General features: G+C 35.0%; 2 protein-coding genes across 6 annotated transcripts; one reads left to right on the forward strand and one right to left on the reverse strand.

Moving 5' to 3' along the window:
* Positions 1-21,025: 21,025 nt before the first annotated feature.
* LOC129917915 (sodium channel protein Nach) lies at positions 21,026-111,475 on the forward strand. 5 transcript variants are annotated; one of them, XM_055998143.1, is made up of 9 exons: positions 21,026-21,668; positions 60,546-60,743; positions 70,820-70,975; positions 71,073-71,309; positions 71,445-71,599; positions 78,323-78,388; positions 106,212-106,303; positions 111,092-111,197; positions 111,282-111,475. In XM_055998143.1, the coding sequence occupies exons 1-9, from the start codon at positions 21,100-21,102 to the stop codon at positions 111,386-111,388; spliced, it is 1,686 nt and encodes a 561-aa protein (XP_055854118.1). In that variant the 5' UTR covers positions 21,026-21,099; the 3' UTR covers positions 111,389-111,475. The 5 variants fall into 5 exon arrangements, with proteins under 5 accessions (XP_055854118.1, XP_055854116.1, XP_055854119.1 ...); XM_055998141.1 differs by having other exon boundaries at positions 70,691-70,975; positions 111,282-111,474; XM_055998144.1 differs by lacking the exon at positions 60,546-60,743 and having other exon boundaries at positions 70,691-70,975; positions 111,282-111,472.
* Positions 111,476-133,378: 21,903 nt separating this feature from the next.
* LOC129917728 (mesenchyme-specific cell surface glycoprotein-like) lies at positions 133,379-133,886 on the reverse strand. Its single transcript, XM_055997809.1, has 2 exons — positions 133,783-133,886; positions 133,379-133,709 (listed from the first exon to the last, which is right to left on the reverse strand). Exons 1-2 carry the CDS (start codon positions 133,834-133,836, stop codon positions 133,425-133,427), a joined length of 339 nt encoding a protein of 112 aa, XP_055853784.1. The 5' UTR covers positions 133,837-133,886; the 3' UTR covers positions 133,379-133,424.
* Between the last annotated feature and the right edge of the window lie 10,293 nt (positions 133,887-144,179).

A 144,179-nucleotide genomic window follows, 5' to 3' on the forward strand; every position in this document is an offset into this window, starting at 1 on the left:
TAAAAATTTAAAAACAATCAAAAGTTAGGGAACTATATAACGACACCCAAAACATTTTATATTCTATTAAATTTTATGATGTATGGTTTAATGACCTCGTATTTTAGCCAAAAATTAAAAACTTACAGTTTATCTACTGTCGAACTTAATTTGTGTTAAATTTATTTAACCGGAAATATTTTGTGTTTACATATATATTTTATTAGTATAGCTGACATTTAAACTTATTCAATTTGATAGTTTCCTTGTGTAGTTAATGCATTCATTCGAAAAACCACACACACTACACTAATTTGAAAACATCTAACAACTAAAAAAGTATAGAGAATTTTATTTGTCATGTATAGTATCAGACATTCGAATTTAATTATCTAAAATTTTATAAAATATGTAACTATTTTATTTATTGGATTTTAAAATACAATTGGTTTTAGTCAACACAAACATTTGAAAATGTGATGCTAAATAGTTTGGAAATGTGAACAAGTGGTTTTAGTTGCGCTCTGCTAACTTCTCTTAATTTCATTAAGTTTAAATTTTTTTTTGTCGAAAAGTAAAAAAAATATTGCTTATTTATATTTTTTCAATAGATCAGCAAGTTTAAAATAATTCCTTGATTGATAATAAATCAAATAATACAGTATGTTTTTTTTTCTTAAAATAAAGTACGTATACGCCATAGTGCACAAAAAAAACTTATTTTCCTTAATAATAATAATTTTATGCATTTTTCCGGTTAATATTGTAAAATCTTATTTCTAAATACTAAATTTATTGATTCAAAGAAAATAACTCGACCTGAAATGCTACAAATTAAATTTCAATTTTGGGAAAATTTAAAGTTTGTTACATTCACCACACCACAGAATCTGTTACTTGATGATCTTTTTTTTTTTTTTTTATGTTTTCTGAACCCTTGATGTGGTTCGTTATCGCATGTCTGAATCTTCTCTTCCTCTGCTCGTCTTCTCATATTCTCTATTTCTTCTTCCTTTTCCAAAGAGGATGTATCTAAAATGTAGATATTTGTCGGTGTCGGTCGTTGTCGTTTGGTAGTTGTCAACCGTTAGGTAGACCTGATTAATGGCCACCTCGTTTAACATTGCATTTATATTCCTGGTGTAGTTCAACGGTTGAATATCTATACACACAGAGAAAGCTAGACCCTCTATATTTCTAGGTGGTAACCTTTTGCAAAATGTTTTTCCGAGTAATTGGAAGAGATACATATCTCCTCTTTTACTTTATACACCTCCTTTCCTTCTATTTTACAACCGAAAAAGGTAGAAAGGTACCAAAATGTACATACCCTTTATCTTCTTATTCAATGTATCTATGAAAGCACAAAAACCAGAGAAAACTTTAACTAAATTCCAATTTCATATCTGTGCGTTATCAATCTATATTTTCGTGGTTTTTGTGTGGGATGTGTATATATCCGGTATGTGTGTGTAATTCAGGTAGGTATACATTTTAGGAGGGTTTTTGGACAGCAATTTGGAATACACAAGGAAGAAAGGTTGAGTTTGATATTAGACAGGATATAAACTCCGACGTATACCTCTATGCTCTATTACTATTGCCTTTTGTTTTATTAATGATGCCTTGCGCCAAGGATGTTGATGTAAATGTTGATTCGTACACAAATTTTGTGAAATGGAGTTTGTACCTTGAAAATAAAAATGCATAGTGTGTTCAGCAAGGGAAAACGTTAAGTATTTAATCTACAAAAACTCAATGTTGGATCAGAGTGTTTTAAATTTGAGTTATTTTAGAATTTAAAAGTCAGAGGTTTTTGGTTCTGAATTTGACAAAAAAACAAATAACACACAGCACTTTACAACAAAAAACAACAAGTAGTAAGGTAAAGGTAAAATAAGTAAAGGCAAAAAAAAAAAAAAAATTTTAACATCATGAAACTTGTCAAAAAGTGAAACTTCTTAAAAATATTTTTGGTTAAAGGGTGTTTTTTTGTGGGGTTGAGTTATTAGGTATCACATGAATTTTGTTAATTTTTTTAAACTTGGTGGAAAAGTTTCTTTTGTTATAAGAACTTAGAATCAAAAGATATTACAAAATTGTCTTGAGTGAAAGGGTGTTTCTTTTTGTACTCCAATGAAAATTGGTAAAAATATTTAATTCTAACCCGTCTATACAAAAAATAAGGTAAAAAATGTGTTTTTTGTGAAATAAGGAAAATTCACAAGTTCACAATAAAATCGATAGTAGTTAGTTGTAGTTAAACATGGTTGGTGTGGCAGCCTTACGAACAGTATTCAAAATGTTATCTTTTTCATAGGAATTAACAATAAAATAAATCTATAAAATGTTTTTTCATGTCAAAGGATATTTTTGTGAGGTCGAGTAAAAAAGTTTGTTTATTGCAAAAACTAATTAATAATATTGGTACCCTATTGAAATTCATCAAGTATGTTACTTTTGTGTTTTTATTTATTGAACAAAAAAAAAAAAACATGGGTCACCCTAATAAAATTTGGTAAACAAATTGCGTTTGGGATAGAAAGCAGTAATGTAGAGTTTTGTCATATGTCCCAAAAAGCCAATGGTTCGTGTATTACATCTAAAAACTTAAGTATTTACGTTCAACTTGTCATAGAAACTAATAAAAAAATGAATTTTTGAGTGAAAGGGTGTTTTTTTTTGTTTTGAATTATTTAGAAAACACTTCATTACAAAAATCCTTGTGAAAATGCTCTTAGGATTAATACCCACCCTGGCGGACCACTGAAAAATGTACTTTTTTTTAACTAATAAATTCGAAACTATGGGCCAAAATATTTTTAATTTTTATCATCAATATTATAAAGGGTTTCAAGAATAACATTTTAAAATTTTATTTGAGAATATAAGAAAATATAATGGCGCCATGATGTTGTATGTTGCGGAGGTCTCTACACGATATGCACTGACTTTTGTTCAACCTGGTATAGGTACTACATCTGAACAAGAAAAAAGAGGTTGTCTGTAAAGCCGGTTTATGGACGATGATTTTACGTGATAACGTCGTCAGAAAACAGGTTGTGTGCTTTTGTTTAAAATGAGTCAATTGAAGCGTTTACTTTTTTCAAACTATCATAATTTACAAGAAAAAGTTTTAAAAAAAATATATACCATGTGTTTCATATGACGTATCAATCTCATTTCAAAGGTGCCTACAAGAGAAGATAGAATTTTTTAAAGTCAACCATGTCGAATTTGCAGACTGAGATTACGGTACTTCCCACACTGGTGGCTGTTCGGGGGGCAACAGATCTCCACTGGTGTTATGAGGTTTTTCGCAAGTTTCTTGAATTAACATTGTGTACTGTGTAGCTTGTAGTTAGTCTACCGTTATGTGTGATATACCAAATGAAAGGTAATTGTATCAGGATGCTTATAAAAGTTAAATAAAATTTCTATCTGCTCTTGGTCAAAATTTATAACCTGTTGAATTTTAAAATTTTATTTTACCGTTATCTCAAAATTGTGTTTACGAAAATGATTGAAACTTTGCACACTTATAGCCGTGGTCATGGTCTATCATTACTCCATATACTTTATTCCGGTATCTATAAAAAAAGATAAAAATAAAAAACGATGAAAATTGGTTAAAACGGTCAAAAAACGTGTTTTTTAAAAATTTGTTTCTTCCGTTATTCAGTCGAAACTCACTAAACAATTCCAATTTTTTGCACATGCACATCAAAACCTATGCAAAAATACCCCTAAAAAACAAGGTGTTTTTCAAAAATTCATATTTCGAAACGCAGAGTGTTGGAAAAAATCCGTATCAGACGCCTAAGTTTTTTTCCCTCATCTTTCACCTGGTACCTTTAGAATTGTCAAACAAAATTTATCCTACCCAAAATCATCATTTTGTCATAGCCCCAAACACGTGTACAACGTTCAAACAAAACGTTGTAGCTTAGTTTCAAAATTTTTTAGAATTTTTACTTAAATGCAGTTATTCTTAAATTAGTTTTATCTATCTATAGCAAAAAAAAATCAACTCTCTACAATTTCGCGTTTAGATTTTAGCCCAAACTTCATCTTTCCGTTTTACCTCTGTTTACCCTATTAAAATCATTTGCATTAAGCTTTAGGTTATTATCTTTCAAACAAGCTATAGAAGATTTTTGTACCTCTAATAGTTTATTTTTAATTTTGAATTGAAATTTTTGCCGCACTGCGAAAGTGCGAGAGTGGAACGGGAGAAAATGGCGTCACTTTTTTGTGGTGGCTGCCATGGTTCTTCGATTTATAAGACGTTATCACGTCAAAAAGGTTGATAATTTCTAAGTAGTTTGACTACAATTTCACATTTTTTTGACGTTTTCGACCATTAAAAACGAAAAAACAAAAAAATATTGTTTACCGAAATTTTTCAAGAAAACACAAACATAAGCAGTAAAAATTTAAAAGCAATCGGACACAAAGTTTTCGATATCTCGAATTTACCAGGTCACAAAATATAGTTTCTAATGATCCCACAGTGGCTCATTTCAGAAAACTCGTATTACCAATCTTACAAAAGAGAAGGTATAACTTTTTTTTTAACTCTCTTTAAAAAAGTTATGATTATTAAAATTTAAAATCCATCATTATTGTAATTTTAAATTTGAAAATAGAATAGAATAGTTACTTCTCTGAAAGCCTCAACTGGTTCCTTAAGTTTCAAAAATCGTTATCCACGCATCTGATCTTCAATTTTTGGAAACAGGAAAAGGTTATTAGGCGGACGACCCATCAACCGGATCATTTTGGTAGTCAAATAATCACATGTTTGAGTTTATGTGTGAGAACTTGCGTTGCGATGATTCTCCTTTCTTGGCAAGTTTCTCTAAATTTTTCAAAAATTTCTGGTAAGCAAATGATCATATTCTACGTTGAATTTGACGTTTTTCAACTTTGAAGACCTACAGTAGCCACATTTTGCTCCGATCCTCACTAATTTTGTTGAATTTCCTTCGTCAGGCTCATCAATTTACATTCTATTTCAAAATTTTATTAAACTTATGGGGAATTGCTGGTGTAAGATTGAAGTGCAGTCAACTTCATGATTTTATTTATTTAATTCTTTAATTCTTTGATGATCAAAAGAGCCAAGTAAAAAATCATGAATATCGAACAGTTTTTCTGAAGACGTAAATATTCTACAACCTTACAAATTACTCTGTTCCTCATTTGCCATTGCACGAAATGAACCCATACTCCATATAAATAAGGACATGTACTTTACTTTATTACTTTCCAATATTCATTCTCAAGTTGAATCTCTATAATCCCTGTCTGTTTGACATACTGTCTGCTAGCTTTCAGCTTATAAAGTTACACACACAATATAAATTACCCATTGTCTGGGATGCAATTCACGACACAGACAAGGCAACAACCAACCAACAAAAAACAACAACAAAAATAGTGTATAGCTGCTAGCCGTAGCCGACATCTTGCTGCAAAACGAAAAACGAAATACTTTGCTCCTGGTGCGTTGCCTATTCAATGTTTGTTAGTTTCGCCTTTCACGTCGACGGAAATTGTTAGTTTAACGCGCTTCGCGCTTCAACCATTTTACCCTTTTGTATATACACGGGGTAGGTACACAAATTCTTCTTTTTTTTTGTTTTGGCTTATTCAATCCTGTGTTTGCATTTTGGTTCGGGTCCTTTTTCCTAGGATCCTGTCTCTAGTTGCAATATAGATTTTTTTTTATGCATCTATACCACTATAAAGCTCTCGAGTACTCTTGCTGCTTGCGTTGGGTAAGTTAACGCTTTTTGCTGCGGAAAAACCGGGACGAATTGCATCTGTGCGGTAGTGGCGATATGGTGCGGCGCGTGGTTGTGGTATTTACTTTAGAAACAGACTAAAAGCCTGACTGACTATCTACGACGACACGACAATGATGATGGCATAGTGTAGAATAGAGCAAGAGCAGAAGCGTAGACTAGGCGTTTCAGGATTCGCTCTCTCTGACTCAATTTCGTTTGATTTATTTTTGCGGTTTTGTGTTTGGAATTTGTTATTTTTGCATACACCACTTGCTGCGGGGGATACTCCTATTCTTCCTCTATCAACGTTTTAGAATCCTGTTTTTTTTCTCTTTTTCTTTAAAATTTAATATTTTTTTTATTTTGTTTAAAGTCCTTGTCTCCTTTTTTTTTCATTTTTTTTTGTGGTAAACCCTACAACTATCTATATATTCTAGCCTTGAATAACATCCCCCTTACAACCCCTCTGCATACAGTTTTGTACTACCTATCTGGTGAAGTTTTTATTCTCTCGATTTCGTTTAGGTAAACAACAATGTTGTTGGCCTGTTCTATTTATTTGAATTTTATGAGCCTAGGGAACTAGATCCCGACCAGAAGGACCTCAACAATAACAAAAACAACCTTATCAAAAAGAAAAACAAGACGGCAACCCTACTCTCCCTCTCTTTTTTTGATGGTGATTTCAAGTGTAAAAGTTTCAGCTATTTCAAAAAATTGGGCGTTCCAGAGGGCGGAATATTATATTTTTTGGACTTTTGGGAGCAAAACATTTGTACGGAATGTCCTTTTCCGTTTTTATTTTTTTTTTTTGCTGGCAATTTTTGGCATGCCTTTGTTTGTATATGGTTCCTTTTTGTTTTTTTTTTTTTTTTTTGATTTTGTATTCTGTGGCAGATTTTTTACCATGAATTCATTTGGATTGTACTCAGAAGAGGTACGTGCTTTTTATTTTGGTTGTTTTTGTTGTTGTTGTTATGTTGATTTGCTGGTCTTTTGTTTCGGTTTTGATATTTCAATTGTAGCCGAATTCTAAATTGGGGATGATGTTTGGAATTTTTGTGTTTGGTCGGTTTTTGTTTTTTTTTTGTCTTCTTTGGTTTATTATTGTATATATCTTTTTCGGGTTTTGTTTACATTTCGTCTGGTTAAACAAAAAAAAAAAAAAACAACCAAAAAAGGATATAAAAAAGGATACATTTTTCATAGTGGTTTTGTTTAAATTCGCGAATATATGTATGAATCGTGATCCATACAAAAAAAAAAAAAAACATATCCAAAATGAGTGTTGAAATTCTTTGATATGTTGAATATGTGTGTGTAAATGCAGCTCTATGATTGAATTTCGGTTTAAAATTAATTTAAAAATTTTCATTCCCGCTCGTTTGAAGAAGAATTTCGTCGGGATTGGCAATTGCACAAAAATAAATTTTAATGAATTGAAATTCCTTTGAAAATTCTCTGTATATTTGTATAAATTGTTAACGATACATTATGAGTTGTATATGTCCTTTGTATATATGTATTTATATATATTTTATTTATTTTTTGAAAAGCTTTCAATTTATTTACAAGTCCCTATGCAATATACTATAAATAATTTACTACTACTTGTTTCCAATGAATTTATTTGCACGCAATTTTCAATGAAAATTCTCTCTCTCTCATTCGTTTCCAGGGAAAATTATAATTATTGAAAAAACGGAAAATTTTATTGTAAGCCTTAATTAATCGACTGTTCAAAAGCTGCTTAAACAGCTGTTTTTGCGTGTATATGGTGATCAAAATGAAATGAGATTATTATTATACAAAAACTATATGATTTTTGTTGGTGTTGTACATGAATTTTTGCTGAAATTGACAAGAGGTTTAATTTTCAGTTCTGGGTTTTTTTTTGAATATAGATGCACCAGCATAATCACAGCTGCTCATATGTTATAAAATTTTCATGAATGGGTTTATTTTGTTTTCAAATTGGATTAACTTGAGTAAGAGATAGTTGATTTGGAAGTTTAATTACATATTTCACTTTAATTACTTAGTGATTGTAAAAGATAACAAGAATTTCGTGGGTGATTGAAAAATGTGCACATATACCTGTCATAATATAGCGAAAATTTATTTTTTAACCACGATTTTAACGGGAACTTGTCGTTATTCTGTATTCCTAAATTCTGTATGACCAAAATTTTGTATTTCAATAAAAAATTCTATATGAACATAATTCTGTATTCCATTATTCCGCTTTTCTATTATTCTGTATTTCAAAATTCTGTTTTCGAAATTCTGAAAATCCATTATTCTGCTTTTTGGAATTCTGTATATTCCAAACCTATACCTTTTTGTATTTCCTGTTAAGCAATTTGTATTCAATTAACAAATTAAGTATAAAAGTGTATATAAGAGCCGTTTGGTAAAACGAAACTTAAGGATTTATGTTCTACATAATACCTCATGTGACAGTTTACGCAGAGGAAAAATTAGAGAATAAGAGATTATGTTTTACATAAATATTTAAGTTTCTTTTCATACCTTGCAAAAGACAAAAGCAAATACAAAATAACAAAAAACAAAATGGTGAAATTATGTATGAAGATTTTTGGCTAAATATTACTAGTATTTTGGTATTCAAGGTATGTCATTCAAATTCAATATCCAATGGCTGTAAGTCATTTATGCAAATTAATTGGGGAGGTACTTTACTTCAACATTTTCTTCAAAGAAAATACCAAAAATCTGTACTCCAAAATTCTGTAAATTATATAAGAAAAATTGTTTTGATAATGAAAAAATACAGAACTTTGAAATCCAGAATTTTTTTTTAAATTTATTTACCTTTCCTTAAATCAAGTTCTTTTGTTTAAATTATGTTTTGTAACTTTTATGAATATGAAATAAAAGGTTATCAATTGAAGATTGCATTTTTTGTAAAAAAAGTAGGTATATTAGGGTGGGTCAAAAAATCGAAATTCTTTTTTTTTTATTTGGTACTCCGAAAAATCGATTGCTAGACACCTCTAGAATATACACACCAAATATGAACTCTTTATATTAATGGGAAGGTCCTCCGCTTCGCAATTTTCCATTTTTATATCAAGCTTTTACTAAAAAAAATTTTTTTTTAAATCGACTTTTTAGCAAATTTCTTTACATATTCTTGTGGGAAATCGAACGCTCTACAAAAAAGGCCTTAAACACTTCTTTTGTTTATCTAACCGTTTAATAGATATTTGAGGTCCAAAAATCGAGAAAAAAATTCGTTTTTTGTTCTTAATTTTGTAACAAATTGAAAAATTATAATAATCAAACGCGCAAGACATATTCTTGTAGGAAATAGATTGTTCCACAAAAAATGTCTTAATAACTTTTTTCATTAATCTAACCATTCTAAAGATATTCGAGGTCAAAATTAAAAAAAAATTTAAAAACATTTTTTTCTTTTCAAAATTTTCTAATTCACTGAAAATTCATTATTTTCAAATAAGCAAGATATATTATTGTAGGGGCTTAAACGTTCTATAAAAAATTAAGTGGAATCAAATTGATAGCTTTAACCGTTTAAAAGATAATCGTATCCAAATCGCAATGCATACGGGTCATAAGAAAACTACTGAAATCAGTAGGCATATCTTCTAAACGGTTAAAGTAATCAATTTTTTTCAATGAATTTTTTATAGAACGTTTAAGCTCCTACAATAATATATCTTGCTTATTTGAAAATAATGAATTTTCAGTGAATTAGAAAATTTTGAAAAGAAAAAAATGTTTTTATAATTTTTTTAAATTTTGACCTCGAATATCTTTAGAATGGTTAGATTAATGAAAAAAGTTAACAACACATTTTTTGTGGAAAAATCTATTTCCTACAAGAATATGTCTTGCGAATTTGATTATTATAATTTTTCAATTTGTTACAAAATCAAGAACAAAAAACGAATTTTTTTCTCGATTTTTGGACCTCAAATATCTATTAAACGGTTAGATAAACAAAAGAAGTGTTTAAGGCCTTTTTTGTAGAGCGTTCGATTTCCCACAAGAATATGTAAAGAAATTTGCTAAAAAGTCGATTTAAAAAAAATGATTTTTTTTTTAGTAGAAGCTTGATATAAAAATGGAAAATTGCGAAGCGGAGGACCTTCCCACAAATATAAAGAATTCATTTTTGGTGTGTATATTCGAGAGGTGTCTAGCAATCGATTTTTCGGAGTACCAAATAAAAAAAAAAAAGAATTTCGATTTTTTTGACCCACCCTAATATATATGTCATTCATAAGTATTTTTTCGAAATACATATCAGTCTTAAGAAATTTGTTTTCAAAAAAAGTCTAAAAACCATATATGAAAAAATATTGAGCGTAGAAAAAAGATATTAGCCCCAGTCGAAAGGTAATATTTTAAAATTTCATTTGCTACCAAAATTGTTTTTCTAGGTTCTATAATTCGGGTGCTATGAAGAGTTTTTTTTTCGAAAATATCCGATTTTTCTGATTCCCAACTTCAGACTGAAATATCTTGAAATCCACAAAACCAATTTTCAAAATATTTGGCATACTTATAGAGCTCAATATAAGCTTTAATTTGATACTAGTCTCGTTGGTGTACGCCTTGTTCCCAGGCTCTCTATAGAAAAATGGGTCATCTCCTTTGGCACAAGTCCATTAACATTTGAAAGGTCGAGGAAATTAATTCACAGCAAACGAAATCAAAAATTTTCTCTGAATTTAGTTGATGACCAAATTTAATGAAATTAACCATTACTAACCATCGTTCAAAAATTGTAGTATTTTTTTCTTTTTCTCTAAATATAGTTGAAAAAAAAGTAAAAGAATTCAATTATTTATTTTTTTGTTTTGACTTTCTCAACTTCTTTTTTTACCATTTTTTACATGTAACTTTCGAGTTTTTATTTAAAAAATACAAACAAATTACCATCATCAATTAAAGATTAAACAGCGTGAGTTTTTTCTTCAATAATTAAAGATGTGTATCCTTTAAAATCATTACCTATTAATTAATCATTAAATTTAATTGAGTTTCAAAAAAAAAAAAATCTTTAACAACTCCCACATTGTTACTTTAAACCGCATAAGCTTGAAATTACGAGCTATTGCAAAACCAAAAAAAAAAAATCTCCTTCAATACATCGCTAAATCTATTGTTTTGATTAACATGAAGCTGATGAAAGTTAACCACCCACATCGTAATCATTGTTCATCGCCATCATCATCATCACCACCATTAAATAAATCGTTCAAAGCGTTGTAATCTATTCTTTTAAAAGAAAAACCAAAAAAAACAACTACCAAACAAAAATTTTCTAAAAAGGAACTTCGAAGACCTATTGAAAACGAAAATTGGATTTTATCCCATTATCCTTGCGTATACGTGTATCTCTCCACCCACCCACACCAACCCGTATCTGTGAAATTCCATCAACCAATTTAGACCCCATTCCCCTAAAAAAAAAAAAAAACCAGCATAATGCTTCTGCTTCCATTGAGTATTTATATAAATATATATGTACCTACCGATTCCGCGCACCCATTTTCCATCCACTTCCTTTGTACTCTGTACAATTTTCAAATATGCTCCTGCTTCACAAATTATTATTTATGAATATTATATTTTCAATTTTAAAGTGAATGCAAAACGAATTCCACGCTACACACTCACACACACACACACAAACACACAATTACCATCGCATTCAACCGCTATAATCCTGAATTGGTAGAGCAGGCAAAAGGATGGGATAAGAGGATATCGCTTTTTCGTAACGCGATATGAATCCATTTTAATTCCAAAACCGTAAAAGGCAACTGAAAGTACAGAGAAAAATAAATACGAAAATTCAAAAAAAAACAAAAAATGAAAAAAAATAAAATTAAAATAGTCGCCGCGAAAGGATTCACCAAAATCAAAGCTTCCCATGATGTTCACTCACGCACACACTCACACATAACGGATATCTCGAGGTTTATATGCTTTTGGTGTTTTAACTACTCCTGAATGGTATACATACATACATTATATTCCCGTTACTCGTATCTATGAAAAGGATTTTCATTAACATTTTAATCCGGGACCATTCATGGTCCTTTTAATGTGATATGGAAAATATAAGGTAGCTCGCTGTGTGAACGCTGATGATGGCTTTGAAGGCGCAAGCAATGAAATGAAATACCCCAGAGAAAGAGCCTTTTGTTTGGAATGGGCTATCAATGGTGATAGGTCGGCGGCGGCGGCGAATTGAGATGAACGGTTATATTCATGGGCGGCAGTTAAGAGGGAGACAAAGTCAAATGAATTAATTGCAAAGTAGAGATCCCTTGAGCGGGATAACCCGCATCATCGTGGTGGTGTTAAGCAAGGTGCCAGAGAGAGTCCACTTAAAGAAGAGAAAATTAAAATGAAAAAAAAAAAAAACAACAATAATCATTTCTTCAAAACAGCTTTTTTTTTAATGACCACTTTAATGCATGCAGCAAGGAATTGGTGTTGACAGTGGCAATATGGGGTCTTTGTTATCGAGTTGATCAAGTTTCATCGAGTTTCATTTCAACCTTTAATATGTTGTGGTTTTTCTTACCTATATAAAATTTTAAAATCATTGTCTCCTTCCCGTTGAAAAAATATTATAAATTCTTTCAAATTATGGGTCATTTGGAAAGTTAATGGCGTTTAAGCAACCAGTTGACACTCAAACGAGTAAACTAGTCATGAATATTAAAAAATATATCAAAGTGTAACTGTAATATTAAAGCTTTTTATTCAAAAAACACCGTTTTAAATTATGTTTTACAAAAAACCAAGTATGCCATTTAATTACTTGCATAAAAAGGTATTTTTAGAAAAAAATTTTCCAAAATCGTTAGAGCCGTTTTTTAAAAAATAATTTTTTATATATAAAAAATGTCTAACATTAAAAAAAAAAAAGTTGATAGCCATTTTAAAGAAATAATTAATTTACAAATAAAAACGAAATTTCAAAATTTTTCACCTACCCGTTTTCAAAAAATTGATTTTTCAAAAAAAAAAAATTTTTAATATTTTTTAAAAATCCAAAAATGCACTTTTTGAAAATTTACCGTTAGTTTTGGTCATAAAAAAAAATTTTCAATTTCCCATCTAGGGAATCACCAAAAAGTGCTAACTACCAAGTCTGAAGAAAATCACTTCACTCTTTTAGGCTGTAGCTCGAGCAGTGGCGTATTGAGGGGGGCTTGAGCCCCCTGAGCCTTCAAGATTATGTTATTTTTTAGCTAATTTCATCATAATGTATATGGTTGACTGAAACTTGTTCGTAAATCTTATAGATTTAGAGGCAGCTCAGATGCTCGAGCCCCCTCCAAATTCTGAAACGGCTTTTTGTGTTTGTTTGGGTAAGAGCCTTAGCTGACTTTGTGGGGTGGGGTATTTTTTTCGGATTTTAGTCCAATTCGGAATTCTTCAGATCATTTTTTTGGTGTAATACGTTCGAATAACATCATAATATATTTCTCAAAGCTTTTGGAAATAGAAATTTTTGATATCTCCAATTCTTATTTGGAATTTGGATTAAAAAAGCAACATATTACGAAAAAATATATATTTCGGATTCAATATCAAAAATAATTTCATTGAAAATAAGTTTTTTTCGACTTCACTTTCTGCATTTCACTTAAGGGGGGATTTCCATAGCATTTTAATGGAAGATGGTTGACTAATTGTTGTATAACTTTTGCAGTTTATAAGATAATCTTATGAAACGTACTTTTTTGAAAAGGTAATAAACGTACGAATATTTTTGCATCATTTAAATTTTAGAAACATTTCTTGTGCGATTTTTATAAGGATCGAAAATGATTTTTTTCCTGCAAATTTAGATTGAATCAGAATTTTGTTTGGGGCACCGTTGTTTATAAACTTTTTATTTTTTTTTTTTTTGTTTTATAATGATCAAATGTGTTTTCATGCAATACGCGAAACAGATTTTTTTTTTTTTTTTTTTTATTAGAAAAAAAGCTTTGTTAATTTGTTGTAATTTCATGTTTTTTTACTCACTCTTCTTAGAATAACTTTACCGTTTATTAGTGTTTTTAGATGAAACAAAAAGAAAACAATAAAGGGAAATTAGGAGAATCCAATAAAATTTCTAAAATTTAATTTGAAGTTAGTTTGAACGGTTAATTTGAAGGAAAGGTGTCAAAATGCACTTTTTTAGCATTTTGGTCGTGGGGCAAAGCGTGATTATTTTTTAAAATGTTTTTGTATTTTTTAATGAGAAGTTAATAAAGTTGTTCATGCAACCCGTTTGCCAAAAAAAAATATTTTTTTTATTTACACACTAAAAATTTGATTTTAATAAACCAATATTTGCATTCTGTTTTTGAGGAAGGGGCAGTCAAAGCATCCACAATTTATTTTTATTATTTTTTTTCATTATATTTCAAATCAGTTTCAAAAAAAAAATATATATTTTTGCTCACAGTATTTTTAATATAAATAGTTGAAAAAGTGTCTATTTTAGCTTTTTTTACTTTGAAAATTCCATTGATCACGCACACATGCAAATTTAGTTCAAAAATTTGCCACGCATAAGCTGGCGCTGATGAACTCTTTTTTTCTGTTCTTTTCTATTTATTGAAAAAAAACTTGCTCTTGCGCTCTCATTTTCTCGTTATATTTTGTTTTTGTTTTTTGTGTTTACATAATATGTACTTTTTTTTTTTTTTGTTTCCTATTTCCTCACTCAGGCAGGCAGAAATCATTCATGAAATTATGAAGATGCTGCAGAGAGTAGGTAGATAGTAGATATTTTTTGCAAGATCATTATCTTTTGTTTTCAAAAAGGGTTGTTTTGTTCTTGTTGACTCTTGGGTTTTTTCTAACAATTCATTTCGTGTTTATAATATCGCACCCGCGGTTGCGAGTTGACACTTTTGGGTTTTTTTTTTTTTGGTGTCAGCGAAATTCTTTGCATTGTGTAATATTCACATCGCTCGTGCGGGGATATAGGTAAAGGATTAGATATGTGGTATGCATTTGTTTGTGTGTAAAAATGTGTATTGACATTTGACATGTGCTTGTGCACAATGATTGATTTCTATATTTAGGTTGATTTCTTTGTTGTATTGTTTATTATACTACACTCGCGCGTGCGTGCGGGGTTATATAATATAAATATATCGTTTTGTTTTTCATAGTCTTTGTTTATATGTTGCGGATTCGGTTTTTTTTTGTAGGTTTGTAGGTATAATAGTTATACTTTCGCGGGGGAATGTGTAAAGGGTTATATAAGTGTATTTGTGGTTAGAATGCACCTGATGGTATTTATAGAAATAGTTTTGAATAGGTGAAGATGCTCAGTATGTTTCCTTAGCAAAAACAAAGTTTTTAAAATTACACCTACTGAGGAAACAAGCAAAAAAGTAGCTAATGCCTATCTGAATTTATAAATAAAATATCAGTTTGAAAAAATAGATCATTTTTTTTTTCAAAGTGTTGAGCTTGAAAATTATTTTTGAAAACTTCCCTAAACTTTGATTACATAGTTGAAAAATTAATTTCAAGGTTTAAAAAAAAGTAACTTATAAGTTACACTGGTCAACAAGCTTTTTGCCACAAGAACCAAAATATACTTTTCTATATGTTTTTGATATGCTGAACTCGAATCTGAAGTCAGAAAATGTTTATTGGCCTCCGTTTTTGAAATATTACCGTTAGAAAATACCGAAAAACGTCATTTTGGCTGTTTTCGAGGTTATGTTTTTATGTGGGGTAGTTCCTTATGAAAAAATTTGTAACGGTTCCTATAAGAACTGGTTTTATTCTTTCAAAAAATGTTTAAATCTTTAGGATATCTTTTTTACTTCCCGAGATATTTAAAATTTAAGGAGTGGTCTTTGACTCAGAAATAGCACTGGCCAAACAAATTAAACTTTTTTTGCCACAAGAACCAAAATATACTTTTTTAAAGGTTTTTGAGTTGCTGAACTCGAATGCGCAATCAGAAAAATGCTATTGGCAACAAATTTGTTTATAATGAATTACCCCACATAAAAACAGAAGCTAGAAAAGAGCCAAAATGACGTTTTTCAGCATTTTATAACTGTTATATCTCAAAAACGGAGGCCAATCAAATTTTTTTTGACTTCAGATTCGAGTTCAGCATATCAAAAACCTATAGAAAAGTATATCTTGGTTCTTGTGGCAAAAAAAAAGTTCAATTTTGTTGACCAGTGTTATTAATGCTGCCTTATTTTTGTTTCCTAATAATGTAGGTATAGGTAAATAAAAAACAAAATCGATTCAACTGAGTTCATTGCATTGGTGACTCTAAAAAAATCTTTATTAAAAAGGTGTTGAAAGTAAATTGGATTGATATCGAGTCCATCCTCAAACAACATATAGATAAGAACCTAAACATTCTATATATTGTAAGTAAATACATTTCCATGTCAGCCGGCACGCGCGTGTGCGAGATAAAAAATTGCTCAACGAAGAACAACTGAAAAGTGAGCAAGAACCTGAAAACCAATCCTTCTGCGCATCTACTCATATTTTTATACAAACTACACAAAGGATACTGTCAAGTATATTATATCAATGCACCCATATAACACATCCTCTACCTGCTTCTCCGCTGAACAACTATAATTATTATTATAATGCAAAAAATTTCTCTGATACACAAAAAACTCAAATGCCATCCACAACAGCAACATGGAAACAAGTTTTCATTTCAAAAATAAATAGGTATACACTCCAGAAATCTTTCATGAAAATATTGAATTTCAAACCAGTTTTCGTCCACAAACACCATATCCATATAAAGATCTATGTAGTATACCTACATCCATTTGCATGTCACCCCGCACGCGTGAGTGCGATGGCGATCTCACAAAGAGACAATGAATGAAAACAGAGATGGCAAAAATTGGATTTTTTTTGATTTCCTACATTTGTTACGTCTACTACATAAATGAGGTAGTTAACGTAGTTTAATGTAGTTAACGTAATTAAATGTAGCAGACGTAGCGCTAGACGTCAAAATGTAGTTTGAAATGCCAATTTTACCACCAAATTGTCAAAGTCTTATTCAAATCGAAATACATAGCTGTGATAGTGTAAATTTGAATAGAATATTTGAAACCAGATGGACTTGGGGTGGTTTCTTTGAAAAGGTTTTACTTTACGAAACCAAATTCTCACGAAAACACAGCTATTTTTTTTTAAATATTTTTGAAATATAACGTTTTTTATGTAGTTATTGCACGTAGCAAATGTAGGTAGTACATGAAACAAATCAAGCGAGTAGTTTATTCGATTAACTACGCGTAGTTAACCGAGTAGATTACCTGACGTAATCTACTCTGCCATCTCTGAATGAAAACCATAACCAACATCCTGAGAGTAAAAAACCAGAGAATTCGATGGCGAGAGAGCGAAACACATTCACTAATACACACAAATGCTTTTACATGAGATTTGACTTTGCTGAAAAAGGGAACCCAGTCTTAACCGAGTAGATTACCTGACGTAATCTACTCTGCCATCTCTGAATGAAAACCATAACCAACATCCTGAGAGTAAAAAACCAGAGAATTCGATGGCGAGAGAGCGAAACACATTCACTAATACACACAAATGCTTTTACATGAGATTTGACTTTGCTGAAAAAGGGAACCCAGTCTTAACCGAGTAGATTACCTGACGTAATCTACTCTGCCATCTCTGAATGAAAACCATAACCAACATCCTGAGAGTAAAAAACCAGAGAATTCGATGGCGAGAGAGCGAAACACATTCACTAATACACACAAATGCTTTTACATGAGATTTGACTTTGCTGAAAAAGGGAACCCAGTCTTAAGCGCATTTACTTGCCGAAAGTGAAATAAGATGTTCTGCATTTTTCACTCATTTAGATTTTCTGATCGAATTCAATTCACTTTGTTTCTATTCGTGAATTTTGTTTCTTTTTCAATGAATCTGTAATTTTTGGACAAAATATTATCAAAACTTATATTTTAATTATTTTGTAATGTTTATTTGTTGTTTATTTAATACAAAATGCTTAAAACACCATAAGGCATGAAGTATCAGAATTCAACACTGCCTCTGTGTTTGCCGTCCGCAGTTCTCCAGGCACCCTGGGAATTTGCGCACTGCCTCTGTGTTTGCAACTTTATTCGCTTTACGCTTTACCTAATGTTTTGCATTTCAATTACATATTTGATTTGTCTCTCAAAATGTGTCTTCTTATTTTTTCTTTATGCTTTTTTTCCATTAAATTTGCCGATAAAATTGCATCCAGCAGCAATAATTATAACTTCAGAAACAAAATAAAAATGGAGGATTCTTCAGTTTGACAGATCGAAGCAATTTCAAAGTTTTCGAAATCGATCTAAATGAAGAATATGATATTTTATTTCACGTGAAATTGAATTTATTCAATTTACTTTCGGTCGAATTGCGAAACATGGGCGTTTACATCGAAAATAGTGATGACTGATGAGTATAGCTCAAAAACTACACGTAATAGGAATAAATCAGTAAACAGTTTTGAATTCAGACCATGACAAAGATCGAAAAAATTAAATGTTTTTTAAAGGATGACTCAACTTTTTATTGTTTGTGTATGCTTGGGCCACAAGAACTTTGAAAAATAGGAGAGCAGTTAAATGCTACTATGCCAATTTTAGAACTACAGCAGAGCGCTTCGCTCTCGATCAAAAATGAATAAATTAGAGAGAACATTTTTTTGTGAATTTACCCTCAAAAAAATGTTTGAAAAATTTTCCAGCCCCCTCCAAATTTTTTTCTGGATACGCCACTGAGCTCGAGGTATATACAGACAGACAGACAGACAGACAGAATTGCCGGACCCACTTTTTTGGCATTCTCCATCATCGTAATGTCATATAAAATTGTTATCTCGAGTTCGATTTTTTTTACGAATCCTAAACTTGCCCTATAGTACCTATATAGCAAGTAAAAACAATATCAATTTAACATTTTTTAAATATCAGCCAAAAATGCTCTATAAAATGTGTTTTATGATATTTAAAATGTTAAAACAACATTTTTATTATCAGGATGATATTTAAATGCCACATTTTGAAATTTTTTTTTTTTGATATTTTATAATCATTTTTTCATATCAATTTCTCATTCCAAATTGTTGAAAAATATTAAATAAAAAATTCTTAATGTGTACTAATTTAAAGGTGCTTTGATCGACAATAATGATTGGGAGAAAATAACAAAACAATTATATCACCTATAATAGAAAAAATAATATCACCACTATTTTGTAAAGAATATTGACTTTCAGTAATGTTTTGAAAAAAGAAAGAAAATACTTAAAATAATAAAAATAATAAAAATAATAAAAAAGAAAAAGAAAGAAATAGATTTCATTATAATAAACTAAAACGTATAATCTAGTCAACATTGATATTTTAACTGTTAAAGTGAAATTTTCACTATCCACCTTAAATTAAAAATAGAAAGTTTTAGGAAGTTTTGAGAAGCAAGGACGAGAACCTTCGCAGACATTCTCAAATTTCGAAATTTAGGTATAAAATGGCAGTGTGGACACCGACCGGAGGCCAGAGGAAAATCGTTAGTAGTAAATACATAAAGTGACTTAAAAGTTTGTTTGTTTAAGCGAAATAAAGTGTATTTTTATTTGAACGGAAAGTAAAGGTGGAATATAAGTAAACGAAATAAGTTTTATTGTGAACTCTGAAAAAAAACATTACAATATCACATAATTGCAGATAAATCCTAGTATGCAGATCGTCATAAATTTAAGCTTCCATATCAAATACAAATTTCTTTCAAAAATTTATCCCAGCTAAAATTTATTTAAGAATTTCAGTCGGGAGGGTATTCAGCTAGAAAATCACAAATTTGATACTGACTGCATATTTTCTGTATGTCACAATTTAGCAGACGAAATAAAAGTCAAGAAAAAATGGAGAAAAAAAATTCAGCTAAAATGTATCTCACGTTACATTCAGAAAAATATCCAATCAAATAAATAGATATTTTTTGTCAATTTTGGTATAAATTGATATGAAAAATACTGTCCATGAATATGTTACATTCCCATAACTTTCATAGTTACCATAAGTAAAACAATTTTGTTTTTTTATAGCATTTGCTTAGAATATATTAAATTCTGTTGGTAACTCACGTTACATTAATCGGACACAAAGGTTTTTAGATTATGACAGTAGGAAGTTTTTCTGGCAATTTTAGAATCTTAATTTATTTTTTAATGAAGATTCCATACAAAACAAAATTACAAACTTTCAAAATTAGTCACAAAACCAACATTTTTGTTCAATATTTCGATGTAAAATTTGAAATAGAATACTTAGGTCCATTTTCTTCACTCGGAGTTGAACATAACTTGAGAATTTTTAATATAAAAATTCTCAAGTTTTGTTCAACTCCGAGTGAAGAAAATGGACCTTAGGTTACTACTTACTTAGGTTACTAACGTTACATTAATTTAGCAACTCAAATTACCTGCAATTCATTGTTATAGTTACATCACTAAAGAATAGATGTATTTTCACTAAAGTTATTTTAAAATAGAATATTGTGTATTCAACCCATAGCCCGACTCAAGATAACCCGACTCATCGCAACTCGACTTAGGTAGGCGTGCATATACTCTTTACTCTGCTCAAGGGCTATGGGTTGAATCGGGCTGTCGTGAGTCGGGGTGTACAAAGTCGTGTTGTCGTGAGTCCTGCTGCTAAGTGTTATTTATTCGTTACAACGAAACTAATACTGCTGTTCAAAAGTGCCCCTTTCATGTTTAAAGCTGCCTCATAAATGGGGCACTTTTAAACATAACAGCCTATATTGGGTTCAATGTTACTGTTCGATGTTAGTAAACTTTACAGATCAAGAAAACGAATATATTTCGTTCAAGCCGTTGCGAAAGGAAAAAATGTTCAAATGTGCCCCACTCTCCCCTATTATTTTAAAATAATAGGTCTAACGCTTTTGAAGAAATCATTTAACCAATTTTTTTTGATTTAAATAATTGCTTTTTTTCTATTATCGTTTAAATATGTAGAATCATCAATTTTTTTTTATTTTATCAAGCTTAAAAATCGTTTATTAAATTTTTTTTTCTCAAAGAAATTTCATATTCCACACATCTACAATTCTCTTTTTATTAATCAATTCTTTCAGAAACAACTACTCCATCTGGATTTGAAACGTTTTTATCAAATTGAAAGTGGCTTTCCCGATCAAAACCAACTTTTGAAAGAGAAATTATTGGGGCCTTGAAAATTCGTCCATATCCAAAAAGCGAGATATGTTCAATAATAATCGTTTTCCAATACCAACACCATTACCAAACTACGACTATGATGGTGACTATGAACGAAACAGTCCACCACCACCAAATTATTATCATCAGCGTCAGCGTTATACTCGTCGCCATGAACGCCTTTCAAATCAGCAGCAGCGTCACCACCAACACCACAACTATTTTGATCGAATGGATAATAATCACAACCAAAATCACTCGAAACAAACTCAATTGACAATCGGGGACCCGAATACAGCTCGCTCAGAATACGAATACGATGGTGGCCATTGGTATGGCAACAACTATCCACCACAACAACGCCCACCAATAATGCTACAGCAGCTGCCACCATCATCAGTTTTGATGGGGGATCCTGATGGGTTGTTGGGTGGTGGTGTCAGAGGAGGACAAGGAGACATTGGCAAAACGGTGGCGATTACAAAACCATCGATTAAAGGCAGTAAACGGAATTATCGGACCAAAGCAAAAGCTTTCATAATTGAGTTCCTGCAGGAGGCTTCGCTGCACGGATTTATCTATCTATCCAAAGTGGGACTTCATTTTGTTGAAAGGTATGGAAAACGAACTCAATTTTTATATAGTATATATGTCCTGTCCTTCGTGTTTGTCTCTGTGAATTTTTGAAATGGCAGGATTTGCAAAATATTTGTCACTAGCCGCTGTCGCTGTCGTAGTCATCTTCTCCAGCAGCACCGGTTTTATAAGGATTTTGAAGACCCCTCGGATTCTATTCGAATTCGAAGTGTCTCTATGTCTGATGGTCCGATGATGATGATGATGGCTATGGCAATGATTTGAGAGAATGGATATAGAGAGATGCTTTCAAATCATTCGACGATTGAACGTTTTGTGTTTGGAAGGTTTTAACGAATTTTCTATGTGTTGGCAGTTTTCGTTGTGTTCCATCTCTCTAAAACTCTGGAAATTTAGTGAAAATCCAAAATCTGCGCGAATTGACTGCTATGCCATTCGAAGGGATTATGTCTATTTTGAAGATTTGTTGTTTATAAATCGCCTTTTGCTTTAGTCTTCTGGGTGGTGGTGGATAAAGTGAGATTGAGTGTTTATTTGAGAGAGATGTTTTTTTGTTGTAATCAACTATTATTTTGTAGGAGGTCCATTTTCTGAATTGAAAATAATTTTCGGTTTTTTTGCTTTTGTTTTGGAAATATTTCGATTAAAATAGTCTCTATAGGCTTAAGGACTCGCAGAGATATGCATAGGGATTATGTTGATTGCAAAACAGTTTTTGGGTATATTTTATCCTATCTATCGGATAGATGGATTTTAAATTGATATTTTGGAGAATTTTACATTTTCTATGAAGATAATCTTGAATCATTTTGAAATGAAAATGTATAGATTAATAGTTTTTTTTTTTTTTTTGTGTTTTAGATTATTGTTTTGATGATGATTATTTATTGATGAAAATGTGTCAAATAAAATGGATTTTCAATAAGCTTTTTGTATTGAAAATTATTTTCTTTTGTGGGTAACTAAGTGTGGCGATTAAAAATTTAAATTACAATAGTTAACAATGTCGAAACTGAAATTTCCAATTTAGTCTACCAAATGCGATATTTTATAATAGTCGGATAAGGACATACCTACAAATGAGAATATTTTCTTGTTAGGTACTTTTTAAAGTTTCATTTCATTTCATAGTTAATATAAAAAAGAGAATCCGCTAAGAGTATAATGGTCAGGTGTTACAAATTTGGATTTTAGTCTGTCATAAAACATTTACAAAAATATCCTTAAAATAGATATTAACAATCGAAATATACTAAGAATTTGTGTGTGTAAAAACAAAATTATTAAAACATTAAACAAAAATTGTACTTAAATTCGATAATGTTAAGAATTTATACCATTTATAATTTCGAATTACATTAATATTTATATGAAAAGTTGGGTCACTGTGGTGTATGCGTAATTGTTTTTTTTTTATTGAAAATTAAATAAATTTAAAAAAATGCAGGACTGTGCCGAATGAACTTGCTCTTTTCTAAGAGTTCAACTTGCTTAAATTTTTTAATTTTCTTATAGTCATAGAAATTTGTTAAATTTACGAGTACTTACATAAATGTATATGAAAATTGAAGAAAAAAAAAACATACAATTCGTTTAATAAAGGAAAAAACAACTTTTAAGAAACATGAGTTTAAAATCCAAGAAAGAATGGAACTCGACTTCTTGTATTAAGATGCATTTTTAGAAAAAAAAAATTAAAAAAAACTTAATTTTAATAAATATTTTATTGAAAAAAAAATAAATAAATAAAACTGACGTTTTTTAACAATTTTAACCTAATAACAAAATTTGCAAAAAAAATTCAATGTCCGGTTTTAGAAAATTTAAACAAAAAAACATTAAATACAATATTACATACATTAAAATTGTGCATTAAAGAAACTTTGTTTGAATTTTTTACTTTTAAAATTTACAGTGAATGAAGAAATTATAAATTATAAAATTTTATTTGTACATTTAAGCCTTATACATACGGTGACCATATTTCTAGGAACGAAACCCGGGACAGATACAAAATTCGTTTCATCGTTTTCAAAATATTGATTTAAAAAATTATATTTTTAAAAATGAATTTTCATAATTATTCCTAATTTTGAGGTCTAGGTTTCTTAAATGGATTTAATGGAACATTTTCGTTGAAATCATTTAAGTCGTTTACAAAGAAGTCAAAAATGAAAAAAAAAAACGGTTTCGTAATAAGTACTGTTGAAAATAACTTCTTTATCAAAATCGTGACAGCTGATTTTTAACATTTTAATTTTATTTAAAACGACTTTGAAGTTGTGTAATCTTTAATTCGACTTTTGACATGCCTCTAAAAGTTTTGGAATTTAGCTGGGTTCTTAACTTTTCCATATGTTGTTCATTATTCGAAAAAAAAATTTTTCTAGAGTAATTTTTTAAGCTAATTATTTTATCCCCGGAAAATAAGAAAAACCAATCACTTTTTCCTTACAATGAAATTAAAATTTTGAATTAAAAATCAGGGAATTTGCAAATACGGGACAATCATGGGGCAAATTTTAAAATACGGGACACTTATACGTCCCGGGTTTCTTAAATAAAAACCCGGGACAAGCTATAGAAAAAGGGGCAGTCCCGGGTAAACCGGGACGGATGGTCACCGTACTTATACATGAATTTGTATAGACAAATTCTTGAAAATTGAATACCCTACCTTCTGTTAGTCATGATTTCCAAAAATAGTATTTGCATCAAAACATAGACATTGATTAAAAACTGACACTTGAAATTGACTGACAGACCACCAGGTGGTCCTGTCAAAAAAGGTAAAAGTTCTCACTTGTTTTCGGTAACCTTTCTAAAAATGATGATTTTTAAATAGAATAAAATTCTATTTGATTTATATTTTAGCGTTATGTGCTGATCCATAATATTTTAGAAAAAATATTATTTTTTGAATAAAATATCATTGAAATTCAAAAAGAATTTTTTTCAAGAGTTTGCCGCTTTGTAGACCATTAGCAACGCATTGTTGTAAGGATCAAAATATTAAATATTTTGCTCCTATCCAATTTTACCCCTTTTTAACAAATATTTCTAGCATAAAATTTTAAACGTTTTATGTCTTATGTCTATGTCTTTTATGACTCCTTAAAATAACAAACACAAAAGATAGAGGTGAACAATTGTTTCAGAAATCATTTTCTGCATATTTTAACTTTGTTGTCTCGTATCTTTTTTGGTAGTAACTTAAGGGACCTAGAACATGAAATGTTGAAAATTTTATTCTAGCATGGCAAATTAAAAAAAAAAAAAAACAATTCTACTATTAGTATAAAGGACGCTGCTTGCAACATTTCGTGTTCTATTTCAGTGTTGTTAAGTGAATCTTTTTTTAGCTGCAAAAATCCAATCCAATTCTGTTAGGTAAATCATTTTAAACAGAATTGGAGAGTCTTGCTAAAGTTTATCGATATTTTAATTTTTTTTTTCATTTAAAATATATATTTATATGGGGATCTTTGTAATTCTAAACAACTTGAGCGTGGGTTTGAATTCTCTACGGTTTATTAAATCATATTTTTTATTTTACAAATTTGAGCTTTGACTAACTTTAGAAACTGCAGTTAAATCATATAATAAACACATGAAAGGAAAGTGCACATTAATGTTCCCAAAGATATTAAATTCAACAACTTTTTCAAACTCTTGCATTCGAAAAACAAGCAATCAAAAAGCTTATAAGAAACTTTGTTTTTTTTTTTTTTTACAACATAACATTTCCCGTCTTCATATACGCCACTCAAAAAAATTTAAATCTTCAACGATTATAAAAAAAAAAAAAAAAAAAAAACAAACTCGAGATCATCCTATATCCAGAGACAAGAGGAAACGGTTTTGTGTCCTCCAGGAGCATAATATCTTCTATGCTGCGCACATAGTGTGCAATTATTTCATTCGAAAATAAAATTAAAAAAAAAAGAATCAAAAGAACTAAGCAAATTTGCATTTTTCTAACGGACGATGGACGCAAAAACATATAAAAAAAAAATATCCCAATCGCACATCATACTATTATACTTTATACACAACACATACATGAATAGTATACAGCGGCATCAGTGGACGTTGTTGGGTTGGGATTGGGATAAAGCAAGGACGAGCGTTTCACGAAAAATCTCAGTGCCAACGGTGGAATGGGGAGATGAATTAATGTGTACATTTTTCAGCCCCCCTCTCGTTCTTTTGCTGAGTCCACACAGATGAATGAGGAGTCGAGACTCGAGAGCAGAGTGAAATGAATAAACTTTTGTCCTTAGACAGCACGCCACTTCATCTAGGGAAACATTACCCAAAAAAAAAAAAAAATAACAAGATACCAAAAAAAAAAAAGGATGAGTACTTTTTTTTATGAATTTTTATAATGCGAGTTAGAGAGAGTGTACGGCCGAGGCCAGGTCTATGGGCCATTTAACTGTAGTTCGGGTTATAGCAAGGATATCCCTTAAAACATTTTGACACTCTAAGAGGGCAACCAACTTTCAGACTGAGCCTTTTCCTCCATCTCCTCTATCTGGTTGCCTCAGCCAGAATAATGGGCGTGTCGCCCTCTGGCGGCGGCAGGATGAATTACATTGTGTATGAGTTTTGTTGGGGATACGTCAGGACGACCGACCGACGACACTGTGAAATAGTTGCTCCGGGGCAGACTTATTACACTCACTTTGCTAGGGTTTTGTATATTTTTGTATATCGTATCCTTGTTGAAGTCAACTAGAATTATGTTCGTAGTCCTTTGAGTGTTAAACCAAAAAAAAAAAAAAAATATATAACCGGAAATACACAAAAAAAAAGAATATAATGACAGTCTCGCCTACTGATGGATATGTCAAGTGGGCCGATTCCCGAGGACTATATTGTTAGTGTCATTGTCACTTTAAATAGGGTGTGTGTATATTTATGTGTAATTGTGACTATCTTTTCAGTTAGAATGTGGAGTATCTACCAAAAGGACTCTTTTAACCACATCTCTCTATAAAAAAAAAAATAGGAAGTGCCTGGGTATAACAAACTTATGAGGGTTCATAGTGAATAATTCTTAGGAATTCAGTTATACTTTTACATATATGTCAAATATAAATTCTGGGAAAATGTGTGAAAAATTGCATAGGGACCACAAAATTGTGTGTTCAAAAGGAACAAAAAAATAACATGAAGTACAAAAAAGGATATAAAAAAGTTGTAAAACAGCACAATGACTCTACTCTATACACACATTATGTTGAAAAGTATTCTATGAACAAATGTTGAGGTTACATCGTTGGAAAAAGTTTAGTTTTTCGAGGGATAGATAGTGTATCTAGCACTAGCTAGCTACGCCTTATAAAAGTTTTACAACATTATTTACAAACAGCTTCGAGCAGTTTAGATAATACAAGGACATACACACAAATAATACATAAATAAAGGCTTCTGAGAGAATATAAAAAGGATATTTAAAGCTTGTTATAGAAAGTTTTGTTTTTTTTATTTTTTTTTTAATTTAATCAAAAATGCGTATAGTTGCGTAACTATTTAAATTATTTTTTTTTATAGAATTTAAAGACTTTTTAAAAGTGAAATTTAATTCCTTTCCAAATAGTTGAATACATGAGAAATATTTCAGATGTTTTATCTATCCAAATAACAGACCTTTTCAATGATTTTTTTTTGTATTTCCTGTGTGTTTATTAGAAAATTAGTCAAACAAAAATCAAACAAAATTTAACTTCACATTTGTTTGGAATTAAGAACAAAAACCAATAAATATATTTATGACATAGAAAAGTTTTTGAAAACCAATAAAACACTTTATAGGTCAATAAAGTTTCATTTCAAACACATATACAATAATAAGGAAAAAGTTTGCGAAATACACACAAAAGAGAACCACAAAATGGTTTTGTCGCAATAAATATCCAAAAAAACACAAAACAACACAACACATTTCAACAGAAATAAAAAGCAATAAAAACGGTTTTGCAATTTTACATGATGATAACCATCATCAAATGGTTGGGTTTGGTTATAGGTCTTGGTTTTTGTTTATGATTGAAATTTGACTGAAAATGACATTTGATTGAATGGGAATTTTTATAACATTTAAAAGGAAGAATAGATTGCGATTCTGGGGAAAAAAGTTGTTTGATTTAAATTTTGTGTGTTAACATTTTGGTTTGTTTTTCTTTATTTTGACTGTTTTTTAGAAGTCGCGAAGGTGAATTTACGAGTAAGGAAGTTTTAAAAGTTTTCTTCTATTTAACAACAAACCCCTTCTCATTCATTCAGCTAAAAACATTACAAATTAATTTTTTTTAATTATTCAAAATATTTAGTTTTTTTCGAAAGCTGATATTTTCGGATCAAAGTCCCGAACCAAGTTTTGGTTCACAAATATGTGAACACAGTGAACAGGTATGTGCATTCAGCTAAAAAAATTACAAAATTTATTTTTTTAGGATTTTCGAAAAATATATCCAAGGGGTACCCCTTGTCTAAAATTTCTGAATTTTCAAAAATTTTCTTCAAATCCATCGAATGAGACATAAAAAAAAAGACCCTTTAGACTGTATTCATGATTGAAAACCAAAAGTTTGTAGCAAATCGGGTTGTTGAATTATTTGCAATGCAAATATTTTTTTTTTTCTTCGGAAGCCTATATTTTTGGAGCAAAGTCCATAAACAAGATACTATATCACAGTGAATAGGCCTATGCATTCAGCTAAAAAAATTACAAAATTTGTTTTTTTAGGATTTTCGAAAACTATCCAAAATTATCCTTGTCTAAAAATTCGGAATTTTCAAAAATTTTCTCCAAATCCATCGAATGAGACATCAAAATAAAGGACTCTTTAGACCTTATTTCTAACTGAAATCCAAAAGTTTGTAGGAGTTCGGGTTGCTGAATTATTTGCATTCGAAATATTTTTTTTGGATAAAAGTCCAAAAACAGATTTAATTCTCTTAATATTACTGTTTCTGAAACTTGTTTTTTTTTTGTAGATTACATTATTCGTCGAACTTTCTTCCCAATTTTAAGAAATCTGCTTTGAAGATTTTTTCTCGTCGTTTTTCTAGATTTTTCAAATCATTTTCATAGCAATACTGCGTACATATTTAAACACCCGATTCTGAACATCATTTTGTTAGAAAACGATTATGAAAAATTAATTGAAATGTTGTATTAAAGCGGTTTGACTTTTTCGATAATAAAAAAGAAATGTTACGCATACACCACAGTGACCTGAAAATGTTTAAATGTTTCAGCGATTTGTTTTTATACTAAGTGCCCGAGTCCAGATTTCAGTATACAGTATAAAAATTTCTTGTCCTTAAAACTTAACCATATTAAATAATGCATATCTAATATGTAAATTGTAACGCAAAAGTTTATTTTTATTTACAAAATGTAAATTTGATATAAAATAAAAACATTTTCTTTGATACATCTCATTTGCATAAATCCCCTATTATTCTCATATCCAATCAAAGTAGATCAGAGATTGATTTTCTGCTTAATTTCCTGCATCATTTTTGAAGTATCTATCATACACAAACAACAACAACAACAACAACTATGCCATCAGTGACACAAATCCATCTTCTCTATATAACAGCTCTTTTCCTACATAAAATACAACATCCTTCCATCAACTATTAAAACCCTGTCAACATAAACACTATCAGATTATAAGCCACCCCCTATAGCTCTATGTTTTTCTCTGTGTATACAATGTGTACATTATACTAGTACATTATAAAGAAACACCTTGTTGTGTTGCAAACAATATTAAAGTGCATGCAAACATTGAGCACCTAGATTTTAGAAAATCATAAAATTTCACTATAAACATACAAAACTTTTCCTTTGACTTTTAAAAAGGCTTTGACAAGGCGGCAAAGAGAGGATGCACCCTGCACACAGTGGCACATTGCTGCATGCATTCGCTTCATTTTATCTATCTCTACCCCCAGAGCTTCAAGCTATAACATAACGATACGAGTACAAAACGTTACGCAGCAAGTCCCGGTTGTTTTAGAGAGATAGACAGTAGAAGAGTGTCATCCTCTGTTTACAAACTCACACTTTTAGTGCGATTATCTAAAAAGTATGCAATGATGCACAATATCTATCTAAAGCTTTATACCATCCAACAATATTAAACAAAAATAAAACACTTTCCATCACTCGATTAGGGTCTATTAATTTTGTTTTTGTCCAAGCAAAAAAAAAATAACATCGTTAATTTTAAAAAATGTGATTGGCGCCTCCTGATATGCAACGATTTTTGTCAATATTTAACGATACTTTTTGTTTCGATTGTTGAGTAGATCATATTCGGTAAAAAATCAATTTGGTTTAATTTTTTAGTAGGTAACTAAATTGCTTAAAGGCTTTTCGAATCTTTTAATTTCCGGGCTTATTTTTCACAAATAATTTAAGGACCAATTTTCTTCTCTTCGTCAAAATAATTTTCGTTAAAAAAAATAAATTTTAACTGATCATAATCAAACGATTTAATATTTTTACCCACTGACACATTTTAAAGTGTTCAAGTCTCACATGTAGACCAAAAACTGGAATGCTTTTAACTAAAAATGTGATTGCTAGAATTTTATCCAACGGATTCCCGTGGGAACAAAACAAAATGGCAAACGTGTTATGATGAGAAAACAACAAAAAATAACAAAACAAAATTGTGAATATAATTATCTTGGGATAGCTGGCTAGAATGGCTAAAGTATGATAATGATATTCCTACAGAACTCATGTGGACCTGAAGTCCTTCATTAGGGATATTGAAAGCTTAGGGATTGTTAGAAATTCGAAATTGATATGGAATTTTAAACAGTATAGACATTGGGTATATTGGTGGAGGTTCCACTTTACTTCAGAATGTTGTGAATCAGGGGAATGAATGTTGCAAGTTTGTCTGTAAGTGGACCCGTCGAGTTTTTTTAGACCATGGGGTTAAAATTATTGTAAAATAAGAATTTTCTCTTAAAAAATTAGAAATTCTTTGCGGTAACCCTAATTAAAAAAAAAGATTGCGGAATACTAAATTCGTAATTTTTACTAAAACAAGCTTGTGACAATTTTTGCATGTGGTCCGAATTCAACCATTTGCCCCTTTCCGCCACATTTGTTTACAAAGGAATAATATAAGGTTTCAAAACTTCAAATATTCGATGAACTTATCACTAAAATCTACGAGCAATGTCCTAAAAATCACGTTATTTTGGCTGATTGATAAGTGCCGTGAACTTAACTGGGATAATGGTCCTTAAAATTTACTTTTGAGGTGACAGCTTGGTCATTTGGTTGAGTCCATTCAGTTTTTACATGAGTGGCTTGTTTTCGGTGGAGAAATAATTCGAGCAGTCGTCTTTGAAGGAATTTGGGATATGTCAGTAAAACATCGGCATACCTACAGAAGACTTTTCGTATTATCAAGACTTGGTTGATTCGAGGTGAAGGTATTGAAGATTAACAGTCCTTTTTAGGATTCTTGACCAATCTAAGATTTTATGGTTCTTGTTGTTGATTGACAGTTTCTGATTTGCTGATTTCATCATAATGTACTTGATTAACTGAAACTTGTTCGTAAATCTTAGAGATTTATAGGCAGCTAAGATGCCCGAGCCCCCTCCAAATTCTGAAATGGCTGTTTGTGTTTATTTGAGTAAGAGCCTTAGCTGATGACGCTGAGGGTTGTGAGACAAATTTTTCGTGCATTTACCCTATCTGTTGTTGACAATAATCTTGGGAAGATTTGTTTGAATTGGTATGTGACCAGCAGCAATATCAAAATAGTCATTTTATGGTTAAGATGAAACAAAGTAATCGTAGTATAATGGAGTTCAATAATTGGAGTTCTATAAAAAATCACCCTGAAAAGGATATAAACATACCTAACAAAAGTGAATAATTAAAAAAGTACAATTTTTGAAAAAATTTCTACTTTTCGTATAGATTTTAATGTTATGAATTCAAATCCAAAGTCAAAAAATCTATGTCATTCATTCATTTTGAAGATAGAAACTATTCTCGATCTTCTCATTTCTCAAAAACTCAAATATTAAAAATATTAAAGTATATTTGGGTTTAAAGAACATTTGTTAATCAGGTTGGGTTCAAAATTCTGTCAGGGTCAAAATTCTTTTTTCAAAATTTCTGATTTACAAAATTGTGCTTTTCAAAATTCTATTTTTTATAATTCTGTTTTACAAAATCCTTCAAATAATTAAAAAAAGGTTTTCGAAAATGTAAAAAAGCACTCGCTTTTTAGCATTTTCCAAACCCATTTTTAAGTTTTTTGCAGAATTTACTTAAATCATCTTCTCGCATAATTTGCTGCTTATTTGATTACTAACTTACTTTGTCAACTTTCGTATTACTTTTTTTTATAAATCAATAAATTTAAAATTATTTAGAAAACATTTTTATATTTTAACCATTTTCCAAAAATAATTTAATTTTTTTTATTTTTCTCACATTTTGAACATTGCAGCTTTCTCCAAATTGTTGCTAGTAAAAAAAATTCAAGAAGTACAATATTATAATAGCTTGACACTTTTTTGACTTTGTTTAGTTTTTTTTGACGTGATAACGTTTTATAAATCGATGAACCATGGCAGCCACCACAAAAAAGTGACGCCATTTTCACCCGTTCCACTCTCGCACTTTCGCAGTGTGGCAAAGAATTTCAATTAAAAATTAAAAATAAAAATAAAGAGGTACAAAAATCTTCTACATATATCTTATTTGAAATATAATAACCTAAAGCTTAATCCAAATGAAGGATTTTTAAAAATTCCGTCAATTAATAGGGTAAAAAGGGGTAAAACGGAAAGATGAAGTTTGGGCTAAAATCTTAACGCGAAATTGTAGAGAGTTGATTTTCTTTTTTATAGATAGATAAAACTAATTTAAGAATAACTGCATTTAAGAAAAAATTCTAAAAAAAATTGAAACTAAGCTACAACGTTTTGTTTGAACGTTGTACACGTGTTGGGGCTATGACAAAATGATAATTTTGGGTACGGGAAATTTTTTTTGACAATTCTAAAGGTGCCAGGTGAAAGATGAGGGAAAAAAAATTAAGGTGTCACATACGGATTTTTTTCCAACACTCTGCGTTCCGAAATACGAATTTTTGAAAAACACCTTGTTTTTTAGGGGTATTTTTGGATAGTTTTTGATTTTTAGCTTTTTTTTGGAGCGATCAAAAAATCTCAAACTTATAGGTTTTAATGCATACAAGGGCAAAAAATTGGAATCGTTTAGTTAGTTTTGACTGAATAACGGAAGAAACAAGTTTTTAAAAAACACGTTTTTTGACCGTTTTTAACCAATTTTCATTGTTTTTTATTTTTATCTTTTTTTCTTCAATAGATACAGGAATAAAGTATATGGAGTAATGATAGACCATGACTACGACTATATGTGTGTTTCAATCATTTTCGTAAACACAATTTTGAGAGATTTTGAGATTTTGAGAATTCAACAGGTTATAACTTTTGATCAAGAGCAGAGAGAAATTTTATTAAACTTTTATGAGCAGCCTGATACAATTACCTTTCATTTGGTATGTCACACATAACGGTAGACTAACTACAAGCTACACAATGTTAATTCAAGAAACTTGCGAAAAACCTCAAAACACCAGTGGAGATCTGTCGCTCCCAACCAGCCACCAGTGTGGGAAGTACCGTAATCTCTGGAAATTCGACATGGTTGACTTTAAAAAATTCTAACTTCTCTTGTAGGCATCTTTGAAATGAGATTGATACGTCATATGAAAGGTGAAACAATAAGCTTTCACATGGTATAAAATTTTTTATAGGTTGTCAAACAAAAAAAATGATTCCATAGCGTGAGGACATAAAAATAAATGTTTTTTTGCTTTATTTAATGAAATTTGATCGAGTTCTCTTTTTGTAGATGTCTCATAGTCCTGATCGATATATATATATTGAGCTAAGACAATAAGCTTTCAGATGGCATAAAATTTTGTATAGGTTGTTAGGGAAAAAATGGAATTAAATGATTGTTTTCAATAAATTATCTTTATACTTTTTGCGCATTGTAAGAATTTAAAAATGGTTTTATTTTTAAGAAGAAATACTTGGCTTTTAAATTGCATAATTTTTTTTGTAAGCTTTTAAAATAAAAAAATTAATATAATGAGAAAATAGCCATTATCTTTAAATAAACTTCAAATGCACCAAGAAGAAAATGTGTTTTTGTTTTATCAAAATCCCAGCTTTATGTTTAAAAATAATAAATACATTGTAAAAGTCCTTTGGTTGTTTTATCTACATAACAGCCTGCAGCCATATAGGAAAAATTCATTTAAATCGTTAAAATAGTTTTTGAGTAAAATTGGCCTAAAAAAAATTTCCCAAATAAAAACGATTAATTGTTTTATATCAAAAATACATGCACCCATTAAAAGTCAAAGATTCAATCGAAATATTAAAATAACGTAATTCTTTTTTACCTATCAAATTCGATATCGAAGAAAAACAAAGCAACTCTAACAAAAACCATCAATTACACAACACACGTGATCCAATCAGTACCAGAGGCATTCCTATATCCTTGTCATTTCCAAATCCTATAACATTGACTCTGACTCCTCCAGACTCAGACTCCTTCGTCAGTTGTCTCTCTTTGTCCCGGAAGGACTGAACAAATTAATTGAGATCTCTCAGTCAAATTACTGTTTTTGCCAAATGACAACATTCAGTCAGACACAATGGCCGCTTTTCTTTCTGTTTTTGGATTGACGTTTCCTCTTTTCGACTTATATAGTTTAGTTGACAGACATCGTAAATACGAAAAATACTCCCCCTAATTGCCAAAGCTTTTATAGGATATACACAACAGCAATCGTCGTCGTCATCGTATGTATAGTCTTTGACATACAAATAGGAAACAGGAAACGTCGTCACTGTATGCCGTCCTCCTTCCTTCTCAGTCGGTCAGAGTCGGTATAGTGTTATGTGGTCACCATCACCAGTATAGGGTTGATGTTTTGGATTGTTTCTAATGTTCGCATCTTGCATCGCATTCGATTGTGAATGTGTACTCATTGTAGGTTGGGGGGTAGTATAGTATTGTAGTACATCAGGGAGTAGTTATCTGGATATGAGCTGTGAAAGATTACTGACTGCCCCCCACATATCTATGGAAGGAGATTCGTTCTTCTCTCTGCATGGGACGACCGACATGAGAGAGATCAGAAAGATTATGATTGAGCCGATTGAAGTGACCAAAAGATCCATAACCAGGCAAAGCCATTTATATTGTCCACCCGCACAATGGGGACGGAAATTATGGCCAGTAAATAAGGAAAATTGTATGAGCTCTGTGATGAGTATAGGTTTGAGGTTAACGCAAACGGAGAGAGATAAAGAGTCCAAACGATTGCGATGCAATTCCTGCAAATGATGTCATATCATGAATTCTTTTGGTATTATTGAATTGAATTGAATGGAATTGAGACTAGCACCAACATTCATAAGCAGGTCACGCGTCATCAATTCGATAGATATAATTAAATGTTTGGTCGACGTTAAAGTTGGTCGGGGGGTGATAATCGTCATCAATGGAGGAAATAAAGTATTCAATTTTTTCAATAAAAACCTGGGAGGTAAAGATAAAAATGTAATTAATGGAATTTACGGGCGGAAGTCTTATTATCGTTTCAATTTGCAAACATTTGTGGATTAACTAAGGAAGACCTTAATCATATTGGGCTTGCTTTATGGGTTGGAGGCATAAAATTAACAACACAACTAACACAATAGCTTCTGTAAATTGAAATATCGCTGATAAAAGCTTTTATAGAGCTTGTATAAAGCTTGCTTTAGAATGAAATTGCTTATAGAAGTTCGAACTTGTTTAACAACTTCTAATAAAGTTGTTTAAATACCGTTAAAGAAAATTAACCGAATAAAGTTTGTTTTCGTATAAGCTTCGGTTAGTGAAGTTATAGAAGTTAAAGGAAGTTTGATCTTCGAAAAGACTTGGATAAGAAGTTTTTATAAATACTGTACCGAGTTTTTTTTTTTAATAAGACCTTAAAATCTCTTGGTAACGAAGCTTACAAGAAATTACCAAGTTTTGTGTTTGTTGTTTGGTTTTAACGTTGATGGCTCTGAGTGAGGTAAAATTTTAATACACAAATCATTAAGGATGATGAGGAAGTTTGGATAAAATCGGTTCAGCATTTAACGAAATTAAAGTTAATAGTAAAAATGTTAATTTTTGCAAAAAATGTCAAAAATCGTATGAAATCATCTTTTAAACTGAGTTCTCACAACCTTAAATTTTTATTTACCCTGCAAAAAATATAAAAATAGCTTTTCAATAACTCATTTCTGATAATATCCTTTTAATATTAAATCTTAAAAAAAAAATAACAATCAAAGTTCTTTTATTTTTCCAAAGAAATCTATTTTGCTCATTATACAATCCCACAAGGATCAAATCCAATTAAAAAACAAAACAAAAACAAAAAAAAAAAACTTGGCATGTTGTTTATATTTAACCGCTCACACTAAATTTCATCTTCAATTGACTTAGGAAAGTTAATCGGCTCTTTGGTCTATTATTCCCAATTGGCGCCATGGCCCAGATAAAATTATTTAGCTTCCCAATTGGTAAACCACATCTCTCCCTCTCCCTCTCTTTGCCAAATCAATAAAATATAATAGCTGTATCGTATCTTTAGGGAATATACTCATACTATGGTTGAGCGGGATACTTGTCGTATTTTTATATTTATACAAGAACCAACTGAGCCTATTTTCGTTGGTACATATACTCGCCTCGTATAGTCAGCGCATCGTTTCAGTTTTATCGCAAAAAAATATCTGACCTATAATCTTAAGTACACCACAAGGAATTTTCGCCTCAAGCTCTCCAAGCCAATATTGTTTCACGAAGTATATTCTTATTTTCGTATATTATATTTGCTACACAATTATGTTGGAGCTGGAGTTCTTGCAGGCTGGTTCATCGAAGAAAAATAATGTTGATTTAGTGGTCATGATGGGGAAAATTCATTCAATATTTTTATTTTGTTTCTTTTTTTCGATCAATATTCATGGAACGTTAAATAAATGGGAAATATATTGAAAATATTGCATTGAATTATTATTTATTATTGTTTCGATTTTAATCAGGTTTTATAAATATGTACCAGAGTAAAATATGATTGAAATTTCACCGTCAAATAAATTTGACCGACATTATGCTTAATGCAGAAAACCTACATAGTTAAGCATGCTGAAGGGCAAAAAATAAATTTTATGAATTCTGATGTGATCCTGATCACAATTGTAATTTTTTAATGTTTTGAAAAACTCAAAAACAAAATTAAATTGTAAACCATCGAAGTGTGGATTTTCATGCCTAAAAGAGGTCATTAATAATGGTTTTGATTAAATTTAAAATAAAATATAGCTTTTGAAACAAAAAAAAAAAAAAAAATATTTTTCTAACCGTTTACCTGATATTACGGTTTTATTTTTATTTGTGCTGTGCATTTCTTAAGAATTTTTGTATAGAAGCGTTAAAAGTCATTTTTTTTTTTTAAAATACACTAGCCCAAAAAATAAAGGAAACAAAAAAAAAAAATGTGATTTTTTTAGTGATTTTCTACAGGCTGTATCTCAGTAAAAAATGATCGCATCATGACAAAACAAAAAGCATGTCAAAGCTACATTATTATTTTTAGAAAGGCTATTTATTTGGCTTTAAGATTCTTTTTGTTTCAAACTCCTACGATTTTTTTTACCTGCAAAAACAGTCCTCAATCCAAAAACCATACTTTTGACTTTGACTATCAATATCTCAACAACGGATCACTTTACAAAAAATTCAAAGATACATTTGAAAAATTCATTTGATTCTCTACAAAAAAATCAAGTTTAATTTGTTAAAAAATATGTTTTCGTACATTTGAGATCAATTGTAAAAAGCTATTAAAATAGGCCTTTTTACGATTTTTTTTTGAAAATGTGCCGCTATTTAATAAATATGGGTGATAAGATTAAACTGAGCCTTAATTATTAAAGCTTACTTGAAATAAAATTAATCTGAAAAATTTCAGACTAATTCATCAAACAGTTTTTCTGTTGTGAGGGTTTAAACTTTTGAGATTAATTAAAACACCACATTTTTGCAGCTGTAAATGACTTTCTTCTAATCACTTTTTTTTTAGAACGAAATCAAATTCTTTTGAGTTTATTTGGACATTTTATTAAAAAATAACGTTTAAATTTTAGATAATCCAAAGAAAAATCAAAAATTCTCAAAAAATGGAAAAACATCCAAAAACGGTATGATTTTTTTTTTCAAAATTTAACTTTTTTTTTTAATTTAATTTAATTTTCTTTGGTTTATTTAAAATTTAAACGGTATTTTTTAATAAAATGTCCAAATAAACTCAAAAGAATTTGATTTTGTTCTAAAAATAAGTGATTAGAAGAAAGTCATTTACAGCTGCAAAAATGTTCTCAAAAGTTCAAACCCTCACAACAGAAAAACTGTTTGATGAATTAGTCTGAAATTTTGCAGATTAATTTTATTTTTATTTATTTTTTTATTTCTTTGTAGAGAATTAAATGAATTTTTCAAATGTATCTTTGAATTTTTTGTAAAGTGATCCGTTGTTGAGATACAAAGTCAAAAGTATGGTTTTTGGTTTGAGGACTGTTTTTGCAGGTAAAAAAAATCGTAGGAGTTTGAAACAAAAAGAATCTTAAAGCCAAATAAATAGCCTTTCTAAAAATAATAATCATTTTATAACAAAAAATTTTCCCACCTTCTCATGAGTAAAGTATAAAAACAAAACAAAAAATTTGAAAATGTTGGTTGTTGAACAGTTCCAAAGATTAAGCTATTTTACAGCTAGAAATAAAATATTTAATCATAAAATCTTTAATTTAGAAGAATGTAGCTTTCACATACTTTTTGTTTTGTCATGATGCGATGATTTTTTACTGAGATACAGCCTGTCGAAAATCATAGTTTTTTTTTGTTCCCTTAATTTTTTGGGATAGAGTAAATTTCTTGAAAACGGGTTGGTGAATTTTTTTTCGAAATCTAATTTTTGTGTGTTCAATAATATTTTCATAAAAATTTAGGTACGCACTTTTTTTTGAAAAATTTTAGAAAATTCTTAATGTATGTAGGTATGTACATTTCTACATAAAAAATTATGTTTTTGAAACATTTCAATAGAAAAAAAAGAAAGGTTCTAACAACGTTGAGTTTTTTTTCTATATCCTTTTTTTTTGTCCCTCATTTTGGTGGACACTTTATGTTGGAATAAAATATAAAAATAAAAAAAATTATATCAATGAATTTAGCCAATTTATTGCTAATTTGTTGTGCATACCAAAAATTGGTAGATCGCACAGTTTTTGAATTATTGAATTTTCCGCCAAAATTAGTCTGAAGTTTGCACTTTTTAATGTTCAAATTGAAAATCACTAAAGGGAGCTTTAAAATTAATTATTTTTGATAAACAAATTTTGCTTAGCAAACCTACAAATTCTAGACAATTACATAATGAGTTTTCGTCTTATTTTAGCGGAATTTTGAATAACAAGAAAACTGATCTAGCTGAAATTTTGGAAGTCAAATAATAATTTTCATATTTTTGTCCGATAACTTCAGTCTTATTTTAGCGGAAAATTCAATAACTCAAATACCATTTCAAAAATGTCAAAATTAATCTTTTGAAACCAAAGGGGATCATTAAGCAATGTAGCCTATCAGTGTCAAAAGTTTTTCAATATTGTTTTGCTTATTGTTGTTTCTTGCATTATCAGAAAATATCTAAGAGAACTTCTGCTAAAATCAACAATTATTTTTTTTTTTAATTTCAAATGTTTCAAATTTAAAAAATACCTACATACATGTGTATAATATATATATTTTTGTCATACAAATTTGTTGTTGTTTTTGAAATGTTGCATTTTGCAGTTTAACAAAATTGTTGGTTTGCAAATAAATTAAAAATATATTTTTGCTTATATGTCAAAAATATATTTTTCATAATTTATGTTCAAATAAAAAAAATTGTGTCAAAAAGAGTTTCGACCAATATACAATAAAAAAAATCCCTCAAACTCACAGGAAGAATGACATGAAGGATTCCTATAAATTATGACATCCCAGGAAACAGGACTATAAAAAATCTATTTTGATTGTATTGTTGTTGTCTGTCTACAAACAACAGGCTGCTTGCTATATCTGAATTTAATATATGAATACGCAGTACCTATATAGCAATCCATCATTTTACCCACTGTTATTGCTCGCGCTAGGGGATTTATAGAGTGTTGAACCGGCACAGATATCACAACAATGCATGTTCGTGACAAATGTCTGACCGGAATTTCCCGCATATGATCACAATGGCACAAATGTCCGGGCCGGGCAAAAACACCGCCACCGCCGCAGTCGGTTGTCTGTCCTGTCCTGTACCGTCCCGTCCCGTTCATCCGTTCATTTATTCGGCCTTCTACTTTTATTATAGCCTGAAATCGCCCTATGCGCAATATCCACACCGGATATTGCATTATTCGCTTGTTTCCGTTTTTCAACAGCTCCTGTCACACATGAAAATATACAAAAATAGAGAGATATCAACTAGCAGAGCCCAGAGATGCAGCCTGTTTTTTGGAAACTATCCAACATATATTCATTGCTAATAAAAGCATCCATTCCCAGCTCCCCTCCCCCCCTTCTTTTTGGGTAAAAAAAAGAGGCTCAAGCCTATATAGACAAGGATACAACAAACCTTCAAACTTTCAAAACCCATTCACTCGAATGTTCGACGACAATTTGAATTTAAGGACACCATTTGATCAGGACACATTTTTATCAGGACGCGCCATTAAAGAGGAATTTTCGTCGTCATGAGAAAAATAAAATCATTTTCCAACTTAAATTAAAAAAAAAAGAGTGGAAAATCAGAAAATTGGGTTAGCTGCAGTTTGTTCGATTTTTCATCCACTCTTTTAGTTCATATTGAAAACCTACTGAGGAGGGGGAGAATCCTATGCACGTGAATGCAGGAAAGGTTTGAATAAGGGAAAAATGGCTTACCGTTATACACCTATCACTCTACACGACTACATTGCAGCCGCCGTGGTGTGGTGGTGTCTGAGTGCGCTATTGGCACGATGCGATGATTGCTAGAATGCTGCTGGTTTTGTACTTTATTGGAAGCATTCATGTTATTTGTTTTTTTTTTTTTTTTTGTGAGAGTATCCTTTTTTTGCTCCTTTTAATTAAATTAACATTCGAATGTGATTTGCGGATGGGAATCGCACCCGAATTCAATAAACAGGAAGAACAGAGAACGGTGTGTGATTTGAAGAGGCTTGTCGGTTGCTTGTTAGTGGGAATATAAAGTCGGTCTAAGGGGGAAAGGGGGGTTTGTGTTGGTGTTGCTGATGGCAATACAGTGGTAAGGGTGGGTGCGCGGTGGTTTTAAGATTGATTTATCATACATCCAGGAATTGGATTGAAAAAAAAGAGGAATTTTTTTTGCATCAGAATGCACTCGGTGCATTGTCCGCTATAGTCAGTGTGGTGGTGGCGGTCGGTCGGTGTCGGCAGCTTTGGCGTCAGTGGCCTTAAAAAAAAGGTGCTATTCTGTATGAATGACAAAGCCACAATTTTTTTATATTGTGTTGTGTTTGGTTTGGTTTTTATTTTGTTATCCAATGTATACCATCAGTACCGTTGGTGGTCGGTGGCGAGAGGAAGAGTAATTAAATTGAAAAGAATTCACGTTCTGATTAAAGGATTTTAATTTGATAACAAAAGGAGTTGCAATCATTTCATACAAATGCCATAAACGTGCATTAAATTGAAAAAAAAAAAACAAAAATACAAAAATACAAAAATGTTGCAAACTTTTTTGCATTTCAAAGCAATTTCTGGGAATTGAGTTATGTTGGAGTTGGAGTTTAATTTTAATATTTTTTTTCTGTACAAGAATGTTGATACAAGGAAGAAAGGAGTTTTAATAAAAAAAAATCCAATTTCAAATATTTTGTTAAACTTGATGAAATAATGGTGCTTATATTGAAACCTTAAATAGATTGATCGGATTTGTATGTTAGTTTAATTGTTGAATTTGAGTTATGTCTAAACGATGGAGTGAAACAACGATTCTATCAAATAGGTATAGTTTCAGTGAGTTTCAGCAGAAGACCCGAAGTGCCGTTTCACCAAACAATGGCAATTAAAGTGATAAAAATAAGTCCATGGCCATAACCACATAACAGGTTGTCGAAAACCATAATCCAAAAAAACCAAAATACTGAAAATTCAAAACTCCGAAAACCCAGAGTTGAAAATGAAAGCTTTTACCTAGCAAATTTTTCAATTTTATAATATTTCGAAATTTGATTGCAAAAAAATAGGTAATCCGACTTTAATGCATTTTCTGAAGCTGAAAGTAAGAATTGGAGCCTATAGAAATAATGAAGATAATTTTTTTCTAACTGTTTTAAAAAATTAAAAAAAAGTACTAGTAGGTAGATATTTTCTAAATTATACACTTCTTAGAGTTTTTTAATTTTTCCATTTTTCCGGATTTTGGATTTTCTGGAGATCGTGGGATTTCAGGATTTTGGATTTTCGGAATTCTGAGTTTTCGAGATTCTGGATTTTCGGGATTTTGGTTTTTTTTTTTTTTGTATGGAAAAATGTATAAGCATCAGTGAAACTATCATCGTGACCAGCGAAGCCACTGCCATCATCCTCTCTGGAAGTGACTCTTTGGCGTTGATTTTAGTGTTGGACATTATCTGTGGATGGATACCTATTCTATTACTATCAACATTAAAGGCAAGCAAAAATGGCCAACACCCGCTAGTTATAATTTCATAGCCTCATAACACAGATCATGGCTAAGGAAACAAGTCCAAAAGGTTCACCAGTCACATCAAAAGCCAACTTTTGAAAAGTGTGGAGTGAAGTTTAGTGCAATAAAAGTTAGCTCAAAATTGAGCTACAGTACCTTGCCATAGTCCCAACAAACAATTTTGGTTCTATAAAGCTTTACAGATGCAATTGTTGCTTCTGTAAAGCATTATAGAAGCAAAATTGTTAGTAGGGGTATTAGGCCCAAGCGGATTTTTTAAATATTTTGTCGAAATATCTCAAGTTTTTTTTTTTGTCTCATTTACTAACATTTATCAGGTAGATACGGATTGACCAAAAAAAAGTTAAAGAATTGATACTTTTTCATAAAAAATAACGTACAAAAGGGGAAAAGCTCCAAAAGACGATTTCTATGGAATTCATGCCTAGAAAATTACCAGACCGGTCTAATACTTAAATTTTTATACCCCATAAAAATTGGATATACAGGGCCTGAAAGGCATAGCTTCGACACTGACATGACGCCAAGTATTTAAAAATCAACTTTAACCTGAGGTTCAATTTACACTCGCCTATCATCGCATTCACCCCAAGGTGAAGAGAAGAAACGGATTAAAGCATATAAAACGAGAATCCTGATCTACAAGCAGCTTCTTCGATTTTTTATTGTCTTTAGCTGTACGGCATTGTCCAAGACAGCCACGAATTAACTTTAAAATTAGATTTTTTTTTAAATATTCTTGGTTCTATCAACTCTACTTTTATCGACCTTTTTAACAAAAATCATCCACAAAAGTTAACAACTCACAAAGTTCATCTTCTTGTCAATGAAAAAAAAAATGTTAAGTTACCAATTAACAACCCTTACCTATTTATTTATTCATAAGTCGAGTAAAAACACAAATTTCTATAAGGACCCTTCTATATTTGCCAAACAGAAAGACTTTGATTAATGTGGCAAGTCTCTCAACTCGAAACTGTAAGGAAACAAAATGTCCAAGTCTACTTGGAGAAAACAAGGCACGCGAACAAACGACAATTCAATTAACACAGCCTTCATCACGTGTGTGGGAAACTTTACCAATTCCCTTGGCTTACATGTTCTCTGTATATATAAAAAAAACCTTATCCTTATATTTCTCGTAATGAATATATTTTTGCAGTACCACCAGAAGCAGAAGGAAAAGCTTTCCTTCTATATTTCGTATTTTATATGGAAGAGTATACATTTCCCAGAGCATCAAGACACACACAAACACACACAAACATTAACAAGAAAAAAAGCAATAATGTAATTTATAGCATGTCCCTTCAATTGAAACTTCTTTCCGATTTTCGTCCTTGCTGGCTGTTTGGCTGCTACTGGGAACTGGAAGTGCGTGTGCGGTTGTTGTTCATCCGCTCAGACATATGCCAGGGACAATACTGCTTCCATCACACATGCATAACACGCACACACACATGCAAACCTTCATCAGGATAACTGAATTAAGTAATCCAACGAGAGGAGCTTTATCACGCAAAATGTCCAGCTTCCACCAAAGGTGTAGTCTCAAAGAGGCTCCCAGCTCCATCCAATCCAGCCTACAAACACCACAACCGACGAGGAAGTTTCCTTTGCACACTGCCAGCCGCTATCCCTAATAAGGAAACCAACAGGACACAACTCAACTCGTACACACAACAATAACAACAACAACAGTCAGTATACTGCCGAAGCCGAAATCGGGTCAATAATTATTTTACGTGCCAGGATAATTCGGTCGACGCATATAATTGAAAGAAAGGAAAGGATAATATGTACGTGCGTACGTGATACGTTACGAAAGGGGACCGCAAACGAAATCAATGGACAAACGGCCGAAAGGACGAACGAACGAACGGACACATGTGAAACTTGAGAAAGGTCAAAATTAAATTTCCAGTTGGCCACAAAATTTGGGGAGAAAATCAGGCATGAAAGTACATAATTCCAAAGAGCACTCCCGATGACTGGGATCAATTAATTCAGTGATTTATTGGTTTGGTTTTCTTTTGCGCAAAAGGACCCGGACTAGTGCGGGTGGATAGACGTTTGGCTTTGGATAGGTATATATAAGTTGACCAGAAAATGGGGAAAAAGGAAAGTTAATCCAATGAAGGGAAACCAACTTAATACATCGATTTCCTTTTTGGAACGAGCACAAGCGTGTGTGGATTAATGAATAAATTTTCTTAATACCCAATGTATTAATTCAATAAGGATTTTTTTTTTATTTTGCTTTTATCAAAGGATGTCCTTTGAGTTTTTCTATTAAGTTGAAGGTTTTTTGGTCTCTTTTGGCATCATGTTGTTTTGGTTAATTCCAGTTTTCACTTTTCATTGTTTACTCCTTAAAAATATTTAACTGACAGTTGTTGACTTTTTTATACAACACACACACATGACTGATCCTTTTTTCTATAATGACTTTGACCTAGTTTATATATGTGCATTTGCATATGCGAATATGAAAGAAGATCCGTTTTAATGTGAGGACTTTTATATTCACTTTGTTTTGTAAAAGAGTCAAGGCATTTTTTATGATGAAAGAGCGTAGTAGTGCGTAGAAGGATTTTGAAAGCTTTCCAAATAACGGATTTTTAGTTTTGTGAAATAAAAACTGAGTGCTATGAAAAATTAAATTAGAGAATAACAAAATGCACTTTAAGGAGATGCGTTAAGATAAACGTAAACAAAGTTAAGACAGACTTTTAGTACTGTTGTGTAACATTAATGTCTGTTAATGAACTAACTGCCATCATACATTATTTATATGAAGTTCAAACAAACAACCGTATGTAGTAGATATGAATAAGAATAAAAGAAAAGATAAATAATAGAAGTAAAGTGCATTGCGACTTATTGTGCCTCTATTTGTAGCTAGAAAAAGAAAGGTCTTCAAAATCATTTCACAGGAAGAAATTTACATTACATCACTATTTTCAGCATACTTCTAACGATGACTTACAAGGTCAAAAAGACTATTGTTATTTTATTGTTTTCTTGTCAAGTTCATTGATCAGTGTGTCTAGCTTACAGTTTTATATGACACTACGTCCCAGAGTATCACGGATTTTAATTTGATAGCCATGTTAACTTATCGCCACGTCGCACAGTGGGACAGCCCCATATAGTGTGGTGATATAAAGGTTATTTTTTAAACTAAAGCTATGGGAAAAAAATATCACGATTTCTAAACATAACAGTAAAATTGATAACATGAGCATATTTGTTTTGTTTAAAGTCTTTGATTTATGTTTACTCATGCGGTTGAAGTTGAGAGTTTTAGAGGAAAAAATCAGATTTTAATAAGTGATAAAAAAGGTGTTCTTTTGTTTATTTGTTTAAACTCAAAATTATTTAAGAAAAAAATAAGAATACAAATTTTTCGCATAGATACAAGTATGTAAATTACTATTCTTCTAAAAAAAAAATTTTAAAAAATTCTTATACATCAAAATTGAATGAGAAAATAATGAATTTTTTGAAACGCACCTTAAAGTTATTTCTCAAAATCTTCTGTTAAGGCAAATATTTAGCAAGTCTAAAAATGGAGAAAGCATGATGAGCAATAACTCTATAAGCCCATATAAACACTTTTGCTAAATGTTTGCCTAAAATATTTTTAATGAAATTTTGAACATCAAAAAACGTTTTTTTTAAAGAAAGTGCTTTTTTGATTTTATTAAAATAAATTACAAAATCATTCTTTTTTGACCTCATGCACTGATTACTTATAAACAATGTTTTTTTTTCTTTTTAAAAGTTGTTTTTTTTTTTAATTTTATTATAAGAAGTTTCGTGAAACAGGGCGATTTGTTATATAAAGCTTGTTGGAGCTCAAATCATCATAAATTACTTTATTTTTGAATTAAATTTTGAATAATTAACTTACTATTAAATTGAATAAATTCTACTACTTTTATTACATTTATTTTTGAATTTGGCGCTTCATTTATACCATTCGCCATAATAACTTATTGTTGAATTCGCCTTAAAAATGTTACTTAAAAATAACGTAATTTCTCTCTCTAAAAATCTGCAATAAAATGTATGTATAAATAGAAGCTTTCAACTTTAATAAAATCTCTTTCTTGTTTAAAAACCCTTAGGGGAAAAATCGCTGCATTTTCATTTCGTCGTTCGCTACAAGTTTATAGTTTCGCTTTTATAGTATATCGGCTATAATATAGTAATTTAAAAGTTATAGGATCTAAAGTAATTTCGCTTAATTTATCTCAACCAGGATCTTTCTATCTTTTTAATAGAAAAGACAAAATAGAGTTCCCAGGTTGACGGTCAAGGTATTTGATCGTACATTTTTGGCGCCCAAACGTGTTTAAAGTGGTAATCCACATAAATTCCTATACAAAATTTAAAAAGAAATAAATTCTGTGTGAAAACTTATATATATCTTGCACTAAAAGTGACTATAAAAACTATAAACTTAATCAAAAAACTATAAATTAGTGCATTAAAAGTGAAAATTTCATCGGTTACGTCGCGCTATCGGTTTCGTGTCGCGAGTGCATGGTGTTGGTGCTAAAATCCAGGAGAAAGGAGAACAAAATCCAAGGAGAAAACTCTCATCAATCATCCCAGAAGAAGACGAACCAGCAGGTTAAAAAGCCAGAGAAAATTGTGGGAAATAAGTATAAAAATTCCCACCCAGGTATGTCCGGTCTGAATTTTATTCAAATGTGCGTTGTTCCAGCATCATAATTCATAATTTTAAAGCTAATTACAACATAAAAGCTAAATACAAAAAAAAAAAAAAAAAACGCACATTCGACATACAAAAAAGACCATTAACTTGCTATTACCTAAATCTTCAAATGTACATTATATATATACCTAAACTATATACATACATAAAATATATTCTAACTATATTTAAATAAAACTATGAACAACATATCCTGCTTTATAAATAAATTTCATAAATAAATATTTAAATATAAAACTACATAAACTAAATAACATATATCGAACATAAATTCATTCGCTAACCATAATCAGCATCCGCATAATTTATGGTGCTTTCATCACGTAAAAATTGATAAAATCCACAAAAGTGTAATTACGATCCACTTTTGGGCGAAACACACACACACATTCACAAAATATTAAAAAGCTTTCGTTTCCAACATATTTTCGAAAACTAACCCATTGACGCACTCACCACACCATTGCATAATATCGTTTCGCTCTATTCGCTCGTTCTCTCGTTACTTACAATCCACAAATAGGATCCATAGTATACACACCTGATTTCGATTTCAGTGCACAGATCAACATTTCGGCACACAACATCATTGATTTCATTTATCGCTTTGCTCTATTCGCTCGTACTCTCTTATCGTAGCCACATAACATCTCCATGGTATACACACCTGATTCGATTTCAACTTGATATCAGTGCATCGATCTTCATTTCGCCAATACATCATCACCCAGGTCGTCAACGTTGTCATCATCGTCATCATCGCCATCATCGTCGTCGTCGGGGGAGATTTTTGCTTCATGATCAATTCACTGATAGAGCTTTTTTGAATAGCATTTTTTTGTCGTTGAAATGCATTAAACAACTTTTGCCTTTTCGTAGGTTTAACCTTCAATGCTTTGAAAAGAAATTCTTAGTACAGAATAAATTCGCTTGTTAAAATTGGATTTTGGATTAATCTCAATTCTCACAATCTATCTTTGAATTCAACTCGCCGTGAGATTTTATTTGTTGGGACAGTTTTTTGTTGGGAAATTTTATTCTTTACAACAGGGTTGCCACCTAGCATTTTTGATTTGTTGAATAAATTTAATTGAATTTTCAATAAATTATAATCGTTTTTGTTTTTACTGTCGCTGTTTAAAGAATAATTGAAAATTAAAAATCTACAATGGCTGAACCAACACTTGATGAATTAAAACAACAACGAGCTTCTACTAAAGGAAGTATATCTCGGATAAAGAATATCGTGGAATCCAATTCTAACGCCCTAACTTCAACTGAACTTGAATGTCGTCTAGGAATTTTGGAGTCGTATTTCAAACAAATATTAGCATATCAAACCAAAATAGAAGTTTTATTACCAACAGATACTAGTAGAGGTGAAATAGAAGATTTGTACATCACCGCAAAAACTAAAATTCTTTCGCTTTTGGGTACTGGTAGACGAAGTAGTGTCGCAGACATGACAGTTTCTACTGTCCCACATACAATTAGTCATCTTCCAAAACAACGTTTACCAAAGTTTAGTGGAAGATATTCAGACTATAAAAATTTTATAAATTCGTACAACAATTTGGTAGAAAATGATTTAAGTTTGACAAAAATAGAAAAATTTAATTACTTGCTTTCTTGTTTGAGTGATCAAGCTCTTGGCACAGTTAAGGCTTTTCAAGTCACGGAAGCCAATTATCCCAAGGCACTTCTTAGTTTGAAAGAGCGCTATGATAATGATTGCCTCATTTTCTTAGAATATATCTCACAGCTGATCGAATTACCCAAGGTTCAAAAAGCTTCTTCTGTTTCTCTACGGAACTTGGTAGACAATATTTCGGCGTTGATTAGTTCGCTACTTAGATTAGAATTAGATTTTATTGTTTCCATACTTCATTTTACAACTTCTTTCTATAGGATCGCATGAGAATATTTGTAACGCAATTATAATTCATATTGCGATGTCGAAGGTTGACACAGATACACAATCGAAGTGGGATGAACAACTGGACTATAAGAAGTTGCCGGATTGGAAGGATTGTGCCAGCATACTCAATAAACGGTGCCAATATTTGGAAGCAAGAGATAGCAAGCAGATTCGTTCGGAACAATGCGTGAAGACATTCAACAAACATTCATCAACAAAGCCAACAATAGTAAATCCTCATCGCTCACAAACTTCGCTTGCTGCAAACCAACGATCCTGTATCTTATGTCGAGACCTTAACCATTCAATTACAAATTGTAAAAAATTTCTTGAGCTTTCGGTTATGGATAGATTTTGGAAAACCAAAAAGCTAGGCTTGTGTCTGAATTGTTTAGGGAAGGGTCATAGTGTATCTAGATGTCCATCGTCTTATAAGTGCAAGACTTGCAAACAAGCACATCATAGCCTTTTGCATAGGACTCAACCTGCAGACACCAATTCTGGTATTGATACTTCCTCAGATACATCTGGTCAAAGCACATCGGCTGCAACTCATTCCGCAATGGAAAAAGAGCAAGTTCCTGAAGCACAAGTTATTTTAGCAACAGCATTAGTTCTTATCAAGGACTCATCGGAAGGCTTTCAACTCGGTAGGGTTCTACTAGATTCTGGTTCGCAAGTCAATTTTATTAATGAAAAGTTCGCCAATTCACTTGGTCTAAAGAAACATCGTAAGAATGTTGACATCGTCGGAATAGGAGTGACTGAAACAAAAATAAAATATCAAACTCAATCAACAATCCGTTCACGATATAGCAACTTTGAAATTTCTCTCGAGTTTTTAGTTGCACCTTCCATCACTGGGTATCAGCCTGAAGCATCTCTCAATGTAAGCAGTTGGAATCTACCTTCTAATTTAGAGCTTGCTGATGAGAATTTTAATCAACCGTCACAAATCGATTTATTGTTAGGGGCTGAAGCTTTCTTCGATTTATTAGAATCAGGTCAGATAAAACTCGGAGAGGGTCTTCCATCATTGCAACAAACTGCATTAGGATGGATTGTATCTGGAAGATACAAATCAAAATACAACACTACAAAGAAAGCATCGTGCGTAGCCAATACACTTGAAGTTGGTCTTGATAAATATTTTGAAAAATTCTTTGAATTTGAAGAAATTCAAGGTCTACGGTCAATATGGTCTGAAGAGCAGAATGAATGCGAAAAGCATTTCATAGACACAATTAAGGTGCTTCCTAGCGGTCGGCTTATGGTACAACTACCTTTCAAAAAACATCCTAGCTGTCTTGGAGGCTCTTACGATATTGCTTTTAGAAGATTTTTGTCGCTTGAGCGTAGGTTATCCAAAAATGCATCAATAAAAAGTCAATATTCTGATTTCTTAAAAGAATACGAACGTTTAGGTCACATGTCTCTAGTTCCCAATCCAAACCTTGATGAAGATCATTATTATCTTCCGCATCAATATGTATTAAGGCCTGATAGCGTATCAACAAAGTTACGTGTAGTCTTCGACGCATCTTGCCGCACATCATCACAAATTTCTTTAAATGGAATACTAATGGTGGGTCCTACTATACAGGATGAGCTTTTGATTATTTTGCTACGTTTTAGACTTTATCGATACGCGCTAACTGCAGATATCGTTAAGATGTATAGGCAATTCCTTGTGCATCCATCGGATAGGAAATTCCAATTCATCTTATGGAGAGAAAACGAACATACCCCAATACAAACTTACCAGCTCAATACCATAACTTACGGCACATCATCTGCACCCTTTTTAGCAATTCGCTGTCTTCAGTATTTGGCTGAAATTAACGTCGAACGTTTTAGTCAAGGTGCTGCTGTTCTTAAGTCGGACTTTTACGTTGATGACATGCTAACTGGGGCAGACGACTTGGATACTCTTTGTCAAAAACGGAATGAAGTCGTTTCAATTTTGAGTACAGCTGGCTTAGAACTTTCGAAGTGGAACAGCAATCATATCGCTTTAATTGAAGAAGCTACACCAAAGGACATCAAATTGACTGAATCCAATCTCACCAGTACGTTAGGTATTTCTTGGAACCCTCGTGCTGATGAATTCATTTTTTCATACAAACCTAATCGGGTCTATACAAAATACACAAAAAGATCTATTCTCTCGCTTTCGTCGTCTCTTTTTGATCCAATGGGCTTGCTTAGTCCAATAATTATCCGGGCTAAGATACTGCTACAACAGCTTTGGATAGAAAAATTCGATTGGGACGAAAATATTTCTCCAAATCTCGAGACAGAGTGGCGTCAATTCATGACAGATCTCAACTCAATTCAAAATCTTCCAATTCCTCGATACGTTTTTCTAGAAAACAATATCAGATTCCAGATACATGGGTTCGCAGACGCATCTATGAAAGGGTATGGCTGCTGCATTTATCTGCGGAGCATTGACAATAGTGGGTCCGTAGGAGTGAAACTTTTAGTCGCCAAATCCAGAGTTGCTCCTGCAAAGAAGAGAACACTTCCCCGCCTAGAGCTCTGCGCAGCACATCTCTTATCCAAACTTTGGGTAACAATACAAAGGGTCATCGTCAAGCACTACAATGAAACTTACTTTTGGACTGATTCGTCAATAGTTCTGCACTGGATATCCACACATTCTTCGAAGCTAAATACTTTCGTTGGTAATAGAGTAGCTGAAATCCAGGACACAACAAAGGAGGTGGTCTGGAAACATGTTCCAACTTCTGACAATCCAGCAGATATAGTTTCTCGAGGATGTACAGCGGAAGAGCTTAAAAGTTCAATTTGGTTCAGGGGTCCAGATTTCTTGATCGAGGATGAAGAAAGGTGGCCATGTTCATTAGGAGCTTCTCCTCCTCCAGAAGATTTATTGCTAGAACACAGGAAAACTGTTTTAGTTTGTCAAAAAGACAAAAACTATTATCTCAATTTAATTGAAAAGGTTAGCTCGTACACCAAAGTTTTGAGAATCTTTGCTTACGTAAAAAGATATCTCAATTTACGATTACTGAGGATTCCATTCCCAGGTCGATACCTTACAGCTGGGGAGTTAGATTATTCGTTACTCACCATAGTTAATGTCATACAAATGGAGTATTTTGCGAAGGAGATCCAGGCAGTAAAATCAAACTCAAAACTTCAAGGATCGACAAAATGGTTATGTCCTTTTATCGAGGACAGAAATGGTCTTTTGTTGTTGAGAGTAGGTGGCAGATTGAAACATGCTGACATTCCAGAGGAAAACAAACATCCGATGTTGCTTCCAAAAGATTGCAATTTCAGCAAAGAACTTATTCGACATTTGCACTATTCTAACTACCATGCAGGTCCAAAGGCTCTTGTGGCGCTAACGAGACAAAGATTTTGGATCATCAATGTTCGACAGTTGGCACGCAGCGTTATTCGAAGGTGCACTCATTGTGCAAGATATCGACCGAAGTTATATGACCAAGTAATGGGAGATTTGCCTGCAGAAAGATTAACATCTTCACGTCCATTTTTATGCTGTGGGGTTGATTTCTGTGGTCCTATTTACACATACTACAAAATCAGGGGGAAGGTGCCTTATAAAACCTATGTGGCAGTTTTTGTCTGCTTCGCTTCGAAAGCGGTTCACTTAGAAGCTGTATCAGACCTTTCAGCAGACGCTTTTATAGGAGCATTAAAAAGAATGATAGGTCGTAGAGGTATTCCCAAAGACATCCACTGTGACAACGCGACAAATTTTGTTGGCGCACAGTCAAAACTAAGCGAGTTGCGAGATATGTTGTTCAAAAAATCCAACCAAGAAAATCTCATTAATTATTGTACTAATTCCAATATAAATTTTCATTTTATACCCCCCAGGGCACCCAATTTTGGTGGAATTTGGGAAGCTGCAGTTAAAGTCGCTAAGGGTCATTTGTATCGCAGCCTTGGAAACGCCAAATTGTCATTCGAAGAGCTGTCAACTGCACTTGTCGAGATTGAGGCCATCATGAATTCGAGGCCTATTACTTCTATATCAACAGATCCAAACGACTTCGAAGCCCTAACACCAGCACATCTCCTGATCGGGTCCTCTCTCAAGGCGATTCCCGAACTATTGACTGAGGTATCCGACATAAGCTATCTCGAAAGGTGGCGGCGAATTAACGCTGTCAAAACTCATTTCTGGAAGCGATGGTCCAACGAGTACGTCACTGAACTGCAAGGTCGTGGAAAGTGGACAACATCAAGTCCAAATATCGCTATCGGCAGCTTGGTCATCATTCACGAAGACAATTTACCACCCCAAAAATGGCTCTTGGGAAGAGTCACCAAAGTCATCGAAGGTCCTGATGGGCGAGTAAGAGTCGCCGATGTTAAAACTCAACGAGGAACATTTCGAAGACCTATTCGCAAATTGGCGGCGATTCCGTCTTGAAAGGTGATCCTTTCAAAGGGGGCGGAATGTTGGAGCTCAAATCATCATAAATTACTTTATTTTTGAATTAAATTTTGAATAATTAACTTACTCTTAAATTGAATAAATTCTACTACTTTTATTACATTTATTTTTGAATTTGGCGCTTCATTTATACCATTCGCCATAATAACTTATTGTTGAATTCGCCTTAAAAATGTTACTTAAAAATAACGTAATTTCTCTCTCTAAAAATCTGCAATAAAATGTATGTATAAATAGAAGCTTTCAACTTTAATAAAATCTCTTTCTTGTTTAAAAACCCTTAGGGGAAAAATCGCTGCATTTTCATTTCATCGTTCGCTACAAGTTTATAGTTTCGCTTTTATAGTATATCGGCTATAATATAGTAATTTAAAAGTTATAGGATCTAAAGTAATTTCGCTTAATTTATCTCAACCAGGATCTTTCTATCTTTTTAATAGAAAAGACAAAATAGAGTTCCCAGGTTGACGGTCAAGGTATTTGATCGTACAAAGCTAGTGCTTTTGTTTTTTACTTTTTTTTATTAAAATATTTTTTTATTTAATTTATTATTAATTTTTTTCGAATTAAAATTGATGCGGTTATAAGGTTTTTAAAAAAAAAAAGTAGCAAAAACTACTTAAATCGAAAAGCATTTGAAAGAATACAAAATAAGCTTTCAAAAAAGCTATTGCACAGTATTCTTTTTTTTTTAAGGTTAAATTTTTAGAAAATTACTTCAAAATTATAGGTTTTTTCAAATGTATCAGTATTTTGTCCCTTACTTAATTCCTGGAGAAAAATAAAAATTTCAATGAAAAAAGTTCATAAAATTCAAGAAGTCTGTTAACTTTAGTTACAAAACCAAATAAAGTGACAAAAAATGTCTTATTATTAGTAGAAGTAATTTATATCACAAATCGACCTATTCCGCCCCACTGTGCGTCGCACCTTGTATGGGAAAGTGGAAAAAAAACTCCGTTAAATCTAAAGTACTGGACCGTTTTTGATGAAATAAGAAGATAAATCAACACAAGTAGTAATTTCCGCCCTCCCCCGCCCACTAAAGTGAAAAATGGCTATTTAAGTTGAAAAAACTCGAAAACTAGTACTTTTGCATGAAATTTAACGAAGACAACGTGACTTGCTGTAACCAAAATATATATATATACATATAAACAATTTATCAGCTCCTGTTTTTGAAATATTACCGTTAGAAAATGCAAAAAAAGTTTTTTTTTTCACTATTTATTCTTTTATATAAGGAAAATTGTCTGAACATATTTAGTAACGGTTTCTATTAGAACTGATTTCCTTCTTTCAAGACCTGTTTAAATCTTTTCGATATCTTTTTTACCGCCTTTATATCTACCATAGAAATTATACCGTCATTATCTCCTTTATGATATATGAAGCTAAACCCACTTACTACATTTTAAGATATCTCGGGAAATAAAAAAGATATCGAAAAGATTTAAACAGGTCTTGAAAGAAAGAAAATAGTTAAAATAGAAACCGTTATTAAATGTGTTCAAACAATATTCCTTATATAAAAGAATAGGGTCCGAAATAGTAATATTTTTTTGCATTTTCTAATGGTAATATTTCAAAAACGGGAGCTGATTAATTTTTTCTGACTTTGGATTCGAGTTCAGCACACCAAAAACCTTCAGAAAAGTATATTTTAGTTTCAGCAACAAAAAAAAATTATTTTTGTACACCAGTCCATGTAATTTCAACTTCAAATGGTTCTAGAAGACGAATCCGGACGGTTGCGGTAGTGCTTGAAACTCTTTGCATTGAATTCTTGCTTAAGGCCTACACTATCCGCTTTAATCAACGAGACAATGGCGGCAAATGGCGGTAGTGCTTGAAATTCTAAAAGACTAAAATTAATAGCAAATTTTAAATGTTTCTTGTTTAATAACGATTTTTTTTAATATAAGGATATTTTCAAATACTAACGTCAGATATACAAATATATACAATATATACAAATATGGTTTTCAAAAAATGTTTTCATTTTCTATTATAATCTGCATTTTTAGAAAATACGTTTTTTACATTTGTTTAGCTTCAAATAGCTCGAAAAAATTAATTAGGACGAACTAGGATGAGATTTTTGGTGGTAAATGTTGCTGAGATTCAACACTATTATATGATATGAGTCCGACCACAGAGGCAAACAGAGAAAGTAGTAAAAACAATTTTTGAACTTGAAATTCCGGAAAATTATAAGTATTCTTAAATTGAAAATTCAAAGAAATTTTTTTTCCGCTAAACTTGTTGCTCATATTGTTGATCTGTTTATTTTTAATATATTTCCAAAAAAAAAAAAAAAATGTTTTAAAAGTCATATTTACATCAGTTTTCATAATTTTTCAACTTTGAATACAATTTTCCATATCTAGAAGTTTTTTTTTTGAAAGAAATGCTTTTACATCCTGATTCTACAACATAATTACTGTAAGAAAAACTTATCCAACATATAAAAAAAAACCAGCTTTCACGCCAATGAGTTTTTTCCACTTTTTTCCCACTGTACGCCGCCTTATCGCCTTATGGCCATGTCGCCTTGTTGCCATGTCACCTTGTCACCTTGTCGCCCTATCGCACAGTGCGTTGACCAGTGGACAAAAATAAAAAAATCAAGTCCATTATATGACGAAAAACCGGTGCTTAACATGAAGGGCTCATATTCTACAATAATAAAACACAGTTTTTTACTGTTTAAATTCAAGATTCAAAAAGATTAGTGGTGTTTTTCATGGTGTTTTGATTATTCAAGCTTAGGTTCAAATTGAAGTTTATCATTTTTTTTAAAGCAAAAACAAATGTTCTTGACTTTTTTTTTTGTTAATTATCAAAATGAATATCTGCTGATCAGATGCGTAATTCAGTTTGTTTTTATAAAGTGAAATTAGTATTTAAAAAATTTAACCTAAAAAAGTCTGTTTTTTGTGACTCTAAAACTAAATTTATCTTAGACTGTAGCAAGCTGTAGCAGAATCTTGTCACTAGGTTCCCTTATATTTCTACTTTAAACACATGGTCACCTTTTTTGCTCATACTTGCTCATCTTCAAAATATTTACATTTTTGTAGACTCATTTTAAGCACTTAAAAACAAGGATTTTTTCGAAAAATAGGCTTAAATTGCAAAATTTTCAAAGATTAAGGTGATTTACGTGTTTGTTTCAAGTAAAACAAAAAACTGTGGATGTTCCAAATATTTTGTTCCAAAATATCGAGGAATTTAATAGCACTTTTGTCGTTTTTTGGACAATACGACTGTATTTACGACGTTTTATGAAATCTTTAATTGTCACGTAAAGAAAAACATACATTTTTGTGGATATGGAACTCGTCCGTTTGTGTAAAATTAGTAAAATTTTCTTTTGATCAGGAATAGATCTTCAAGATCACTATCGTCGCTTGATGTCAAATACTTTTTTTTAGGGATTTTACCTACAGAGTTGTATCTAATTCGATATTAACTAAATATTTATTATTTTTTTGTGAAATTTATCATTTATTTGGTGAAATATACCATGAATATGTGTTTCTGAAGGTATTCTCATTCAAAGGAACACAAATCATTTATATTCTGATTTTTGTCCACATCCCCCATACACTCGACCCACTGTGTATCGCCTTGTCAACTTGTCGCCTTGTTGCCATGTCGCCTTGTCGCCACGTCGCGTCGCCTTGATGAAGTTCACATTAAATTTAAGTGAGTTTAAGTGGAATCACATTATTTTAAGCTGATATAACCTTATTTTAATGTGGTGAAATTTAATGTGCGCATCATCTTATTTTAAGGTGTCCCTTTTTTCTCCTTGTAGAATCTGAGAGTTATTAATAATTGTGATACGGGAAGAACACTGTACTCTGATTTCAATGGAAAGAAAATTGGAATGAGTACCTAACACGTTTTAACTGGAATACAAATTTGAAATTTCAGTAACTGGTTTGAAGTTTTTTATTTAACTTTCAATGTCCAATCGGTCACTGTGGTGTATGTGTAACATTTTTACTTGCGATATAGGTACTATATATCAAGTTATGCATTCGTACAAAAAAAAAAAGTTGAGATAACATTTTTCCATGACATTACGATGGTAGACAATGCCAAAAAAGTGGGTCCCGGAAGTCCGTCTGTCTGTCTGTCTGTCTGTCTGTCAGTCTGTCAGTCTGTCAGTCTGTCAGTCTGTCTGTCTGTCTGTATAAGGAGCTACAGCCTAAACGGATGAACCGATTGATGTCAAACCTGGTATGCAGCGTTATTTGGCGACTCTCCAGAGGGGTTTTTGGAATTAATTTTTTTGGACCAAAAATAACGGTACTTGTCATATACCGATTTTAGTAAAATTAAAATATCTCAAAAACGGCTCCAACGATTTTGTTTAAAAAATTCAAGTGTTAGTTTTAAGTTAAGGTCTATCTTTTAATGAAAAAATTTTTTTTTGAAAATCATTATTAACGGTACCTGCCATAGAACCGTTTTTTTCAAATCCGATTATCTCCAAAACTGCTTATTCGATTTGAACGAAACTTTTTGTGAAGAAGCATTTATATAATTTAAATATAAGCCAAAAATAAAATTTTGAAAAAAATAATTTTTGGATTTTTAAAAAAATTTTGAAAATTTTTTTTTGAAAAATCAAATTTTCGAAAACGGGACATTGAATTTTTTTGAAATTTTGTTTTTAGATGTTGACTAGTAATTTCTACAAAATGGCATACCAATTTTATTTTTAAACTTTTTCTCCAAAAAATTATTTATAAAAAATTAGTTTTTTAAAAAACGGCTCTAACGATTTTGAAAATTTTTTTTCTAAAAATGCATGTTAATATATCAATCAAAACTGCATACTTGTTTTGGAGGGCAATTTAATTTCAGATTTTATTTAATTTTTTTTTTTTAAAACGATTTTTTTTTTTCCAAATTTCTACATAAAAAGTCTTAAAAATTTAAGCAACTTTAACTCTAAGAGCAAGTTCGTGCGACCCCAGTCGTGCATTTTATTTTTTTACGTTTTAAGTTTTCTTTCACTAGATAAATAGTGAAAATAGTTGAGTTTTTTGGAGCATTACCCGATTATAATTTATTGAACAGTGATAACTCAGCAAATGTCGTTTCAAAAAAATGTCTTAAACATTACCTAATTAATTTCATGACTAAGCACATTTACAAATCACTTTTCCCAAATGGACTTACAACCATAAACAATTTAATTAAATCGTATTAACAATTTCTCTTAACTTCTTCACAGACATTTTGTCACCATGGTTAATATAATTCCTCCATATAAATAAAATTGTTAACTTACCTTAAATCGTATTGCCTCTAAAAAAAAGTGTCATCTTCCAAAATACAAAACCCATTTCAACAACAATGCTATCGTCCGTCAAGGAATTCAATTAACCAAATTGGTTATTTGAAATATAACGACGACGCAATGACAACGATGACGACGGACAAACACATTCATATAGGTAAGATAGGTACCGCCATCAATAACAAAAACCAAAATTGTCACAATTCATTGCCAATAATAACCTTGTCCTGTAACAGGATACATTCATTAACAACCATATAAACGACAGTGATCCAAATATAAACCCAAGTTGTTGACTTGGCTTAAATTACAGTATAAATACGAAATTACACTTATAACAGTCAAGCACATATACATTCCTTTTTACGTTATAGAATTTAGGCTGCAAATGAACAGCCTTTAACCAATTCAAAAAGAAAAAGGACGAAGGACAACGACGACGAACTCGGTGACAGCTACAAACACATGATGACGACAATAACCATGAAGATGTGGGCAATGATCCGGAAAAAAGGACGACGAAAAACCAAAACGAAATTCAATTGGCTTTTTGCAAAAAAGGCTGTTAAGAAAAAAAAAATTCTATAGATACTCGGCTTAGACAGACAAAAGATATACTAGCCCCCATCTCACAGAGGCATATAGGAACGCTATAGGAGAACTATAGGAGCCAAACACACAATTTGGCACTTTTCGCATGTTGTATGCTTTTTTTTGTCAGCAAAAAATAGTAAAAAAAAGGACATGAAATTGCAAACGGAAAAACTATGTCACCATCCACACAATCGATTTAGTGCGAATTGCGAATCCTCTGGCAGGACCATGCGGCGACGGCAGCGACACATACACGCTTCGTTACCAAAGTGGAATAAAAGCCTGACTATAAGCCGAAACCCGCCGCTGCCGTTCCATGCCACCTTAAAAGCAATTGTATATACGCGATGGACACTGCTGTTACAAACATATACAACACATACACTTTGAGATAAGGATTACCCGCTGCCGTTACATTTGGAGCCGACACACAGTAGGAAGCGATTCCTAGCTCAATGCTCCAGCTCATATCCCAATTTCTTTTCTCATTCCAGGGCCTGCCATTCCTGTTGTTGTATATGACAGCAAAATTGGGACCGAAGCTATCCAAAAAGTAAATTTAGGTTGCCGCCATAATGGCTCATAAAGTGTGCAACCGTTTTTTGTGGAATTATTTTGGAGCCATTTAATCGGGGAATGAAAAGAGTGTTTGTGTGTATGCAATTGTCATTCCTTTTCTTCTAGGGATCTAGTGCTCTTGGGGAATAAGAAGAGTATGTTGATGATTTGGGCTTGAGAAAGGAATGGGGAAGTTTTTTTTTTGTGTGCATCTCTAAGCTGGGAAGAAAAATTGCTCCAGCTTGTCCTCAATTTCGTTATAGTGTTTTTTTTTCTTTTTTTTCTTTTGTCCCAAAAAATTCTGTATCAACTTCCTTCTTCTAATATCTTTTTTTTTTTTTTCTATTTTTTTGGTTTCATTCCAAACTATACAGAATTTTATGGCTAGTATTCATCTGCATTGCGTTTTTCGGTGTCATATCGCTTAGCCACAGGACATGGGAACGCTTTCAGACATCACCAATAGTTATGTCAATGGATCGCAATAAGCTTGTATGGAATACAAGTTTTCCCAGCTTAACTGTATGCCCACATAAGAGGCTCGATGATAATAAGATTGATGAATATTTAGAGTGAGTATAAATTTATATCAGAAAATTGTATTAAAGAAGTGTTATAGAAGTAATGTGATGTTATGATTATGAGTATTTTGTTGACATTAATTGTAATAACATTTATTTGAGGTGGTTTTTTGTAGGGTTTCATGGGCATCATATAATAACAAAAGTTTATGGCTATTGTTATTATCAAAGCAATCCAATTTCAGTTTTGATGGTGAGAAATAAAAAAAAAAAAACAAAATTATTTGGAGCTTAACAAATAAGTTATTGGTCAAATAGTTTTGTGTTATGATTTTGTTCGATGGGACATAGAGTCATGTGTGTTATGTGTTCAGTTCTGACCCATATCGGGTATGTTTTCCACTAAAGGATACTCGTGTAAATGAGCTGACCTGGTTTCCAGCGTAAATCAACTCATTATGCAGGTTATGTTTTAATTACAATTTGTAATTATTCAATGGTTTTAATGTTTTTTAGGAGAAGTGGCAAATATTTTAGTAGTAGCTGTCAAATAATTTAAATAATTAATACTAGGGCGTACACTCAGAGAAAAAAATAATCACATATTACAACTATTTTTTTTTTTTAAACATTTTCATAGTTTTAATCGGGATAACTATGTATTTCAAATAGTTAAAAATAGTTATTTTGTAATAGATTGACTATTAGTCTTTTCCAAATTAGTCGATTTTCGTGTGTAACTAAAAAGTCACTTTATAGAATTCAATGTAATTTTGCTAATAACTTTTTTGATAACAACTATACATACTTAAAAAAAAGAGGTTGTCTGTAAAGCTGGTTTACGGACGATGATTTTACGTGATAACGTCGTCAGAAAACAGGTTGTGTGCTTTTATTAAAAATGAGTCAATTGAAGCGTTTATTTTTTTCAAACAATCATAATTTACAAGAAAAAGCTAAAAAAAAAAAATACCTTTTTTATTTTCTCATTATAATAATTTTTTAATTTTAAAAGCCAAGTTAAGTTAATTTTTGCAATTTAAAAGCCAAGTATTTCTTCTTTAGAATAAAACCATTCTTAAATTTTTACAACGCGAGTTATAAATGTTTACTTCGAAACGGCTTATTTATGAGGTTGAAGTTACAAAATAAGTATTTAATTTTATTTTATTTTTTTCAAATTTTAATTTTATTTTTACAAAATTTTAAATTGAGTCTATTCTCAACTAATTGATATTTGTTAATAAATTTTCATAGACATTTTTAAAAAAGTATACTCATATAAAATTAAGTTTAAAACATAATTATAGGAACAAAGTTAAGTTTAACATATTTATTATATTGGCTTTAAATAATCCCAGTCTTGTTCTGTGGATATGTACATTTGTACATATGTAACTCCTCCCTTGCGAGTATGAACTTAATGAATAAATGAATAAAGTTCATAATATTATTTCATAAAAGCAGCTTCTTCGTTGATGATATATTATTATATAAAAGTTGATTAGCAGAGTTTGTCAAAATGAACACATTTATCGGTATAAGGGATAAGGATTGGATTTTTATTCAAATTCAATAAAGTTTGAAGTTCATAAAAAGTTTTAAAAATAAAAGAGAAAAAAAAAATTAAACTTTTAAATCAAGAGCATAATCTGTTAATCAAAAATGAATGATCATAATTGTTTGTTGCAATGGAGACGGATCGCCGCGATATGAAACTAAAATAATTTGAGAGATATTTTTGTTGTTGTTTTATTAGTATTTATTTGAACAAGCTGAAAGTTTTCTTTTTGGTTTCTTTCTTATTTTTTGTGTATGGACTTTGCGTTTATTTGAAGTTATTGTTATTTTATGGTTCTTAACAACCTTATGCTCGTTAAATCTAGGAGCCAATTTGTTCCTTCTATCATCTAACTCGTATATTGTCTCGTTTTCTACAAAATCTGGTGGATCAGTTCGATTTTCATTTCGTTTTTCAATATTCTTTTGTTTGTTTCTTAAGCTAAGACCATGAATAAGTTTCGTCAATTTTTTATAGTCTTCTACATGCTGAACTAAGTATTCCTGCTCTGTTTTGGAATTTTCTTTCGTAAATAAAGGGTTTCTTTTACTTATATGACCGTTGAGTAATTCAAAAGGTGTCAATTTTGTAGCAGAGTGTACACTGTTGTTATATGTAATTACTGCCTCGTCAATAACTTCACCAATTGGTTTGTTGTTGTTTTGTGATTTGATAATTCTGATAATTTCGGTTAGGGTAGAGTGAAATCTTTCTATAGGAGAATTACCATTAGAGCTTTTGGCGGATATTGTATGATGGTTAATCATATGAATATCCAAAAACTCTTTGAAGGTAGAAGAGATGAACTCACTGCCATTATCTGAGACCAACAATTTGGGTATACCATGATGAGAAAAGAAGTGTTTCAACGATTTTATAATGTTAATACTGTTTCGAGCCGAAATTAAATAAACACATGCAAATTTACTAAATTTATCTATAATGGTAAAGAAATTTTGTTTACAAACGGAGTAGATATCAACGTGAACAATTTCTAATGGCATAGACGGTGTTTGAGTTACTTCGAATTTTAAAGATTCCCTTTTGCGATCATATTTCTGTTTTTGACATATTTCACAACTGTTTATTGTGGAAGTTATTGTGTGTTTCATATTAGGAAAATAGTATTTCCTTTTCAAATAATTAAAGGTCTCAATTATACTTCTATGATTCGAATATTTGTGATAGTCCCTTATAATCTTTTCTTGTGTGTCCTTTTCAGTAACATCTTCTAGAAAAATGTTACATCTAACTAATTTTAAATGTTTGTTACTGCTAAAATAACTTGAATAGACTGATTGTACGGTTTTAAATGTGGTATCATCAGTAAGTATGGCTGATACTCTTTTTGTACTAAGAAAATCTTTAAAAATATTAACGATGACATTTTCGTCATTTATTTTACTATGTTCGATTATAATTCTTTTCTTTCTTTTAAATAAAATGGTTAATTTTGGGTTTATTTTGGTCTTTTTCTCATTATATTTTAAAATTATTTGATTAGAAAACTCATTTAGAGGGCGCTCCGATATAGGTATCCCTTCGTTTAAGTTCTCTTGTGCAGAATGTACAGTAGATGTTTTGTCTTGTTCATCATAATTGTTTTGAACAGATATTAATTCCAAATTTTCAATATTGTTAACTTGGTTAATATTTATTTCTATTCTTGATAGAGCGTCAGCATTAGAGTTTTGTTTTCCTTTCTTATATGTTATGAAGAAGTCGAACTCTTCAAGTCTTAGTCTCCATCGTATTAACTTGGAATTAGGTTCTTTCAGCGAGAAAAGCCAAGTAAGAGGCTTATGATCCGTTACTATTTCAAACCTTCTCCCGTATAAATAGGGACGGAAGTACTTTGTAGCCCAGACTACAGCTAAAAGTTCCTTTTCTATGGTGCTATAACTTTCTTCACTTTTAGATAAGGTTCGACTTGCGAAACAAATAGGCTTATCTGAGCCTATAGAACCCTGAGATAACACTGCGCTTAGTGCAACGTTACTCGCGTCGGTTGTTAGTATGAAAGGCTTATTAAAATCTGGGTATTGCAGTATGGGGTCGTTACATAGAAGAGCTTTACAGGTTTCAAAGCAATTTATATATCTTGAGTTCAGTTTAATACTGTTATTCTTACGTAAGCACTCAGTCATAGGTTTGGTAAGGTTGGCAAAATCTTTTATAAATTTTCTATAATATCCCAAGAGGCCTAAGAAGGATTTTATTTGTTTTCTTGTTTTGGGTATAGGAAATTTAGTAATAGCACTAATTTTATCAGGGTTGGGTCTTACACCATCTGATGTAACTAAGTGTCCTAAGAAAGCAACTTTTTTTTTAAGAAAAGCAGACTTTTCTAATCGAACTTTTAAATTTGCTGACTTTAATCTTTCAAATACGGATTTCAAGTTTTCGATATGCTGTTGGAGGGAAGTGGAAAATATTATTATATCATCCATGTACACAAGGCAATTCTTCCCTATAAGTCCTTGAAGTACATTGTCTAATGCTCTTTGAAATGTGGACGGAGCGTTTTTTAAGCCAAATGGCATGCGAAGAAACTCGAAATGTCTGTTGTCAAATGAAAACGCAGTTTTCTGTATATCTTTTTCTTCAATCTCAATTTGATGAAAGCCGGAAGCTAGATCAAGAGTTGAAAAATACATACATCTTCCCAGTTTATCCAGTATTTCATTTATATTAGGCAAGGGATATTTATCCGCGATTGTTTTTTCATTTAATTTGCGGTAATCAATGACTAACCGCCACTTTCTATTTCCCATGCTATCCGCTTTTTTTGGAACTATCCATATAGGAGCAGACCAAGGAGAATAACTATTGCGAATTATTCCTTGACGAAGCATATCAGAAATTTGCGTCTGAATCTCTTCTTTGTGAATATATGGGTAGCGATATGTTTTAGAATGAATTGGTATGTTATCTTTAGTATGAATTGCATGTTTCGTCACGTTAGATGCGCTTAGATTCTGACCTTCTTTAAAGAATATGTCCTCATACTTAGTACATAATCTATAAATGGCTTTTTCTTCTTCATTATTTAAGTTACTCGTTTCTAAATTTTTTAAAACGCTTGTTTTTTCTAAATTCATTTCGGTTTTGAAAGAATAATTATGAACTTCTACGTATTCGTTATGGGAAAAATCTTCAACTTTTATTGGCTGTTCTATCGAAAAAGTTTGTGAAGAATCAGAACTATTAACTACTTCAACATTCGAATACCAATCTATAGCTTTGTATAGACCTTCAGATATGTTGAGATTTTCCTTTATAGTTGTTGGCAGCAGATAAATGTTTCCAGATTTTACATCAACTGGAAGAGTGCAAACTAATTTACTATGTTCTGGGACAACGAATATTTTGGAAATCAAATTGGGTTTAAAACTTAATGGAATTTTTACTTTTTCTGTTTCTAAGAATGAATTTTTTAAATCTATTTTCATAGCAAGTTTTTTCATTATATCGGTTCCAATGAGCCCATCGAAATAATTGTGGAACTTAAAAAGCAAAAAATTTAGAGTTTCATCTGTTTTAAATTCTAATAAGTTCTGTACATTTATTTGTTTATTTACTTGTACTTTATCAAAGATAGTTTTGATTTGTATTGGTTTAATGCACTTTATTTTTTCATTTTCGATAACTTCTGGATTAATAAAGGATTTGTTACTTCCTGTATCTATTAAAAATTTTAATTGTTTTTTGTATAAACTCTTAATAATTATTATGTAAGGTAGAAGGTTTGTATTATGATTGTTTAAATCTAAATACCCAACTGATTGTCCGAGGCTGGTAGACGAAAATTTCTGTCATCGACTACATTTTTTATACCCGATGAAGGAAAATTGCCGTTTTCATAGCTTTCTTCAACTTGACTTTCAATATTAAAAGTTTGTCCATTTCTATTAGTTCTTCTACTTGTAGTTCCACTATATGTGTCCATTGGCTCTGGAGGTGTACTTCTACTTAAATTAGATTGACGGCTTTGTATTGAACTACTATTGTTAGGTCTAAAATTATTGATCTGTCTGGAGTTATTTTCTTGTCTAAATCTTTGGTCTTGTCTACTATCTGTATTTTGTCTTGAATAATCTGGAATGTTTTCTTGCCTATAGTTTGTATTTTGTCTGAAATTATTTTGTGAAAGGTCATTGTTATGGTTTTCTCTGGTTATGTTTTGACTAGATTGGTATTGATTGTATGGTTGTTGGAATCTTTGAGTGTAAGTATTAGTATTTGCAAAAAAGGTTCGTCTGTTTTGAAATCTGGGTGTTTGTGGAATCTGTGACCTATATTGGGAGTTTTGGAAATAATAGTAATTTTCTTCATGTTGACAAAAGTTAAAAGCATCAATTAGTTTTGTGGGTCGCATTGACCTAACAGTTGAACCTAAAGGCTCTCTTAGACCGGACAAAAAGATGTTAAGACCCATTTCTTGATAAAGGTTTTGCTTTGCTTCGACAACACTCAAATTTGTTTCATGAACCTTTATGTGATTGATCATCGCAGAAAGTGTTTCAATTACCCTTGAATAATAGGTTTCTACCGATGATTGATTCTGTCGGAGCTGGTGCAAATCCCTTATCAAGCTAGTTTCGTTTCTTTTATCCGCGTAATGAATAAGCAAATTATTTTTAATATCTTCCCAATTCACATCAGTTCCATACATATTAAGAACTTCGTTAGCTGGGCCAACAACTTTATTTCGTATGGCTCTTAAAACAACTTTTTTATATGCAGGATTTGAATTCAATTGAGGCATAAGTTCTAAAATTTCCTCTACATTACTGATGAAGTCAAACAATAACCGTTTATTTCCATCAAAAGTTGGAACATCCTTAATTGCATCCGGAATTCGGAGGGAATTAAAGATATCAACTGCTGTATTGGAAAACATGATCGACTTTGAATCTTGATTCGTTAGTGATTCAACAGATTTGCTCAATGAAAGATTATATTGCAAAACTTTTTTATTTAATGTTAGATCTCTTTTAATCCAACTGGGACAAAAAAGGCGACTTCTAACTTTATTGTTTTGAGATTTTGATTTTGGGATAGGTGGCATAGAAAAACCGATAAAAATGCACAAAATTGACTTACCCACTAATCTTCTTTTACGTTATTTATAGTTTCCTTGTTGTTGTTGCTTCCAGTTATAAATGTTTAGTATCCTTTCTTTCTTTTTTCTATTTTTGTTTTATTTTATGGTTTCTTTTTTTCTCTTTTCTTATTTGTTTGATCACGGTGCTTATTTTGTTTTATAGCTTCCTTTTTTTTCTTATTTTCGGGTCCACGGAGCTTAAGGTTTGAAAACCACCACTTCAATATTCCGTTGAGGAGTGCTCCGACTTGTATCCAGTCCTTGTTTAGCTACTTAAAATTTTCACTAGTAGGTCTTCTGGATGCAATATTCTCAGTCCGACTGCGCCAGTTATAAATGTTTACTTCGAAACGGCTTATTTATGAGGTTGAAGTTACAAAATAAGTATTTAATTTTATTTTATTTTTTTCAAATTTTAATTTTATTTTTACAAAATTTTAAATTGAGTCTATTCTCAACTAATTGATATTTGTTAATAAATTTTCATAGACATTTTTAAAAAAGTATACTAATATAAAATTAAGTTTAAAACATAATTATAGGAACAAAGTTAAGTTTAACATATTTATTATATTGGCTTTAAATAATCCCAGTCTTGTTCTGTGGATATGTAGATTTGTACATATGTAACTCGCGCAAAAAGTATAAAAATAGTTTATTGAAAAAAATCATTTTCTTCAAAAAAAGAAAAAAAAAAAACATGAATTTTTATCTTCTCACGTCATTAATTCCATTTTTTTCCCTAACAACCTATACAAAATTTTCATCTGAAAGCTTATTGTCTTAGCTCAAAATATATATATATCGGACAGGTCTATGAGACATCTACAAAAAAAGCTAGAACTTTTTGGACTCGATCAAATTTCATTAAAAAAAGCAAAAAAAAACATTTATTTTTATGTTCTCAGGCTATGGATTAAATTTTTTTTTGTTTGACAACCTATAAAAAATATATACCATGTGAAAGCTTATTATTTCACCTTTCATATGACGTATCAATTTCATTTTAAAGATGCCTACAAGAGAAGTTAGAATTTTTTAAAGTCAACCATGTCGAATTTCCAGACTGAGATTACGGTACTTCCCACACTGGTGACTGTTCGGGAGGCAACAGATCTCCACTGGTATTTTGAGGTTTTTCACAAGTTTCTTAAATTGACATTGTGTAGCTTGTAGTTAGTCTACCGTTATGTGTGTTATACCAAATGAAAGGATGCTTATAAAAGTTTAATAAAATTTCTATCTGCTCTTGGTCAAAAGTTATAACCTGTTGAATTCTAAAATTTTAGCTTACCGTTATCTCAAAATTGTATTTTTGAAAATGATTGAAACTTCGCACACATATAGTTGTAGTCATGATCTATCATTACTCTATATACTTTATTCCTGTATCTATTAAAGAAAAAAAGATAAATATAAAATACGATGAAAATCGGTTAAAAACGGTCAAAAAACGTGTTTTTTTTTTTAATTGTTTCTTCCGTTATTCAGTCAAAGCTCACAAAATGATTTAAAGTTTTTGCACATGTATGCATAAGGCCAAAACCTACATGTCCTATAAGTTTGAATTTTTTGAACGCTCCCAAAAAAAGCTAAAAATCAAAATTTACCCAAAAATACCCCTAAAAAACAAGGTGTTTTTCAAAAATTCATATTTCAAAACGCAGAGTGTTGGAAAAAAAATCGATATGAGACACCTAATTTTTTTTCCTCATCTTTCACCTGGCATCTTTAGAATTGTCAAAAAAAATTTCCTTTACCCAAAATCATCATTTTGTCATAGCCCCAACACGTGTACAAAGTTCAAACAAAACGTTATAGCTTAGTTTCAAAATTTTTTAGAATTTTTTCTTAAATGCAGTTATTCTTAAATTAATCTCATCTATCTATAGCAAAAAAAATAAATTCTCTACGACTTCTCGTTTAGATTTTATCCCAAATTTTATCTTTCCGTTTTACCCCTGTTTACCCTATTAAATGACGGAATTTTTAAAAATCCTTCATTTGGATTAAGCTTTAGGTTATTATCTTTCAAATAAGCTATAGAAGATTTTTGTATCTCTAATAGTTTATTTTTAATTTTGAATTGAAATTTTTTGCAGCACTGCGAAAGTGCGAGAGTGTAACGTTTGAAAATGGCGTCACTTTTTTGTGGTGGCTGCCATGGTTCATCGATTTATAAGACGTTATCACGTCAAAAAAAAAAAAAAAAACAATTTTAAAACCTACTTAATAAAAAAAATTAAGAAATAGGTTTGTTAACTTTAAACATCCGCTATTGTGATTATTTTTTTGTTTCTAGAAGACCCTTTGAATTTGCAAAAATAAATACAATTTTTAAAGTTTTACTTACATTTTTTTTCCATTAATTTCTTTTTCTACGAAAATCTTTCTTCGGTCAATGATTACAAAAACCCTGTGAAACAATTTTCTTGAAATTCATCGTTTTTATATAGCCTTTTAAAGTTTCCTTCAAATTAAAAAAAATGTATCGTTATCTTTATACGCTCAAAAGTTATGATTCTTGCAACGAGAAAAGTAATTTTAGACTACTGTATGACGCGACACACGCGAAACGACGCACGCGGCGTCTTTTTTCGCGTGGTGCCGTGTCGTAACGCGTCATGTCGCCTTGCGTTGTGTCGCGTCGTGTCGCGTGTCGTCTCGTGTTGTGTTGAACTTAATAATCTACAGAAAATCAAATTGACGTTATCGCTTAATTTCTGATTCTGTCAGATCAACTTAAATTGGATAGTTTTATCTTGAAAATTCTATTCTGTTCAGAGGACAGCTCTCTAATAAGAATGCTGTCCAGGAACAAATAAATCACTACTGACAGCCAATTTTATAAGTCGCGCTTCTATTTTGGCAGTTTGATATCAAAACTGATTTTGACTTAATCTTTGATATTTTCTTAAAGGTCTTTTACTCATCCTAAAACCTTCAACTATCTATCTATCGCAAAGTAGCTACAAAGTTTCCTTATAGCTTTTATAAATCTTTAACATTAAATATAAATACCCGTAAAAGATTGAACCGTTTTGCATTTTAAATGCTTCTATAGATAATCTACATCTCAAAGAATATATAAAGTCTACTGAACTCAAACTCTCAGAAACTCTCGCCCATCACAACAACTTGTCCGTTTTATATAAAATCTCTTCTGGGTTTTTTTTCTCCAAACTCCTGAGGCAAAGTGTGTTTTTTTTTTGTTATTTCTTGTATCAATTTTTCCCTTCCGTTTCCCGTCTGAGTCCTCTCTCCCATTGAATAAATATATAGTAACCACTTTATTTATCTTTTTATTTCTAAACTTGTTTTTAAATACAGAAATAATAAGGAAAACTTTCCGAACGCCGAAGACAAAGAGGATTTCCGTGTTTTTATCGATAAACTCGCCAGTCTTTCGTATGATAATATTGAAAGTTTGCCGATGAATAAAACTTTTGGCATTTCCAGCGATAAATATCTGGACACCCTGTTCAAGCTGAAGTGGAACTTTGAGCCGGAGCTAAGCAGTGGAACAACTGTCAAGATGAACATATACCAGACGATAACAGAGTTGGGTATTTGCCATTCGGTGAATACCCTTGTTGCCCGGTATAATTCTTATGAGTAAGTCGATAGAGAAAGAGAGGCAAAAGGGAGAGAATCGAAAGGATATAAAATTGAAGAGTATTTAATTTGAAATTTTCTGTCTGCCCCTGAAAAGATACTGGACGAGCAATGATTGGGGATTACTGGACCATGACGAAAGAGTAACAGTGCATCCATTGGATGGGGAAATCTATGCACAGATTATAAACTTATCAACAGCATACGATGTGTATTTTCATAGTGCCGGGGACATTCCGAATATCTCGAAACAGAAGTACACATTTCCCGAGAGTGATTATACAACTGTGGAACTGATTGCTTTGGAAACATTCACAACGCCTCGAGCCAAGGAGTAAGCAATAATATGGCAATTAGAAGTTTCAAAAACTTTTTGGTTTTATCTCTTTTTTTTTGTTTGGTCTTCGGTTGGTATTTTTGTATCTTTGTTGTTGATATTTTGGTTTTGTGGTTTTTTGATTTTTTTTAGATTAAAGGTAAATCAAAGAAAATGTCGATTTTCAAATGAAGCTGATGAAATGATGACCGTACCGATTTACAGCTATGGATTGTGTTTAACTGAGTGCAGGATGAAATTGGCTTGGAGAGCATGCAAATGTGTTCCACATTTCTATCGAAGAAGAGGTGAGAGTCAATTGAATAGAAATTTTGTCCTTAGTATTTTTTATTTCGATATCAAACAAAAAAATCCATGCTGACAAAAATGCCTTTTTAAAAAATTTCTTCCGAATCCATCGAGTGAGACATCAAAAGAAAGGTCTCTTTATTATCTTTAAATAAATGAAAACCAAAAGTTTCAATGTTTTTTTTTTTATAAATTTCCGAAAAAAATGCATTTTAATCCATTTCCGGCTAACGTTGCGTTTTCGCAACGTCATGTTTGAAGACTTCTGGAACATAACTGATTATATTTTTAAATAAACTAAAAAATTATTTGGAAAGATAGTCAAATTATTTAATCGACCTGTTTTTGGATTTTTTTGTAAAAAAGTTTTTTCGAGCTTTTTTGGGGCTATGAAAATTCGAGTTTTTCAAAATTTTGAGGTAACATTTTTGAACTTTTGAAAAATATAGTCAAAATTATAATTTTTCTAAATAGTCTCAACTACAGGTAAATAAGGGTTCAAATTATATCCTAAAATAGTGCTTAAATAATTTATTTGAGTTGCCTGTTTTTCAGGTAAGATGAAAGCATTACGTTGCGTTTTCGCAACGTTAGCCGAAAGGGGTATCAAAATTTTTGAGATAATTTTTTTTTACATGGACTATGAATAAATTTTATTTGAGTATTTTTATGAAGAAATTAACCAAATAAAGATACACTGGGTAATGAAAGATTGTTGAAAATAAAATAACAAAATTTGTAATAAGTTATACATTATAATTTGGTAATTTTATGCTTTCAAAGAATGGGATTTTGTGCGGTATTCATAGAAGTATTTTTGATGAATCGGGATATAACTTTTTGCAAATGCCATATATTTTCAATACTTTTAGGAACGCTTCATCCAGCGCATTTGATAGTCAAATATAATTGATCAGTTCGAATCCGATAATTAGCTTGTAGCGTTATCATATAAATCAATTCCATCCATCGTTATGATGTTTTCACGAATTGAATTTGGCATTGGTATGTTGACAAGTTTTCCCTTTATTCGATCAAACTGTTTTGCCTAATATATTGGTGGATCCATTAAATGATTTGATAAGACTGTTACAATTGTTGTTCCAGCGAACAGGTGCAATTTAATTTTCATTATCGAATGCAAAATCAATGAAACCATGACTTATTCTCATTTGTTTGAGTTCGGTCAGCTCTGATTTACCACTTCTATTCTCACGAACTATGAATGTAAATACAACACAAGAGTTGGTTTTTTGCTCTGCATTGAGAATAAATCAAATTACCTGTAGAAAGACGGTATTCTAGTTTGTGAGACTTAACAAAAATTGTCGATTGTTGGCGGGTGCTGATTTGGTTTATCGATTTTTGAAAGGAATCAATTCAGAGAAGTTATCACTAAGTAATTGCACTACGATAAGAATTGATTGAAGTAGTAACTTTTATCATTTTTTCGACAACATCAAATATACTGTCACCAAAACGATGTCGCAAGTGTTTCAGACAAAACGTTTTTTTCTGCAAGAAATGTAATATCATATCCAAAATGCTTCGATGAGTACCACACAAAAAACCTTTCTTAGTAAGCATAAAATATTAAAATATAATGTTTAACTTATTAGAAATTTTGTTATTTTATTTTCAACAACCTTTTATTACCCAGTATATCTTTATTTGGTTAATTTCTTCATAAAAATACTCAAATAAAGTGATTCATACTCCATGTAAAAATAAATTATTTCAAAAATTTTGGTACCCCTTTCGGCTAACGTTGCGAAAACGCAACGTGAATTTTCTGGAAAACCAAAAGCTTTTCCAAAATTTTTTTTTTTCAGATTTCCTCAAATTGGGCCAAAAACAGATAGTGTGTAAAATTTCAAGTTTCTAAGTCAACTGGAACTAGTAGCCACTGGAAATGGGTTAAAAAAATTCTTCCGAATCCATCGAGTGAGACGTCAAAATAAAGGTCTCTTTAGCTCTATTAATAAATAAAACTAAACTGTTAGAATTTTCTTTTTTTTAATACAAGGTTAACCCCTTGTCGAAAAAAATGCTTTTTTAAACAACTGTAAACTTTCAAATTCATCGAGTGGACATCAAAACAAATGTCCCTATTCATAAAAATTAAAATTCAAAAAATTTCTTTAATAAATACAAATCTAGATTTTTGATATTCTTATATTGGGAAAACAAATATTTGCTTTGATTTTAAGCTTCCACGTACATTTTCCACTCCTACAAATTATTTTAATAGAATTTTCTTGGTGAATTTTTAATTGACCATAATCATTAAAATATGTGAAAAATTAAAAATTTTAATTTGCCAACAATGTTTAAACAATTTATTTATGTAATTTATTTATAAACTTCTCGAAGAAGACTCTTCATTCCTCTCCATATATTATCCCACTCTTATAGCCTCTGATGTATACTTAAAATTTGCATCTCTTCATTAAGTACTCAACTGTTTTTTTGCGAGTCCTCTATGTAAATTGTAACATTGCAAAATGATAAAATGAATAATAAATTAATATCAATCCCCTTTTAATAAAAATTAATATACCATATTGCGTTACAGGGTGATTCCAATTTTTTTTAAATTTTTTTATAGTTTTAAATCAAAGTCATTTTTAATTATTTATCAATATTTTTGACTTACACAAAAAAAAATTGTTTAGTAAAAGGATTGAAAATAACGGTAAATTAGTAGGAATAAAGAATGTTTCTGCGAAACATTACCTTATTTTGGTTCCACTTTGCTTATTTTTGACTGAATCTGGTATCACCCTATCTCACAAAAAAAAAAAAATGATATTTATGTTCTGTAAAGAACGGAAAAAAATTAATTAACTATTTTAAGCATTTTAATCTCTCGTGTAAATGCAGATTTTTTATATAATAATTCTGTGTATATTTTTCTTTTTGCGAATATGCAAGTGCGAGTCAGTTGGTTCTGGGTTTACACACCAGAAAAAGAGGTCCATACACATAATTATTTATAAGAGTATGATGCCGACATATTCCAACCATCCATTTGTCCGGGCTATCAATTACACAGCGTGCGTCCAGCATTCAGTATTACGGCCAACCAACTTTCAAAGCCTTCTCATTGTGATGGGCAGCAGCACAAGTTCATATATAAATAGGCCTCCACTGCAAAGCGTATATAATTGTAGGGCTTCAAGGTATCTTTAGTTCATAATAATAAATGAAGGTCCTTGCGCGTATATAAAGTAGGTATAGAGCACTGGGTTGAAAGAGTGGTGTTAATGTTTAAAAGGACTCTTCATGGTTTATAATTGGTAAAATCCGCTTTTTGGTTAAAATAATGGAGTAAGAGTAATTTTACTTCATTTGAATAATTTTTATTGTAATTTTCGTTTTAATTGCAAGCCTCTGCAAGCCCCATCCACATTCGCCTCCCCCCCTCTCCTCTACAACCACCAAATAACAACGCCAACGCACACTTGAGGGTCAATTTATTGTTCAACACAGTTCAATGGGAAGTAATTGAAAAGTTCACCAAACACCGCGCAGTGAAAAATTACTTTGGAATATTAATTTTAGTTCGATGCCTGTTTTTATGGAGGAGGGAAAATCGAGGGGGCAAAAAAGGACTTTAGGTTATGATGGGTACCAAATATGCCACCAACTGTTGTAACATTGTGAAGAGGATGAATGCACTATGCACACGTCGTTCGTCCTGGTGTTTTTCCTCCTGCAACAAAATACATAAATATATATACTTGTTTTGTGTAATGTACAAAGTGAAGTGTTTTTTTTGTTGTTTTTTTGGAGCTGGAGATGAAAGTTTGTTGGCAACACACATGAGTCTCGCTGCTTTGAGGCTGTCAGATTGGGTGGTGTGTGTGTGGAATGTGTGTGGCGAACCAAAGTTGTAATAAATCAAAATTAAAAGGTCAAAGTTTATTGGTCTATATTTTGGCCTAACAATTTGTTTAAAAAAAAACACACACACACACACACACACAAACGATGAATTACCCACAAAAAGGGGTCATAATAGTTGAACGTGTATAATAAAATTGAGCTGTTTTTTTATATAATTCATTAGCCAAATAAATTAATTAAAAAAAAAAAGCAACAAGGGAAAATTGTTTTGCTTTTGTTTTGTTTTAATTAAATTTGTATATAAAGTAAAATTGATAAAATTTGATGTTTTTTGAATTTTTAATGAAAAGATAATTATTTTAAATTTTTACAATATTTATGCAGGTATGTAAAATTGATTTGGAATAAACTTTAGAAAAAAATGTGTTTAATTTAATTAAATCAGTTTATTAGGCATATAAGCCTAAGTCAGTATATAATGAAAAACAATAGAAATTAGTGAAGTCCTAAGCTAATATTTATGTGTCTGATTAACATTCATTTATTTGATTTTTATGATTTTAAATGATTAAATACTAAAAGTATGCAGTAAATTATTTCCAAAAATCGATGGATTTGGATGAATTCTTTTAATATGATTTTTTTTCGTCAAGGGATTAATATTGGATTTTTTTTTCGAAAATCTATGAGAAGTAAATTTTTAATTTTTTTCCTCCTCCTTATACTCCTGTTCACAATGAACTCATATTTTTAAAAGAAAAATTTTTATGAGACTTTGAACCATTTCTACTAAATATTTTAATTTAATTATAACACATAATATACATAGGTATACTGAACATATTAAAAACAAAATATTTAGCTTTGTTTAAAAAAATAAGAAAAATAAAATTCAGTGCTAATTATTATTACATCGGGGTCTGTTCGTAGAATTTTTTTTTGTCAATTTTTCAATTCGCCAAAATTATTTAGCCATTTTTACTTACAATATAGGTATGCACTTTATATCAAGTTATGCATTCGCACAAAAAAAAGTTCAGATAAAAATCAAAAATTACATTACTATGATAGAGAATGGGGGAAAAAATGGGTCTGTCTTTCTGTCAGTCTGCTTCAAACTTGTTAGCAGTTTTTGAATCTTGTACAGACCCAAAACACGGCTCATACGATTTTGATAAACAAATTAAGGCATTAGTTTTTTGAAAAATTTTTTTTTTTTTTTTCAAAGATCCTCGATTTTGAATTTATTTTTTCTAAAATTGCATATTTAGGTACATACATACATTTACCAGATTTGTATAGTATTTAAGTTGTTCGAATTTTTGATATTTTGAAATTTGATTATTTTGCAAAATATTGTTTAGCAATTTTTGTTTTGTTTCCAAAACATCGATTTGCATTATTCACTTTGCCATTCTCATCTGGCATCATAATATGATTTCGGATGGTTTTATTTTCTTAAAGCAATCATATTGACTTGGTTTTCATGTCATTTTTTTTGGATAGTTCTACTTTAAGAAATGTTTTTGTAGTTTGAAAAATAAATTTAATTTTATATTGCATATATTTTCGTTTAAGTTAAATTTCTTATTGAATTAAATTAAAAATATTCTTTTGTTATTAAAAAAAAATTGTATTTTAGCTGTGATTTTTATTACAGTCTGTAAACATCGACCAAAACTTATCCGTCTTCAACGGTTACGACAGCATACTACGGATATGAGCCCAACTGCTTCGCCATTTATACTAAAGGTCACTTAATCTGAAATATTAATTTTAATAATTTTTTGCAGTGATGAGGTTTGCCTCTGATCTAATTTTCCAATTGTTTGAAGGAATAAAACAAAAAAAAAAATCTTCACCGTTGGATCATTAAAATAATCCTCTTCTTACATTACTTAAAAATTAAAAAAAAAAAAAACTAATGATAAACAATTTTGATTAACTACCAACAACCTAACGAAAACATTTATGTTGCTTTTTTCATTTAATTTATCAAAGCAAATTTATGTTCAAGTTCAATTTTGATGCTCTTTTAACATTTTTTTCTTTTTTTCTGTCTCCCTTTTCAACATCAAAACCAAGCCAACCAAAAAATCAATATTAAACAAAAGAGTTGATGTTCGAACTTTTTTCTGCACTTTTTGTGATATTTACTTATAAATGTATTGAGATGTGTAGATCCATTTCAATATCCTGGAGGACACATTTTTTTCTATTTATTTTACATAAAATATACTTTGATCTGAACTGATTGAGATAAAAACACAAAAATTCCCATCAAAATGCATGCGGATCTCTTGACAGAAAATCAGCTTTGATATTATTGCTCTTTGAACTTAAATGTATTTTAATCAGAGAAAAAGACATTTGGTTGGAAAAATTTTCCATCTCTTCGTATCCTAATCTTTGATTTCATCCAACTATATCTTCACAATTTTTTTTTATATTTCAATTCATGGTGCTGCTGCTAACAATTGCATGCAATTTTCTTGCTAACGACGATGTTGTTAGTTTTTGTTAGCCATCATTATTCGCGTTTTTTTATTTCTTCTTTTCTCTCCGGTCAGACAGGATGAGTCTGAAGAGATGAAAAGAAAAGGATACTAAGGACTTTGGATAATCCAATTTTCACAAGCTAAGTAATAATGCCATTCTTGTCTTCCTTTTTTTCTTTCTTGTTTCTTTGTGGAAACTTTTTACACACACATTCTCCACGCTGAGGCATGCAACGTTCTGGATTTTCCGCAATGTACTTTACAATCTTGTGATGCTTGTTGTGAAAAAAAAAAAAATAATAAAAATAATATAAAACAAATCGTCTAATGGCTAATATGTATACAAATACATTGTACACAAACACACATACGTAGTCAAGGGCGGAAGGATTTTTCCTGTTTGTGATTTCATGGGGCTTTCATGTTTGGCTCGAATAAAAAGTAAGTATCCTCTTTTTCAATTTTTATCTTTTACTATATTCTTTGTGTCTATTTAATGTGTTTTATTTTATTAGTATCTATCGTTCCCACGATGTGTTTTTTTTTTTTTCATTTTGAACAACATAACACGCACATATATAAGAAAGAAGAAGAATTTAATCATCTAAGAAATAAATCTATTTTTTTTTTCTTTATTTTTTGTATTTTCTATGGAAGCTGTTTGCTAGGGAATTGTGTTTTATTTTTAGATGGTAGCAATGGACATTCTTGAGTTAGAAAACAAAAAATAGAAAAACAATTTATTGTATCATTATATTGGAGGAAAAAAAAATTCAAAACAATATTGATGATGAGATAATTTATATTTATCGCAGTTGTAGACAAAATCAGATTTTTAGTTGCAGACTAAACAAAAAAAAAAAACATCTTTTTTGTACACACTACACAAATACAATTATTGTACTGAAAAAATAGTCTGTTCAAACTGATAAAGATTAATCGAACTTATTATGAAAATAGTTGTTTTAAAAAATGTGATTAGAATTGGATCATTGGGGTAAATTAAATTGTACATGGCGACTAGGACTTCTACAGAGAATTCCTACACTCAGAAAAATAATTTCTAACACAGAGCTATTTTAAGTGGGTAAGTAAAAATATGTGTTTAAAATAACGTAGTCTTGGTTAAAAACTCAATAGTTCTCATTGCTAAAATCAACGTAGTCGCCCCAGCTATGTTAAATTGTTTAAAATTACCAGTTAAGAAGGTTATTTTAACCGATCAACGATCAGGACATCCTCGGGACAGCTTGGGACATGCTCGGGACATGCTCGGGACAGGCTCGGGACATGCTCGGGACATATTCGGGACATCCTTGGGACATGCTCGGGACATCATCGGGACATCCTTGGGACATCCTCGGGACATCTTCGGGACATCTTCGGGACATCTTCGGGACATCTTCGGGACATCTTCGGGACATCTTCGGGACATCTTCGGGACATCTTCGGGACATGCTCGGGACATCTTCGGGACATCTTCGGGACATCTTCCGGACATCTTCGGGACATCTTCGGGACATCTTCGGGACATGCTCGGGACATATTCGGGACATCCTTGGGACATGCTCGGGACATCATCGGGACATCCTTGGGACATCCTCGGGACATCTTCGGGACATCTTCGGGACATCTTCGGGACATCTTCGGGACATCTTCGGGACATGCTCGGGACATCTTCGGGACATTCTCGGGACATCTTCGGGACATCTTCGGGACATTCTCGGGACATCCTCGGGACATCTTCGGGACATCTTCGGGACATCTTCGGGACATCTTCGGGACATCTTCGGGACATCTTCGGGACATTCTCGGGACATCTTCGGCACATGCTCGGGACATATTCGGGACATCCTTGGGACATGCTCGGGACATCATCGGGACATCCTTGGGACATCCTCGGGACATCTTCGGGACATCTTCGGGACATCTTCGGGACAACTTCGGGACATGCTCGGGACATCTTCGGGACATCTTCGGGACATCTTCGGGACATGCTCGGGACATCTTCGGGACATCTTCGGGACATCTTCGGGACATCTTCGGGACATCTTCGGGACATCTTCGGGACATGCTCGGGACATCTTCGTGACATCTTCGGGACATGCTCGGGACATCTTAGGGACATCTTCGGGACAACTAAGGGACATGCTCGGGACATGCTCGTTACATGCTCGGGACATCTTCGGGACATCTTCGGGACATCTTCGGGACATCTTCGGGACATGCTCGGGACATCTTCGGGACATGCTCGGGACATCTTCGGGACATCTTCGGGACATCTTCGGGACATCTTCGGGACATGCTCGGGACATCTTCGGGACATGCTCGGGACATCTTCGGGACATCTTCGGGACATGCTCGGGACATCTTCAGGACATCTTCGGGACATGTTTGGGACATGCTCGGGACATGCTCGGGACATCTTCGGGACATCTTCGGGACATCTTCGGGACAACTTCGGGACATGCTCGGGACATCTTCGGGACATCTTCGGGACAGCTTCGGGACATCTTCGGGACATCTTCGGGACATGCTCGGGACACCTTCGGGACATGCTCGGGACATCTTCGGGACATCTTCGGGACATCTTCGGGACAACTTCGGGACATGCTCGGGACATCTTCGGGACATCTTCGGGACATCTTCGGGACATGCTCGGGACATCTTCGGGACATCTTCGGGACATCTTCGGGACATCTTCGGGACATCTTCGGGACATCTTCGGGACATGCTCGGGACATCTTCGTGACATCTTCGGGACATGCTCGGGACATCTTAGGGACATCTTCGGGACAACTAAGGGACATGCTCGGGACATGCTCGTTACATGCTCGGGACATCTTCGGGACATCTTCGGGACATCTTCGGGACATCTTCGGGACATGCTCGGGACATCTTCGGGACATGCTCGGGACATCTTCGGGACATCTTCGGGACATCTTCGGGACATGCTCGGGACATCTTCGGGACATGCTCGGGACATCTTCGGGACATCTTCGGGACATCTTCGGGACATGCTCGGGACATCTTCAGGACATCTTCGGGACATGTTTGGGACATGCTCGGGACATGCTCGGGACATCTTCGGGACATCTTCGGGACATCTTCGGGACAACTTCGGGACATGCTCGGGACATCTTCGGGACATCTTCGGGACATCTTCGGGACATGCTTGGGACATCTTCGGGACATGCTCGGGACATCTTCGGGACATGCTCGGGACATCTTCGGGCATGCTCGGGACATCTTCGGGACATCTTCGGGACATGCTCGGGACATCTTCGGGACATCTTCGGGACATCTTGGGGACATCTTCGGGACATGCTCGGGACAGCTTCGGGACATCTTCGGGACATCTTGGGGACATCTTCGGGACATGCTCGGGACATCTTCGGGACATGCTCGGGACATCTTCGGGACATCTTCGGGACATCTTCGGGACATCTTCGGGACATCTTCGGGACATCTTCGTGACATCTTGGGGACATCTTCGGGACATGCTCGGGACATCTTCGGGACATGCTCGGGACATCTTCGGGACATCTTCGGGACATCTTCGGGACATCTTCGGGACATCTTCGTGACATCTTGGGGACATCTTCGGGACATGCTCGGGACATCTTCGGGACATGCTCGGGACATCTTCGGGACATCTTCGGGACATCTTCGGGACATTCTCGGGACATCTTCAGGACATCTTCGAGACATCTTCGGGACATCTTCGGGACATCTTCGGGACATGCTCGGGACATCTTCGGGACATGCTCGTTACATCTTCGGGACATGTTTGGGACATGCTCGGGACATGCTCGGGACATCTTCGGGACATCTTCGGGACATCTTCGGGACATCTTCGGGACATCTTCGGGACATCTTCGGGACATATTCGATTCAAGCTCGGGACATCTTCGGGACATCTTCGGGAAATGCTCGGGACATCTTCGGGACATCTTCGGGACATCTTCGGGACATCTTCGGGACATCTTGGGGACATCTTCGGGACATGCTCGGGACATCTTCGGGACATGCTCGGGACATCTTCGGGACATCTTCGGGACATCTTCGGGACATTCTCGGGACATCTTCAGGACATCTTCGGGACATCTTCGGGACATCTTCGGCACATCTTCAGGACATCTTCGGGACATCTTCGGGACATCTTCGGGACATCTTCGGGACAACTTCGGGACATCTTCGGGACATGCTCGGGACATCTTCGGGACATCTTCGGGACATCTTCGGGACATTCTCGGGACATCTTGGGGACATCTTCGGGACATGCTCGGGACATCTTCGGGACATGCTCGGGACATCTTCGGGACATCTTCGGGACATCTTCGGGACATCTTCGGGACATTCTCGGGACATCTTGGGGACATCTTCGGGACATGCTCGGGACATCTTCGGGACATGCTCGGGACATCTTCGGGACATCTTCGGGACATCTTCGGGACATTCTCGGGACATCTTCAGGACATCTTCAGGACATCTTCGGGACATCTTCGGGACATCTTGGGGACATCTTCGGGACATGCTCGGGACATCTTCGGGACATCTTCGGGACATCTTGGGGACATCTTCGGGACATGCTCGGGACATCTTCGGGACATCTTCGGGACATCTTGGGGACATCTTCGGGACATGCTCGGGACATCTTCGGGACATCTTCGGGACATCTTCGGGACATTCTCGGGACATCTTGGGGACATCTTCGGGACATGCTCGGGACATCTTCGGGACATGCTCGGGACATCTTCGGGACATCTTCGGGACATCTTCGGGACATTCTCGGGACATCTTCAGGACATCTTCAGGACATCTTCGGGACATCTTCGGGACATCTTCGGGACATTCTCGGGACATCTTCAGGACATCTTCGGGACATCTTCGGGACATCTTCGGCACATCTTCAGGACATCTTCGGGACATCTTCGGGACATCTTCGGGACATGCTCGGGACATCTTCGGGACATGCTCGGGACAACTTCGGGACAGCTTCGGGACATTCTCGGGACATCTTCGGGACATCTTCGGGACAACTTCGGGACATCTTCGGGACATGCTCGGGACATCTTCGGGACATCTTCGGGACATCTTCGGGACATCTTCGGGACAACTTCGGGACATGCTCGGGACAAGCTCGGGACATGCTCGGGACATCTTCAGGACATCTTCGGGACATCTTCGGGACATGCTCGGGACATCTTCGGGACATCTTCGGGACATGCTCGGGACATCTTCGGGACATCTTCGGGACATCTTCGGGACATCTTCGGGACATCTTCGGGACATCTTCGGGACATCTTCGGGACATCTTTGGGACATCTTGGGGACATCTTCGGGACATGCTCGGGACATCTTCGGGACATCTTCGGGACATCTTCGGGACATCTTCGGGACATCTTCGAGACAAGCTCGGGACATCTTCGGGACATCTTCGGGACATCTTCGGGACATCTTCGGGACATCTTCGGGACATCTTCGGGACATCTTCGGGACATCTTCGGGACATCTTCGGGACATCTTCGGGACATCTTGGGGACATCTTCGGGACATGCTCGGGACATCTTCGGGACATGCTCAGTACATGCTCGGGACATCTTCGGGACATCTTCGGGACATCTTCGGGACATCTTCGGGACATCTTCGGGACATCTTCGGGACATCTTCGGGACATCTTCGGGACATCTTCGGGACATCTTCGGGACATCTTCGGGACATCTTCGGGACATCTTCGGGACATCTTCGGGACATCTTCGGGACATCTTCGGGACATCTTTGGGACATCTTCGGGACATGCTCGGGACATCTTCGGGACATGCTCGGGACATCTTCGGGACATCTTCGGGACATCTTCGGGACATTCTCGGGACATCTTCGGGACATCTTCGGGACAACTTCGGGACATGCTCGGGACAAGCTCGGGACATGCTCGGGACATCTTCAGGACATCTTCGGGACATCTTCGGGACATCTTCGGGACATGCTCGGGACATGCTCCTGACATCTTCGGGACATCTTCGGGACATGCTCGGGACATCTTCGGGACATCTTCGGGACATCTTCGGGACATCTTCGGGACATCTTCGGGACATCTTCGAGGCAAGCTCGGGACATCTTCGGGACATCTTCGGGACATGCTCGGGACATCTTCGGGACATCTTCGGGACATCTTGGGGACATCTTCGGGACATGCTCGGGACATCTTGGGGACATCTTCGGGACATCTTCGGGACATCTTCGGGACATCTTCGGGACATCTTCGGGACATGCTCGGGACATCTTCGGGACATCTTCGGGACATCTTCGGGACATGCTCGGAACATCTTCGCAACATGCTCGGGACATGCTCCTGACATCTTCGGGACATGCTCGGGACATCTTCGGGACATCTTCGGGACATCTTCGGGACATCTTCGGGACATCTTCGGGACATCTTCGGGACATCTTCGGGACATCTTCGGGACATCTTCGGGACATCTTCGAGACAAGCTCGGGACATCTTCGGGACATCTTCGGGACATCTTCGGGACATCTTCGGGACATCATCGGGACATCTTCGGGACATCTTCGGGACATCTTTGGGACATCTTGGGGACATCTTCGGGACATGCTCGGGACATCTTCGGGACATCTTCGGGACATGCTCGGGACATCTTGGGGACATCTTCGGGACATGCTCGGGACATCTTGGGGACATCTTCGGGACATGCTCGGGACATCTTGGGGACATCTTCGGGACATCTTCGGGACATCTTCGGGACATCTTCGGGACATGCTCGGGACATCTTCGGGACATCTTCGGGACATCTTCGGGACATGCTCGGAACATCTTCGCAACATGCTCGGGACATGCTCCTGACATCTTCGGGACATGCTCGGGACATCTTCGGGACATCTTCGGGACATCTTCGGGACATCTTCGGGACATCTTCAAGACATCTTCGGGACATCTTCGGGACATCTTCGGGACATCTTCGGGACATCTTCGAGACAAGCTCGGGACATCTTCGGGACATCTTCGGGACATCTTCGGGACATCTTCGGGACATCATCGGGACATCTTCGGGACATCTTCGGGACATCTTTGGGACATCTTGGGGACATCTTCGGGACATGCTCGGGACATCTTCGGGACATCTTCGGGACATCTTCGGGACATCATCGGGACATCTTCGGGACATCTTCGGGACATCTTTGGGACATCTTGGGGACATCTTCGGGACATGCTCGGGACATCTTCGGGACATCTTCGGGACATCTTCGGGACATCTTCGGGACATCTTCGAGACAAGCTCGGGACATCTTCGGGACATCTTCGGGACATCTTCGGGACAACTTCGGGACATCTTTGGGACATGCTCGGGACATCTTCGGGACATCTTCGGGACATCTTCGGGACAACTTCGGGACATGCTCGGGACAAGCTCGGGACATGCTCGGGACATCTTCAGGACATCTTCGGGACATCTTCGGGACATATTCGGGACATCTTCGGGACATCTTCGGGACATCTTCGGGACATCTTCGGGACAACTTCGGGACATCTTTGGGACATGCTCGGGACATCTTCGGGACATCTTCGGGACATCTTCGGGACAACTTCGGGACATGCTCGGGACAAGCTCGGGACATGCTCGGGACATCTTCGGGACATCTTCGGGACATCTTCGGGACATCTTCGGGACATATTCGGGACATCTTCGGGACATCTTCGGGACATCTTCGGGACATGCTCGGGACATCTTCGGGACATCTTCGGGACATCTTGGGGACATCTTGGGGACATCTTCGGGACATCTTCGGGACATCTTCGGGACATCTTCGGGACATCTTCGGGACATCTTGGGGACATCTTCGGGACATCTTCGGGACATCTTCGGGACATCTTCGGGACATCTTAGGGACATCTTCGGGACATGCTCGGGACATCTTCGGGACATGCTCGGGACATCTTCGGGACATCTTCGGGACATCTTCGGGACATTCTCGGGACATCTTCGGGACATCTTCGGGACAACTTCGGGACATGCTCGGGACAAGCTCGGGACATGCTCGGGACATCTTCAGGACATCTTCGGGACATCTTCGGGACATCTTCGGGACATCTTCGGGACATGCTCGGGACATGCTCCTGACATCTTCGGGACATCTTCGGGACATGCTCGGGACATCTTCGGGACATCTTCGGGACATCTTCGGGACATCTTCGGGACATCATCGGGACATCTTCGGGACATCTTCGGGACATCTTTGGGACATCTTGGGGACATCTTCGGGACATGCTCGGGACATCTTCGGGACATCTTCGGGACATCTTCGGGACATCTTCGGGACATCATCGGGACATCTTCGGGACATCTTCGGGACATCTTTGGGACATCTTGGGGACATCTTCGGGACATGCTCGGGACATCTTCGGGACATCTTCGGGACATCTTCGGGACATCTTCGGGACATCTTCGAGACAAGCTCGGGACATCTTCGGGACATCTTCGGGACATCTTCGGGACAACTTCGGGACATCTTTGGGACATGCTCGGGACATCTTCGGGACATCTTCGGGACATCTTCGGGACAACTTCGGGACATGCTCGGGACAAGCTCGGGACATGCTCGGGACATCTTCAGGACATCTTCGGGACATCTTCGGGACATGCTCGGGACATCTTCGGGACATCTTCGGGACATGCTCGGGACATCTTCGGGACATCTTCGGGACATCTTCGGGACATCTTCGGGACATCTTCGAGACAAGCTCGGGACATCTTCGGGACATCTTCGGGACATCTTCGGGACATCTTCGGGACATCTTCGGGACATCTTCGGGACATCTTCGGGACATCTTCGGGACATGCTCGGGACATCTTCGGGACATCTTCGGGACATCTTCGGGACATCTTCGGGACATATTCGGGACATCTTCGGGACATCTTCGGGACATCTTCGGGACATGCTCGGGACATCTTCGGGACATCTTCGGGACATCTTGGGGACATCTTGGGGACATCTTCGGGACATCTTCGGGACATCTTCGGGACATCTTCGGGACATCTTCGGGACATCTTGGGGACATCTTCGGGACATCTTCGGGACATCTTCGGGACATCTTCGGGACATCTTAGGGACATCTTCGGGACATGCTCGGGACATCTTCGGGACATCTTCGGGACATCTTTGGGACATCTTGGGGACATCTTCGGGACATGCTCGGGACATCTTCGGGACATCTTCGGGACATCTTCGGGACATCTTCGGGACATCTTCGAGACAAGCTCGGGACATCTTCGGGACATCTTCGGGACATCTTCGGGACAACTTCGGGACATCTTTGGGACATGCTCGGGACATCTTCGGGACATCTTCGGGACATCTTCGGGACATGCTCGGGACATCTTCGGGACATCTTCGGGACATGCTCGGGACATCTTCGGGACATCTTCGGGACATCTTCGGGACATCTTCGGGACATCTTCGAGACAAGCTCGGGACATCTTCGGGACATCTTCGGGACATGCTCGGGACATCTTCGGGACATCTTCGGGACATGCTCGGGACATCTTCGGGGCATCTTCGGGACATCTTCGGGACATCTTCGGGACATCTTCGAGACAAGCTCGGGACATCTTCGGGACATCTTCGGGACATCTTCGGGACATCTTCGGGACATCTTCGGGACATCTTCGGGACATCTTCGGGACATCTTCGGGACATGCTCGGGACATCTTCGGGACATCTTCGGGACATCTTCGGGACATCTTCGGGACATATTCGGGACATCTTCGGGACATCTTCGGGACATCTTCGGGACATGCTCGGGACATCTTCGGGACATCTTCGGGACATCTTGGGGACATCTTGGGGACATCTTCGGGACATCTTCGGGACATCTTCGGGACATCTTCGGGACATCTTCGGGACATCTTGGGGACATCTTCGGGACATCTTCGGGACATCTTCGGGACATCTTCGGGACATCTTAGGGACATCTTCGGGACATGCTCGGGACATCTTCGGGACATGCTCGGGACATCTTCGGGACATCTTCGGGACATCTTCGGGACATTCTCGGGACATCTTCGGGACATCTTCGGGACAACTTCGGGACATGCTCGGGACAAGCTCGGGACATGCTCGGGACATCTTCAGGACATCTTCGGGACATCTTCGGGACATCTTCGGGACATCTTCGGGACATGCTCGGGACATGCTCCTGACATCTTCGGGACATCTTCGGGACATGCTCGGGACATCTTCGGGACATCTTCGGGACATCTTCGGGACATCTTCGGGACATCTTCGGGACATCTTCGAGGCAAGCTCGGGACATCTTCGGGATATCTTCGGGATATCTTCGGGACATGCTCGGGACATCTTCGGGACATCTTCGGGACATCTTCATGACATCTTCGGGACTTCTTCGGGACATCTTCGGGACATCTTCGGGACATCTTCGGGACATGCTCGGGACATCTTCGGGACATCTTCGGGACATCTTCGGGACATGCTCGGGACATCTTCGCAACATGCTCGGGACATGCTCCTGACATCTTCGGGACATGCTCGGGACATCTTCGGGACATCTTCGGGACATCTTCGGGACATCTTCGGGACATCTTCGGGACATGCTCGGGACATGCTCGGGACATGCTCGGGACATCTTCGGGACATCTTCGGGACATCTTCGGGACATCTTCGGGACATGCTCGGGACATCTTCGGGACATGCTCGGGACATGCTCCTGACATCTTCGGGACATCTTCGGGACATGCTCGGGACATCTTCGGGACATCTTCGGGACATCTTCGGGACATCTTCGGGACATCTTCGGGACATCTTCGGGACATATTCGATTCAAGCTCGGGACATCTTCGGGACATCTTCGGGAAATGCTCGGGACATCTTCGGGACATCTTCGGGACATCTTCGGGACATCTTCGGGACATCTTCGGGACATATTCGGGACATCTTCGGGACATCTTCGGGACATGCTCGGGACATCTTCGGGACATGCTCGGGACATGCTCGGGACATCTTCGGGACATCTTCGGGACATCTTCGGGACATGCTCGGGATATCTTCGGGACATCTTCGGGACATCTTCGGGACATCTTCGGGACATCTTCGGGACATCTTCCGGACATCTTCCGGACATCTTCGATACATCTTCAGGACATCTTCGGGACATCTTCGGGACATCTTCGGGACATGCTCGGGACATCTTCGGGAAATGCTCGGGACTTCTTCTGGACATCTTCGGGACATCTTCGGGACATCTTCGGGACATCCTCGGGACATCTTCGGGACATCTTCCGGACATCTTCCGGACATCTTCCGGACATCTTCGGGACATCTTCGGGACATCTTCGGGACATGCTCGGGACATCTTCGGGACATCTTCGGGACATCTTCGGGACATCTTCGAGACATCTTCGGGACATCTTCGGGACATCTTCCGGACATCTTCCGGACATCTTCCGGACATCTTCGATACATCTTCAGGACATCTTCGGGACATCTTCCGGACATCTTCCGGACATCTTCGATACATCTTCAGGACATCTTCGATACATCTTCGGGACATCTTCGGGACATCTTCGGGACATGCTCGGGACATCTTCGGGACATCTTCGGGACATCTTCGGGACATCTTCGAGACATCTTCGGGACATCTTCGGGACATCTTCCGGACATCTTCCGGACATCTTCGGGACATCTTCGGGACATTCTCGGGACATCTTCGGGACATGCTCGGGACATCTTCGGGAAATGCTCGGGACTTCTTCGGGACATCTTCGGGACATCTTCGGGACATCTTCGGGACATCTTCGGGACATCTTCGGGACATCTTCGGGACATCTTCGGGACATCTTCGGGACATCTTCGGGACATCTTTGGGACATGCTCGGGACATCTTCGGGACATCTTCGGGACATCTTCGGGACATCTTCGGGACATCTTCGAGACATCTTCGGGACATCTTCGGGAAATGCTCGGGACTTCTTCGGGACATCTTCGGGACATCTTCGGGACATCTTCGGGACATCTTCGGGACATCTTCGGGACATCTTCGGGACATCTTCGGGACATCTTCGGGACATCTTCGGGACATGCTCGGGACATGCTCGGGACATCTTCGGGACATGCTCGTTACATCTTCGGGACATGCTCGGGACATCTTCGGGACATGCTCGGGACATGCTCGGGACATCTTAGGGACATGCTCGGGACATGCTCGGGACATCTTCGGGACATGCTCGGGACATCTTCGGGACATCTTCGTGACATCTTCGGGACATCTTCGAGACATCTTCGGGACATCTTCGGGACATCTTCCGGACATCTTCCGGACATCTTCCGGACATCTTCGATACATCTTCAGGACATCTTCGGGACATCTTGGGGACATCTTCGGGACATGCTCGGGACATCTTCGGGACATGCTCGGGACATCTTCGGGACATCTTCGGGACATTCTCGGGACATCTTCGGGACATGCTCGGGACATCTTCGGGAAATGCTCGGGACTTCTTCGGGACATCTTCGGGACATCTTCGGGACATCTTCGGGACATCTTCGGGACATCTTCGGGACATCTTCGGGACATCTTCGGGACATCTTCGGGACATCTTCGGGACATGCTCGGGACATCTTCGGGACATCTTCGGGACATCTTCGGGACATCTTCGGGACATCTTCGAGACATCTTCGGGACATCTTCGGGACATCTTCCGGACATCTTCGGGACATCTTCGGGACATCTTCGGGACATCTTCGGGACATGCTCGGGACATCTTCGGGACATGCTCGGGACATCTTCGGGACATGCTCGGGACATGCTCGGGACATCTTCGGGACATGCTCGTTACATCTTCGGGACATGCTCGGGACATCTTCGGGACATGCTCGGGACATGCTCGGGACATCTTAGGGACATGCTCGGGACATGCTCGGTACATCTTTCGGACATGCTCGGGACAACTTCGGGACATGCTCGGGACATTCTCGGGACATCTTCAGGACACCTCGGGACATCTTCGGGACATGCTCGGGACATCTTCGGGACATGCTCGGGACATGCTCGGGACATCTTCGGGACATCTTCGGGACATGCTCGGGACATCTTTGGGACATCTTCAGGACACCTCGGGACAACTTCGGGACATGCTCGGGACATCTTCGGGACATCTTCGGGACATCTTCGGGACATCTTCGGGACATCTTCGGGACATCTTCGGGACATCTTCGGGACATCTTCGGGACATCTTTGGGACATCTTGGGGACATCTTCGGGACATGCTCGGGACATCTTCGGGACATCTTCGGGACATCTTCGGGACATCTTCGGGACATCTTCGAGACAAGCTCGGGACATCTTCGGGACATCTTCGGGACATCTTCGGGACATCTTCGGGACATCTTCGGGACATCTTCGGGACATCTTCGGGACATCTTCGGGACATCTTCGGGACATCTTCGGGACATCTTGGGGACATCTTCGGGACATGCTCGGGACATCTTCGGGACATGCTCAGTACATGCTCGGGACATCTTCGGGACATCTTCGGGACATCTTCGGGACATCTTCGGGACATCTTCGGGACATCTTCGGGACATCTTCGGGACATCTTCGGGACATCTTCGGGACTTCTTCGGGACATCTTCGGGACATCTTCGGGACATCTTTGGGACATCTTCGGGACATGCTCGGGACATCTTCGGGACATGCTCGGGACATCTTCGGGACATCTTCGGGACATCTTCGGGATATTCTCGGGACATCTTCGGGACATCTTCGGGACAACTTCGGGACATGCTCGGGACAAGCTCGGGACATGCTCGGGACATCTTCAGGACATCTTCGGGACATCTTCGGGACATCTTCGGGACATGCTCGGGACATGCTCCTGACATCTTCGGGACATCTTCGGGACATGCTCGGGACATCTTCGGGACATCTTCGGGACATCTTCGGGACATCTTCGGGACATCTTCGGGACATCTTCGAGGCAAGCTCGGGACATCTTCGGGACATCTTCGGGACATGCTCGGGACATCTTCGGGACATCTTCGGGACATCTTGGGGACATCTTCGGGACATCTTCGGGACATCTTCGGGACATCTTCGGGACATCTTCGGGACATGCTCGGGACATCTTCGGGACATCTTCGGGACATCTTCGGGACATGCTCGGAACATCTTCGCAACATGCTCGGGACATGCTCCTGACATCTTCGGGACATGCTCGGGACATCTTCGGGACATCTTCGGGACATCTTCGGGACATCTTCGGGACATCTTCGGGACATCTTCGGGACATCTTCGGGACATCTTCGGGACATCTTCGGGACATCTTCGAGACAAGCTCGGGACATCTTCGGGACATCTTCGGGACATCTTCGGGACATCTTCGGGACATCATCGGGACATCTTCGGGACATCTTCGGGACATCTTTGGGACATCTTGGGGACATCTTCGGGACATGCTCGGGACATCTTCGGGACATCTTCGGGACATCTTCGGGACATCTTCGAGACAAGCTCGGGACATCTTCGGGACATCTTCGGGACATCTTCGGGACAACTTCGGGACATCTTTGGGACATGCTCGGGACATCTTCGGGACATCTTCGGGACATCTTCGGGACAACTTCGGGACATGCTCGAGACAAGCTCGGGACATGCTCGGGACATCTTCAGGACATCTTCGGGACATCTTCGGGACATGCTCGGGACATCTTCGGGACATCTTCGGGACATGCTCGGGACATCTTCGGGACATCTTCGGGACATCTTCGGGACATCTTCGGGACATCTTCGAGACAAGCTCGGGACATCTTCGGGACATCTTCGGGACATCTTCGGGACATCTTCGGGACATCTTCGGGACATCTTCGGGACATCTTCGGGACATCTTCGGGACATGCTCGGGACATCTTCGGGACATCTTCGGGACATCTTCGGGACATCTTCGGGACATATTCGGGACATCTTCGGGACATCTTCGGGACATCTTCGGGACATGCTCGGGACATCTTCGGGACATCTTCGGGACATCTTGGGGACATCTTGGGGACATCTTCGGGACATCTTCGGGACATCTTCGGGACATCTTCGGGACATCTTCGGGACATCTTGGGGACATCTTCGGGACATCTTCGGGACATCTTCGGGACATCTTCGGGACATCTTGGGGACATCTTCGGGACATGCTCGGGACATCTTCGGGACATGCTCGGGACATCTTCGGGACATCTTCGGGACATCTTCGGGACATTCTCGGGACATCTTCGGGACATCTTCGGGACAACTTCGGGACATGCTCGGGACAAGCTCGGGACATGCTCGGGACATCTTCAGGACATCTTCGGGACATCTTCGGGACATCTTCGGGACATCTTCGGGACATGCTCGGGACATGCTCCTGACATCTTCGGGACATCTTCGGGACATGCTCGGGACATCTTCGGGACATCTTCGGGACATGCTCGGGACATCTTCGGGACATCTTCGGGACATCTTCATGACATCTTCGGGACTTCTTCGGGACATCTTCGGGACATCTTCGGGACATCTTCGGGACATGCTCGGGACATCTTCGGGACATCTTCGGGACATCTTCGGGACATGCTCGGGACATCTTCGCAACATGCTCGGGACATGCTCCTGACATCTTCGGGACATGCTCGGGACATCTTCGGGACATCTTCGGGACATCTTCGGGACATCTTCGGGACATCTTCGGGACATCTTCGAGGCAAGCTCGGGACATCTTCGGGACATCTTCCGGACATCTTCGGGACATCTTCGGGACATCTTCGGGACATCTTCGGGACATCTTCGGGACATCTTCGGGACATGCTCGGGACATGCTCGGGACATGCTCGGGACATCTTCGGGACATCTTCGGGACATCTTCGGGACATCTTCGGGACATGCTCGGGACATCTTCGGGACATGCTCGGGACATGCTCCTGACATCTTCGGGACATCTTCGGGACATGCTCGGGACATCTTCGGGACATCTTCGGGACATCTTCGGGACATCTTCGGGACATCTTCGGGACATCTTCGGGACATATTCGATTCAAGCTCGGGACATCTTCGGGACATCTTCGGGAAATGCTCGGGACATCTTCGGGACATCTTCGGGACATCTTCGGGACATCTTCGGGACATCTTCGGGACATATTCGGGACATCTTCGGGACATCTTCGGGACATGCTCGGGACATCTTCGGGACATGCTCGGGACATGCTCGGGACATCTTCGGGACATCTTCGGGACATCTTCGGGACATGCTCGGGATATCTTCGGGACATCTTCGGGACATCTTCGAGACATCTTCGGGACATCTTCGGGACATCTTCCGGACATCTTCCGGACATCTTCGATACATCTTCAGGACATCTTCGGGACATCTTCGGGACATCTTCGGGACATGCTCGGGACATCTTCGGGAAATGCTCGGGACTTCTTCTGGACATCTTCGGGACATCTTCGGGACATCTTCGGGACATCCTCGGGACATCTTCGGGACATCTTCCGGACATCTTCCGGACATCTTCCGGACATCTTCGGGACATCTTCGGGACATCTTCGGGACATGCTCGGGACATCTTCGGGACATCTTCGGGACATCTTCGGGACATCTTCGAGACATCTTCGGGACATCTTCGGGACATCTTCCGGACATCTTCCGGACATCTTCCGGACATCTTCGATACATCTTCAGGACATCTTCGGGACAGCTTCCGGACATCTTCCGGACATCTTCGATACATCTTCAGGACATCTTCGATACATCTTCGGGACATCTTCGGGACATCTTCGGGACATGCTCGGGACATCTTCGGGACATCTTCGGGACATCTTCGAGACATCTTCGGGACATCTTCGGGACATCTTCCGGACATCTTCCGGACATCTTCGGGACATCTTCGATACATCTTCAGGACATCTTCGGGACATCTTGGGGACATCTTCGGGACATGCTCGGGACATCTTCGGGACATGCTCGGGACATCTTCGGGACATGCTCGGGACATCTTCGGGACATCTTCGGGACATTCTCGGGACATCTTCGGGACATCTTCGGGACATCTTCGGGACATCTTCGGGACATCTTCGGGACATCTTCGGGACATCTTCGGGACATCTTCGGGACATCTTCGGGACATTCTCGGGACATCTTCGGGACATCTTCGGGACATCTTCGGGACATCTTCGGGACATGCTCGGGACATCTCCGGGACAGCTTCGGGACATGCTCGGGACATCTTCGGGACATGCTCGGGACATCTTCGGGACATGCCCGGGACATCTTCGGGACATGCTCGGGACATGCTCGGGACATGTTCGGGACATGCTCGGGACATGCTCGGGACATCTTCAGGACATCTTCGGGACATCTTCGGGACATGCTCGGGACATCTTCGGGACATCTTCGGGACATCTTCGGGACATCTTCGGGACATCTTCGGGACATCTTCGGGACATGCTCGGGACATCTTCGGGACATCTTCGGGACATCTTCGGGACATTCTCGGGACATGCTCGGGACATCTTCGGGACATGCTCGGGACTTCTTCGGGACATGCTCCGGACATGCTCGGGACATCTTCGGGACATCTTCGGGACATGCTCGGGACATGATCGGGACATCTTCGGGACATCTTCGGGACATGCTCGGGACATGCTCGGGACATCTTCATGACATCTTCGGGACATCTTCGGGACATCTTCGGGACATCTTCGGGACATCTTCGGGACATCTTCGGGACATCTTCGGGACATCTTCGGGACATCTTCGGGACATCTTCGGGACATCTTCGGGACATCTTCGGGACATCTTTGGGACATCTTGGGGACATCTTCGGGACATGCTCGGGACATCTTCGGGACATCTTCGGGACATCTTCGGGACATCTTCGGGACATCTTCGAGACAAGCTCGGGACATCTTCGGGACATCTTCGGGACATCTTCGGGACATCTTCGGGACATCTTCGGGACATCTTCGGGACATCTTCGGGACATCTTCGGGACATCTTCGGGACATCTTCGGGACATCTTGGGGACATCTTCGGGACATGCTCGGGACATCTTCGGGACATGCTCAGTACATGCTCGGGACATCTTCGGGACATCTTCGGGACATCTTCGGGACATCTTCGGGACATCTTCGGGACATCTTCGGGACATCTTCGGGACATCTTCGGGACATCTTCGGGACATCTTCGGGACATCTTCGGGACATCTTCGGGACATCTTTGGGACATCTTCGGGACATGCTCGGGACATCTTCGGGACATGCTCGGGACATCTTCGGGACATCTTCGGGACATCTTCGGGATATTCTCGGGACATCTTCGGGACATCTTCGGGACAACTTCGGGACATGCTCGGGACAAGCTCGGGACATGCTCGGGACATCTTCAGGACATCTTCGGGACATCTTCGGGACATCTTCGGGACATGCTCGGGACATGCTCCTGACATCTTCGGGACATCTTCGGGACATGCTCGGGACATCTTCGGGACATCTTCGGGACATCTTCGGGACATGCTCGGGACATCTTCGGGACATCTTCGGGACATGCTCGGGACATCTTTGGGACATCTTCAGGACACCTCGGGACAACTTCGGGACATGCTCGGGACATCTTCGGGACATCTTCGGGACATCTTCGGGACATCTTCGGGACATCTTCGGGACATCTTCGGGACATCTTCGGGACATCTTCGGGACATCTTTGGGACATCTTGGGGACATCTTCGGGACATGCTCGGGACATCTTCGGGACATCTTCGGGACATCTTCGGGACATCTTCGGGACATCTTCGAGACAAGCTCGGGACATCTTCGGGACATCTTCGGGACATCTTCGGGACATCTTCGGGACATCTTCGGGACATCTTCGGGACATCTTCGGGACATCTTCGGGACATCTTCGGGACATCTTCGGGACATCTTGGGGACATCTTCGGGACATGCTCGGGACATCTTCGGGACATGCTCAGTACATGCTCGGGACATCTTCGGGACATCTTCGGGACATCTTCGGGACATCTTCGGGACATCTTCGGGACATCTTCGGGACATCTTCGGGACATCTTCGGGACATCTTCGGGACATCTTCGGGACATCTTCGGGACATCTTCGGGACATCTTCGGGACATCTTTGGGACATCTTCGGGACATGCTCGGGACATCTTCGGGACATGCTCGGGACATCTTCGGGACATCTTCGGGACATCTTCGGGATATTCTCGGGACATCTTCGGGACATCTTCGGGACAACTTCGGGACATGCTCGGGACAAGCTCGGGACATGCTCGGGACATCTTCAGGACATCTTCGGGACATCTTCGGGACATCTTCGGGACATGCTCGGGACATGCTCCTGACATCTTCGGGACATCTTCGGGACATGCTCGGGACATCTTCGGGACATCTTCGGGACATCTTCGGGACATCTTCGGGACATCTTCGGGACATCTTCGAGGCAAGCTCGGGACATCTTCGGGACATCTTCGGGACATGCTCGGGACATCTTCGGGACATCTTCGGGACATCTTGGGGACATCTTCGGGACATCTTCGGGACATCTTCGGGACATCTTCGGGACATCTTCGGGACATGCTCGGGACATCTTCGGGACATCTTCGGGACATCTTCGGGACATGCTCGGAACATCTTCGCAACATGCTCGGGACATGCTCCTGACATCTTCGGGACATGCTCGGGACATCTTCGGGACATCTTCGGGACATCTTCGGGACATCTTCGGGACATCTTCGGGACATCTTCGGGACATCTTCGGGACATCTTCGGGACATCTTCGGGACATCTTCGGGACATCTTCGAGACAAGCTCGGGACATCTTCGGGACATCTTCGGGACATCTTCGGGACATCTTCGGGACATCATCGGGACATCTTCGGGACATCTTCGGGACATCTTTGGGACATCTTGGGGACATCTTCGGGACATGCTCGGGACATCTTCGGGACATCTTCGGGACATCTTCGGGACATCTTCGGGACATCTTCGAGACAAGCTCGGGACATCTTCGGGACATCTTCGGGACATCTTCGGGACAACTTCGGGACATCTTTGGGACATGCTCGGGACATCTTCGGGACATCTTCGGGACATCTTCGGGACAACTTCGGGACATGCTCGAGACAAGCTCGGGACATGCTCGGGACATCTTCAGGACATCTTCGGGACATCTTCGGGACATGCTCGGGACATCTTCGGGACATCTTCGGGACATGCTCGGGACATCTTCGGGACATCTTCGGGACATCTTCGGGACATCTTCGGGACATCTTCGAGACAAGCTCGGGACATCTTCGGGACATCTTCGGGACATCTTCGGGACATCTTCGGGACATCTTCGGGACATCTTCGGGACATCTTCGGGACATCTTCGGGACATGCTCGGGACATCTTCGGGACATCTTCGGGACATCTTCGGGACATCTTCGGGACATATTCGGGACATCTTCGGGACATCTTCGGGACATCTTCGGGACATGCTCGGGACATCTTCGGGACATCTTCGGGACATCTTGGGGACATCTTGGGGACATCTTCGGGACATCTTCGGGACATCTTCGGGACATCTTCGGGACATCTTCGGGACATCTTGGGGACATCTTCGGGACATCTTCGGGACATCTTCGGGACATCTTCGGGACATCTTGGGGAAATCTTCGGGACATGCTCGGGACATCTTCGGGACATGCTCGGGACATCTTCGGGACATCTTCGGGACATCTTCGGGACATTCTCGGGACATCTTCGGGACATCTTCGGGACAACTTCGGGACATGCTCGGGACAAGCTCGGGACATGCTCGGGACATCTTCAGGACATCTTCGGGACATCTTCGGGACATCTACGGGACATCTTCGGGACATGCTCGGGACATGCTCCTGACATCTTCGGGACATCTTCGGGACATGCTCGGGACATCTTCGGGACATCTTCGGGACATCTTCGGGACATCTTCGGGACATCTTCGAGGCAAGCTCGGGACATCTTCGGGACATCTTCGGGACATGCTCGGGACATCTTCGGGACATCTTCGGGACATCTTCATGACATCTTCGGGACTTCTTCGGGACATCTTCGGGACATCTTCGGGACATGCTCGGGACATCTTCGGGACATCTTCGGGACATCTTCGGGACATGCTCGGGACATCTTCGCAACATGCTCGGGACATGCTCCTGACATCTTCGGGACATGCTCGGGACATCTTCGGGACATCTTCGGGACATCTTCGGGACATCTTCGGGACATCTTCGGGACATCTTCGGGACATCTTCGGGACATCTTCGAGGCAAGCTCGGGACATCTTCGGGACATCTTCCGGACATCTTCGGGACATCTTCGGGACATCTTCGGGACATCTTCGGGACATCTTCGGGACATGCTCGGGACATGCTCGGGACATGCTCGGGACATCTTCGGGACATCTTCGGGACATCTTCGGGACATCTTCGGGACATGCTCGGGACATCTTCGGGACATGCTCGGGACATGCTCCTGACATCTTCGGGACATCTTCGGGACATGCTCGGGACATCTTCGGGACATCTTCGGGACATCTTCGGGACATCTTCGGGACATCTTCGGGACATCTTCGGGACATATTCGATTCAAGCTCGGGACATCTTCGGGACATCTTCGGGAAATGCTCGGGACATCTTCGGGACATCTTCGGGACATCTTCGGGACATCTTCGGGACATCTTCGGGACATCTTCGGGACATGCTCGGGACATGCTCGGGACATCTTAGGGACATCTTCGGGACATCTTCGGGACATGCTCGGGATATCTTCGGGACATCTTCGGGACATCTTCGAGACATCTTCGGGACATCTTCGGGACATCTTCCGGACATCTTCCGGACATCTTCGATACATCTTCAGGACATCTTCGGGACATCTTCGGGACATCTTCGGGACATGCTCGGGACATCTTCGGGAAATGCTCGGGACTTCTTCTGGACATCTTCGGGACATCTTCGGGACATCTTCGGGACATCCTCGGGACATCTTCGGGACATCTTCCGGACATCTTCCGGACATCTTCCGGACATCTTCGGGACATCTTCGGGACATCTTCGGGACATGCTCGGGACATCTTCGGGACATCTTCGGGACATCTTCGGGACATCTTCGAGACATCTTCGGGACATCTTCGGGACATCTTCCGGACATCTTCCGGACATCTTCCGGACATCTTCGATACATCTTCAGGACATCTTCGGGACATCTTCCGGACATCTTCGGGACATCTTCGATACATCTTCAGGACATCTTCGATACATCTTCGGGACATCTTCGGGACATCTTCGGGACATGCTCGGGACATCTTCGGGACATCTTCGGGACATCTTCGGGACATCTTCGAGACATCTTCGGGACATCTTCGGGACATCTTCCGGACATCTTCCGGACATCTTCCGGACATCTTCGATACATCTTCAGGACATCTTCGGGACATCTTGGGGACATCTTCGGGACATGCTCGGGACATCTTCGGGACATGCTCGGGACATCTTCGGGACATCTTCGGGACATTCTCGGGACATCTTCGGGACATGCTCGGGACATCTTCGGGAAATGCTCGGGACTTCTTCGGGACATCTTCGGGACATCTTCGGGACATCTTCGGGACATCTTCGGGACATCTTCGGGACATCTTCGGGACATCTTCGGGACATGCTCGGGACATCTTCGGGACATCTTCGGGACATCTTCGGGACATCTTCGAGACATCTTCGGGACATCTTCGGGACATCTTCCGGACATCTTCGGGACATCTTCGGGACATCTTCGGGACATGCTCGGGACATCTTCGGGACATGCTCGGGACATCTTCGGGACATGCTCGGGACATGCTCGGGACATCTTCGGGACATGCTCGTTACATCTTCGGGACATGCTCGGGACATCTTCGGGACATGCTCGGGACATGCTCGGGACATCTTAGGGACATGCTCGGGACATGCTCGGGACATCTTCGGGACATCTTCGGGACATCTTCGGGACATGCTCGGGACATCTTCGGGACATCTTCGGGACATCTTCGGGACATCTTCGAGACATCTTCGGGACATCTTCGGGACATCTTCCGGACATCTTCCGGACATCTTCCGGACATCTTCGATACATCTTCAGGACATCTTCGGGACATCTTGGGGACATCTTCGGGACATGCTCGGGACATCTTCGGGACATGCTCGGGACATCTTCGGGACATCTTCGGGACATTCTCGGGACATCTTCGGGACATGCTCGGGACATCTTCGGGAAATGCTCGGGACTTCTTCGGGACATCTTCGGGACATCTTCGGGACATCTTCGGGACATCTTCGGGACATCTTCGGGACATCTTCGGGACATCTTCGGGACATCTTCGGGACATGCTCGGGACATCTTCGGGACATCTTCGGGACATCTTCGGGACATCTTCGAGACATCTTCGGGACATCTTCGGGACATCTTCCGGACATCTTCGGGACATCTTCGGGACATCTTCGGGACATGCTCGGGACATCTTCGGGACATGCTCGGGACATCTTCGGGACATGCTCGGGACATGCTCGGGACATCTTCGGGACATGCTCGTTACATCTTCGGGACATGCTCGGGACATCTTCGGGACATGCTCGGGACATGCTCGGGACATCTTAGGGACATGCTCGGGACATGCTCGGTACATCTTTCGGACATGCTCGGGACAACTTCGGGACATGCTCGGGACATGCTCGGGACATCTTCAGGACACCTCGGGACATCTTCGGGACATGCTCGGGACATCTTCGGGACATGCTCGGGACATGCTCGGGACATCTTCGGGACATCTTCGGGACATGCTCGGGACATCTTTGGGACATCTTCAGGACACCTCGGGACAACTTCGGGACATGCTCGGGACATCTTCGGGACATGCTCGGGACATGCTGGGGACATGCTCGGGACATCTTCGGGACATCTTCGGGACATGCTCGGGACATCTTCGGGACATCTTCGGGACATCTTCTAGACATCTTCGGGACATCTTCGGGACATCTTCCGGACATCTTCGGGACATCTTCGGGACATGCTCGGGACATCTTCGGGACATCTTCGGGACATCTTCGGGACATCTTCGGGACATCTTCGGGACATCTTCGGGACATCTTCGGGACATCTTCGGGACATCTTCGGGACATCTTCGGGACATCTTCGAGACATCTTCGGGACATTTTCGGGACATCTTCGGGACATCTTCGGGACATCTTCGGGACATGCTCGGGACATCTTCGGGACATCTTCGGGACAACTTCGGGACATGCTCGGGACATGCTCGGGACATCTTCGGGACATCTCAGGGACATGCTCGGGACATGCTCGGGAGCTCGGGACATCTTCGGGACATGCTCGGAACATCTTCGGGACATCTTCGGGACATGCTCGGGACATGCTCGGGACATGCTCGGACATGCTCGGGACATGCTCGGGACATGCTCGGGACATCTTCGGGACATCTTCGGGACATGCTCGGGACATCTTCGGGACATCTTCGGGACATCTTCGGGACATCTTCGGGACATGCTCGGGACATCTTCGGGACATCTTCGGGACATCTTCGGGACATCTTCGGGACATCTTCGGGACATCTTCGGGACATGCTCGGGACATCTTCGGGACATCTTCGGGACATGCTCGGGACATGCTCGGGACATCTTCGGGACATCTTCGGGACATCTTCGGGACATCTTCGGGACATCTTCGGGACATCTTCGGGACATCTTCGGGACATGCTCGGGACATCTTCGGGACATGCTCGGGACATCTTCGGGACATGCTCGGGACATCTTCGGGACATGCTCGGGACATGCTCGGGACATCTTCGGGACATGCTCGGGACATGCTCGGGACATCTTCAGGACATCTTCGGGACATCTTCGGGACATCTTCGGGACATGCTCGGGACTTGCTCGGGACATCTTCGGGACATCTTTGGGACATCTTCGGGACATCTTCGGGACATCTTCGGGACATCTTCGGGACATCTTCGGGACATCTTCGGGACATGCTCGGGACATCTTCGGGACATCTTCGGGACATCTTCGGGACATCTTCGGGACATTCTCGGGACATCTTCGGGACATCTTCGGGACATCTTCGGGACATCTTCGGGACATGCTCGGGACATCTCCGGGACAGCTTCGGGACATGCTCGGGACATCTTCGGGACATGCTCGGGACATCTTCGGGACATGCCCGGGACATCTTCGGGACATGCTCGGGACATGCTCGGGACATGTTCGGGACATGCTCGGGACATGCTCGGGACATCTTCAGGACATCTTCGGGACATCTTCGGGACATGCTCGGGACATCTTCGGGACATCTTCGGGACATCTTCGGGACATCTTCGGGACATCTTCGGGACATCTTCGGGACATCTTCGGGACATCTTCGGGACATGCTCGGGACATCTTCGGGACATCTTCGGGACATCTTCGGGACATTCTCGGGACATGCTCGGGACATCTTCGGGACATGCTCGGGACTTCTTCGGGACATGCTCCGGACATGCTCGGGACATCTTCGGGACATCTTCGGGACATGCTCGGGACATGATCGGGACATCTTCGGGACATCTTCGGGACATGCTCGGGACATGCTCGGGACATCTTCATGACATCTTCGGGACATCTTCGGGACATCTTCGGGACATCTTCGGGACATCTTCGGGACATCTTCGGGACATCTTCGGGACATGCTCGGGACATCTTCGGGACATGCTCGGGACTTCTTCGGGACATGCTCGGCACATGCTCGGGACATCTTCGGGACATCTTCGGGACATCTTCGGGACATGCTCGGGACATCTTCGGGACATCTTCGGGACATGCTCGGGACATGCTCGGGTCATGCTCGGGACATGCTCGGGACATCTTCGGGACATCTTCGGGACATCTTCGGGACATGCTCGGGACATCTTCGGGACATGCTCCTGACATCTTCGAGACATCTTCGGGACATGCTCGGGATATCTTCGGGACATCTTCGGGACATCTTCGGGACATCTTCGGGACATGCTCGGGACATCTTCGGGACATGCTCGGGACATCTTCGGGACATCTTCGGGACATCTTCGGGACATGCTCGAGACATCTTCGGGACATGCTCGGGACATCTTCGGGACATGCTTGGGACATCTTCGGGACATGCTCGGGACATGCTCGTCCAAAATTGGATAAAATATAAAACTAATCAAGACGCGTTGGTTCAAAGGCACAAATTTTGACCTGAGAAGCTGTGTGTTGGTCGGATCAGAGAGGTATTGACTTCCATATCCTGTTAAAGCTTCAAATCTTCAAAGCAATACACGATAGAAATATCGGGAAATCTAAGAGAGTCCATATAAACATGTTATTCCAAACGTGAAGCTTTCATAGGGGGATCAAGTTATCGCTACTTTATCTTATTTCGATGAGCTCCTGGAACATTTGATTTTCATTTGATGGCTACCACCAAAGAAAACAATCGTTTTTGTTTGTTTGTGAGCCTCGCCACTCATTGAAAGTGCAGAAACGTCCCGAGCTTCCCCTATCAATGCTTTTGCCTGAAGGTCATTTCTAACATCCTCACTTACAGTCTATGACTACACGGCTCTTAAAAATGAAGCTTTACAGTTTTTTCTGATTGTCAGGGTTAAACTTGTTTGGGGGCTACGAGCTTTTCGCTTGAAGATCCTGTCTTCTACTTTTGTCAGAAGACTGATTACTGAACATTTAACATCATCTAACATAACATCTTTTTTGCTACACTGTATCTAATCTCCTTCAAAACACTTGTACATGTCCATTTTTTTTTTATTTTCACCTTCAATTGGCATTCCGCTTCAAAACACAACCAGACATAAAACTAAAGAAAAACATTTATCAACGAATTTCGTTTAGATATCTATCCAACACTATGACGACCGTTGCTCCTCTGTGCATCCAATATTCCCTTAGAACCACTTTGTAGGGATATAGCATCGCGCCAGCATTATATTGTAGAGTAGAGGTATACCTAGAGGTTACTTAAGCATTTTTGAAGCACCAAGGTGATATCCTTTATCATCCATATGGTGTGTGCAAAATGAAAAATATTATTTCGTATATGTGTGTTGGATATCTTTTTCAATAGAAATTGCAATGCGAGATGGTGATATCGGACCATAGCGAGGCGAATATCTATACGAATCGCACACCTGCTGCACATGGCATCTATCCAAAAAACACTATGCAGCGTACCTACCAGTTTTTCATGTATTTGCTGCTCTGTTACCCGTGTCAAGAGCGATGATTCCACATCACAGAGCTCTTTTCTACTTCCAATATTCCCTCCACATTTAGTGAGGAGGACTCAAGCAACCCACTGTGCCGCTCCACACCGTCGTCGCGTCCTAGCAATATGTGAAAAGTCTTTTTCTGTCTATAGCAATACGCGCGCATAGCATCATCATCCGGTATATCCTTCCTTCCTTCCTTCCTGGATGATGCCATTTTTCGTTCTGCACTTACCCTTTCCCAGCCATCGCATCGCACTGAACCTACCCAACAACATCGCACGACTTTTGCTCCAATTGCGTCCATAAATATCAGATTCATAATAATCGCACGGATTTCAGCTTGTTCACCTCACTTAGTACACCTACACCTGGCTTTAGCTTTTAGCGAGTAGGGAACGTTTTTTCACCTTGCACACATATCGCATCGTATATGTCACACACATCAAATAAAAAAGGTAGGTACTATGAGCGGAGCGCACCTGTTCGCAGCTTTTCCTCCTAATTTCATCATCTCGAGTGTGTAATATTCTATCTGCTGTCTATATTCTATAGCTACGTATCTTTGTAGTGGTGTTAAAAAAAAATATCCTTCTTTTTTTTTCATCATATTTTCACTCTGCCATGCTTGGCTCACTCTCGGGGATACTTTTCGTTTTCATCATCATCGTCATCATCATCATGGGATCTGGATGATGCTCTCTCTGCTTCCGGCAACGGCTATATGCGGAACGAAATATCATATTTCTTCATAATGGCACAATGTTGACAACTGCTGGTGAAACGATATGATATCACAACGACGACAATGACTACAAACGTATCCATCTTTTCAATGACGGCGGGACTGTATGATGATAAATATCTTCTCTCTTGCTACCGGAACACACTATCATCATCACCAGAAGAGATAATCTCTCTAAAATCTGACATTTTAAATATCGACTGCAAGTGCTTCGCGAATTGTGATGATTCTAATTTTTTTGTCCAATCAAATGTAAGTTTTTTTTTTTTTTTGATTTTTTTAGAACAGGCAATTATTTTTAAATGCACGACTGGGTCGCACGAACATGCTCTTAGAGTTCAAGTTGCTTAGATTTTTAAGACTTTTTATATAGAAATTTGGAAAATATGTACAAAAAAAAAAATAAATAAAAAAAGAAATAAAATTCGTTTTTTAAAAAAATAAAATAAAATCTGAAATCAAATTTCCCTCCAAAACAAGTATGCAGTTTTGATTGATATATTAAGGTGCATTTTTAGAAAAAAAAAATTTCAAAAACGTTAAAGCGGTTTTTTAAAAAACTAATTTTTTATAAATGATTTTTTGGAAAAAATGTTTTTAAATAAAATTGGTATGCCATTTTGTAGAAATCACTAATCAACATCTAAAAACAAAATTTCAAAAAAATTCAATGTAACGTTTTCGAAAATTTGATTTTTCAAAAAAAATTTCAAAATTTTTTTAAAAATCCAAAAATTATTTTTTTTGAAATATTGATTTTGGCTTACATTAAAATTATATAAATGCTTCTTCGCAAAAAGTTTCGTTTAAATCGAACAATCAGTTTCGGAGATAATCATATTAAAAAAAAAAACGGTTCTATGGCAGGTACCCTTAATAATGATTTTTTTTTTATTAGAAGATAGACCTTGTCTTAAAACTTACATTTGAATTTTTTAAACAAAATCGTTGGAGCCGTTGTTGAGCTATTTCAATTTTACTAAAATCGGTATATGTACCGGTACCGTTATTTTTGGTCCAAAAAAATTAATTCCAAAAATCCCTCTGAAAAGTCGCCAAATAATGCTACTTACCAAGTTTGACATCAATCGGTCCATCCGTTTAGGCTGTAGTTTCGTTTATAGACAGACAGACAGATTTGAAGTTGCTATATGCATTTCCGAATCTAAGGTAAATACCACCATGCTGTGAATATCTGGTGCGTCATATAAACTCTCAGACTATCTTTCTTCTTATTAGGCATTATTTTCATAGCGATGAAGGAGGAATCATAACTCCCCAACGTATTTATTTCACTACTGCTTAGCGCGTAGATCTTTCTAATAGTCCAGTGAATTTATGATGTTCATATATATGGGCGACCCAGCAGTTTGTACCATCCCCAAATTTTTACTCATTCGATAGACAATTGTCATAACACTGATTTTCGCACTCGTGAAATTCACATTTTGCCGCCATCTTAGATTTTAGTTTTTTACTAAATATCTCAACTTCTGTTTATCCTAGGTAAAAGTTGGTTATACAAAAAACGTAGAAAGTTAAATTTCAGGTTTTTTTTTCATATTCTGAATTTTTAAAAAGTTAGAAGTCAAAAAAGTAAAAAAAAATAACGAAAAAAAAAGAAAATTTTTAGGGTTTGAGCACTTTTTATTAAAATTATGTAAAAACATTCCCAGAAAAGATTGTTCACCTTAAAATTCTATAAATTTTTGCTCTACAACTTTTTTTTGTATCGCTATGAATACAAACGTTATTATGAAAGTGAAGATACTAGACACGCAATTTTTTCGTAGATTCACAGTTTTTTTGTGAATTGCCCCTGGGCTATTAGTGTTGTACACTGACGAAAAAATCGAATAGAAAAATGTAATATGGTCAATGTTCATTCAGTGTTAGTAACATAAAAATGCACGAGTGGGTCGCACATACTAAGTGCATTTTATTTTATTAACACTGAATTAACATTGACCAAACCATATTACCATTTTTCTATTCGATTTTTTCGTAGTTCTAAGTATCGATATCTTAAATATCTGTTGAAAATTTATGATATTATTATATATTTAAATTTCGAGACAAATAAAATATAAAGTTAAATATTTTTTTTTTTTTTCAAAAACTTAAAAATTTTTTTTTTACATTAGTAGAGTAACTAAAGCAAATTATTAGGGAACCCGGCCGAACAGCTCTGATTTTGACGAATTTTTTTTTCAAACGTAGGTAATTAAAAATACTTTAAAGTCTATAGAATAAAAATTGCCGATGTTGCCGTATTGTTTTTTTTAAATTAAAATTAGATTTTTTTAACAAATTTCATAAAACAAATTATAGCAAAAGATTCTCTAGGTAATTTAAGGGAAAAAAATAAAAGGGAGTAAGGGACAATCTTCCATCGTTTAAGCGATAAATGCAATTTTCTCACAATCTGACTTCAAACACAAAAAAATATTTTGAAAACAACGGCAACACCTATCTCTTAAATTTAAATGCACTAAATTTAATTAAGAGTTTTTAAAAAAATGGTCCTCAAACTCAGAATTAAAAAAAAAAAAATGTTATTACAAAAATTTAAAATGACTTTTTTCCAATAAAATTTAAATTTATTTTTAAAAAATATTATCAGTGGAATTCCGAAGCAGAAAAGGTAATATATATAACACTTTTGAAAAAATAATTAAAAATTACTTCAATTTCAATGGGTTTTTTTTGATAAAAACTGAATTTTTGCATTGAAATAATTAATTTTCTCAAAGACTTTGATAAATAAGAACTTTAAATTTTGCTATTTAACTTTCAACAGAAAGGGTTATTAAATGAATAAAAAATAATTTTATATTTAGATGCTGAACTTTAAAAAAAAAAATAAGTAAAATTTTTTTTCAAAACTTCTATTAAAAAAAGTTCTTCGAAAATGAAATACTTTTTAATTTTTTTCATTAACCGTAATACATATTGACATTTCCTTTTATAATTTCAAATCATAATAAATATGGCCAAACAAATTTTAAAATAAATGCATTTTATATTACGAAAAAGTTTAAAAAACAATTTTACAAATATGACTAGGCTTTTAGCTTTTTAAAAATGTATATTTAAGTATTGTAGGTGTTGCCGTTGTGCTCACATATTTTTTTTTTGTATTTGAAGTCAATTAGTAAGAAAATTGCATCTATCGCTTGAACGATGGAAGTTTGTCCCTCACTTCTATATATTTTTTTCCTTGAATTTCCTAGACAATCTTTTGGCATCAATTAATTTATGAAATTTAAAAATCTTCAACTAAATTTAAAAAATCAAAACGGCAACACCGGCAATTTTTAATCTATAGACTTTAAAGTATTTTTAATTACCGACGTTTGAAAAAAAAGATCATCAAAATCTAAGCTGTTCGGCCGGGTTCCCTAATATTGCCAATTTTTGAGCTTTAGTTACTCTACTATTTAGTTGTTCTTTTCCTTCAGTGTAATGTCGGCTTTAGGCTGACCACTTCAATTTTATTAATAGAGGGGTCAACTGATTTTTTTTAATAAAAATCAATTAGAGAGAGCAGTACCATAATATAGTGCTACCTAAGTATTATCTCCCCCGAGTAAAAATGAATTAATAGATTTTTTTAGTTTTTAAAGAATAATCTTTGTTTGAAACCCCAAAATTCAAAGTTTTTCCTAGGCATGATTCACATGCTTCTAGCAGCAGCTGTGACTTTGTGGTGGTTAGGTGAAAACCTAGCAGAATTCCGCTTAATTTAATACAGAATCCGCTTGTTCTTAGGTGGTCCTATCTTTCTCCGTAAACTAACGGTATAAATCGTTTCATAATTTCAAATAAAGTTAGTATATACCATCGAAAGTTAGTAGAAGTGTAGGTATAATTATTATAATTCCTCAGTCAAGTCACGAGCTTATTCGCCGAATATTGTCGCATTAGCCTTTATTCTTATAGGTAAACATTTAAAATCGCTTCTCTCATCTTGAAAAAAAGTTAAAAAAAAAGGATCAAATTGGATGATCCTTTTTTTTAAACTTTTTTTCTTATAAAATATAAAATTCAACAAAAAATAACATCTTCAAAAACAAACCTTGAACAAATCCTATTATTTCGATTTATTTGTATCATGGGAGTTAGTATAGAAATGCCAATAAACAATATCATTCCATGCTGTGTACAAAAAAACTGATAAGGGAAGAAAATGCGTAGTGTATCAATCGCAATCCAAAACAATTTTTCTATGTAATATCTTTCCCGAAACATTTTCACAACTCTTGCAAAAAAAAAAATACAATCTTTTTATTACTCTCTGAACTCTACTGAACAACATATCCTTCTTCTTCTCCCATATTGTACCACCATTTACTCATGTAGTGAGTATGTCGATAAGTTATTACATCAACTGTGACTTGAATTCAACGAACATCAGCAATATTATTATTATTTCATCCAGGATATGTGTTTGTTAGCATTTGTGTCGTCATCTCATTCTGCTATTACAATGGTACCAATTTTTTTTTTTTTTTTTGTTTTCACAAAAAAAAAGAAGGAAACAAAAGTCGAATTTGCCATGAAAACTTGGTGAAAAGTTTAAGTATCTCAATATACGAGTGAGTACTCTTTGAAAAGGATGCAGTAATGTTGATGATTTTTCCAAACAAAAACTGTCAATGGAAGCAGTTTGATTTTTTGCTATTTCTATAGTTCTTATAGTTTTGTTGTGTGCTCTACTTCACTTTTTTTCAACTTCAACTTCAATACTGTCTTACTGTCTGCAACAATCGGTATATAGTGTTTTTATGTCCTGGCATAAAATTCAATATAATATCGAAGATACTCTTCTTCTTCTCGTCCTTTTTCAAGAATATGTGAGATTGGAGATGATTTTTAGGTGATGCACACTTGACTTTTATGTTTCTTGACACAAAAAAAAATCTAAAAAAAATGGGGTTGGAAACAATTTGATTTCTGTTAAATGTGCAAACTGAATTGATATCTTTTCGTCCTTTTTTTTTTTTGTATCTAATAATTTCATTCTCCAACTTTCCACAGCGATCTAGAGTTTGGTTCCTTGGCGCAAATCTACAATGGGGAATCATTGATTATCCGAAAATGCAATTGCGACGGGATGTGCTGTTTTCATTTGCCGATGTCCTTGGTAGGTTTTTGCCATCATTATACAAACAAAAAAGGATATTTTATTTGATTGACATTATTTAATGATGGTTTTTTTTTGTTGCAGTTTACATCGGCGGATTGGCAGGATTCTTTTTGGGATGCAGTCTTTTAACACTCACCGAAATTATATATTTTTTTACTGCACGATTTTTTAGGAGGCTTTTTTTGTAAAAACAAACAACAAAAAAAAATTAATTGAATTTTTATGCATCGTCAGTCAGAAAATTTATGCGCACATTATACAAACAATATTAAAATTAATAATATTGACTCTGTTTTTCAAAAAAAAATATTATGAACGTGTTATAATACAAACTATGTTATTTGCTTAAACCATCGAAAGTAATAATAATAAAAAAAAAATTATATTCATGCACTTAGTTAAATGATATTAATTGTTTACAATTATATTGGTTCAATTGAAAACTGAGCTACAATACCTATAGATTGTCTTTTGTCTACTGATGAGTTATGATTATTTGAGGTGTTATCGATTAAAGTGCAAATGGAGTTGGAAATATGTATAATTATTATATATTGGGGTATGCGGTCTTAAATTAAAAATTTTTATTATTCTTTTTTTTGTTACGTTTAATGTGTTGGCTAAAATTATGTTAATGTTTGTTTCCTGATTGTTTAATGCATTTGGTTTTTTTTTTTATATTAAGGACAATTAATATTTGTTTTGATTTTATGTGAACTTATATTGAATTCGAAAACATTTTTTTTTTTTTTTTTTTTTTGAAAAAGTACCTACTTTTTATGGGACTGATAAATACTCATCTTTAGTTTTGATAGAACTCGAGTTGGCTAGTATAATTTTTAATGGAACATTATCTTAGTATTGTTTTAGTATTTTGAAAATGAGATTATTTTGGAGAGTTTTTAAGACAATATCTACTCTTCTTTGAAATGTTATTTTAGTGTCATCTAAAACGCACGGCAAAATTAGTAGCAAAAGTATCTACTTTCAAAAAAATTTAAAGATGGTTATTATCTATTATGACATAACAAGAAACAATCGCCAACTATCTAGGATCTCATTTAACCATATTTTTTCAGTATAGGTACTTATTTGCTGAGTTTTACGATTTGCCGAAAAAATTTGAATAGCAAAAATTTCTTTTGATGTCATACCAGTGTTTTATTTTCCTAAGGTAGTTAATAAAAAGGTCTAAACATTTTTAATCAAACCATTTTTGTCTATACATACCTCAAAGATATTGAGAAAAATGGAAAAATAAGATTTTTTGTTTTCAAAAATGGTTTGATTTTAACAAAACCAGGTTAAAAATAGTTTTTTTTTATGTTTTTTAAGATAATTTGAAAAAATAGCCCATTTTCCAATCAAAAAAGTTGAAAAAAAAAACACACACAAAAACACGACTTTTGAGCCCAAATGACAGTAATATTTGCGAGAAATATTTTTCCAAACAAAATTATACTTTTCTTATGGCCTTCGAGTATTAAAATGGCTCTAACGTGCAAAGTTTTTGAATTTTTGAACTTTGAAAAACACTCTTCTTGGGTTCTCAATAGTAAAGTGTTATAAGTTTAAAAATTGTAGGATGCTGTCAAAACTTCATAGAAAAAAAAAAATACTCAAAAATACGCATTCAAAAATAGTTGTTTTTTTTTTTTAATTTAGGTATATATCGAAAATCAGGGACCTAATTTTGTTTCTTTTCATAAATCTTTCCATTAGAATAATTCAATTCCACTTCAATAATTAATTGCTTAGTTTCTAATAAGCCGTTGGTAACTCAGTGTTGAAATTTTCCATTTTTCTAACAAATTTATCTATGGATTACGAACAAATCAAATAAAAAAATTAATAAACAAAGAAACAAAATGAAAAGTAGACTAAAATATAAATAATCTTAAATTTTACTAAACAAGTTTCACAATACATTTTTACTTGCGATATAGGTATATCAAGTTATGCATTCGTACAAAAAAAAAAAAGTTGAGATAACATTTTTCCATGACATTACGATGGTAGACAATGCCAAAAAAGTGGGTCCCGGAAGTCCGTCTGTCTGTCTGTCTGTATAAGGAGCTACAGCCTAAACGGATGGGCCGATTAATGTCAAACTTGGTATGTAGCGTTATTTGGCGACTCTCCATAGGTGTTTTTGGAATTAAATTTTTTGGACCAAATATAACGGTACTTGTCATATACCGATTTTAGTAAAATTGAAATATCTCGAAAAGCGGCTCCAACGATTTTGTTTAAAAAATTCAAATGTTAGTTTTGCTAAGGTCTAACTTTCAATGAAAAAAATTTTTTTTGAAAATCACTATTAACAGTACCTGCCATAGAACCGTTTTTTTTTTCAAATCCGATTATCTTCGAAACTGTTTATTCGGTTTAAACGAAACTTTTTGTGAAGAAGCATTTATATAATTTTAATATAAACCAAAAATAAAATTTCCAAAAAAATAATTTTTGGATTTTTAAAAGAATTTTGAAAATTTTTTTTTGAAAAATCAAATTTTCGAAAACGGGACGTTGAATTTTTTTGAAATTTTGTTTTAGATGTTAATTAGTGATTTCTACAAAATGGCATACCAATTTTATTTTAAAACTTTTTTTTCAAAAAATTATTAATAAAAAATTAGTTTTTTAAAAAACGGCTCAAACGATTTTTTTTCTAAAAATGCATGTTAATATATCAATTAAAACTGCATACTTGTTTTGGACGGCAACTTAATTTCAGATTTTTTTTTTTTACGAATTTTATTTTTTTTTTCCAAATTTCTATATAAAAAGTCTTAAAAATTTAAGCAACTTTAACTTTAAGAGCAAGTTCGTGCGACCCAGTCGTGCATTTTATTTTTAATGCATGAGTAAGAAGTTGTATCACCTTCTTTAAGTAATTCTGTAAAACTTGGGAAATATTTTAACTCCAGAATATCGTGTAGAGCATTTTATTTAAATAAGAAATTCAAAAAATATTTATTAAAAATAAAAAAAAAAAATTGTAAAATATTTGCACCGAAAAATGAAAATATTTTTATCAATAAAAAAAATTTTGCATTAAAACAAAAATGTTATTGCAAATAAAAACAAAATGCATTTTTCATTGCAAATAAAAATATTTTGCTTTAAAAAAAATTTACAAAATACAAAATACAAAATTTTCTGCATTGAAAAAAAAAAAAAAAATCAATGCAAAATTGTATTAACAATTTTTTTTTAATATTCCTCAAGTTTCTTATTGCATTGATTTTTTTTTTCATTGTCGAAAATTTCGTATTTGCAATTAATTTTTTTTAATGCAAAATATTTTTATTTGCAAATATTTTTCAACCGCAATAAATATTTTTTTTAATGCAAATTTTTTTTTTAAATTACCTGTGCAATAGGTATGTACAATGTACATATTTTTTAAAATTTCAAATTCATTTTTTTTATTGATATTCTTACAACCCTGGTTAAAAGTTATTGGCGTAAAAATTTCATCATTACAACAAATGATGTAGGTACTCACTCAAAAACAGTTATCAAAGTACCTATATACTCCAGTCTACAAGGCATTTTTTTTTATTTTCCTTCATTTTGATCTCTCCATAAAAATAGCATTGATTTTAATATTTTTTCCTTTAATTTATATATATCTTTGAATCTAAGTGATTTGCCTCATTTATATGCAATATGAACAAACGAAAAAATCTAAGCGTCAGCATCACTTAAATTATATTCAATGAAAATTTGTCTTAATGGAAAATATTCAAGTTAATTGAATATAATTTTTATGTGCTTCATTATGGCATACTCCTATAAAAAGTTCATTTACAAGCATTAATAATATAAAAATATATTCAGAAAAACCTCCCGTACCATATCGACATCCTTCATTTAATATTTCATCGCATTCTTTTCAGTAAAGAAAAAAAGAAATATACTTAACAAAAATCAGTAGTATAGTCTGCTACCAGAAGAACGAATGAGTGAGAGAGTTTACGACTTAATAAATTCTTCCAATTTAATTGATCCCCAACTCGAACGCACAATATATAAAATATCTCCCTTCATCAGATGTGTTTTCTTTCAAAAAAAAAAAAAAAAAAATCATATAAAAATCTAAGCCAGGACTCTTCTTTAGTCCTTATGTGAACCTTTTCAACTCGATATAAAAAAGAAAATTACCATAAAACTCGAGTTTGCATAAATATATGCAATTTGTACTTTTTTTTTTCGTTTTGTTTTGTTTGTGAAACGAGTACACGAGAGTACAACGAAAATTCGTTTAGAGTCCCTTTGAAATTTTATCATAAATGTTTTGTGACATATTCAAACGTGTGTGCCTGCACATAAACATATAAGGACTTTATCATAATAAATACAATTCCCTCCCGTGCGTTAGTAACGATGGGGAATGGGAAAGGCACTCTTTCTTGGCTTTGGCTTCCATTTCCACATCCGATTGAAATGCAATCTGAAACCATCATCATCGAGATCTTGAAGAAGAGTCTAAAAATATTTGAAAGGAAACAAATTCAAACATTTATTTTACCCCCTTTTTTTGTCTCTGTTGGGTGAAAAATAAAATCCACGTTGTTCATCAGATTCTTATGACTTCATTGGAGTTTACAACCCCAGCCAAAAGAAGTATAGAAAGGCTTTATATCGACAAGAAAGTGGGCTTTAAAACGAAAGCCAACTCATATTTATATTCAAACGAATATAAATAACTCATTGCAATATATAATGTGGATTGCAAAATACGGGCAAGGGTATATTGTGCGGGTATCTCCTTGTCAAATGGTTCCCAGAAAAAAAAAATCTAAAAAAAAAACAACCTTTCAGGAGAATTTTTTGTTCCTCCAAACTCAACTCCAACGCACGTTAGTGGCGCTGCTGTGGTGCGGTGGTGGAACGTGGAAGCTTGGTAGAGTAGCAATGAAGTATCCCGGTAAAGTACGTGAGGAGTTTTTTTAAATTTCCTTTCAATTTTTTTTTGTATCTACGTATCTTTTTTTGTTGTTGTATATTTGTTTATCCCCAGTATTTCTGCTGTTTGGTGGAGATGAACAGGAACAGGAACACACTACTAAGCACACACATACTCTATTTTACGATACATTTTGGTAAACGAACCATGGAATAGTACAGAAAAAAAGGGGTGTTAGTGTAATTCACAGGAAATATTATGATTACATCCGGAATTGCAATCTGTAGTCCTCCTCCCAACTCCACCACCACCATCATCATATCGTGAAAAGCTATTTAAAATTTGTCGAAAGCATTCCAAGAAAAAAAAAGGGTATTTTTTTGAATTATAGATTGAGAGGTGCGGTCCTTGGATATGGCAATGGCCATAGGAAAAAGTATAAAGATAGTTGAATTATGTGCGTTGTTTGTTTTTTTGTGTATTTTCTCTCTATTTGGATTTCGACATAATGCTACACGATGATTTTCGTGAGAATAAAATAGTAGATGATAATGTTTTTTTTTTGGGGAAATTATTGGTAGGTAGCTTTGCACAGTTGAACTTTTTTTTCGGATGGATTGAAAAATCTGACAGAGTAAAATTGAAAACAGTAAATTTCGTGGAATTTTTCAAAAGGGGGACTCAGAATGGTAGAATATGAGAAATGTTTATAATGATTTTTTCTGTTTTACAGCTGAGGTTTTTGTTTTTTTTGTTGCTCTGTGAAAAGATTGCTTTATTTTGTGTTTCTGAAGAATTAATTTGCTCTATTCTTGGTATATTACAATATCAGACAATTCAGTGAACTTTGAGTTCAAAGACGGAATCAGTGGTATTTAGGCCTTTGATGGCCTAGGAATTATTGCTACAGGCGAATGTTTTGTTTAAGTGCTTATAAGCCAAATACTTTTGGAAATGATGGGTATCGCTGGATTTTTGTGTCAATGAATCTTACACTTAGATCCGTTTTACTTTAGATATCACAGGTTTTTCCTACAATTTTAACGGATTTCTTGGTCACAAATTGCTCCAAAAAGTATCATTTAAGTATCATACAATGCTCCGAAAGTATCATGAGTTTATCCAGTAAATATGGGTGTATCTATTAAGTATCACAGATTTCTTTGATAAATACCACGGATTACTGGAATAAAAACCACAATTTTTTGTATTAAGTATAACAGATTTAGAAGGTTACTACCATGGCTTTTTGTAGTAAGTCTTATAAAAAAAAATCAAGGATGTCTGAAGTAAGATTCAAGAAGGTCTACGGTAGGTAGATATCACCGATTTTTCAAGACAGCATCACGGATTTCTTGAGTAAGTATCACAGATTGCTCTAGTAATTGCTCGTGATACATTGATTTTTTAAGTACAACAAGTATGACAAGTAAGTAACATAGGTTTATGTGGTATAAGTATCATAGATTTCGCCCGATAAGTATCACTAATTTCTCTGGAAAGTATCATAGGTTTGGTGGCTTTCTCAAGGAAGTCTTATAGATATCCCGAAAAAGTATCACAGATTACTCCAGTAAGTATCACAGATTTATCACAAATGAGATAGGTATCACAAATTTTTCAGGTTAGTATCACAGATTTCCGTGGTTAGTTCCAGAGATTTTTACGATATCATGGACTTCGCCGATAGGTATAACGGATTTTCTCTTTAAGGATCAGCGATTTCTCCGGTCAGCGCCACCGATTCCTTCAGTCAGTTTTTCTGATTTTAGAGGCAGGTAGGAAAATTTTGTGTCATAAATTTCAAGAATTTCTCCAAAAGGTATCACTGTTTTTTTTTAAGTATCATAGATTTCTCCAGTTTCTAGTAGATATCACAGATTGCTTCTGTTAGCTTAACCAGATTTTCCTGGTAAGTGCAAACTGTTTTCTCATAAAAAGGTATCACAGATTGTGTCCTTAGGGAAGTATCATGGATTTCTCCGGTAGGTATCACCGATAGCTGGAGTAATTTTTCTGCAAATTATGATCTTTCTCATAATTTTGACGGATTTCTAACAAAGGTATCAAAAATTTCTTCGTGAGTATCACCGATTGATTTGGTAAATTTTACGGATTTTATGGACAATTTGGACGGATTATTCAGGGATATCTCAGATAGGTGTTACAGATTTTGACGTAATGTATAATGGATATCTCTGATTGCTATCACCGATTGCTTCAATAAGTTTTAGAGATTTTTCAGGGGAGTAAATCGATTTTTTTCATAAGTTTCAAGGATTTTGTAAATAGGTATCACGGGACTGTCATTAAGTATCATGGATTTATTCAGTTTGCTTGGTTTTTCCAGTAGGTATGGGTATCACTGATTGCTTCAGTAATTCTTACAAATTTTTCGGGAAAGTATGACGGATTTTTCCCATAAATTTCACGAATTTCTCAAATAGATATCACAGATTTTTTACGATTGATATGATAGATTTATCCGGTAGATTTTAGCCAATTTTCTGTCAAGTACAACGGATTTTCCTAAAAAATTATAGATTTCTCCGGTAGGTATCACGGATCATTTAAATAAGTCTTACAGATTTTTCAAACAAGTACGATAGATTTGTCTCAAAAGTTTCACGAATTTCACAGGAGATAGATATCACGGATTTTATCGCAAATTATCATAGATTTCTTTTCTAAGGAATTTTCCCTATAAGCATCATGGATTTCTCCAATAAGAGTCATGGGTTGCTTCAGTTAGTATCACAAACTGCTCCATAAAGTAGTTATAGACGTTTTTTCGTAAGTATCACAGATTTCTTCGTTAGGTGAAAGAAGTATTCCTGCGTATTTTTTGACAGATTTTTCGAACTGTTGAAATTGAAAGGTCTTGAAAGTACATATCTACATATCGGTTTTTACAATAATAAGAATAACATCAATTGCATTATAAATGGACTTTTTTGAGGATGTCAGATTTTTAGAGACCCCATAAATGAAGAAACTCACAAATCATACAAAAATAAGCTCTAATCTCTGCTATAATACAAAAAAAGAAATTCTTTCAAAAATGAAATAGACAAAAAAAAAAAAACAGAGACTAGGAAAGGAACCACCAAAATGTACAGATTGTTCATCCCCCATAAATTGTATCCTCGGGTACCCAAAAATAATTTATTGATATACATTACTCGGCACCGGACATATTACGAAAGTCACAACCGGAACGGAAAAAATGAAGTCGTTCCTTCTGTTTAATTCATTTCTCAAAAACAAAAAAACAAAAACCACACTGAGAACGACCGACACGCCGACGATTGCGATGAGAGAACTCCCATTGCACCCCGACCCCAGAATAACGGAACGGGACTAAAAAAAAAAGGGTAATAGTTCATCAAAATGAAAACATCCTCTTTTTCAAGTGTTTGCTGATGGAAAGGGTTTGATATGGCTCCAAAGAGGGGTATGATAGGGTAGCACAATGTTTGCTAGCGTATTGTAATGGGGCAAAAGTGTGCTTTGCTATACACTTTGTGATACTATGCTTCTGCCCCCATTAAGCGTAGATAGTATGTTTGTACATCTCCAAAACCAAGATTGCTCCCATTTTTGCTCATCTATCTGATAAACGCTGCTGCTGATATATTACACAGATTTCTCTTATTTCCCCGGGGATGGCAAACAAAAAATGGTCAGTCATTTGGATTTCGTAGAGAACGAACGCTCTGTGAATATTTTGTAATTAAATTGCAAGTAGGTATACTCTCAACGAAAAAAAAAAAAAAACGAGTATACGAATGATACAGTGATGTAATCTACCATTTCGCTGTTTGTGTCAGATACTTTGTACTTTTTTTTGTGTGTTTTTTTTTTTTTTTGTATTTACCAAATGAAGGGTGTGTATATTTTTCGGCGTTTTATTTATGAGTTTTGGGAACACACTGGCGCTCTGAAAAAGATATAATGAGAATGAGATTTCTTCGGGGGAGAAAAAAAAAGAAAACAAATCTAGATCGGTCTTTTTTTCCTTGATGAGGAAGATAAAAAATAGATTGAGATTTTTTTTAATGGAAGTAGGACTTTCGCAGAAAAAAATGTCTTAATATTAACATTGGAATTTGTATCAAAATCTAGGAACAAATCTTTAATATTTAAATAACAAATAAAAAATAAAATTTTCATTTTTTTTTATTAAATCCAGATTATTAAAATGACATGCAATCTGTACATAATATTTATTAATAAGTGGAATTTAAGGTGGGAAATAGTTTTTTTTTTACAGGTATAACAGTGATTACCGATTACTTACCTCCTTTTTCTTTATGCGTGGATATTCTTTCGTATTGCTTTTTTAAGCATTCTTTCCACGGCGCTGGTTCAAATCTGGCTCCAGGACCAATATTTTAGCGAAAGTCCGAAAATTGGCACTAAATAAACCCTAAATAAAACCCTTAATAAAACCAATATAAAATAAAACCCAATAGATTTTTTAACGTGGCAAAAACCACGGTTTATTCTTTCCACAATTCACAACTCTTTCGCATAGAAAAACTTTCCGGTTACAACATCTTTCCGTGTACAATTCTTTCGATTTAATTAATTCTTTCGATTTAACAATTCTTTCGAATTGATCTTTCAAAGTTCGCAACAAGACTAAAAACAAAATGGTTTCTCTCCAATAAGAAGGACAGAAAAACATAAAACATAGAACGAGAGCACAAAGTAGCTCTTTTCAGTTAAAAAAACATCGAACGAGAGTTAATCAACTCTCCGTTCGATACAGATATAATTTATTTATGTGATTTTTGAAAAAAAAAAAAAAAAATTCAAAACTGCTTGACATTCCTATATGGCTTCCCATTTTTTACAAAGCACGAATCACTGTAAAGATACCATTTTGTAAAATTTTTTTGTAGTCACACTAGATACCTCTCCAATAATATACTAATACATACACTCAACGTTTTTGCTACCTTTTTCAATCATTAAAAATAATCAATAAATACGGGCTTCGTAAGTTTGGCAACCCCAAATGCAAATTTTTTTTTCAAAATTTCATAGTTCGATTGTCCAAGAATAGCCCAGGATAGCCCAATATTTTTTTTACCTAGCCCACCTTTAGTTTTAAATTAACCAGAACTATTTTTTTTTTTCACCGCAAAAATCACAAAAAATTTTTTTTTATTCAGCGCAAGAATTGTTGGTTCTGCCCAACGTAAGCCCAGGAAAGCTTCACTTTTTTTCATATTAGAAACCGAAAAAATTAAGGATTTTTTTTTTTTTTTGAAAAAATCGTTAGTTTCAAACCGTGGTTTGTTTGACTAAGGTAAGCTCAGGATAGCCCAACTTTTATTTTCGCTCTCCAAACCTTAGTTTAAAAATTATAAAAGCAAAATATTATTTCAGTGTTAAAATCGTTGATTTATCACTGTGCTTCGTTTGCACAAGGTTAGCCCAATCTAAACCACCATTTATTTTCGTCATCCCAACTATAGTTGGTTAAAAAGGCAAAATAAGTTTCAAAAAAATAAGTTGTAGAAAAAAAAAAAATGTTACGTATACACCAAAGTGAACTTTTTTCATTTATAATATGGAAAAAGTAAATCCAATGATGTGGGCACTGCGATATTTATTTGACCTAGAATAATTACTCGATTGAATATATTTCATATAACATTCCTGTTAAGATAGGCTAAAGTTGATTTATTTTATTTCACCTTAAAAACTAAAAACTTTCAGACAGTGCTCTTTTAGCAATAAAGCCTACTCTAGTTAGAGCAAAAGTTTAGTTATAAACCCTCGTCTAACATGTTCTCATTTTTTAACAGTTTAAAGTACTCTTCTAATTAGAGAAGCATTTAACGTAAAGTTAGCAAAGGAGATGGCGGATTTTTGGGCCCAGTGTGTGCACTAACGAAATTGGTATCAAATGAAAGGTGACGATAAGCACATTACGTGGGTAAAATATTTTCAAATTCGTTAGTGGGGTTTCGGAGATATTTGAGTTTGAAGTTTCAGATTTCAAAATCAAGACTTCAGCTATTTTTTCGAACAATTAATCGTAGAATGCGTAATAATGGATGTACAGAAATAATGTTGGTATCAAATGAAAGGTATTTCTCTTGCCTATTAATCTGTATCAAAAATCTTTTTCTATGTTAAAAAAAATAATACATATTAGGTATTTACTTCTCAAAAGGTGATTTTTTTAAGCGAGGCTATTGGCAAATCAAAATATCAAAATATTCAGTGGTGACATGTACTTTTTTTTTGCAATTATTGCATAGCTTAATGTGTTACCTTTAATTAGTTAGTTCTATAAATCATACAAAAACCTTATGAAAAAAACACAAAAATGCGCTGAAATATGCCTATTAAATAATAAGAATAGAAACTATAGTTCAGTCAATGGGGAAAAATCAGAAAAAAGTTATGACGTCAGCTAAGTTTGAATGCAGTATTGAAGAAGGGTTTATCCCAAGTTAAAATCTCAGTTTGCATATTGTTTGGTCTTGTGGGGCGTCCGCCATTTTGAAAAACCCATTAGTCTCAATATCTCGAGAACGACTGGTCGGACAGAAAACTAGAAAGGACTTTTTAGATTGGAAATATATTAGTCTTTCTTTTTCTATTACATCATTTTTCTCATTTTTTTTTTGTTTGCCATATAAGCACCTAAAAGCTACATTCTTATAGTATAATCTATCCAAACTTTTTTCAAAAAAGAGTAAAAACAAATATAAAATAGTGGTGTCGGAGGTGATTTCATTTTTCAGTAGGTACACGAATAGAACTTTTTAAAGCTTTCTCATCTAACCATGCAAATGCCAAAAAATTCCATCACTTTCTTTTGTTAGCACACCCTCAGTTGAAAATTTATGACATAAAAACTTTTTTCAAGTTGCCAACCTCTTAAAAATCAAAAATTTTTGAAGTGAAAATTTCTTTAGTATCGTAGTGATTTGAAACAAGATGAAACGAAAAAGCGACACGAAAAATCAATTGATCATAACTTTTTTGTTTTAATAGATAGATAAATGAAATTTATACAGTAGATAGGTAATTAAATAAATTATGATTGTGCAAAATTTCAATTAATTTCATATTCAAAATTCTGAGATAACGGTGAAAAGATGTTCTTTTTCTAAACACGTTATATCTTTTGATTTAGAGCACATAACAAATTTATTTAACTTAAATACGCATGCTGATAATATTACCTTTCATTTAATATATCACAGATAACGGTACCTTCTCTACAAGTTACATATATAATCTTTAATTGAAAAACTTGAAAAATACCTCAAAACACCAGTGTAGGAAGTACCGTAATCTCAGTCTGGAAATTCGACATGGTTGGCTTTAAAAAATTCTTACTTTTCTTGTAGGCATGGTAGAAATATGATTGAAGCGTCATATAAAAGGTGAAATAATAATGATATAAAATGTATTATAGGTTGTCTTTTAAAAAATGGATTTAATGGCGTTAGAAGAGAAAAGAGATTGATTGTTTTGCTTTTTTTATGAAAACTAATTGGGTTAAAAAAATTCTAACTCTTTTTGTAGATGTTGTATAGACATGGTTAATATAAATATTTTGAGCTAAAATAATAAGCTTTCAGATGGTATAAAATTTATTGTAGGTTTTCATATAAAAAAAAAGTGATGGAATAAAAAAAACGTTATATTTTTTCGATTTTTTTAAAATGATTTTTAAGGTTTCACTTCAACCACGTTTACACGTGGTCCTTTTACACTTCTTTTTCTCAATTAACCATGGTAATTCCAACAATAATAACATTACTTTTTTTCGTAAGGAAGACTTCACATTTTTTTGTAGCCTTTTAATTCTTCGAATTTGACACCACCTGTGCTATTACCAGTATATGTATAAAGGTATATTTTAATTGTCCTTCCGGAAAAAAGCAAAATTTAGATTTTTTTTTAAGTTATAGGGATTGACCCAGAGGAAATAAATTCTACTCCAACATATTCATTGCACAAGGAAATATCTGATTGGTGTCTTAAACAGAACGACAATTTTATCTTCCATATGGATTCGATAAAATTTTGTATAATTATCTTAAAAATTATTTACTTTACAAATTATTAATAAAATTAAAATATTTTATCAAAACTCTATTAAAATATGAACTATTAAATCAATTGTGAATGCAAACACAAGCCTTTGGGCGAAATTTAATCAATTTTAAATTCAATGTTATTGCAAATAAAATATCCGAATAAATTTTCAATCAATTTTAAATATATATACAAATCAACTTGGATTTTAAATTCTCAACAAATTAAGTCTACCCACCTCGGGTGTGATTACATAATTTAAGAAAATATATATTTATGTACATATTTCTAACCTTCTTGTCTTCATATAGGTATATGATGATGATTGAAAACATTCTCTGATGACACACTTTAACCAAAACATCCTTGAATCTCATCAAATATAACTTGAACTAGGATAAGAGCATTTTATATAGGTACCCTACCTGTAGATATAACTACTCCAGTCAAATATATGTAAAAGGTACTCGAACTTCTCCAAAAACGTGCTTAAGTGTCAAAACTAAAACATACTAACTCAAAGTATATAAATGAAAACTATAAAATCTACAATATATACACACACAAGTGGATACCAGAGGGGTACCTTATACATATTATAAACACTGGCATTATAAAATACACTTCGTCTGCCGACAACCTTTTTCATCCTACTTTACCATCATCATCCATTCAAAAATTCCTTGCAGCACTTAAAGTTTGCTGTGAGTTTTCTTGAATGTTCATTCCACATCTTTCGTTTGTCTACCTCAAGTCTTTTCAGTCATGATAGAAAACCATGTTTGTTCGTCCTTAAAAAAATTTGTAGGATTATAACCTTGCAGCAGGATAATACCATTATGCTCGACTCGTATACAAATCCATATCAAATAAAATGGTTTTGATTATTTAGTGTGATTTTGTTTATTTTTATTTTGTTGTTGTTATTTTTTTTTTTTTTTTGTAGCCCAATTCATGTTTCAATCAATAAATTGGCTTATAGCCAAGATATATCGGGATATAAGACGATAAAAGAGACAATAAAACTGAAAGAAACGCAGTGACACGCGAAACGCGTTGGACATCATTTCTGATGCGTGTATTGATGAAGTAAAAAGGGGGGGTATGGAGGATAATGAAAAATTTGTTCTGCCCAAAACACTAAATATTTTAATGACCCCCAATGAAAATGTGTTTACGACCTGGTGAGTACCTCTAAAAAGGCTTCTTTATTCATTGAAGATATAAAAGTTATGACAGGCAATTGGTGAAAAGGATATTTTCATTGAAAGAGAGAGTGAGAGAACATTTTAAGTGATTGGACTAGAAAGGCTCTTGTCAAAATGTGGGCAGCAGCAGCAAAACTGGGTGATTCGATTACATTAATTTATGAAGACAAATACCTTTCCATCATTTAAGTCTAAAGTCTTATGAACTTCAATTTCACCTCGTTGAACCTTAACTTTTAGGTTTAGTTTGGACATTATGAATGGTTTAAGGTTTTATCTTGTTTGTAAGGATTCGAGCAGGTATAAAAGGAAGAGAAGCAGATAAACTTCTGAGTCAGTTAATGTTGATGGTGAACCTGGAATAATTAAGTAGAATAAAATAAATTAATTATTGATACAAATTTGGAAGCTCCACGTGTAGTCTTTATTAAAGTTTATTCGATTTAGACAGTAACTGGTTTTATACAGGGTGTCCCGGGATGAGATAAGAAGATTTTGAGGGATGATTCTTGGGTATATTCTAAGAAAAAAATTGTTCTACAGTGAAACTCTCTACCTGCAAAGTTGATACCCTTTAGCGATAGGACAGGTAAAAAAGTACATAAAATCAAGAAATAAAAAAAAAATTGTTACACTCATGAAACTTGGCAAAAAGTTTGCTTTTGGGATATGAAACAAGTACAAAAAAAGTTGGGTGGAAGGCTGTTTTTTCGCGGACAAGAGGGAGAGCTGAAAATTTTGGTGAAAGGGTGTTTTTTTTCGAAGAGACAGTAAAATCTGTAATTGGTCCCAAAAAGCCAATGATTCGCGTAAAACGTGTAAGAACTTATTTATAAATGTTTAATTTGTCATCAAAACCATAAATAAAATGAATCATTGGCTTTTTGGGACCAATTACAGATTTTACTGTCTCTTCGAAAAAAAACACCCTTTCACCAATCTTTTTTTATGAAAACTCTTTATTCTTGCTTTCTATCCCAAAATCAATGTTTTTACCAAATTTCATTTGGGTGACCCATCTTTTTTGTTTTCACTCAAAAACACACCCTTTTATCCATGATATTTTTATAGACACTTTAGATTCTTGTTTCTTATCTTAAAAGTAACATAATTGCTAAATTCCAATAGGGTACAACTAATATTACTGTAGTATTTCACACTTTTTCAAATATACCCATATTTTTTTTTACTTCTAATAAAAACACCCTTTCACATAAAAAAAAATTTATAGACTTACATTATTCGCAGTTCCCATGGGAAAGAGAACATATTTAATGAAAATCGCGGATTTTTCCCTATTTCCCAAAAAAAAACACCCTTTAACCTAAAATATTTGTATAGACTTTTTGAGTTCTTGCTTTATGTTGTAAATAAAACATTTTTACCAATTTTCATTGGTGTAACAATTTTTTCCCAGTTTTTGTGGTACTAATTCCGAATTTTATCGATTCTTGAAAAAAAAAACACCCTTTCACTCAAAATAATTTTTTACTTTTCATAGATTCTTAATTCTTATACCAACCAAAACTATTTCACCAAGTTTTAAAAATAAATAAAATATAAGTTAGCTGTTATGATACCTTTCTCACACACAACTTAACCTATCAAAAAAACACCCTTTCACACAAAATATTTTTGAAAACTTTATGAATCCTTTGTCCCTGTTTTATCTTAAACCTTCATCCCAAATTTTGTCAGTGTAGCATGTTTTTCACATGGGTTTCGGTTATATTTTACTTGTTGAAGTCAAAAAACAAGCACCCTGGTTTTTAATCGGCAATAACTTTTCTTAGATCAATCGTATTGACTTTATTTTTATGTCATTAGATTCAGCATCAAAAAATACCTTGAAAACATGTGTCATATGATGATATTCAACAAACAATTTTTTTCAGTATGTATATTTTTGACCTTCAGCTCCTCCCTCTTTTCCGCGAAAAAACACCCTTCCAACCAACTTTTTTCTACAGACTTTTTTGTACTTGGTTCTTATCCCAGAAGCAAACTTTTTGCCAAGTTTCATGAGTGTAACAATTTTACCTGTACTACGATGATTTAAGAAAACGCTTACTTTGGTATGCCTTTACTCATGTTAATGTTAATAATTTCGTTAATACTTATGATAAAAACTTCATTAATATCTTGATTTTTAGAAGAAATGATATTCTTTGTACTTGCATTCAAAAAATGTTATCATATTTTTTATTGCTCAGATATTAATTTTTAAATGGAATTATTTTTTTCTTAGCCATGATAATTTTTGACTTTGGGGCCGATTTGCTTCGATAAATGTGTTATAAACATAATGTTTTATAAATTTATTCTTATGAAGAAAACAATAATGAACAAAAATGTTGTTTTCAAGTTTGCCAGAAAACTTATAGATTTTATGATAATTGGGAAAACCTGCAACAGGTAAAATCTTTAAAAAATTTAGTCAAAAATGGGTACCTACAAATTAAAAATTGATTGGAGTCATGATATATGAACTATCTGATTCAGAAAAATAATTAAGAACAATTTTGATTAACGCCGACGATATACCTACGTAATAGTCTAAGAGCCCACAGCAAATTTTGGGAGTCGAGGTTTGTATAACCAAAATAGGAGTGTGCAGTTTTAAGCGCTTATTCATTCTAATAACGAATTCAAAATTCTAGCAGCTTTAAATTGCGTCCTTATATATTGTTTTCGGGGAGTTAAATAAAGTGAGTTTTCCAATTAATGTGAGAGTCAAATTAAAACAAAATGGCATTCTCAATACAAGGACTGATGTTCTGTCATTTCCCCTTAGCCTTAAAGAAATCAATCTTGACGATGCGATAAGAATTAGATCTCAAGATATAAGCTGTTTAAACGGCTTTGTTTTGGAGACTTTTCTGTTTGTTGTTGTTTTTCTTTTTTAAATTCAGAACTCTCCAAGAATAGAGCCGATATGTTTATGGTTAGTTTAAAAAAAATGCACGACTTTGTCGCAGACATACTTGTTCTTATGATAAAAGCAACTTTAATGCTTTTTAAAGCTTTTTATTGAACAAAATTAGAGAAATTTAATATTAGATTTTTTAAGTAAGTAAGAAATTAAAAAAATAAAATTTGTTTTTATTATTTTTATTAAACACCGTTGAAAATGATTTTTTTTTCACAAAATCAAGTACCTATGCCACTCGAGTTCTTGCATAAAAATGAATATTTAGAAAAAAAAAAAAAAATCGAAAGTCGTTAGTGCCATTTAAAAAAAAAAAACTAATTATTTAGGTACCTATATATAAAAATTTTCTAACATTAAAAAAAAAAAAAAGTTGGTACATATGCAATACTATTCATTACATAAGAACCCAATTTTAAAAAAATTAATTTTTCAAAAAAATAATTTTGAAATATTTTCAAAAAATCCAAAAATTTGTTTTCTGAAAGTTTTGACATTTTTTTTTAAAGTTGAAAGTTTTTGTAAAAACAATTTGGTTGAAATCGGCTATGCCGTTTATTCTGAAACTAAAAAAACCTTTCTATGGCTGGTACCGTTAATAACGATATTTTGTAAAAATATTTTTTTATTTCAAAAGTTAGTTATGTTAATATTACCCACAAAAATTTTATTCAAAATCTTAAGAGCCGTTTGGTACCGTTAGTTTTGGTCCACTCCCAAAATTTGATGTGGGCTCTCGGTCTATAATATAAATGTGTACCATTTGCAGAAACGATGTTACCAAATCATATTTCAAAAAAAAAAATTGTTACTTAGGCCTCTTTATATTTTTTTGTTTGTGTAAAATCTTTTTAGGAAATAATAGGTAAAAGGTATCTAAGTATTTACTAAGGCATTTTGTTTTGTGATTTTTAAAATTATTTGAAAATAAAAGTTTTAGTTTTGACCACTCCAAATGCCCCATGTGGGCCCACCGAGCTCTAATATTATTACCAGATTTTTTGTGTGACTGTTTGCTTTTTATGTATTTTCATTTTTGAGATTTTTATTAAGGGTTTAGTATGTACAGTCAGCCACAAATGTAAATATAGGCTCTTATGTACTTTTACCATTAACGTTTAAAGAAACCAAACAGATTTTTGGTTTGAGTGTTTTTATTTCTACAAACTAAAAAAAAAAAAATAGTCAAATGAACGAAACTAGATTTAAAACTGACCATAAACTAAAAAAAGATTAAAAAGAAGTAAAATTTATAAAAACCGAAGTTAAAGGTATAAATTTCTTAGTATTTATGAATTAATATTTTCAAGGACCTAGCGAGGCGAGGGCAAACTTTCTTGAAGGCATAGATTTGATTAGTTTTGATGGTTTGATGTATTAAGCTTTGAGAAGCATGAAAAGGGAAGTTTTCTCAGAAGATAGCCATGGCCATTTTAACGTGTAATAAACTTACCTTTTACAATCACGTAATATCTTTTAATCATTTGCTATTGTTCTTTAAACAATCATCCATTTACCATGAATATTTAAATATTAAAAAAAAAAAAAAACACTACCCTTGCTAAAAAACAAAATCCCCATCTACCAAATTTGTATTCTATTTATCCAATTCCATCTGCAGATTGCATTGTATATTTCCATTCTCTCTTAATGCCCCGCCCTAACAATCCATTAGTTTCATTTTTTTAAGAAAAATAAAAAAAAAAAAAAACACCAACCTAAGAGCTACTATAAGATAGAGTACGAGAGTATAACTGTATTCAAAACCCAATGATCCATGTTATTCATAATTTTGCCTGCACAAATAGACCAACCATCATCCCCCCCAGCCAGCACCAGCAGCAGCATTTTCCAAACACTTCCACTTAAATTTACAAAAGTGAACTTTACATTCAATCGTCCAAGAGAGGACGAGGAGGACTACCCCAACTCCAATATACTACAATCTTCAGATGAGAAGCGTACTTTACCAATACACTCACTTGTTCTTGTTCACTTCACTTCATTTCATTTCACTTCACTTCAACTTCATAGGGAAAAATACAACAACAACAGAATAAAAAAAAAAATAAATAAAAAGAACTTAAGCAGATACACAGAGTTTGGTATCTTACAAAAATTGGATGGAAAAAAAAAAAAATAACAAAAAGTGCAGATACACAATATTAAATATTTGTTAAGTAATATTGAAAACGATGAAAGATTGATGCTTTTGTATTTTCTTTGCATTCCTGCTGTTTTTCTATTTTTTTTTTTATTTTTTTGTTTTGTTTTGCCACCCACCACCCAATACTTCACTACAAAATCCAAAGTCATCCATCTATCGAGTTTGAGTCAGGACCATCTTCAGGACTATCTGAGAAGACAGAGAGAGAGAGAGAGAGAAAAAAAGGATCATCGCACAAAACAAGGAAGAGTAACATGGTAACAAAGGAAATTTATTATCGCCAATCCATCCTCGAATAAAATGAAAGATATGCCGAAGGATGAAGAACTAGGTGATGGAGGCATTGAAGATGAGGTGATGAGGGTGTTGTTTGTATCTTGTGTTTTGTGTGTGTTATGTAGGATAAAAAAAAAAACGAAATACCAATGTAAACATCTTAGTCATTCGGTTTGCCATTTGCCTTTACTTTCAACCCTCCATCCAGCTTCTTGTTAAACAAAATTGGGCGGATAAAAGCTAAACAAACCCAAACAAGGATAAAAATGAAAGACGAAAAAGAGAAGAGTTTTTTTTCTATTTTAAAAAAAAAAAAAAAAAAAAAAAAAAATAAGAAAACAAACAATCGAAGCGGGTTAAAAGAAGAAATTTTGTTTTTATTGTCATTTTAGTAATGTGTATGTCCTTCAATCCAACATTATAGCCTTTTTTAAGATCGTTTTTGAAAAGTATATTACAAACATGTATGTTCATTTGAATGGTGATTCTCTCTTTTTAAATCAAAAATATTTGATATTCGAGAAGAATAATTTTGGGCTTAGATAGATCAGCTAGAGCAATGAAGAAAGATACCATTTTTTTGTCCATCAACGCTCCCTTTGAGTAACTTGATTATTTTACTCACCCAAACCACATATTACACTGGTTTTTTAGCTTGCTGGAACTTATTAGTGATATTGGCGAAATCTACATGTTGACAAATTTCAAACTAACAACAATATTAACTTGATAGTGTAAGTGAATGATTAATTTTGTTTCACAGTCACTGTGGTGTATGTGTAACTTTTTTTATGCAAATGACTTAGCAACCAGATCTCCATGAAACTGTTCTTTTTCGGTTGTGAATAGAGCTTAAAGAAACCTTTCTTTTGATGCCTCAGTCGATGAAATGGGAACACATTTTTTTTTAAATGCATTTTTTTGGGAAGTGGTACCCCTTGGATTTTTTTTTCGAAAATCTGAAAAAAAAATATTTTTTTAATTTTTTAACTATACACACAAGAGACCTTTCTCATTGAATTTGGAGGAAGTTTTTGAAAATGCATTATTTTTCGGTAAAGGGTTAACCTTGGATCTTATGGAAAATCTAAAGAAAATAAATTTGAAATTTTCTTACCTAAATGCATAGGCCTGTTCACTGTGATATCATATCTGTAAACCGAAACTTGTTTCGGGACTTTGATCCGAAAATATATTTTTCCGAATGCAAAAAAAAAAAAAATATTGCGATTACAAATAACACTGGTCAACAAAATTTAACTTTTTTTTGCCTAAAACAACCAAAATATACTTTTCTAGTAGTTTTTGGGGTGCTGAATCCGAATCTGAAGTCAGAAAAATTTTATTGGCCTCCGTTTTTTAAATATTACCGTTATAAAATGAAATAAACGTCATTTTGGCTGTTTTCAAAGTTCTGTTTTTATGTGAGGTAATTCATTATAAACAAATTTGTAACGGTTATTATAACAAAATAAATTTTTCTTTCAAAAACTGTTTAAATTTTCACGATATCTCTTTTATTGCTCGAGATATCTTAAGTTTCATTTAATAAGCCAAAGAGAAACTAAACTTAATCTAAAGTATAAGTCACTGGTCACAGAATTATTGCCACAAGAACCAAAATAAACTTTTCTGAAGGTTTTCGAGTTGCTGAACTCAAATCCGCAATCGGAAAAAATTCTATTAGCCTCCGTTATTGAAATATAACCGTTATAAAAAAACCTTTTTTTTTGCATTTTATAACGGTAATATTTCAAGAACGAAGGCTAATAGAATTTTTCTGATTGTGGATTCGAGTTCATCAACCCAAAAACCTTAAGAAAAGTATATTTTGATTCTTGTGGCAAAAAAAGTTTAATTTGGTTGGCCAGTGTTGTTTCTGATTCAAAGACCGCTACTTAAATTTTAAATATCTCGGGCAATAAAAGAGATAGGTATCGGAAAGATTTAAACTTTTTTTGAAAGAATAAAACTAGCTCTTATAGGAAACGTTACAAATTTATTCATATTGAATTACTCCACATAAAAAAATAACCTCGAAAACAGCCAAAATTACGTTTTTTTGACATTTTGTAACGGTAATATTTCAAAAACGAAGGCCAATAAAACTTTTCTGTCTTGAGATTCGGATTCAGCACTCCAAAAACTACTAGAAAAGTATATTTTGGTTCTTGTGGCAAAAACCTTGTTGACCAGTGTAATTCAGCAACCCGAACTCCTACAAACTTTTGGTTTTCAGTTATGAATAGAGCCTAGAGAGTCCTTTCTTGACCCATAGGGGTTTTTCCTTTTTCCCAAAAAAAAAAGAAACTTTAAAGATAGATTTTGAATTACAACTTCAATTTTTTAATTTTGAAAAAGTATGTATTTGTAGCTTGTGTGCGAAGAACCTTAAACGAATTCGATTCAAGATATACTATGTATGAATGTACGCTGTGACGATAGACCCTAACAAAAACTCTTCCCTTCCTTTCATTAAATTCACAAAATTCTAAAAGTCTTGCCTGTTAAGAACCTCGATCCAAAAGAACTTAGGCTATCAAATGTTATAAAAAAGGAGACTCACTATCAATGCTTTTTTTTAAGTTTATTCTCTTAAAAACTGTTTGGAATAAAAGTTAAAGATTTATATTAAAGATGAATTTTCACCGTTTTGTTAATTTTGGCCATCTTCACCGCCTCCGCCTTTTCCTCCTTTCCCACCTTGTCCGCCTTTTCCAGCTTGTCCATATCCTTGACCGTCACCGTTTTGTCCACCTTTTCCACCTTGTCCGCCTTGTCCACCTTTCCCACCTTGTCCGTTTTGTGAACCATTTTCAGCACTCCTTTTAACAACACTATGGAAAGCTGCTAGTTCTTTTTTGCCTCCGGGTGGTCCAGGTGGTCCACCTTGTGGTGGGTCATGAGCACTCTTTTTAACAATAAAAGAGGCTCCAAGTTCCTATTATAACAAAAAGTATAGAAAAAATGTTTATACTTTTTTATGAATTAAAAAAAAAAAAAACTTATTATACCATTAGCATAAAAAGGCCCAAGAGCAAGATCACAAGCTTAGTAAATAATTTCATTTTAAAGTTATTTTAGTTCAACTGTCACATTTTCAATATTTGTGAATTCTTAAATAGTAAAAATTAAAAAAATTAACGTTCTCATTTTTTTTTACTTCCCAACAGTCTCCATATAAAATTATTTGTTATTTGTTTAAAATAAATAAAAATAATGAAACCATGTAATTTGTGATTTAATCACAAAAAGAATGCGATTAAAATCTTGAAAATCAAGTAAATGCAATGGCAAAAAAAAAATTCAATTAAATAATTAATTGTAGACAAAAGTTAAAAAGCGTTTTTGTACACTCACCTCGTGATGCATTTCTATTCAGAATGTAATTTGGAAATATAATTACATTTGGCCTTGGCATGAACTTTTTACTAGTGATGGGAACTACCGAATAAAAACTATCAAACTATCGATATTTGTAAAATATTCATTCATTCGATAGTTTTAAATCATTCATTTAGTTAATATTTTTATTCGAATATATTTTTTTAAACGATAGTTTTCTCATTTGAATAGTTTTTTCATTCGAATAGTTTTTTTGCTCGATAGTTTTTTCATTCGAATAGTTTTTTTTAAACTATAGTTTTTTTCATTTGAATAGTTTTTTTATTCGATAGTTTTTATTCGAATGAATGAATGAACTATTCGATAGTTCAAATCATTCCGTTACTACCTATCGATAGTTTAAATCATTCGATAGTTGTTCCCATCACTACTTTTTACAATGTAACATAAAGGTAATACGTAATTACCATTTTTGAGTATGAATGGAAAAATTCCAATGACGCTTTGTTTATTCAAGCAAAAAGATATGAAGTCATGTTTTCGAGATATCTTAATCTCAATATATACTTTTTGCTGTTGCAAAACTTGAGGCTATTAATTGCTTCAGAATAAAAATTTAAAGATAAAAAACTCTAAGAGAAGTGTAATTTGGTTGGCAGTCTTTTTTGATTGTGCACTTTTGTAGCAAACGTTATTCATTTTCGTCTCTAAATAGCTACTAATGTGATTTTTGACTGGTTTATCGTCGTAGCTTGATCATTTAGCTCAAAGTTTGGTTTTTAGCATTATTATCCATCACGTTAAGGGATCTTTTAAAGCTAGTTCGTTTCGTAATAAAAAAATATTAACACAAAACTGATTCATGACCAAAAAGCTTGCTTCTAATCGGTATTTTTCGGTACGAACATATTTAAGCTTTGAGGATTACAATTCAATAGTGCGTCAACCTATGTAACTTCAACTTTTTATCGATTTAGAAAAGGGATACTTTAGAATGTCAACAGAGTGTGGTTGAAAAGTTCAATGTTTGGTGAAATAAGCCTATGTTTATTAACAATTTAACGAGATGGACTCATGTTCCTTTGACAAAAAAGTTGGATTTATCTAAAATATTACGAAATAACATCTTTATTTAGTCTACGAAAAAAGGAATTCGAAGTTATTAATTAAAAAATTGTTGAACATATTCCACAGTGATATTAAATTTTTTCATAATTATAAACAAAAAAAAATCCAGTCAATAGATCTTTGATTGGCTTCTAAGTTCCACTGCCCGGCCAGCAACCCGCGGCGCCTATCCGATGTTTTAATCGACGGATTTGGAGAAAATTTTTGAAAATTCCGAATTTTTAGACCAGGAACCAAAACTTGTTTCGGGATTTCGATCCGAAAATATCTGCTTCCGAATGAAATAAAAAGAAAAAAAAAAAAAACAATATTTCGATTGCAAATAATTCATCAATCCGAACTCCTACAAACTTTCGGTTTTCAGTAATGAATAGAGTCTAGATAGTCCTTTCTTTTGATGTCTCATTCGATGGATTTGGGGAAAATTTTTGAAAATTCCGAATTTTTAGACAAGGGGTACCCCTTGGATAATTTTCGAAAATCTTAAAAAATAAATTTTTAATTTTTTTAGCTGAATGCATAGGCCTGTTCACTGTGATCTCATATCTGTAAACCAAAACTTGTTTTGGGACTTTGATCCGAAAATACGAGTATCTGCTTTCGAATGAAAATATTTCGATTACAAATAATTCAGCAATCCGAACTCCTACAAACTTTCGGTTTTCAGTAATGAATAGAGTCTAGATAGTCCTTTCTTTTGATGTCTCATTCGATGGATTTGGGGAAAATTTTTGAAAATTCCGAATTTTTAGACTTGGATAATTTTCGAAAATCTTAAAAAAATAAATTTTTAATTTTTTTTGCTGAATGCATAGGCCTGTTCACTGTGATCTCATATCTGTAAACCAAAACTTGTTTTGGGACTTTGATCCGAAAATACGAGTATCTGCTTTCGAATGAAAATATTTCGATTACAAATAATTCAGCAATCCGAACTCCTACAAACTTTCGGTTTTCAGTAATGAATAGAGTCTAGATAGTCCTTTCTTTTGATGTCTCATTCGATGGATTTGGGGAAAATTTTTGAAAATTCCGAATTTTTAGACTTGGATAATTTTCGAAAATCTTAAAAAAATAAATTTTTAATTTTTTTTGCTGAATGCATAGGCCTGTTCACTGTGATCTCATATCTGTAAACCAAAACTTGTTTTGGGACTTTGATCCGAAAATACGAGTATCTGCTTTCGAATGAAAATATTTCGATTACAAATAATTCAGCAATCCGAACTCCTACAAACTTTCGGTTTTCAGTAATGAATAGAGTCTAGATAGTCCTTTCTTTTGATGTCTCATTCGATGGATTTGGGGAAAATTTTTGAAAATTCCGAATTTTTAGACAAGGGGCACCCCTTGGATAATTTTCGAAAATCTTAAAAAAATAAATTTGCAAATAATTCAGCAACCCGAACTCCTACAAACTTTCGGTTTTCAGTAATGAATAGAATCTAGATAGTCCTTTCTTTTGATGTCTCATTCGATGGATTTGGGGAAAATTTTTGAAAATTCCGAATTTTTAGAAAAGGGGTACCCCTTCGATAATTTTCGAAAATCTTAAAAAAATATTTTTTTTTATTTTTTCACTGAATGCATAGGCCTGTTCACTGTGATCTCATATCTGTACACCAAAGCTTTGTTTGGGACTTTGATCCGAAAATACGAGTATCTGCTTTCGAATGAAAATATTTCGATTGCAAATAATTCAGCAATCCGAACTAATACAAACTTTCGGTTTTCAGTAATGAATAGAGTCTAGATTGTCCTTTCTTTTGATGTCTCATTCGATGGATTTGGGGAAAATTTTTGAAAATTCCGAATTTTTAGACAAGGGGTACCCCTTGGATAATTTTCGAAAATCTTAAAAAAATAAATCTGCAAATAATTCAGCAACCCGAACTCCTACAAACTTTCGGTTTTCAGTAATGAATAGAGTGTAGATAGTCCTTACTTTTGATGTCTCATTCGATGGATTTAGGGAAAATTTTTGAAAATTCCGAAATTTAAGACAAGGGGTACCCCTTGGATAATTTTCGAAAATCTTAAAAAAATAAATTTGCAAATAATTCAGCAATCCGAACTAATACAAACTTTCGGTTTTCAGTAATGAATAGAGTCTAGATAGTCCTTTCTTTTGATGTCTCATTCGATGGATTTGGGTAAAATTTTTGAAAATTCCGAATTTTTAGACAAGGATAATTGGATAATTTTCGAAAATCTTAAAAAAATAACTTTGTAATTTTTTTAGCTGAATGCATATGGCTGTTCACTGTGATCTCATATCTGTGAACCAAAACTTGTTTCGGAACTTTGATCTGCAAAACGTCCGAAGAAAAATAAGAATGTTTCGGTACGAATTACTCAGCAATCTGACCTCTGAGAAACTTTAAAACCGTATTAGTCTAATATCCTTTGTATTCTCTCTGTTTCTATTGAAAATTTACTATTTTTCTTAAAACAATATATCCTCGTCCTCGTACATATTCCTGACAAGAAAAAAAGAATTTATTACTCAGCAATATCCCGCCGATAGAATATTTTATTAATGCTAATTCAATTCATACAAATTTTCTAAAGTCGTCCTTCAAGTCAAATAACGACGACGAATGAGCTATTTTACATACTCGTACTCGTAAATCCTTTTATTCTTCGTTTACAATGACGATGGTGATTCCTTTTAAGGATTTATATATTTTTCTTAGCTACTGTTGGAACTTTGTCTTCCAATTTTCCATATGTCTTCATGTGCTCTTATAATTTTTTTTTTCTGTTTCTTATTTAACTAGAATAAGGATGAATGGTTTTTTTTTAAGGGAGGGAGAGAAATTGAAAGTAATAAGGAAGAAGGCAACATTATTGTATGCGCGCCACTTGACGGAAGACGAAGATAAAGTGAATATTTGGCTTAGAAAACATTGATAAGTAATTGAAAATCTAAATGTCAAGTTGTAAAATAGGAGTATAGGAGATTCAATCTGAAGGGTATTAGTCTAAGAATGTGTCTTGTTTAAAAGATATGGAAAGTATTACTGGACTTGAAGAAAGAACCAAGTTAAATTTTAGATAAGGAATGTTTATTGAATTGAAAATTAGTGGAAATTTATTCACGAATTTCGTTTCAGATTTTCTTTCGTATTTTGAATTTTTCTTTAAAACGCTGTATTTTCGGTCAACTGATTCTGATTTTTATTTCTTCAGTTTCAATCAACTAGATTTCTTGGAATGAAAAATCCCTTAGGGCAATCACCACCGTAAAATCCTGATCAGTGTCAATTTCCTAGCTCTTTTTAACCAAAACAATTTAAAAAAAACCCTAAAACTTCCTACCCAATCATAAAAAACCCATCTACTAGAATAATAAACAATCAACAAAAAAAAAAAAAAACCCCCACCCACAAAATGTAACGCTACCCATGACACAGGATATATTGAATAGAAAAACAATTTGAAAATTTCATTATTTCCGCCATTGAAAATTCCGCCCAAGGAGCCTGTTTAAATATTCCTATCAAATTCTTGTCTAATTGTTTCGCTTAAGTCCTACCAACCTATTCCTAACCATACCTAACTCACTCTTTCGCGCTTGTGTGACAAGGGACATACAAAAAAAACTGTAACAGTGAAGGGTTAAACGCCTAAGAAACTGTTTCCCGGTTATGAGAAAAATTGTTGAAAAGTTAATTCACTCCCAAGACCCATTCCATATACCTTCTTCTATATCATCATCATCATAATCATCAAGCTCCAACAACAAACCTTTATGCCCAAGAAATAAAATCAAAATGAAGCCAAGAATATACTTTTTTTTTTTTTTGTAACCAAAGTCATGTCCTCGAGGGGTTTGTGTGGTACAGAAATTTACTTTATATTATCTTTAACGTTCGTTCCGAAAGACCCATAATAAATCATCAACTTAAGGGACATGACTTTTCTTATACTTTTCTGCGCTGCTCTCCAACTCTATAATAATATATAGAGCACAAAAGTGAAGTTCCTGGAGTTCACTCACTCACACACATACAAACCAGTTCTACCTTTATGAATTTTCAAAATTAATGTCCTTCTTTCTTATAAATACTTTGGAGCTAGACTAAAAAACAGAAGAAAAGTTAAAAGACTTGTTGTAAAAGTTTCACAAGACACCATCATCATCAGCAGTAACAGCAACAGCAGCAGACCAAGGATATTTTAAGGACGAAAGGAAGGTAAAAAGGTTGAGAATTAAATTCAAAGGCTTTTTAAATAATTAACACCCTGTGCGGTAAAGCGCGGAGCTGTGGTGACACTGAACCCTATGGCCCCTGCTGGGGTAGCCTTGCGAATCGGATATGGGTTTGTATGTGTGTGTTTGTCAGTGTGCGACACGGTTGCTGGGGGTAAGTGACATTACTTAAGCGTTTCGGGATTAATTGTATATGTAAATATTACAAATCGACGGTAACTTCTTCTTCGAAGGAAGTTTATTTTCATTTTGTCTTGTTGTTCTTTAGCGACACAATATTTAAATTCAAAACAAAATATTTAAGTTCAAGTTTTTTACAATTTTGCTTGATAAAAGGAATTTAAACTTGTGTCTTTAGATTTGTAGAGAGTCGGGCTAGTTTATTTGATGGTGTATGAATGTGAAAGCAATCAAGTTCAGTCTGTGAGATAAAGCCATGGGTCAAAAGTCCATAGTCAGGTATATGGCCTTATGAAATATCTGCAAAGTGATATTGAACCAGAACCATTCTCCCAAAGCGTCACAAGACTATATTTTCTTTCGACATAAATCCAAAATGTAAGTATGGCCTTGTGACATTTTATAAAAAGGGACTTATGTACATACTTCCATTTTAAGCCATATTGCTTTTAGTCTATGTTAACATTGAAATTAATTTGGGGGCGAACGCTTTCCCTGTAAACTCAAGAAAAAAGTTGTTGGAGGCAGCAAACGAGATAGGGGGAGAAGTTTTTCAAACCTGCCTGGTTCATTTGCGCAACGTTAACCCATGATAGCCCAACTTTTATTTTCGCTATCCTATCTACCCTCAGTTTAAAAAATATTTTTTTTTTTTTTCAGTGTAAAAATTTTTGATTTATTAATGTAGTTCGTTTGCCCAAAGTTAGCGCAGGCAAAACCACCAATTAATAATTTAATTTTATAAAAAAAAAAAAAAAAAACAGTACGCATAGAACACAGTGACCTTTTTCATTTATAATTTTTATAAGTAAATCCAGGACAGCCCTTTTTTATATTCACTATTATTTTTTTATTTTTATTCACAGCATTATTTTTTATTCACCTCAAAAACCACAAAAAATATTTTTTTTTTCAGTGTAAAAATCGTTAATTTATCACTGTTGTTCGTTTGCCCAGCCACCATTTATTTCCGTCATCCCAACTTTAGTTGTTCAAAAAGGCCAAATGTTTTCTAGAAGTTTTGTTTTGTAGGAGAAAAAAAAAAAAAATAATAAAAATAGTACGCATACACCAAAGTGAACTTTTTAATTTATAATTTGGAAAAAGTAAATCCACTCACTTAGAATTCTTATTTGATTGAATTTATTTCATATAACATTCCTGTTAAGAAGTTGATTTCTTTTATTTCCATTTAAAAACCACAAAACACAAATATTTTTTCCAGTGTAAAAATCATTTTTTTTGGTTTGCCATATGAGCACGTAGGAAAGCTACATACTTTAATCTATCCAAACTTTTTTCAAAAGTATTATTATTATTTCTTAAGGTGAATTTTATAATCAACTTAATTTCACTTAAATTTGATAAAGAAATTTTTTGAATTTCTTATCAATGAATAAAAAGTTTTTATATTTTGAAAATTCAATGATTACAAACGTCTTTTTCAAGACATTTTTATTGAATTTTTAAAATATTTGAGCGATTTAAGAAATCTAAAAGCAACTTATTGAGAACCATAACAAAGAATTTAAGAAAAGAAAAGTTTAAGATAAGTATCTATTATAAATATATTATAATTTTTTTAGAATTAGTTTATTATTTTAGTCCTAAAGAAGAGTGTATTCACACTTGAAACGTCGACGAAAAACAATTAGTTATCAAAAACGACCTATAGCCTACACAGAAAAACAAGTTAAGTTTTTTCAAAAGTGTCAACAAATATAAAATGGTGTATGATGTGATTTTTTTTCTGTAATTTTTAAACCTTTCTCAACTTCATGATAATTAAAACAAATTCCATCACTGTTTTTCGTAAGCCCACCCTTAGTTCAAAAATAATAAAAAAAAACTTTTTTCAAATTACCAACAAAAATTACAAAAAAAAATATTTTCTTTTTTCAGTGTAAAAATTCTTCTTTCTATATATTCCTTTAATTTACTGTGGTTATTCCAATAAATTCCTAAAATTTTTGAACTAAAAAAGACAAACCAAAACAGTGAAGGAATTTATTCTAGTTTGGGGAGCCAACAGGGTGATGCATTAAATTAAAGAAAATATATTTTCCTTACAAACATTTCATTTAATAATTCCATCTTTTAAATAATTGAAATTAATGCCCCATTTACAGTTAAAAATTTCACATATGATTCAATTCGATGGTGCATTTTCATAAGTTCGATTTGGATCTTATGTCTCGCAAGGGACATAAATTCCATAAATACATTTTTATTAAATGCCCCTATTTCTTAAAACAAAGTACAATACGTTAGAGATGTATAAACGGTTGTCACCATGATTACCTGTGCAACTGCCCTATAATTCACTGTTAGTGGCATTATTAATTCATATTTGAATGTGAATTAAAGTAGGAATCTGGCGTATTAAAAAAAAAAAAAATCTGAAAAAGTGAAATACTACCGAATCGGTGTACCTAATTTCACGTTATCATGGTGAAATAAGAATACCTAAACGTAAAGACTCGGGGTTGTTTCATTTTCCTTAAGTGAAATATAGCCGAATTTTGATATTCGGCTGGTGTTAAAAGCTTTTTTTTTTTATCTTTTATATATTTTAGCCTGAAATTATTTAAAACAATCATTTTCATCAAAAAAAGCAAAGAAAACATGTAAATTTATCTTCTCATGCTATTAAATCCATTTTTTTTTAACAATCTATAAAAATTTGTACACAATCTAAAAGCTTATTGTCTTTGCTAAAAATATATATAGAGATCAAGTCTATGAGACACAGGGGCGGACTGGGAGTCAAAGAGCCTTCCGGGACTTTTAGGAAAAGGGCCACAAAATACTTACATAATTATTTACTTACTCGAAATATTTAAAAATAAAAGTTGATATGCAGAAATTGTTTTTTTATATACAGTGGTCGAAAAATAATTAGAAACAAGCTCTTTTTTTCAAAATGTATGTATGTTCTTAATATAAATAAAAAATATTAGAAATATTTTTTAACAGAGACATTTGAAGAGCTTGATGTTTTATTAACGATCTCGTCTTTATTGCACCTTCTTTTTCTAAAATATAAGGGGTTGGTCTGTCAGGAATAATTGTTAAGGACGTTTTATCTATTTTTTCGGAACATGTGGCATTTTACGAGGACTGCAACCACATTAACCGACTTATAGAAATTAGTCGGTGATAGTCCTTTTTATTAATTGTACCTACTTTTAATTAATTGACCAAGTTTGGAAAATGTAAATGCTAAAAATCATTTATTTTTTCAAATAAAAGCATTTGTTTTTAAAAGTTTTCGTGAATTTATCCAGTGCTTTTGTTTGTCATGTTAAAGCTTTTAAAATTTCAAAACTTTTAATTACATGTTAAAAGTTAAATTAAAATTTAAGATTTCACAATTTCAAAATCTTTTAAAATAAAATAAAAAGGCGACATGGTGACAAGGCGACATGGCGACAAGGCGACATGGCGACAAGGCGACAAGGCGACATGGCGACAAGGCGACATGGCGACAAGGCGACATGGCGACAAGGCGACATGGCGACAGGGCGACATGGCGACATGGCGACAAGGCGACATGGCGACAATTTCAAAATCTTTTAAAATAAAATGATAATGTTAAAAAACAACACTTCACGATTTTCACAAAAAAAAAAAAAAAAAAAAATAATATTTTTAACAGTTACTAACAGTACCTTTTACTGACCGGTTCAGTAAATTAGGTACTTCGATAAATTAATTAAATTTTATATCATTTTTTAAATTGATATTAAAATTCTTATAAAATTAAATTAAAAATATTTTTGTGAGTTATCAGGTACATAAAAAGCTTTGATATTCTAAGCAACTTTATCTATGCATTCTATTACGATTTTATAATGTTTTTGTCAGGGGTTATGCTCCCAGAAATATGGTCACCGTAATTATACCACAACTCGTGTTTGCTAAAAATTTGTTAAATATGTATTTTGTATACACAGGGTGTCCCAAAAGTAATGGATCAAATTCTTACGGTTTTCGATTTAATGCAGTTTTTGCGAAATTTCGAAAAGTCCCGACTTTGCAACTGTATTTTGCTCCCTCCGCTCATAATAGATTTTTGTTTTTTACAATTCTTTCACTAAAACATTTCTTAATAATAAGAAATAATTAATAAATCAAAATATTTTTTGCTGCAAATCAATTAAGAGTTCAATATTTTTTAAAAACTCAATTTGTTACTTTTATGTCATATTTTGTCACCTAAATCTCTAATTAGGGGAGATTAGGTACTGTTGAAGCAAAGGACGGTTGAAACAATACAAGTAGCTCGAGAATCGTTAGTGATACGTACGACTTATAGGGAATGTATTTGAAATTTCAATTGTTTGTCAAGGGTTGGTGATGAATGACCAAAACCCATAATCCCAAAGAGAAAATCCCCAAAGCCAAAATCCCCAAGACAGACCTGGGTATAGACAAAATCTCCAGGAAAAAATCTCAAAAAAAAAAAATCTCCGAGCGAAAATCCCAAAATTTCAGATGCGTAAGTTGTGTATCAAGCAATCAAATCGCGCGCGAGACAAG

The sequence above is a fragment of the Episyrphus balteatus genome, chromosome 4 (assembly GCF_945859705.1).
Source record: "Episyrphus balteatus chromosome 4, idEpiBalt1.1, whole genome shotgun sequence".
NCBI lineage: Eukaryota > Metazoa > Arthropoda > Insecta > Diptera > Syrphidae > Episyrphus > Episyrphus balteatus.

Excerpts from the sequence above, each read along its gene's own strand:
- LOC129917915 (XM_055998141.1), top strand. The coding sequence starts at position 21,100 with ATGTTCAATAATAATCGTTTTCCAATACCAACACCATTACCAAACTAC. Across the intron at positions 60,744-70,690 it reads AAGATTGATGAATATTTAGA|AAATAATAAGGAAAACTTTC; the intron begins GTGAGTATAAAT and ends TTTTAAATACAG. Across the intron at positions 106,304-111,091 it reads ATTTTTTTGTCCAATCAAAT|CGATCTAGAGTTTGGTTCCT; the intron begins GTAAGTTTTTTT and ends AACTTTCCACAG.
- LOC129917728 (XM_055997809.1), bottom strand. The coding sequence starts at position 133,836 with ATGAAATTATTTACTAAGCTTGTGATCTTGCTCTTGGGCCTTTTTATG. Across the intron at positions 133,710-133,782 it reads TGGGCCTTTTTATGCTAATG|GAACTTGGAGCCTCTTTTAT; the intron begins GTATAATAAGTT and ends TTGTTATAATAG.